Source organism: Pseudorasbora parva, chromosome 11 (assembly GCF_024679245.1).
Source record: "Pseudorasbora parva isolate DD20220531a chromosome 11, ASM2467924v1, whole genome shotgun sequence".
NCBI lineage: Eukaryota > Metazoa > Chordata > Actinopteri > Cypriniformes > Gobionidae > Pseudorasbora > Pseudorasbora parva.
In genome coordinates this window covers 46,360,934-46,505,112 of record NC_090182.1, presented here as the reverse complement: position 1 = coordinate 46,505,112, position 144,179 = coordinate 46,360,934, and the positions used below count along the sequence as shown (strand labels likewise).

The following is a 144,179-nucleotide window of genomic DNA, read 5'->3' as shown; positions in this document are numbered from 1 at the left end:
AGGTAATTATCCTGCTCTTCACCAACTATTCATCATAGCCAGATGAGACCAGACCAGACCAGACCAGACCATCATAGCCAGATCAGACCAGATCAGACCAGACCAGCCCATCATAGCCAGACCAGACCAGCCCATCATAGCCAGACCAGACCAGCCCATCATAGCCAGACCAGACCAGATCATCATAGCCAGATCAGACCAGATCATCATAGCCAGATCAGACCAGATCATCATAGCCAGATCAGACCAGACCAGACCAGATCATCATAGCCAGACCAGACCAGACCAGCCCATCATAGCCAGATCAGACCAGATCTTTCATTTGCAGATCACTGACAAATACTGACACATGAAGAGTGACCACCAAAACATCAGACATCACAAATAAAGATCAAACGAAAAAACTAAATCAATTAAAGAAGAAGTAGAATAATGACGAAGGATGACAAAATCACAGAAATCACAATTAAATAATATTAATAATGTAATACTTAATAATTGTAATAATTGCAAGTTGCTAGCCTGCCGTGGTCATACTCGGCTCTAGTCAGGATATGAGTCTGATGCTCCATTGGGCTGTGATTTTTCCGCCGTTTGTTTTCTATGTCCGCGGGTTGAAACGACTACCCAGGAATATGAATTTTAGCAGCAACCTTGCCAAAATAACACACATTTTACCCCCCAAACACCTTTTTTTCCCCCCGCCCTGATGATCTCATTGGTCAGTTTCTGTTGATCATCTGTCCGTCATCGGCTAAAGCCCGCCCTGATGATCTCATTGGTCAGTTTCTGTTGATCATCTGTCCGTCATCGGCTAAAGCCCGCCCTGATGATCTCATTGGTCAGTTTCTGTTGATCATCTGTCCGTCATCGGCTAAAGCCCGCCCTGATGATCTCATTGGTCAGTTTCTGTTGATCATCTGTCCATCAGGACGGGCTTTAGACGATGACGATCTCATTGGTCAGTTTCTGTTGATCATCTGTCCGTCATCGTCTAAAGCCCGTCCTGATGATCTCATTGGTCAGTTTCTGTTGATCATCTGTCCGTCATCGGCTAAAGCCCGCCCTGATGATCTCATTGGTCAGTTTCTGTTGATCATCTGTCCGTCATCGGCTAAAGCCCGCCCTGATGATCTCATTGGTCAGTTTCTGTTGATCATCTGTCCGTCATCGGCTAAAGCCCGCCCTGATGATCTCATTGGTCAGTTTCTGCTGATCATCTGTCCATCATCGGCTAAAGCCCGCCCCTGATGATCTCATTGGTCAGTTTCTGTTGATCATCTGTCCATCATCGGCTAAAGCCCGCCCCTGATGATCTCATTGGTCAGTTTCTGTTGATCATCTGTCCGTCATCGGCTAAAGCCCGCCCTGATGATCTCATTGGTCAGTTTCTGTTGATCATCTGTCCGTCATCGGCTAAAGCCCGCCCTGATGATCTCATTGGTCAGTTTCTGTTGATCATCTGTCCGTCATCGGCTAAAGCCCGCCCTGATGATCTCATTGGTCAGTTTCTGTTGATCATCTGTCCGTCATCGGCTAAAGCCCGCCCTGATGATCTCATTGGTCAGTTTCTGTTGATCATCTGTCCGTCATCGGCTAAAGCCCGCCCTGATGATCTCATTGGTCAGTTTCTGTTGATCATCTGTCCGTCATCGGCTAAAGCCCGCCCTGATGATCTCATTGGTCAGTTTCTGTTGATCATCTGTCCGTCATCGGCTAAAGCCCGCCCTGATGATCTCATTGGTCAGTTTCTGTTGATCATCTGTCCGTCATCATCTGTCCATCAGGACGGGCTTTAGACGATGACAATCTCATTGGTCAGTTTCTGTTGATCATCTGTCCATCATCGTCTAAAGCCCGCCCTGATAATCTCATTGGTCAGTTTCTGTTCAGGCATAATTACTCGTCTATGGATCAAGTCCAGACCGAACTGCCCGAGCTCAGATGTTGTGGGCGGGGCTAAGTTCAGCTGGGGGCGGGGCTGAGTTCAGCTGCATCCAGGCTAAAAAGTTGCTACAGACACCCACAAACATGAGCAAAAATATGCAATTTGCATTATTTATATCAATAAAAAGATATTAATCAATGAGATCTTTATAACATTACAGCAGATACTTATACATTAAATGCATATAAATATCAGTATCTGCCAATAAAATGTCTTAGTAAGATATTTAATGTTTACATTTATGATCAAAGCGCTGTAGTTTTAAAACATATAATGCAATGCAATACAAATATGATCATCAGTTCTTTTTTTTTATCTTGATCAAATTGATCCGGATTTATAAATCCCATGTTTTGCTATTCAGGATCATCTGATCCATCTTATTTTTATGCCAGTTTTTTAAAGGGACATGCGATAGGATCACTGTGATCCAAATACCAAATTTCAGGATTACCAAATCCTTTTTTCCAGGGTTTGCAAAATCACAACTGAATCCACCCTTCTGATGGGATCAGGATAATCCTGTTTTTGGATCAAATAGATCCCAAACCGAGTTCAAAGTTTTGAAAAACCCAAAGGGCAGGGTTCATCCAGATTAAATGTAGGATCGGATTACATCCTCTGATCTTAGTTCGCAATCCCTCTTTTGCTTTTGAAAAACACATTTCCAAGATTTGATCTGTGATCTGAAATCCCACTGGATTACTTTTGAAAAACTGGGCCCTGGTCTGTTTGCTCATCTGTCTGTCATCAGATGAACAAATAGACCTGAAGATCATATTTGAGGCTTTTATAATAAATGATGTGTGGATAATCAAGTCAATCTGCTTCAGTCCAGCTGAAATATAACGAACAATATCAGTTATCCTCCCGTTTACTTGATGAAATCCAGTCAGATTTAACAGCAGAAAGACACTGAAGGAGGACTCTTGGCCAGTCACACTGAAAGACAGAAGGAGTGCAGAAGATGGAGTGAGACGGGTTTATCAGATCATTTACAGGCTGTAGAAGTGTAGGATTTATAGGCTTAAAGGGATAGTTCACCCGAAAATGAAAACTTTCATCATTTACTCGCCCTCATGTTGTTCCAAACCTGTATGAGTTTCTTTCTTCTGCTGAACACGAAAGAAGATATTTTGAAGAATGTTTGTAACCAAGCAGATTGACTACCATAGTATTTTTTCCCTTACTATGGTAGTGAATGGTTACTCTATCTGCTTGACTACAAACATTCTTCAAAATATCTTCTTTCGTGTTCAGCAGAAGAAAGAAATGAGGGCGAGTAAATGATGACAGCATTTTCATTTTTGAATGAACTATCCCTTTAAGACAGGAGTTTGAGATGGAGTCTGATGGTGTGTGTTTTGCAGGTGTTTTGGGTGCATTATCTGGGCTGGCTGGAGGTGCGAGACGCAGATTTGCTCTGTGGGAAAAGCGGCACGGTGGTCGGAGACTGCATTCAGCAGCTGCAGCGGCGCAGAGAGACGAGGGTGAGCCGCTAATAACATCTCATCACATCTCATTAACAACATCTCATCTCATTAATAACATCTCATCTCATTAACAACATCTCATCTCAATAATAACATCTCATCTCAATAATCTCATCTCATTAATAACATCACATCTCATTAATAACATCTCATCTCAATAATCTCATCTCATTAATAACATCACATCTCATTAATAACATCACATCTCATTAACAACATCTCATCTCATTAATAACATCTCATCTCAATAATAACATCTCATCTCAATAATAACATCTCATCTCAATAATAACATCTCATCTCATTAACAACATCTCATCTCATTAATAACATCTCATCTCATTAATAACATCACATCTCAATAATAACATCTCATCTCAATAATAACATCTCATCTCATTAATAACATCTCATCTCATTAATAACATCTCATCTCAATAATAACATCTCATCTCAATAATAACATCTCATCTCAATAATAACATCTCATCTCATTAACAACATCTCATCTCAATAATAACATCTCATCTCATTAATAACATCTCATCTCATTAATAACATCTCATCTCATTAATAACATCACATCTCATTAATAACATCTCATCTCAATAATCTCATCTCATTAATAACATCACATCTCATTAATAACATCACATCTCATTAACAACATCTCATCTCATTAACAACATCTCATCTCATTAATAACATCTCATCTCAATAATAACATCTCATCTCAATAATAACATCTCATCTCATTAACAACATCTCATCTCAATAATAACATCTCATCTCATTAATAACATCTCATCTTATTAATAACATCTCATCTCATTAATAACATCACATCTCATTAATAACATCTCATCTCAATAATCTCATCTCATTAATAACATCACATCTCATTAACAACATCTCATCTCATTAATAACATCTCATCTCATTAATAACATCTCATCTCAATAATAACATCTCATCTCAATAATAACATCTCATCTCAATAATATCTCATCTCATTAACAACATCTCATCTCAATAATAACATCTCATCTCATTAATAACATCTCATCTCATTAATAACATCTCATCTCATTAATAACATCTCATCTCAATAATATCTCATCTCATTAATAACATCACATCTCATTAATAACATCTCATCTCAATAATCTCATCTCATTAATAACATCACATCTCATTAATAACATCTCATCTCATTAATAACATCTCATCTCATTAATAACATCTCATCTCATTAATAACATCTCATCTCATTAATAACATCTCATCTCATTAATAACATCTCATCTCATTAATAACATCTCATCTCAATAATATCTCATCTCATTAATAACATCTCATCTCATTAATAACATCTCATCTCATTAATAACATCTCATCTCATTAATAACATCTCATCTCATTAATAACATCTCATCTCAATAATATCTCATCTCATTAATAACATCACATCTCATTAATAACATCTCATCTCAATAATCTCATCTCATTAATAACATCACATCTCATTAATAACATCACATCTCATTAACAACATCTCATCTCATTAATAACATCTCATCTCATTAATAACATCTCATCTCAATAATAACATCTCATCTCAATAATAACATCTCATCTCATTAACAACATCTCATCTCATTAACAACATCTCATCTCAATAATAACATCTCATCTCAATAATCTCATCTCATTAATAACATCTCATCTCATTAATAACATCACATCTCATTAATAACATCTCATCTCAATAATCTCATCTCATTAATAACATCACATCTCATTAACAACATCTCATCTCATTAATAACATCTCATCTCATTAATAACATCTCATCTCATTAATAACATCTCATCTCAATAATAACATCTCATCTCAATAATAACATCTCATCTCAATAATAACATCTCATCTCATTAACAACATCTCATCTCATTAACAACATCTCATCTCAATAATAACATCTCATCTCAATAATCTCATCTCATTAATAACATCTCATCTCATTAATAACATCTCATCTCAATAATAACATCTCATCTCAATAATAACATCTCATCTCATTAATAACATCTCATCTCAATAATCTCATCTCATTAATAACATCTCATCTCAATAATCTCATCTCATTAATAACATCTCATCTCATTAATAACATCTCATCTCATTAATAACATCTCATCTCATTAATAACATCTCATTAATAACATCTCATCTCATTAATAACATCTCATTAATAACATCATGTTATTAATGAGATGAGATGTTATTAATGAGATGTTATTAATGAGATGAGATGTTATTAATGAGATGAGATTATTGAGATGAGATGTTATTAATGAGATGAGATGTTATTATTGAGATGAAATGTTATTAATGAGATGAGATATTAATAACATCACATCTCATCTCATTAATAACATCTCATCTCAATAATAACATCTCATCTCATTAATAACATCTCATCTCATTAATAACATCTCATTAATAACATCTCATCTCATTAATAACATCTCATTAATAACATCACGTTATTAATGAGATGAGATGTGATGTTATTAATGAGATGTTATTAATGAGATGTTATTAATGAGATGAGATGTTATTAATGAGATGAGATGTGATGTTCTTAATATCTCATCTCATTAATAACATTTCATCTCAATAATAACATCCCATCTCATTAATAACATCCCATCTCATGAATAACATCTCATCTCATGAATAACATCACATCTCATTAATAACATCTCATCTCATTAATAACATCTCATCTCATTAATAACATCTCATCTCAATAATATCTCATCTCATTAATAACATCACATCTCATTAATAACATCTCATCTCAATAATCTCATCTCATTAATAACATCACATCTCATTAATAACATCACATCTCATTAACAACATCTCATCTCATTAATAACATCTCATCTCATTAATAACATCTCATCTCAATAATAACATCTCATCTCAATAATAACATCTCATCTCATTAACAACATCTCATCTCATTAACAACATCTCATCTCAATAATAACATCTCATCTCAATAATCTCATCTCATTAATAACATCTCATCTCAATAATCTCATCTCATTAATAACATCACATCTCATTAACAACATCTCATCTCATTAATAACATCTCATCTCATTAATAACATCTCATCTCATTAATAACATCTCATCTCAATAATAACATCTCATCTCAATAATAACATCTCATCTCAATAATAACATCTCATCTCATTAACAACATCTCATCTCATTAACAACATCTCATCTCAATAATAACATCTCATCTCAATAATCTCATCTCATTAATAACATCTCATCTCATTAATAACATCTCATCTCAATAATAACATCTCATCTCAATAATAACATCTCATCTCATTAATAACATCTCATCTCAATAATCTCATCTCATTAATAACATCTCATCTCAATAATCTCATCTCATTAATAACATCTCATCTCATTAATAACATCTCATCTCATTAATAACATCTCATTAATAACATCTCATCTCATTAATAACATCTCATTAATAACATCATGTTATTAATGAGATGAGATGTTATTAATGAGATGTTATTAATGAGATGAGATGTTATTAATGAGATGAGATTATTGAGATGAGATGTTATTAATGAGATGAGATGTTATTATTGAGATGAAATGTTATTAATGAGATGAGATATTAATAACATCACATCTCATCTCATTAATAACATCTCATCTCAATAATAACATCTCATCTCATTAATAACATCTCATCTCATTAATAACATCTCATTAATAACATCTCATCTCATTAATAACATCTCATTAATAACATCACGTTATTAATGAGATGAGATGTGATGTTATTAATGAGATGTTATTAATGAGATGTTATTAATGAGATGAGATGTTATTAATGAGATGAGATGTGATGTTCTTAATATCTCATCTCATTAATAACATTTCATCTCAATAATAACATCCCATCTCATTAATAACATCCCATCTCATTAATAACATCTCATCTCATGAATAACATCACATCTCATTAATAACATCTTATTAATAACATCACATCTCATTAATAACATCTCATCTCATGAATAACATCACATCTCATTAATAACATCACATCTCATTAATAACATCACATCTCATTAATAACATCACACCTCATTAATAACATCACATCTCATTAATAACATCACATCTCATTAACAACATCTCACCTCATTAACATCACACCTCATTAATAACATCACATCTCATTAATAACATCACATCATCACATCTCGTTAACAACATCTCACCTCATTAACAACATCTCACCTCATTAACAACATCACACCTCATTAATAACATCACATCTCATTAATAACATCACATCTCATTAACAACATCACATCTCATTAATAACATCACATCTCATTAATAACATCACACCTCATTAATAACATCACACCTCATTAATAACATCTCATCTCATTAATAACATCTCATCTCATTAATAACATCTCATTATTAAACTCACACTTCTCTCCCCTCACGCTCAGAGGCAGAAGATGCTGCTGGTTCTGCAGGACGTCACTCTCAGCCTCATCGACCCCACTGACCACACCCTCCTGCACTCTCAGCCAATCAGCTGCATCCGCGTGTGGGGAGTGGGGCGGGGCCTCAGCAGGTTAGGCACACTTTCCCTCAAGCCTTTGCTACTCCATCATATGCTTGCTGGTGTTGTGATGGTGACATGACACTTTTTACAATGCAGGAGGCTTATTTGATCATTAGACCGATGGTTTGAGGACCTTATTGTGATTGCTCAGTCTATTCTTCTTCTTCTCTGATATGGGTTTCAGAATTAGGTGTGGCAAAATGGCTCGATGGCGCCACCTACAAAATTTCAATTATGCGCCGTTTGCGCTAAGTTTCAGGTATGATTATGACATTCGGTAGACACATGTAACAGACCAATACCTACAAAAAAGACCCTGGTAGCAAAATCTGAAAACCAACAGGAAGTGAGATATAACATTTTAGCATTTTTTACCATTTCCAGATGTTGTACTTTAATGAGCTCCTCCTACAGATTTAATCAGATCATCATCATATTTGGTCCATCTAATCGTAAGGGCTTGCTGATGTTAAATTGTGAAGGTCTTGAAGAGTGTCTTGAAGTTTTCACTGAAGAGTGTGTCTGTGGCGGCCTCACAAAGTCTGATGTTTCAAAGTCTGAAAGTCTGCCTCAAACTTCACACGTTTGATAAGATAAGAGTCCTGGCCTGAACACATCTACATGCCTATATTAAGTTAGTCAAAGCGCCCCCTGCTGGAAACAGGAAATGGCATGCTTTACACTGTAATTCACTCCCAGAAACGCATTCAATGATACAACATTTGGCTTTTTTTAAAGGGTTACTTCAGCGATTAGCATATGGCTGTGTATCAGTAGAAACCCTGGAGTATTTTCAAATGATTGTGCGTTCCCCCCTCATATCCCCCTGAGATGAGAGATTTATGCATTTTATTTCTGGAAAAATTCCTCCTATGACGCAAATTGACGATATTTGCATCATCGGAGGAATGTTTGGCCAAAGGCTAAAGACTACAGCCAGCAGAGGGAGCTATTTCTTCATGTTTTGAACCTGCTCATGAGGATGGAGATCACACTCAGAGCTCAGCGCAGCTACAGTCACTCATTTAAACGGAGCTATGGTGAGCAATGGAAGTCTTTTAACTTCTCAAATTAATTTCTATAAAAGTTAAGCTTGCAAAGGCATGAACTGAAACGCGCCAGACTGAACTCGCGTTGTGAATGTATGCCGTGAGTGTAGTCGCGATTACCTCAGCTGTCATCACGAGAGCTCATCAGCTCATTTATCTCACTCCTGCAGTTAGTGCTCAGTGCTGTGATACTCACGCGGCGACTCTCTCATTATATTGAACACACACGTTCAGTTTTTAATGGTAGTGTCTTCTCCAACTCAGTCACAGTAATCCAGTAGCGGTGACTTTGGGAGTGGCATCACAGGGCAGCGAAGCATTCTGGGAATTGTAGTCTTTCATCCCCATGAGACAAAAATACATTTTCTGTCTTCTCTCAGTCTAGAAGGCACCACATTCAAAAATAATTTCACATTTCTACTACATTAATGACCCAGATTAAATTTCATCTTCCCAGCGCTGAGGTACCCCTTTAAGTGCTAATGTTTGCGATTTATGCCACGAAACAGGAAGTTGCTGTAACTTAGGCATACAATGTCCAATCTGCCCCAAACTTCACATATTTAATAATAGTCCAGGCCTGAACACATCTACATGCCTATATTCAGTTATAGTCAAAGCTGGCAACACAAAGTGTGGCACATAAAAAAAGACGTTGCTACTTTTCTCTTATATTTATCCGCTTAAATATCCCCAAGCGCGAGGGCCCTTTCATCGCTACTTGCGGCTTTAATTGTTATTATATTGGATGTGTATGCTTTGTACGATTACGTTTATCGTGCATAAAGACGGTATGCATACTGCAGAAATAATAGTATGAGGTGAAGTGCATTGTGGGATACAGTATGCGTCTACTGCAGTGGTTTATTGCACAGATTTTAGATAATTCCTATCACATACTGCAGGAGTGAGAGCACGAGTAGTGTGCAGTAGAGTAGGGTGTGTGTTATTCTGTGATGAATGTACCAGCGCGTCTCTCTCTCTCTCTCTCTCTCTCTCTCTCTCTCTCTCTCTTTTCTCCGTCCCCTGAGGGAGATGAAAGCTTTAGTGCTCGTGTCTCAGTGGTAATGGCTAAGACGTGTTGGAAAGATGCAGACATTACAGCTCTCTCTCTCTCTCTGTCTCTCTCTCTTGCTCTCTCTGCCGTGTGACCGATTCGCTTCACGTGTGTGTGTGTTTGACAGACGGAGGTTCCTCTGGTCAGACTCGCTCATTGATTCCCTCACTCCGGTCTCTCAGAACGACAGGGAGAGAATCCACTGACGATAGCAAGGCTTCGGATGTCAATCCTCATGTTTGTTTCTGAAGGCATTTGAGATTTTTCTACACTATATTATCGGTCGGTTGAAGCTTCATGCATTTTATGGGTAAATCTCGCCAACAAAATATTTGTATAAACCCATTTTTATGATCTTTTAATGTCATTTAACATGTTATAGAACATAAACTACACTAATACCAAAATATAATCACGCACACGTACTCTAAAACAGTCCACACACTTTACTACCAGTAGAAGATGCATGATTTAGTATAATTTAATATCAGTATGATATTAAGATCATGTTCCATGAAGATATTTTTTCAATTTCCTACTGTAAATATATCAAAATGTATTATTAGTGGTAATATGCATTGCTAAAGACTTCATTTGGACAACTTTCATATTTTTGCACCCTCTCATTCCAGATTTTCAAATCGTTCGGCCAAATATTGTCCTGTCGTAATAAACCACACATCAATGGAAAGATGATTTATTTATGTATAAATCTCAATTTAACCAAACTGCCCCTTATGACTGGTTTTGTGGTTTGAGCTGCAGTACCAGTCTGAGCCAGCAGGTGTCGCTGCAGACCGTGGCTCCAGTGGCTGATCTGACATTACATACTTTAGCACTGAAAGAACACACCGCTTGTGCCCAAATCATGCACTGTGAACTCAGCTGTGTAGTGGATGAATGTTGTTGTCCAATGGTGTCTGATGTCCGTCCCTCACGTTATTAAAGCTGCGGCAGTCGAGTGTATGAAGTTCATTTAGTGCATTGTCCGGTATTCTGTCTGTGGAAGTATCAGTGAACACACTACTCACACTATTATACTACAAAACGGAGATGTAAATGTAAAATTATCCCAATTTTTTTTTTTTATTATTAAAATTTGAAACGAAAGAGAATGACAGACACAGAGCAAAGAGAGCAAACGATTTTTTTTTATTTTTTTTATTGCTTTTAAAGAAACACACACACAAACACACACACACACACACTTCCTCTGCCCCTAAACCACAGGAAACAGTCTGCATTTTTACATTTTCACATTTTCAAAAAAGCATAATTTAGTATGTTTATGATCCATTTACATTGTTGCGACCGCTGGCAATTTTTTATATAAACAAGTGTACACACACACACACACACACACACACACACACACACACACACACACACACACACACACGTTTTTTCTATTCTATACAATATGCATGAGTGTCTTTGGGTTGATGAAGTCATTGCGCTATATTTGGAGCACTCAGCACTTTGTGTGTCTGTGAACACGTGGGATCGTAGCGATGAAGTCACAGGTCTATATATGGATGGAGCACACTGTGTGTGTGTGTGTGTGTGTGTGTGAGAGAGAGAGAGAGAGAGAGAGAGTGGTCAACTCCTCCCTCTTTTTGTGGCATAATTTTTTTACACCGATAGTGAAACATTCTTACGTGTGTTTTATTCTGTTTATCTCTCTGACAGCAAGTATTTTATTTTTTTCATTTTCTATTTGTTCTAATTTAGCACGGCGAGTTTGCTTTGTTTTCTTTCTCTCCTCTCTCTTCCACTTGATGTGAGCAGCATCTCTTCTAGAGAGAGGTAGAGAGAGAGAGCGAGAGAGAGCGAGAGAGTGTGTGTAGGGTCTTTCGGTGGGTTTGGCTCTCAGAGCGGTGTGTGTTTGCTGAGGGACGGATCAGAGACGAGAGAGCGGAGGTTGTGTGTTTGTGCTGGATGCTGGTCGTCGTTGCGATGGGAGTAATGATCCAGAGTGCGGCTGGATGCTGATGAGTGACATCAGTGTGAGTAACACACACACACACACACACACACACACACACACACACACACACACACACGCTGCTGCATCGCACTGCTGCTGTTTACATGCACTGTTTTACTTTGGGGACAATTGTCAGCTTTATTGGGTCTTCATGTGTGTGTTAGTCTGTTGCCATTATAGTTAGTTTTAAATGAAAGTAAGTCTGTTGTATGTGCTCGTTTGGGCTAGACGAATATTTATTAACGATACTGATATACTGAATGTAATACTGATTTTTGTGCAGTGTATGTATAAAAGTACTCAGGTATTGGACGCAAAAGTATGCAAGTAAAGGAGAAATGCAAAGGAAAATTACATTAAGATAGATGGAGTGTGTGTGTGTGAGCCTGTGTGTGTGTGTGTGTAAATGTTTTATGACTTTTGCTGTTCTGCAAATGTGAGCATAATCCAGTCAGTGTGTGAGTCTCTGAGGGTCTGTATGGAGGCGATGGATATTAATGACATGCTGAAACAATCACAATCTTTTGGGAAAAGGACAGAAAGAGGCAGTGATTGATTGTGGTGTGTGTGTGTGTTGGAGAGAGAGAGAGTGTCTGGTGTGTGTGTGTATGTGTGTGTGTGTGTGTGAGTGAGAGAGAGACAGTGTGGGAGTGTATGTATGTATGAGTGTGTGTGTGTGTGTGTGTGTGTGTTGGAGAGAGAGAGAGAGAGTGTGTGTGTGTGTGTGTGTGTGTGTGTGTGTGTGTGTGAGTGAGTGAGAGAGAGACAGTGTGGGAGTGTATGTATGTATGAGAGAGAGAGTATGAGAGAGAGTATGAGAGAGAGAGTATGAGAGAGAGAGTATGAGAGAGAGAGTATGAGAGAGAGAGAGAGAGAGAGAGAGAGAGAGAGAGTGTGTGTGTGTGTGTGTGTTTGTGTGTGATGATAGTAAAACCCGACAAACCAATATTGAACAGAAGCTCCTAAAAAGACAAACTGAATGTGAGCAGCAAAACTCATCACAGAGTGGTGTTACTATGTGGTTGCTAGGGTGTTGTTTGTGGTTGCTAGGTGTTAGATGTGGATCAGTTCCTCCCTCAGTGTGCATCTGTGTGATTATTTTCAGCTCTTTTATGTTGGAAAGTGTCTGATCACTTGGTAAAGTAGCAGCACGCTGTCCTCGACAACAACAGATGATCTGTCAGATAGGCTGCTCTGTAAATGTGTTTAATGTTCATCATTACTGTTGGTGTTTAGTTTAACAGTGCGAGTTAAATATATAATGAGATTCCTCATAATCATAATCATCACCACAGCTTCCCCCCAGAGTCTCTTTTGAAAAGTGCTTTTCTCCATGAGTGTGTGTCAGGAAACTTTAATTTCTCTGTGTGAGCAGACAGACAGAATGGGTTCATCGCTGGGGCTCTGAGACCACACACACACACACACACACACACACACACGTACCACATCAGCTCAGGTCTCTTCATGTGCAGGTAAAGATCAGAGACGGGCGGAGATCCTGTGAGTGTGTCAGTGTGTTGTGTAGTTTCCTCAGAGCTTCAGTTCATGACATTTATGGTGAAATTCAGTGCCAGACACATGAAAGCCACACACACACCGCAGAGTTTCTGAGTGACAGTCGCATCTAAATGCAGGAGTGAAGAGCGTAAACTCGTGATGAACCACAGACATGAACGCTGACTAGGCCTGTCACGATAACACATTTTGCTGGACGATAAATTGGCCCAGAAATTATTGCGGTAAACGATAATATTGTCGTTCTGAAGCCATTTTCATCTAAAATAATGATAATGGCATAAAAATGCAGGCACACCTTTTCAAAGATCAATAAACTTTAATTTCTAAAGACTATTTAACACTGAAAACGGAAAACATTTTAAATAACCACAATAAATGAACAAAACAACCAAAAACAATAAAAGCAATGGACTCTCAGTCTGTTTAAAAAAATGCATTTAAATAAATACCAAAAGCAATAAATAAAACGGATGCAAACTGCAGCGGATGATTGTGTTTTAGGAGCATATCAGGGGCGGCGGTTCACTAAACCCATGGTTCGGCTCGGGTCACGGTTTTAGGGTCACGGTTTTAGGCTCACAGTTTTAGGGTCACGGTTTTAGGCTCACGGTTTTAGGGTCACTGTTTTAGGGTCACTGTTTTAGGGTCACGGTTTTAGGGTCACGGTTTTAGGGTCACGGTTTTAGGGTCACTGTTTTAGGCTCACGGTTTTAGGGTCACTGTTTTAGGCTCACGGTTTTAGGGTCACTGTTTTAGGGTCACGGTTTTAGGCTCACGGTTTTAGGCTCACGGTTTTAGGGTCACTGTTTTAGGGTCACTGTTTTAGGCTCACGGTTTTAGGCTCACGGTTTTAGGGTCACGGTTTTAGGGTCACGGTTTTAGGGTCACGGTTTTAGGGTCACTGTTTTAGGGTCACGGTTTTAGGGTCACGGTTTTAGGGTCACTGTTTTAGGCTCACGGTTTTAGGGTCACTGTTTTAGGCTCACGGTTTTAGGCTCACGGTTTTAGGCTCACGGTTTTAGGGTCACGGTTTTAGGGTCACGGTTTTAGGGTCACTGTTTTAGGCTCACGGTTTTAGGCTCACGGTTTTAGGCTCACGGTTTTAGGCTCACGGTTTTACGGTCACGTTTTAGGGTCACGGTTTTAGGGTCACGGTTTTAGGCTCACGGTTTTAGGGTCACGGTTTTAGGGTCACGGTTTTAGGGTCACGGTTTTAGGGTCACGGTTTTAGGGTCACTGTTTTAGGCTCACGGTTTTAGGGTCACGGTTTTAGGCTCACGGTTTTAGGGTCACGGTTTTAGGGTCACTGTTTTAGGCTCACGGCTTTAGGCTCACGGCTTTAGGCTCACGGTTTTAGGGTCACGGTTTTAGGCTCACGGTTTTAGGGTCACTGTTTTAGGCTCACGGTTTTAGGGTCACAGTTTTAGGCTCACGGTTTTAGGGTCACTGTTTTAGGCTCACGGTTTTAGGCTCACGGTTTTAGGGTCACGGTTTTAGGGTCACGGTTTTAGGGTCACTGTTTTAGGCTCACGGTTTTAGGGTCACGGTTTTAGGGTCACTGTTTTAGGCTCACTGTTTTAGGCTCACGGTTTTAGGGTCACTGTTTTAGGCTCACGGTTTTAGGGTCACTGTTTTAGGCTCACGGTTTTAGGGTCACGGTTTTAGGGTCACTGTTTTAGGCTCACTGTTTTAGGCTCACGGCTTTAGGCTCACTGTTTTAGGCTCACGGTTTTAGGCTCACGGTTTTAGGCTCACGGTTTTAGGGTCACGGTTTTAGGGTCACTGTTTTAGGCTCACGGTTTTAGGGTCACGGTTTTAGGGTCACTGTTTTAGGCTCACGGGTTTAGGCTCACGGTTTTAGGCTCACGGTTTTAGGGTCACGGTTTTAGGCTCACGGTTTTCCGTTCTGTACGGTTCTTGTTGTTTTTTTCTTTTAATCCAGAAATGTACTTCAGCATATGATATATTAATTATCCACAATTTATGATACAGTATTTAAAAAAAAAATTGTTATATCATAGCCGAATCATGCACAAACTGAGCTTGACCATCTCTGAGGAAAGTGATATTTTGATACAGCGAGAGAGAAGACATTGATGACATGCTTTTCATTTATTTGGCAAAAAAAGGAGATTGTGTATCGCTATCTCTACAGGAACTCATGAGCCTTTAGCACACAAAGATCGAACTGAAGAATTAACTTGCATTTATCAAACTTCAGTGTAGCTTTAAGACTCGTTTATACTCGACGCGTCCGCTCGAGCGCGGGGGTGCGTGCGGCAAAAATGACGTCGACACGGAGTGCGCGAGACCCCATTTCGCTTGCCGTTGTGCACGTCAAATTTCGTAACTTTGCGTGTGGCTCCGCAACCGAAGAGCCACGAGTTTCAGACGAATCTGCTGGCCGAGAATGACGTCTCATCACGCCGCACCCGGTCTGTGCGTCGAGTATAACCACCTCCCCAAACGGACGAGGCGTGCAGTCAACGAGAGAGACGAGGAAAACCAAAAAAGCATGCAAACGGCAATTATCGCGGCCGGAAAAATTATCGAGCTCATTTTTTTTAATCGTACGATTAATTGATTTATCGACTATCGCGACAGGCCTAACGCTGACAGTTTAACCCGTTTGGACCAGGGCTATCATAGTTAAAGGTAAAACCAGTCTGACCACGCGGTCACAGGCCCAACACCTCAAGCCATGTGCAATAAGGCTGCATGATTATGACAAAAATCATAATTGTCGATTATTCCCCTGAAATTGTGATTGCGATTATAAGTTACGATTATCACAATTTACATTGAATGAAGTTTTGAACAGCTTTAGAACATAGTTTGAAGCGACTGCATGCCATATTGATATATCAATAGACAACAAGCTGAAAACCGTCCATTGGTTTGGTTTCTTTAAATAAAACAAAAGTTTTTAAAAGCTTTAAAAGTTAAATATGCATGAGTTATACTAAAAATAAAAATCAATCAGTCAGTCAGCTTTATTTATATCGCGCTTTTCCAATGTCGATTGTGTCAAAGCAGCTTCACAGTGTCAAACAGGACAATACTGCAACAAAATTAGATTTGGCTGTACAGTCGTTCTGGAGAAAACAGTGATGTCATCAGCTCATTTTAATTTATCATAGAGCGACAATGTTGGCAGATCAGTATTATAGTTTATAGAATTAAATAAGACCTAATAATATCATTTTGTTTGTATGTTTAGTTGAATAACTTAGATCCTAATGTTAGTGTCCCCAGCTGATCAAGCCAAGCCAAAGGCGACCAAAGGAACCAAAACTCATCAGGGCATGATGGAGAAAAACAAACCTTAGAGAAACCCGACTCAGTTCTCCTCTGGCCTATTAACACACAGTGGAGGATTATTAGGTCAGAAATCATATTTGATCGGAAAATTCAAAATTTCAGGGTATCACGGAAGAGACGGGTTTATTCAAGATGGCGCATCGATTACACAAGAGTATGAATACATGAAAGATCGGAGTCATCGCGCCGGAGACGGGTTTATTGAGGATGACGTGCCAGTGAGCACAAAAAGTAAACAATGGGGAAAAAAACACATTAACCACAGATTTTTGCACTTTCGCAATTTTGTAATTGCGATTACATTTCATTTTACATAATTCGATTAATTGTGCAGCCCTAATGCGCAACCTCAACTGAGTCGATTGCAACTTCAACAGCATCGGACCGAACTATCAAGACTTTCTCCTGCATCTGTGTATCCGGACGCTCTTCAACCACTCAATGCAAATGCAAGTAATGGGCTGGGCGATATGGGCCAAAAACATGATCACGAGATAATTTTCCGTATCAGTCGATATCGATAATTAGTACGATAAATGTAAAATCTTTCTTTAAAGTTTAACGGTCAAAGATGTAGAAAACAGACAGTTAAAGGGTTTACTTCAGCGATTAGCATATGGCTTTGTATCAGTAGAAACCCTGGAGTATATTCAAATGATCGCGCTAATCCCCTAAAGACTACAGCCGTTAGAGGAGCTATTTCCGCCTGTTTTCAAGCCGTCCATGGTGGGAGAGATCGCACTCACAGCGCTCGGCTCATTCATGTAAGTGGAGCGGTGCGGGGCAATGTAAGTGTTTTAACTTATTTAATTAAAGGAACTGTATGTAAGAGATGTATTTCAATTAATCATAAATTGGCCCTGATATGTCTCTAGACATTAGGAAATCATGTTAAATTCAAATACTTCTATCACTGCCAACAGTAGTCCGGCCAGGATATTGTCATTATAAAGTTGTTGTTGCAGCCCTCAGCTGATGTCATGTTGTGTTTTGGCCTGAAGCTCCGCCCTCCACCTATCGACCAATCATGAAGTCAGTAGTGTTTGGGCATCCGGGTTGCCAGATCTGCTCTAGTTACCTCAGCTGCAGATCTACAAACGTTCTGCTGATCCAGCAGCCAATCTGGCAACCTCGAGTCAGGGGGAGGGGGAGGGGGAGGGGGAGACACCGCTCTACAGTCATCTGAAAGTGATTGCAGTACCAGTTTTGGCCACAATATTACATACACTGCCTTTAATTCCTATGAAAGTTAATCTTCCAAAGGCATGAAGTGAAAACGCTCCAGACTGAACACGCGCTGAGAACGTTAGCCGCGCCCGGCGCTTACCTCAGCTCCTGCTGCGTTTGTGCCGTGACTCTCGCTCGGCTCACTCACATTATATTGAACACACACCTTCAGTTTTTAATAATAATAATAATAATAATAATTAATTGCATTTATATAGCGCTTTTCTGGGTACTCAGAGCGCTTTACATATAGAAGGGGGGAATCTCCTCAATCACCACCAATGTGCAGCACCACCTGGATGATGCGACGGCAGCCATATTGCGCCAGAACGCTCACCACACACCAGCTGATTGGTGGAGAGGAGACCGAGTGATGAAGCCAATCAGGATATGGGGATTATTAGGAGGCCATGATGGATAGGGGCCAATGGGCAAATTTGGGATTTTTAACGACCGCAGAGAGTCAGGACCTCGGTTTAACGTCTCATCCGAAGGAGTGAGTGTGTTCTCCAACTGAACTGATTTTATGAACGCGGTGGGCAAGTGATCCAGTAGCGGTGGCTTTGGGAGTGGCCTCGCGAAGCAAAGCATTCTGGGAGTTGTCTTTCATCCCCATGAGAAAAATAAATTTTCTGTCTTTTCTCAGTCTAGAAGGCACCAAATTTAAAAATAATTTAACATTTCTACTACATTAATGACCCAGTTTAAATACAAAGCTTAATGTTAAATAACTAAATTTTTCCCTTCATGCCACTGTGAGGGGTTGATTTTTTTTTTTTTTTTTTTTTTTTTTACTTTTACATTTATGTATTTGGCAGACGCTTTTATCCAAAGTGACTTACATTGCATTATTATGGTACACATTTGACATTTTTGTCAATTCTTGCTTTCCCTGGGAATCAAACCCATGACCATGGCGTTGCTAGCGCCACGCTCTACTGGTTGAGCTACAGGAAAGCTTTTATAACTCATTCGTTTTCATTATATAAAGCCTTATAGTTCTGCATAATTAAAGGCGTGGCCACTTTGAGTGACAGGTGGATTGCCGTTTGTCTGCTTTCTGTTAGTCATTGCGTCACCTAAGCTCCGCCCACATCCTGCCTTTTTGGCCATTTTCTGTTATCCGGGCGTGACACACTGCCAAGATGGCGACGGCCAGCTCGTCTCTACTTTACGCTTCAAAACTGCTAACTGCTTATGGATACTAAGTCCATATTCTTTTACAGTCTATGGTTTCCCCGCGGTTAGATCAGCACGTTACCATTCAAATGTGTGCATCTTTTACACAGTATATCAGGTGTGACTGGATTTTTTCCATAATCGTCCCTCTCTAAAGAGATAGTTCTCCCAAAAATGAGCCTGTGATGTTTATCTGCTGACCCCCAGTGCGTCCATCATGTTGGTGTTTGTTTCTTCAGGAGAACACAAATGAAGATTTTTAACGCAACCGTTGCCGTCTGTCAGTCATAATGCATGTGAATGGGTAACAATTCTATGAGAGTAAAAAAATTTTTTAATTAATTTTATTTAAACCTATTACTTATTAGTTATGTTTTTGAAAAAAATAACAAAGCCAGTTCATGACACCTTTAAAAGGTAATCTGATTATGTAACTCAAGTTACTTGTAATGCGTCACCCTTAACACTGATTATACCGTATGTGGGAGTAGGCAGCCATTCATCGCTGACCCTAACGAAACAAAAATATATTGCAGTATATTGGAAAATATCATGTAATATATTAGGCAATATATTCACATATATGGGATTTAATATTTATATTCGCCAATATATTGCAATATATGAAAGCGGCAATCATTTGTTTATTTTGCAATATATTACAGGAATATATAATATATTGTATAATAACATCAATATATTATTCGATGTATTTACAATATATTATAATATATTTTGAAGTAATATATTGGTAAATATATTTTCCTTTCATAAGGGGAGGTGAGCCACAATACGATCGCAAATGGACAAACAAGCGAACATGACACACGAGCGTATTCAAGCAAAAGCAGCATATATTAGCTCTCGGCTAATGTCCGTCCTGTGTGACTCGTGTGTTTTGAATAATGACGTGACCTGAGCCTCTCTTCTCACGTTCATTAGGAGACACGCCCCTTACCTGCTGATTGGCTACAGGTTTGTTATTCCACTCGGCCCGAGTCCTTTTTCTAAAACGGTTTTGAAATAACACTTACCCCACCTTTAAAGGGTAACTACAGCGATTTAGCATAAGGCTTTGTATCAGTAGAAACCCAGGAGTATATACGAATGATTGCGGTGGGAGTGGCCTCGTTGGGCTGCGAAAGCAATGCATTCTGGGAATTGTAGTCTTTCCTCCCCATGAGACAAAGAATACATTTTCTGTCTTTTCTCAGTCTAGAAGGCACCAAATTAAAAAATAATTTAACATTTCTACTACATTAATGACCCAGTTTAAATACAAAAGCTTAATGCTAAATCACTGAAGTAACCCTTTAATTGGCCTATTCTGAATGCATCTGAGGTGTCATTCTCAACTCATTCAACACAATGTCCAATTGAGTGACAAATTGGAACAAAATGTTATAAAATTATTTATTTAAAAAAAGTTTCAATCTTAATTTATTTTTAAATAAGTAAAATTCAAATTATTTTTTGTAATTTGACATTTTTAAATGAATTGACGTTAAATAAAATATTAAAATTAACTATATTCAGCTTATTGCAAAGAAACAGTTCTCAATTAAATTTTTTAACTTGATGTACTACACTAACTAAAACTATGACAAAAAACAAACAAACAAAAACTGATTAAAAATGACAGAAAATAAACTAAATTACTAAAACTAAAATTAATATATATATATATATATATATATATATATATATATATATATATATATATATATATATATATATATATATATATATATATATATATATAAAACATTCAAAATGTTAATAAAAACTAGAATAGCATGCATCTCATTGATACTAAAATAACAAACAGTGATATGTTGTAGTCCAGCAGTTTGACGTGTTTGTGCTCAGATTGAGCCGTTGAGGCGTTTGTTGACTGTGTTGAAGCAGCAGCTCTGAATGTCAACAGTGACACTGAAACACGGCCACAAAACCATTAACCTTTACACACACACACACACACACACACACACACACACACACACACACACACACACACACACACACACACACACACACACACACACACACACACACACACACACCCCCCCCTAAACCTACCCATCACAGGAAACATTCTGCATTTTTCCTTTCTCATAAAAACTCCTCCTGTGTGATTTATAAGCCTTTTGTAAAGTGGGGCCATGGGTAATGTCCTCATATTTCACCCTCTCCTGTAATACCTGTGTCATACCCATGGCATTATACACATTTGTGTCCTCATATGGACACAAAATAATGCACACACACACACACTTATTCTCTCTCGCGTCTCTCCCTGATGGATGTTTTTTTCCTGCCGTCTCATTATCCGCTGATTAAATGCTCTTTAATCCGAGTGTGATGTATTATTTTCATCTCTGTGAATCACGCGATGAATCTGTGAGGTTGATTTATTTCCATCGGGTTTCCCCAGATGTGTTTTGTCACCTGAACCTCTTTCCGCTCAGATTTTGAATGAATAATGTTACAGCGCAGTCACGTTTGTGGCTCTCTGATGTTAGCTAATGGTCATATGACATGCATGTTTTTATTTGAAAATTATGTAGTTTAATTTTGCATGATTTTTTTAATTTAATTGCTTTTTACTAAGTGTTTTATTTTATTTTTTGCATTATTTAATTTTTTTAAATGTATGATAATTTCACATTTTCTGATTTAAAGGAGTGGTTCTGTGTTTTTTTAGGCTTGTTTATGAGTGCAGTATAACATCTTAATACTTCTGTGTTTTTAAACGCTGTATTTTTCTTCTATTCTTCCTTTATTCCACACCGCTGTCTGTCCTTTGAACGGCTCGTCTGCTTCCTGCTTCTATGAAGCCCATCCCTCTGAAAAACGCAATGGTCTTAGATTGGTCAGATGGCCAAATGTAGTTTCCTGTATTTTTATTGGCTGAAGTGAGCACAGGTTAAGGCCACGCCCCTTCCCATTACGGGCAGAAGTCACATCTGCGGAGACTAGCGAGGGTTTATGATGTGTCCAACCCAGGAAGAAGCTCGTTGTAGTCCAAACCGGCCGCTTTTGTAGGCAATAAACTGCCGTAACTTTAAAAGACAATATCTCCGTTTGCATTGAACTTTCAGCGCTGTAACTTTGCAGATACTGTTTATGCTCAAGCAGCGACATTACACACTAACTAAAGTTAAAGAAGTGAAATCGCATGCAACCGCCCCTTTAAATGATTTTTAGCAAGTGTTATATTTCAGGAAAACATTCAAGAAAGCGTGCTATAATGAAGAATGAACTGAAGATTTCTGTGAATGATTGAATGACAAACAGATGAAGATTGAATTGTCAACGTCTCTGTTTTGTTGTGTTTCAGGGATTTTGCGTATGTGGCCCGTGACAAGAACACGCGTGTGTTAAAATGTCACGTGTTTCAGTGTGAGAGTCCTGCGGAAACCGTCGCCGGCAGCCTGAAGCAGATCTGCTCCAAGGTGAGGAGGAGCCCACACACACACACTCACACACACACACACACACACACACACACACACACACACACACACACACACACACACACACACACACACACACACTTTCTTACAGACAAATAAAATCACCAGTCACATATTTATTATCTGGCTCATGAATATTTATGAGGAAAGCGCACGTTTCATCTGAAGCTGTTTCTCTGCTCTTCTGTGGAAAGATAAATGTGTTTTTGTGAGAAAATATATCTGTTTATTTTTCTGCTGGTGTGTGTGTGCAAGAGAGAGCGTGTGTGTGTGTGAGTGGGCACGAGAGAGAGAGTGTGTGTGTGAGTGGGCACGAGAGAGAGAGAGCGTGCGATTGTGTGCTTTAGTGTGTGTGTGTGTGATTGTGAGTGTGTGTGTGAGACTGAGTGTGTGCTTGAGTGAGTGAGTGTGAGGGACTTAGTGTGTGTGTGTATGTGATTGATTGATTGAGTGTGTGATTGTGAGATTGAGTGTGTGTGCTTTAGTGTGTGTGTGTGTGCATTGAGTGTGTGTGCTTTAGTGTGTGTTGTGCGTATGTGATGGAGTGTGTGAGAGTACGTGTGAGATTGAGTGTGTGTGTGTGTGTTTTAGTATGTGCTGTCCATCCTCATGTAAAGCTGCGCGCTCAGCACATCCTCCGCAGACGGTGATTAACACTGAGCTCAGATTTATGACCTGCGATTGGAGGATTCTTCCTCAGGTGTCGTGTGTGTGTTTCCTCAGGTGTCGTGTGTGTGTTTCCTCAGGTGTCGTGTGTGTGTTTCCTCAGGTGTCGTGTGTGTGTTTCCTCAGGTGTCGTGTGTGTGTTTCCTCAGGTGTCGTGTGTGTGTTTCCTCAGGTGTCGTGTGTGTGTTTCCTCAGGTGTCGTGTGTGTGTTTCCTCAGGTGTCGTGTGTGTGTTTCCTCAGATGTCGTGTGTGTGTTTCCTCAGGTGTCGTGTGTGTGTTTCCTCAGGTGTCGTGTGTGTTTCCTCAGGTGTCGTGTGTGTTTCCTCAGGTGTCGTGTGTGTGTTTCCTCAGGTGTCGTGTGTGTGTTTCCTCAGGTGTCGTGTGTGTGTGTTTCCTCAGGTGTCGCGTGTGTGTGTGTTTCCTCAGGTGTCGCGTGTGTGTGTGTTTCCTCAGGTGTCGTGTGTGTGTGTGTTTCCTCAGGTGTCGTGTGTGTTTCCTCAGGTGTCGTGTTTGTGTGTTTCCTCAGGTGTCGTGTGTGTGTGTTTCCTCAGGTGTCGTGTGTGTGTGTTTCCTCAGGTGTCGTGTGTGTGTTTCCTCAGGTGTCGTGTGTGTGTTTCCTCAGGTGTCGTGTGTGTTTCCTCAGGTGTCGTGTGTGTGTTTCCTCAGGTGTCGTGTGTGTGTTTCCTCAGATGTCGTGTGTGTGTTTCCTCAGGTGTCGTGTGTGTGTTTCCTCAGGTGTCGTGTGTGTGTTTCCTCAGGTGTCGTGTGTGTGTTTCCTCAGGTGTCGTGTGTGTGTTTCCTCAGGTGTCGTGTGTGTGTTTCCTCAGGTGTCGTGTGTGTGTTTCCTCAGGTGTCGTGTGTGTTCCCTCAGGTGTCGTGTGTGTGTTTCCTCAGGTGTCGTGTGTGTTTCCTCAGATGTCGTGTGTGTTTCCTCAGGTGTCGTGTGTGTTTCCTCAGGTGTCGTGTGTGTTTCCTCAGGTGTCGTGTGTGTTTCCTCAGGTGTCGTGTGTGTTTCCTCAGGTGTCGTGTGTGTTTCCTCAGGTGTCGTGTGTGTTTCCTCAGGTGTCGTGTGTGTTTCCTCAGGTGTCGTGTGCGTTTCCTCAGGTGTGTGTTCTCTCAGATGTCGTGTGTGTACCCTCAGATGTCGTGTGTGTGTTTTCTCAGATGTCGTGTGTTTCCTCAGGGGTCGTGTGTGTGTTTCCTCAGATGTCGTGTGTGTGTTTCCTCAGATGTCGTGTGTGTGTTTCCTCAGATGTCGTGTGTGTTTTTCCTCAGGTGTGTGTTCCCTCAGATGTCGTGTGTGTTTTTCCTCAGTTTGTTGTGTGTGTTTCCTCAGATGTCGTGTGTGTGTTTCCTCAGATGTCGTGTGTGTGTTTCCTCAGATGTCGTGTGTGTGTTTCCTCAGGTGTGTGTTCCCTCAGATGTCGTGTGTGTTTTTCCTCAGTTTGTTGTGTGTGTTTCCTCAGATGTCGTGTGTGTGTTTCTTCAGATGTCGTGTGTGTGTTTCCTCAGATGTCGTGTGTGTGTTTCCTCAGGTGTGTGTTCCCTCAGATGTCGTGTGTGTTTTTCCTCAGTTTGTTGTGTGTGTTTCCTCAGATGTCGTGTGTGTTTTTCCTCAGTTTGTTGTGTGTGTTTCCTCAGATGTCGTGTGTGTGTTTCCTCAGTTGTGTGTGTTTCCTCAGATGTCGTGTGCGTTTCCTCAGGTGTGTGTTCTCTCAGATGTCGTGTGTGTGTTTCCTCAGATGTCGTGTGTGTGTTTCCTCAGATGTCGTGTGTGTGTTTCCTCAGGTGTCGTGTGTGTGTTTCCTCAGGTGTCGTGTGTGTTTCCTCAGATGTCGTGTGTGTGTTTCCTCAGGTGTCGTGTGTTTCCTCAGTTTGTTGTGTGTGTTTCCTCAGATGTCGTGTGTTTCCTCAGATGTCGTGTGTGTACCCTCAGATGTCGTGTGTGTGTTTCCTCAGGTGTTGTGTGTGTTTCCTCAGATGTCGTGTGTGTACCCTCAGATGTCGTGTGTGTTTTTCCTCAGGTGTGTGTTCCCTCAGATGTCGTGTGTGTTTTTCCTCAGTTTGTTGTGTGTGTTTCCTCAGATGTCGTGTGCGTTTCCTCAGGTGTGTGTTCTCTCAGATGTCGTGTGTGTGTTTCCTCAGATGTCGTGTGTGTGTTTCCTCAGGTGTCGTGTGTTTTTCCTCAGTTTGTTGTGTGTGTTCCCTCAGATGTCGTGTGTTTCCTCAGATGTCGTGTGTGTGTTTCCTCAGGTGTCGTGTGTTTCCTCAGTTTGTTGTGTGTGTTTCCTCAGGGGTCGTGTGTGTTCCCTCAGATGTCGTGTGTTTTTCCTCAGTTTGTTGTGTGTTCCCTCAGATGTCGTGTGTTTCCTCAGATGTCGTGTGTGTGTTTCCTCAGATGTCGTGTGTGTGTTTCCTCAGATGTCGTGTGTGTGTTTCCTCAGATGTCGTGTTGTGTGTTCCCTCAGATGTCGTGTGTGTTTCCTCAAATGTCGTGTGTGTTTCCTCAAATGTCGTGTGTGTTTCCTCAGATGTCGTGTGTGTTTCCTCAGGTGTCGTGTGTGTTCCCTTAGATGTCGTGTGTGTTTTTCCTCAGGTGTCGTGTGTGTTTTTCCTCAGTTTGTTGTGTGCGTTCCCTCAGATGTTGTGTGTTCTCTCAGATGTCATGTGTTTCCTCGGGTGTCGTGTGTTTTCTCAGGTGTAGTGTGTGTGTTTCCTCAGATGTCGTGTGTGTGTTTCCTCAGATGTCGTGTGTGTGTTTCCTCAGATGTCGTGTGCGTTTCCTCAGGTGTGTGTTCTCTCAGATGTCGTGTGTGTGTTTCCTCAGATGTCGTGTGTGTGTTTCCTCAGGTGTCGTGTGTGTGTTTCCTCAGGTGTCGTGTGTTTCCTCAGTTTGTTGTGTGTGTTTCCTCAGATGTCGTGTGTGTTTCCTCAGATGTCGTGTGTGTACCCTCAGATGTCGTGTGTGTGTTTCCTCAGATGTCGTGTGTGTGTTTCCTCAGGTGTCGTGTGTGTGTTTCCTCAGGTGTCGTGTGTGTTTCCTCAGATGTCGTGTGTGTGTTTCCTCAGATGTCGTGTGTGTGTTTCCTCAGGTGTCGTGTGTGTGTTTCCTCAGGTGTCGTGTGTGTTTCCTCAGATGTCGTGTGTGTGTTTCCTCAGGTGTCGTGTGTTTCCTCAGTTTGTTGTGTGTGTTTCCTCAGGTGTTGTGTGTGTTTCCTCAGATGTCCTGTGTGTACCCTCAGATGTCGTGTGTGTTTTTCCTCAGGTGTGTGTTCCCTCAGATGTCGTGTGTGTTTTTCCTCAGTTTGTTGTGTGTGTTTCCTCAGATGTCGTGTGTGTGTTTCCTCAGTTGTGTGTGTTTCCTCAGATGTCGTGTGCGTTTCCTCAGGTGTGTGTTCTCTCAGATGTCGTGTGTGTGTTTCCTCAGATGTCGTGTGTGTGTTTCCTCAGGTGTCGTGTGTTTCCTCAGTTTGTTGTGTGTGTTTCCTCAGGTGTTGTGTGTGTACCCTCAGGTGTTGTGTGTGTTTCCTCAGATGTCGTGTGTGTACCCTCAGATGTCGTGTGTGTTTTTCCTCAGATGTCGTGTGTGTTTTTCCTCAGGTGTTGTGTGCGTTTCCTCAGGTGTGTGTTCCCTCAGATGTCGTGTGTTTTTCCTCAGTTTGTTGTGTGTGTTCCCTCAGATGTCGTGTGTTTCCTCAGATGTCGTGTGTGTGTTTCCTCAGGTGTCGTGTGTTTCCTCAGTTTGTTGTGTGTGTTTCCTCAGGGGTCGTGTGTGTTTCCTCAGGTGTCGTGTGTGTGTTTCCTCAGGTGTCGTGTGTGTGTTTCCTCAGGGGTCGTGTGTGTTTCCTCAGGTGTCGTGTGTTTCCTCAGTTTGTTGTGTGTGTTTCCTCAGGGGTCGTGTGTGTTCCCTCAGATGTCGTGTGTTTTTCCTCAGTTTGTTGTGTGTTCCCTCAGATGTCGTGTGTTCCCTCAGATGTCGTGTGTTCCCTCAGATGTCGTGTGTTCCCTCAGATGTCGTGTGTTTCCTCAGATGTCGTGTGTGTGTTTCCTCAGATGTCGTGTGTGTGTTTCCTCAGATGTCGTGTGTGTGTTTCCTCAGATGTCGTGTTGTGTGTTCCCTCAGATGTCGTGTGTGTTTCCTCAGGTGGTGTGTGTTTCCTCAAATGTCGTGTGTGTTTCCTCAGATGTCGTGTGTTTCCTCAGGTGTCGTGTGTGTTCCCTTAGATGTCGTGTGTGTTTTTCCTCAGGTGTCGTGTGTGTTTTTCCTCAGTTTGTTGTGTGCGTTCTCTCAGATGTCGTGTGTTTTCTCAGGTGTAGTGTGTGTGTTTCCTCAGATGTCGTGTGTGTGTTTCCTCAGGTGTCATGTTTGTTTCCTCAGATGTCGTGTGTTTTCCCTCAGATGTCGTGTGTGTTCCCTCAGATGTCATGTGTGTTTCCTCAGATGTGTGTGTGCGTTTCCTCAGATTATGGCCGATCGCAGGAGTGTTGGTCTCGGCGCAGGATCCTCGTCTCAGTTCAGCTCTGATGTTCCACTGACAGGTAAGAGATTCACACACACATGTTTGGATGTAAAGTCACAGAGGTTCACACACACATGTTTGGATGTAAAGTCACAGAGATTCACACACACACGTTTGGATGTAAAGTCACAGAGATTCAGACACACACGTTTGCATGTAAAGTCACAGAGATTCACACACACACGTTTGCATGTAAAGTCACAGAGATTCACACACACACGTTTGCATGTAAAGTCACAGAGATTCACACACACACGTTTGCATGTAAAGTCACAGAGATTCACACACACACGTTTGGATGTAAAGTCACAGAGATTCACACACACACGTTTGGATGTAAAGTCACAGAGATTCACACACACACGTTTGCATGTAAAGTCACAGAGATTCACACACACACGTTTGCATGTAAAGTCACAGAGATTCACACACACATGTTTGGATGTAAAGTCACAGAGATTCACACACACGTTTGCATGTAAAGTCACAGAGATTCAAACACACACGTTTGGATGTAAAGTCACAAAGATTCACACACACATGTTTGGATGTAAAGTCACAGAGATTCACACACACATGTTTGGATGTAAAGTCACAGAGATTCACACACACACACGTTTGGATGTAAAGTCACAGAGATTCACACACACACGTTTGGATGTAAAGTCACAGAGATTCACACACACACGTTTGGATGTAAAGTCACAGAGATTCACACACACACGTTTGGATGTAAAGTCACAGAGATTCACACACACACGTTTGCATGTAAAGTCACAGAGATTCACACACACACGTTTGGATGTAAAGTCACAGAGATTCACACACACACGTTTGGATGTAAAGTCACAGAGATTCACACACACACGTTTGCATGTAAAGTCACAGAGATTCACACACACACGTTTGCATGTAAAGTCACAGAGATTCACACACACACGTTTGCATGTAAAGTCACAGAGATTCACACACACACACGTTTGGATGTAAAGTCACAGAGATTCACACACACACGTTTGGATGTAAAGTCACAGAGATTCACACACACACGTTTGGATGTAAAGTCACAGAGATTCACACACACACGTTTGCATGTAAAGTCACAGAGATTCACACACACATGTTTGGATGTAAAGTCACAGAGATTCACACACACATGTTTGGATGTAAAGTCACAGAGATTCACACACACACACGTTTGGATGTAAAGTCACAGAGATTCACACACACACGTTTGGATGTAAAGTCACAGAGATTCACACACACACGTTTGGATGTAAAGTCACAGAGATTCACACACACACGTTTGGATGTAAAGTCACAGAGATTCACACACACACGTTTGGATGTAAAGTCACAGAGATTCACACACACATGTTTGGATGTAAAGTCACAGAGATTCACACACACACGTTTGGATGTAAAGTCACAGAGATTCACACACACACGTTTGCATGTAAAGTCACAGAGATTCACACACACACGTTTGCATGTAAAGTCACAGAGATTCACACACACACGTTTGCATGTAAAGTCACAGAGATTCACACACACACACGTTTGGATGTAAAGTCACAGAGATTCACACACACACGTTTGGATGTAAAGTCACAGAGATTCACACACACACGTTTGGATGTAAAGTCACAGAGATTCACACACACACGTTTGGATGTAAAGTCACAGAGATTCACACACACACGTTTGGATGTAAAGTCACAGAGATTCACACACACACGTTTGGATGTAAAGTCACAGAGATTCACACACACACGTTTGCATGTAAAGTCACAGAGATTCACACACACACGTTTGCATGTAAAGTCACAGAGATTCACACACACACGTTTGCATGTAAAGTCACAGAGATTCACACACACACGTTTGCATGTAAAGTCACAGAGATTCACACACACACACGTTTGGATGTAAAGTCACAGAGATTCACACACACACGTTTGGATGTAAAGTCACAGAGATTCACACACACACGTTTGGATGTAAAGTCACAGAGATTCACACACACACGTTTGCATGTAAAGTCACAGAGATTCACACACACATGTTTGGATGTAAAGTCACAGAGATTCACACACACACACGTTTGGATGTAAAGTCACAGAGATTCACACACACACGTTTGGATGTAAAGTCACAGAGATTCACACACACACGTTTGGATGTAAAGTCACAGAGATTCACACACACACGTTTGGATGTAAAGTCACAGAGATTCACACACACACGTTTGGATGTAAAGTCACAGAGATTCACACACACATGTTTGGATGTAAAGTCACAGAGATTCACACACACACGTTTGGATGTAAAGTCACAGAGATTCACACACACACGTTTGCATGTAAAGTCACAGAGATTCACACACACACGTTTGCATGTAAAGTCACAGAGATTCACACACACACGTTTGCATGTAAAGTCACAGAGATTCACACACACACACGTTTGGATGTAAAGTCACAGAGATTCACACACACACGTTTGGATGTAAAGTCACAGAGATTCACACACACACGTTTGGATGTAAAGTCACAGAGATTCACACACACACGTTTGGATGTAAAGTCACAGAGATTCACACACACACGTTTGGATGTAAAGTCACAGAGATTCAAACACACACGTTTGGATGTAAAGTCACAGAGATTCACACACACATGTTTGGATGTAAAGTCACAGAGATTCACACACACACGTTTGCATGTAAAGTCACAGAGATTCACACACACACGTTTGCATGTAAAGTCACAGAGATTCACACACACACGTTTGCATGTAAAGTCACAGAGATTCACACACACACACGTTTGGATGTAAAGTCACAGAGATTCACACACACACGTTTGGATGTAAAGTCACAGAGATTCACACACACACGTTTGGATGTAAAGTCACAGAGATTCACACACACACGTTTGGATGTAAAGTCACAGAGATTCACACACACACGTTTGGATGCAAAGTCACATGACCTGTCAGATCTGAACCGTGATGAGGAGCGGCTCCAGTGCAGGATTTGATCTTCTGTGTACTTTTTAAATAGTCTTCTGCATTACAGAATACATTTTTGTTTTAGTTTTTTTTGTTCATGAAATAATTAAATAAAATTACTTTAAATAATTAAATTCTTTATTTCCAGAAGTTCGGAATATATTTATATAATCGCATGATTGTCATGAGTTAACTCGCGATTAATCGCATTATATATATATATGTATATGTGTGTGTCTGTGTGTACGTATGTGTTTGTGTGTGTACATACACTCACCTAAAAGATTATTAGGAACACACACTAATACTGTGTTTGACCCTTTCTCCTTCAGAACTGCCTTAATTCTCCGTGGCATTGATCAACAAGCTGCTGAAAGCATTCTTTAGAAATGTCGGCCCATATTGATAGGAGAGCATCTTGCAGTTGATGGAGATTTGTGGGATGCACATCCAGGGCACGAAACTCCCGTTCCACCACATCCCAAAGATGCTCTATTGGGTTGAGATCTGGAGACTGTGGCGGCCATTTTAGTTCAGTCAACTCGTTGGCATGTTCAAGAAACCAATTTGAAATGATTGGAGCTTTGTGACATGGTGCATTATCCTGCTGGAAGTAGCCATCAGAGGATGGGGACATGGTGGTCATAAAGGGATGGACATGGTCAGAAACAATGCTCAGGTAGGCCGTGGCATTTAAACGATGCCCAATTGGCACTAAGGGGCCTAAAGTGTGCCAAGAAAACATCCCCCACACCATTACACCACCACCACCAGCCTGCACAGTGGGAACAAGGCATGATGGATCCATGTTCTCATTCTGTTTACGCCAAATTCTGACTCTACCATCTGAATGTCTCAACAGAAATCGAGACTCATCAGACCAGGCAACATTTTTCCAGTCTTCAACTGTCCAATTTTGGTGAGCTCGTGCAAATTGTCGCCTCTTTTTCCTATTTGTAGTGGAGATGAGTGGTACCCGGTGGGGTCTTCTGCTGTTGTAGCCCATCCGCCTCAAGGTTGTGTGTGTTGTGGCTTCACAAATGCTTTGCTGCATACCTCGGTTGTAACGAGTGGTTATTTCAGTCAAAGTTGCTCTTCTATCAGCTTGAATCAGTCGGCCCATTCTCCTCTGACCTCGAGCATCAACAAGGCATTTTCTCCCACAGGACTGCTGCATACTGGATGCTCTTCCCTTTACACACCATTCTTTGTAAAGCCTAGAAATGGTTGTGTGTGTAAATCCCAGTAACTGAGCAGATTGTGAAATACTCAGACCGGCCCGTCTGGCACCAACAACCATGCCACGCTCAAAACGGCTTAAATCACCTTTCTTTCCCATTCTGACATTCAGTTTGAGTTCAGGAGATTGTCTTGACCAGGACCACACCCCTAAATGCATCGAAGCAACTGCCATGTGATTGGCTGATTAGATAATTGCATTAATGAGAAATTGAACAGGTGTTCCTAATAATCCTTTAGGTGAGTGTGTGTATGTGTTTGTATGTACAAAGTTTTATGTTAGATGCGATTTAATTGATTTGACAGCACTAATTTATATTCCTCTACAAAACTCATTTCGATCAATCGCTTGCAGTGTGTGAACGGCCTAAATGACCAAACAATGCCAATCCCAGACGAGTTTCTGTGAAACATTGCACTTTTATCTGAAGCTGAACTCGACGTGTATCTGGAGTTCTGATCACATGACCCCAATGCTTGCATCTGATTGGTTTTGCTGAGTAAACGCTGCTGCGGCGGCTCATAGATTCATTGTTTTGTTGCAATAAAAACGTAAATATTCTAACCCTAACCTGAACGCGGTTTAGGTTTATTTATTTGTTTTGATGTAAATTTTGTTTCTATTGTGCGTGTGTGTGTGTGTGTAGAGGAGTCCATAAGTACAGTGTGTGTGAGATGGCCGTGCTGACCTCAGCACAGTTCATTTCATTAGGTCTGTAAATGGCCAATGAACAGAGATAATGAGAGCTGGTGTTCTGACCCGTATACACACACACACACACACACACACACACACACACACACACACACACACACACACACAGCTCCTGCATTACATCTGTCAGAAACTGTGTGTTTATAATGCCCAGTGCAGACTCCTCCTTTGTTCTGTTTTCATCTCGAGAGCTCGAGCTGCATTTAGAGCGTCGGTTCCCTCGCGGCTCGACTGATGAATGAAACCGTGTGACGTTCAGCTCGTGTTTCTCATCTGTGTGTTTCTCAGTAGAGTTTCCAACGCCAAAGACTGACCTACAACACAGCTTCCACGTGCTTTACCTGGGGATGACAACCGTACTGAGACCTATAGGTAACACACACACACACATACACACACACACAGTCTCTCTCTTTCATGCACATGTACACACTCTCTCTCACACGCGCACACACTCTCTGGCACACACGTCCACACTCTCTCTCTGGCACACACACACACTCTCTCACACACACGCTCACTCTCTCCCTCTCTGACTAACTCACACACACCCACACACTCTCACATACACTCTCTCTCACACACACGCTCACTCTCTCTCTCTCTGACTAACTCACACACACACACGCTCACTCTCTCCCTCTCTGACTAACTCACACACACCCACACACTCTCATATAGACTCTCTCTCTCTCACACACACGCTCACTCTCTCTCTCTCTGACTAACTCACACACACCCACACTCTCACATACACTCTCTCTCACACACACGCTCACACTCTCTCTGACTAACTCACACACACGCTCACTCTCTCTGACTAACTCACACACACTCTCTCTCACACACACGCTTACTCTCTCTCTCTGACTCACTCACTCAAACACACACTTTCTCCATGACTGACACACACACACACTCTCTGACTAACTCACACACACCCACACACTCTCTCTCTCTCACACACACACGCTCACTCTCTCAAACACACACTTTCTCTCTCGATGACTGACACACACTCACTCACACATACACTCTCTCACACACACACACACGCTCACTCTCTCTAACTCACACACACCCACACTCTCTCTCTCTCTCACACACACGCTCACACTCTCTCTTTCTGACTCACTCACTCAAACACACACTTTCTCGCTCTATGACTGACACACACACACTCCCTCACACACACACTCTATCTCTCTATCTCACGCACACACACACACACACAGTAGTTGTACTGTTTTTAAATGTTACTATTGTTTCAGAATGTTCTAAAGTAACGTTCCCGTAATGGAAGGTTCTCTTAACGCTGACATTTATTGAGCTTCTAATCAGTCGAGTCGAAGTTATTTTCCCAAAACTGTTCCTCTGGTTTCCTAAAGCAGCTTTAAGTTAATCCGTCTGTGAGGTTCTCCTCAGCCTTTGTGGACCGTGAGACTCTGAGCCCTGTGTAAGCGCAGACCTGTGTTTCCCAAACGCTGCAGGGATGGACATGATCAATGGAGCGATAGAGAGTCTGATGGCCTCCGCTGGGAAAGAGGACTGGACCCCCGTCCTGCTGAACGTCGCCGACGCCACCATTACGGTCATCAAAGAGAAGGTCAAGCTTCCTTTAAAGGCCTTCATTTTCTTTTCGTTTCATTATGTTTCGGCCCTGAAATCATAAACCTCAAACTAATCATCTGTCTGACTCTGCACTGCAAAAAATGCTCTTGTTATTTAGTATTTTCTTCTTGTTTCCAGTACAAATATCTAAATATTCTGGTAACCCTTTATTTTAAAGTTCAGTTATTAACTATGAACTAGTTGCTTATGATCATGCATATTACTATGATATTGTGTGTTTATTAGCACTTATAAAGCTCATATTAATGCCTTATTCTGCATGAGCTTATTCTACATCCCTTAATCCGACCCAATACCTAAACTTAAACGCTACAAAAACTACCTTACTAACTATTAATAAGCAGTAAATTAGGAGTTTATTGAGGGAAAAGTCGGAGTTAATAGTGAATATGTGTTCCCCATGTGTTACCGAAATTCTTAAATCAAGATTCATTTACTAGATAAGTAATATGACTTAAGATATTTTTGCTTGTTTTCTGGGATAAAAAAAAAAAACAGGCAAAATGATCTGCCAATGGGGTGAGAAAAATAATCTTATTTCAGTTTGTGACGGAAACAAGATTATTTTTCTCACCCCATTGGCAGATCATTTTGCCTGTTTTAAGCAAAAACTCACTTCATTTCGATTTTTTTTAAATCCAAGCAAAAATATAATGTCATTTTACTGATCTAGTAAATGCATCTTGATTTAGGAATTGTTAGAAATGTAGACTAGAAACAAGACAAAATTACTGAGTAAGAAGAGAATTTTTTGCAGTGTAGGTGGCACTTTCACAATAGAGCAAACTTTAAAGGAGTTGAAACAATCTGTTAAATTGTTCTCTGATATCTACACAGAGGGTGTGTGGCTTATTTAAGAGCAAAACTTGTCCAGATACAGTTTTACAGGTCCATTTATAACCCTATAAATTGTCCCTAGGATGTAATGCTCTGTTTTCGCCTTATTTGGAAGAGTCATGAATATTAATGTTGAGCTCTGCTCTGATTGGCTTATTCCAGCAGCTCAGCAGTTCAGTGAAGCGGCTCGAGAGTCCTGACAGAACACAGACCGACTGAACGACACTTTAAGCAGAACATCTCAAATGGAGATTGATCAAATGCAGACTACTTGTTTATTGGCGTTTTCAGATCATCTGCGGGCGAGAAAGAGCTCACGTCCGTGCGGTTGCCAGATATCAGTAATCAAATCACCCCCAAACAGAGCTTTTCTGTGAAAAGAAACACTTATACACTCCGGTTTTTACCTAGACATGTCCAATCTGGCAACCATATGAGAGCTCTCTCTCTCTCTCTCTCTCTCTCTCTCCTCTCTCTCTCGTGCGCACAGATGATCTGAAAACACCAATAAACAAGTAAGCTGCATTTGATCAATCTCCATTTGAGATGTTCTGCTTAAAGTGTCGTTCAGTCTACATTTTAGACTCGTCTTTGTTCATAAACGATATTGCATGTTTATATAACGTTAGTCACGATGTAGGCTAACGTTACGCTGTGACTGTGATGTACTCTGAACAAGCATGCGGAAACATCACAGGCCTACTGTAGTTCTCAAAAATATGAATATATAACTTATATTTTTACAAAATGAATAGCCTTGTCAAATGACTGTCGTTTTAACTTATATGGTGGAGAAGGTGACGTTTGCTAGAAGGATCGAGTGAACGATCTAAGCAAAGTATCTACGGTTGTATTTTGTAATAATATTCCCCTTTGTCATTAGACACACTATTTAGTTTGGTATGGTACTTGGAGTTTCCTATTGTTACTGTACTAGCATCTCACGTTATCTAGACAATGCTGTCTCTCTAAGAAACTTTCAGTTTAATCAGAAAGTCAATAAGTGGATAAATCGCTGCTCACTGCTTGCAGGAATACAGTCGCCACTTTCTTCAGTTTAAGACGCTGAGCGAAGCTTGCTTGAAATGGGCCGAACAAACGAACGATCTTGAATTAAATTGTTGTGGTATCCGATTATAATAAACCCCAACCATGACTGCTGACATGTGAAAAGTCCTCTTGTCCCCTGCCCATGGATCATGACGTGTGTGTCCATGATCTACAGTGTTTGCTCCTCCAGTGTCTTCATCTGCAGTCCTGATGATTCGCTCCGTCAGTTCCGCCTGATAATGAACATGTTTGGACAGATGCAGATGTTGGGGGCGTGTATATAAATGATCCCCAACGCTTGCGTCACGGTTGGGTTTATCTTGAGATGCACTTTTTTTCCGTGGTGTTTTTGATTTACATAAGAAGGAGGAGGCAATGGTGTTTGAGACTCACAGTATGTGATGTCCATGTGCTGAACTCTTATTATTTCACTATGGCAAGGTTAATTCAATTGTTCATTCTAGGGCACCTTTAAAATAAAGACAAACGTAGAAAGCGTATTCATTCCTATCCCCTCATGGACAAATGCTTCCAAACTGGCGGTTTGTCTGAAATATGTCAAAAATGTATCAATCATTTAGACTGCATTTTTTAAACTGTTTTGTAGATATAAACCCAGTGTGACACATGATGCTGATATTAATTTACAGTCACTCTCTTGTGTGGCTGATTATGTGTCCCATAATGACTAATTCATCTGTATATTGTGAGTTTAAATGTCTAAACGACACAAAGCTTGGTCTATATGGACACCAGGACAATCTGAGACACATGACAGATTGCTCTCTGTCCAATCCACTTAGACCCTGATGGCACGTTCACATTTATTCCAAACGTCTGATGGAGTAAAGTGTCTCAAACAGGTCCTGTGGTGACATCGGTCAGATTTATTATGGTCATTTCTCTTTTGTGCGGCAGGAAGAGGAGGAGAAGGTGATAGTGGAGTGTCGTGTGCGCTTCCTGTCCTTCATGGGCGTGGGGCGAGACGTCCATACGTTTGCCTTCATCATGGACACGGGAAACCAGCACTTCCAGTGCCACGTGTTCTGGTGCGAGCCCAACGCCGGAAGCGTGTCGGAGGCCGTGCAGTCGGCCTGTGTGGTGAGTGCCACATGCACATGTTTCTCACATAAGAAGGATTTTACTTCACTTTTATTTATTTTACGGAGACCCCGAAGAGACATGATGGCAAAGCGAATAAAAGTTTCTCAAACAAACACAAAAGCTTTTTGAGTGAACACAACGGTTTCTCAAACAAACACAAAAGCTTTTTGAGTGAACACAACGGTTTCTCAAACAAACGCAAAAATATCTCAAACAAACGCAACAGTTTCTCAAACAAACGCAACAGTTTCTCAAACAAACGCAAAAATATCTCAAACAAACGCAACAGTTTCTCAAACAAACGCAAAAATATCTCAAACAAACGCAACAGTTTCTCAAACAAACGCAACAGTTTCTCAAACAAACGCAAAAATATCTCAAACAAACGCAAAAATCTCAAACAAACACAACGGTTTCTCAAACAAACGCAAAAATATCTCAAACAAACGCAACAGTTTCTCAAACAAACGCAACAGTTTCTCAAACAAACGCAAAAATATCTCAAACAAACGCAACAGTTTCTCAAACAAACGCAAAAATATCTCAAACAAACGCAACAGTTTCTCAAACAAACGCAACAGTTTCTCAAACAAACGCAAAAATATCTCAAACAAACGCAAAAATCTCAAACAAACACAACGGTTTCTCAAACAAACGCAAAAATATCTCAAACAAACGCAACAGTTTCTCAAACAAACGCAAAAGTATCTCAAACAAACGCAAAAGTATCTCAAACAAACGCAACAGTTTCTCAAACAAACGCAAAAATATCTCAAACAAACGCAACAGTTTCTCAAACAAACGCAAAAGTATCTCAAACAAACGCAAAAGTATCTCAAACAAACGCAACAGTTTCTCAAACAAACGCAAAAATATCTCAAACAAACGCAACAGTTTCTCAAACAAACGCAAAAATATCTCAAACAAACGCAAAAATCTCAAACAAACACAACGGTTTCTCAAACAAACGCAAAAATATCTCAAACAAACGCAACAGTTTCTCAAACAAACGCAACAGTTTCTCAAACAAACGCAAAAATATCTCAAACAAACGCAACAGTTTCTCAAACCAACGCAAAAATATCTCAAACAAACGCAACAGTTTCTCAAACAAACGCAAAAGTATCTCAAACAAACGCAAAAATATCTCAAACAAACGCAACAGTTTCTCAAACAAACGCAAAAATATCTCAAACAAACGCAACAGTTTCTCAAACAAACGCAACAGTTTCTCAAACAAACGCAAAAATATCTCAAACAAACGCAAAAATCTCAAACAAACACAACGGTTTCTCAAACAAACGCAAAAATATCTCAAACAAACGCAACAGTTTCTCAAACAAACGCAAAAATATCTCAAACAAACGCAACAGTTTCTCAAACAAACGCAAAAATATCTCAAACAAACGCAACAGTTTCTCAAACAAACGCAACAGTTTCTCAAACAAACGCAAAAATATCTCAAACAAACGCAAAAATCTCAAACAAACACAACGGTTTCTCAAACAAACGCAAAAATATCTCAAACAAACGCAACAGTTTCTCAAACAAACGCAAAAGTATCTCAAACAAACGCAAAAGTATCTCAAACAAACGCAACAGTTTCTCAAACAAACGCAAAAATATCTCAAACAAACGCAACAGTTTCTCAAACAAACGCAAAAATATCTCAAACAAACGCAAAAATCTCAAACAAACACAACGGTTTCTCAAACAAACGCAAAAATATCTCAAACAAACGCAACAGTTTCTCAAACAAACGCAAAAGTATCTCAAACAAACGCAAAAATATCTCAAACAAACGCAACAGTTTCTCAAACAAACGCAAAAATATCTCAAACAAACGCAACAGTTTCTCAAACAAACGCAAAAATATCTCAAACAAACGCAAAAATCTCAAACAAACACAAACATTTCTCAAACAAACGCAAAAGCTTTTTGAGTGAACACAACGGTTTCTCAAACAAACGCAACAGTTTCTCAAACAAACGCAACAGTTTCTCAAACAAACGCAACAGTTTCTCAAACAAACGCAACAGTTTCTCAAACAAACGCAACAGTTTCTCAAACAAACGCAACAGTTTCTCAAACAATCGCAACAGTTTCTCAAACAATCGCAACAGTTTCTCAAACAATCGCAACAGTTTCTCAAACAAACGCAACAGTTTCTCAAACAAACGCAACAGTTTCTCAAACAAACGCAACAGTTTCTCAAACAAACGCAACAGTTTCTCAAACAAACGCAACAGTTTCTCAAACAAACACAAACATTTCTCAAACAAACACAAACATTTCTCAAACAAACGCAACAGTTTCTCAAACAAACGCAAAAGTATCTCAAACAAACGCAAACATTTCTCAAACAAACGCAAACGTTTTTCGAGCGAACGCAAACGTTTCTCAAACAAATGCAAAAATATCTCAAACAAACGCAACAGTTTCTCAAACAAACGCAACAGTTTCTCAAACAAACGCAACAGTTTCTCAAACAAACACAAACATTTCTCAAACAAACACAAACATTTCTCAAACAAACGCAACAGTTTCTCAAACAAACGCAAAAGTATCTCAAACAAACACAAACATTTCTCAAACAAACGCAAACGTTTTTCAAACAAACGTAAAAGCTTTTTGAGTGAACACAACGGTTTCTCAAACAAACGCAAAAATATCTCAATCAAACGCAACAGTTTCTCAAACAAATGCAAAAATTTCTCAAACAACGCAAGTTTCTCAAACAAACGCAAAAATATCTCAAACAAACGCAACAGCTTCTCAAACAAACGCAAAAATATCTCAAACAAACACAAGTTTCTCAAACAAACGCAACAGTTTCTCAAACAAACGCAACAGTTTCTCAAACAAACGTAAAAGCTTTTTGAGTGAACACAACGGTTTCTCAAACAAACGCAAAAATATCTCAATCAAACGCAACAGTTTCTCAAACAAACGCAACAGTTTCTCAAACAAACGCAACAGTTTCTCAAACAAACGCAACAGTTTCTCAAACAAACGCAACAGTTTCTCAAACAAACGCAACAGTTTCTCAAACAAACGCAAAAGTATCTCAAACAAACGCAACAGTTTCTCAAACAAACGCAAAAGTATCTCAAACAAACGCAACAGTTTCTCAAACAAACGCAAAAGTATCTCAAACAAACGCAACAGTTTCTCAAACAAACGCAAGTTTCTCTAACAAACGCAAAAGTATCTCAAACAAACGCAACAGTTTCTCTAACAAACGCAAAAGTATCTCAAACAAACGCAACAGTTTCTCAAACAAACGCAAGTTTCTCAAACAAACGCAACAGTTTCTCAAACAAACGCAAGTTTCTCAAACAAACGCAACAGTTTCTCAAACAAACGCAACAGTTTCTCAAACAAACGCAACAGTTTCTCAAACAAACGCAACAGTTTCTCAAACAAACGCAAGTTTCTCAAACAAACGCAACAGTTTCTCTAACAAACGCAAAAATATCTCAATCAAACGCAAACGTTTCTCAAACTAACACAAATGTTTCTCAAACAAACGCAAGTTTCTCAAACAAACGCAAAAATATCTCAAACAAACGCAACAGTTTCTCAAACAAACGCAAGTTTCTCAAACAAACACAAGTTTCTCAAACAAACGCAAGTTTCTCAAACAAACGCAACAGTTTCTCAAACAAACGCAAGTTTCTCAAACAAACGCAACAGTTTCTCAAACAAACGTAAAAGCTTTTTGAGTGAACACAACGGTTTCTCAAACAAACGCAAAAATATCTCAATCGAACGCAACAGTTTCTCAAACAAACGCAACAGTTTCTCAAACAAACGCAACAGTTTCTCAAACAAACGCAACAGTTCCTCAAACAAACGCAACAGTTTCTCAAACAAACGCAACAGTTTCTCTAACAAACGCAACAGTTTCTCAAACAAACGCAAAAGTATCTCAAACAAACGCAACAGTTTCTCAAACAAACGCAAAAGTATCTCAAACAAACGCAAAAGTATCTCAAACAAACGCAACAGTTTCTCAAACAAACGCAAAAGTATCTCAAACAAACGCAACAGTTTCTCTAACAAACGCAAAAGTATCTCAAACAAACGCAACAGTTTCTCAAACAAACGCAACAGTTTCTCAAACAAACGCAACAGTTTCTCAAACAAACGCAACAGTTTCTCAAACAAACGCAACAGTTTCTCAAACAAACGCAAACATTTCTCAAACAAACACAAACATTTCTCAAACAAACGCAACAGTTTCTCAAACAAACGCAAACATTTCTCAAACAAACACAAACATTTCTCAAACAAACGCAACAGTTTCTCAAACAAACGCAACAGTTTCTCAAACAAACGCAAAAATATCTCAAACAAACGCAAAAATCTCAAACAAACACAACGGTTTCTCAAACAAACGCAAAAATATCTCAAACAAACGCAACAGTTTCTCAAACAAACGCAAAAGTATCTCAAACAAACGCAAAAGTATCTCAAACAAACGCAACAGTTTCTCAAACAAACGCAAAAATATCTCAAACAAACGCAACAGTTTCTCAAACAAACGCAAAAATATCTCAAACAAACGCAAAAATCTCAAACAAACACAACGGTTTCTCAAACAAACGCAAAAATATCTCAAACAAACGCAACAGTTTCTCAAACAAACGCAACAGTTTCTCAAACAAACGCAAAAATATCTCAAACAAACGCAACAGTTTCTCAAACAAACGCAAAAATATCTCAAACAAACGCAACAGTTTCTCAAACAAACGCAAAAGTATCTCAAACAAACGCAAAAATATCTCAAACAAACGCAACAGTTTCTCAAACAAACGCAAAAATATCTCAAACAAACGCAACAGTTTCTCAAACAAACGCAAAAATATCTCAAACAAACGCAAAAATCTCAAACAAACACAAACATTTCTCAAACAAACGCAAAAGCTTTTTGAGTGAACACAACGGTTTCTCAAACAAACGCAACAGTTTCTCAAACAAACGCAACAGTTTCTCAAACAAACGCAACAGTTTCTCAAACAAACGCAACAGTTTCTCAAACAAACGCAACAGTTTCTCAAACAAACGCAACAGTTTCTCAAACAATCGCAACAGTTTCTCAAACAATCGCAACAGTTTCTCAAACAATCGCAACAGTTTCTCAAACAAACGCAACAGTTTCTCAAACAAACGCAACAGTTTCTCAAACAAACGCAACAGTTTCTCAAACAAACGCAACAGTTTCTCAAACAAACGCAACAGTTTCTCAAACAAACACAAACATTTCTCAAACAAACACAAACATTTCTCAAACAAACGCAACAGTTTCTCAAACAAACGCAAAAGTATCTCAAACAAACGCAAACATTTCTCAAACAAACGCAAACGTTTTTCGAGCGAACGCAAACGTTTCTCAAACAAATGCAAAAATATCTCAAACAAACGCAACAGTTTCTCAAACAAACGCAACAGTTTCTCAAACAAACGCAACAGTTTCTCAAACAAACACAAACATTTCTCAAACAAACACAAACATTTCTCAAACAAACGCAACAGTTTCTCAAACAAACGCAAAAGTATCTCAAACAAACGCAAAAGTATCTCAAACAAACGCAACAGTTTCTCAAACAAACGCAAAAATATCTCAAACAAACGCAACAGTTTCTCAAACAAACGCAAAAATATCTCAATCAAACGCAACAGTTTCTCAAACAAATGCAAAAATTTCTCAAACAACGCAAGTTTCTCAAACAAACGCAAAAATATCTCAAACAAACGCAACAGCTTCTCAAACAAACGCAAAAATATCTCAAACAAACACAAGTTTCTCAAACAAACGCAACAGTTTCTCAAACAAACGCAACAGTTTCTCAAACAAACGTAAAAGCTTTTTGAGTGAACACAACGGTTTCTCAAACAAACGCAAAAATATCTCAATCAAACGCAACAGTTTCTCAAACAAACGCAACAGTTTCTCAAACAAACGCAACAGTTTCTCAAACAAACGCAACAGTTTCTCAAACAAACGCAACAGTTTCTCAAACAAACGCAAAAGTATCTCAAACAAACGCAACAGTTTCTCAAACAAACGCAACAGTTTCTCAAACAAACGCAACAGTTTCTCAAACAAACGCAAAAGTATCTCAAACAAACGCAACAGTTTCTCAAACAAACGCAAAAGTATCTCAAACAAACGCAACAGTTTCTCAAACAAACGCAAAAGTATCTCAAACAAACGCAACAGTTTCTCAAACAAACGCAAGTTTCTCTAACAAACGCAAAAGTATCTCAAACAAACGCAACAGTTTCTCTAACAAACGCAAAAGTATCTCAAACAAACGCAAAAGTATCTCAAACAAACGCAACAGTTTCTCAAACAAACGCAAGTTTCTCAAACAAACGCAGCAGTTTCTCAAACAAACGCAAGTTTCTCAAACAAACGCAACAGTTTCTCAAACAAACGCAACAGTTTCTCAAACAAACGCAACAGTTTCTCAAACAAAGGCAACAGTTTCTCAAACAAACGCAACAGTTTCTCAAACAAACGCAAGTTTCTCAAACAAACGCAACAGTTTCTCTAACAAACGCAAAAATATCTCAATCAAACGCAAACGTTTCTCAAACTAACACAAATGTTTCTCAAACAAACGCAAGTTTCTCAAACAAACGCAAAAATATCTCAAACAAACGCAACAGTTTCTCAAACAAACGCAAGTTTCTCAAACAAACACAAGTTTCTCAAACAAACGCAAGTTTCTCAAACAAACGCAAGTTTCTCAAACAAACGCAACAGTTTCTCAAACAAACGCAAGTTTCTCAAACAAACGCAACAGTTTCTCAAACAAACGTAAAAGCTTTTTGAGTGAACACAACGGTTTCTCAAACAAACGCAAAAATATCTCAATCGAACGCAACAGTTTCTCAAACAAACGCAACAGTTTCTCAAACAAACGCAACAGTTTCTCAAACAAACGCAACAGTTCCTCAAACAAACGCAACAGTTTCTCAAACAAACGCAACAGTTTCTCTAACAAACGCAACAGTTTCTCAAACAAACGCAAAAGTATCTCAAACAAACGCAACAGTTTCTCAAACAAACGCAAAAGTATCTCAAACAAACGCAAAAGTATCTCAAACAAACGCAACAGTTTCTCAAACAAACGCAAAAGTATCTCAAACAAACGCAACAGTTTCTCTAACAAACGCAAAAGTATCTCAAACAAACGCAACAGTTTCTCAAACAAACGCAACAGTTTCTCAAACAAACGCAACAGTTTCTCAAACAAACGCAACAGTTTCTCAAACAAACGCAACAGTTTCTCAAACAAACGCAAACATTTCTCAAACAAACACAAACATTTCTCAAACAAACGCAACAGTTTCTCAAACAAACGCAACAGTTTCTCAAACAAACGCAAAAGTATCTCAAACAAACACAAACATTTCTCAAACAAACACACAAACATTTCTCAAACAAACGCAACAGTTTCTCAAACAAACGCAAAAGTATCTCAAACAAACACAAACATTTCTCAAACAAACGCAAACGTTTTTTGAGCGAACGCAAACGTTTCTCAAACAAATGCAAAAATATCTCAAACAAACGCAACAGTTTCTCAAACAAACGCAACAGTTTCTCAAACAAACGCAACAGTTTCTCAAACAAACGTAAAAGCTTTTTGAGTGAACACAACGGTTTCTCAAACAAACGCAAAAATATCTCAATCAAACGCAACAGTTTCTCAAACAAATGCAAAAATTTCTCAAACAACGCAAGTTTCTCAAACAAACGCAAAAATATCTCAAACAAACACAAGTTTCTCAAACAAACGCAAACGTTTTTCGAGCGAACGCAAACGTTTCTCAAACAAATGCAAAAATATCTCAAACAAACGCAACAGTTTCTCAAACAAACGCAACAGTTTCTCAAACAAACGCAACAGTTTCTCAAACAAACGCAACAGTTTCTCAAACAAACGTAAAAGCTTTTTGAGTGAACACAACGGTTTCTCAAACAAACGCAAAAATATCTCAATCAAACGCAACAGTTTCTCAAACAAACGCAAAAGTATCTCTAACAAACGCAAACGTTTCTCAAACTAACACAAATGTTTCTCAAACAAACGCAACAGTTTCTCAAACAAACGCAACAGTTTCTCAAACAAACGCAAGTTTCTCAAACAAACACAAGTTTCTCAAACAAACGCAAGTTTCTCAAACAAACGCAACAGTTTCTCAAACAAACGTAAAAGCTTTTTGAGTGAACACAACGGTTTCTCAAACAAACGCAAAAATATCTCAATCGAACGCAACAGTTTCTCAAACAAACGCAACAGTTTCTCAAACAAACACAACAGTTTCTCAAACAAACGCAACAGTTTCTCAAACAAACGCAACAGTTTCTCAAACAAACGCAACAGTTTCTCAAACAAACGCAACAGTTTCTCTAACAAACACACAAACATTTCTCAAACAAACGCAACAGTTTCTCAAACAAACGCAAGTTTCTCAAACAAACGCAAAAGTATCTCAAACAAACGCAACAGTTTCTCAAACAAACGCAAAAGTATCTCAAACAAACGCAAAAGTATCTCAAACAAACGCAACAGTTTCTCAAACAAACGCAAAAGTATCTCAAACAAACGCAACAGTTTCTCTAACAAACGCAAAAGTATCTCAAACAAACGCAACAGTTTCTCAAACAAACGCAAAAGTATCTCAAACAAACGCAACAGTTTCTCAAACAAACGCAACAGTTTCTCAAACAAATGCAACAGTTTCTCAAACAATCGCAACAGTTTCTCAAACAATCGCAACAGTTTCTCAAACAAACGCAACAGTATCTCAAACAAATGCAACAGTTTCTCAAACAATCGCAACAGTATCTCAAACAAATGCAACAGTTTCTCAAACAAACGCAAGTTTCTCTAACAAACGCAAAAGTATCTCAAACAAACGCAACAGTTTCTCTAACAAACGCAAAAGTATCTCTAACAAACGCAAACGTTTCTCAAACAAACGCAACAGTTTCTCAAACAAACGCAAACGTTTCTCAAACAAACGCAAACGTTTCTCAAACAAACGCAAACGTTTCTCAAACTAACGCAAACGTTTCTCAAACAATCGCAACAGTTTCTCAAACAAACGCAAAAGTTTCTTAAACAAACACAAATATTTTTTGAGCAAACGCAACAGTTTCTCAAACAAACAAACATTCTCAAACAAACGCAAAAGTTTCTCAAACAAACACAAACATTTCTCAAACAAACGGAAAAGTTTCTCAAACAAACACAAACATCCACACCCTGACGAAGGCATGTAAAGCCGCAACGCGTAGGTGTCTCTGTCACCAATTTTTTAAATGTTTAAGCCATGAAAAAATAAAGGCTTTTTAATTATCTCAATATACCCATCGAGTGCCTTGGACTACTTTTGCATTTAAACTTAATTATCCTACACAACCAAAGAGCACCGAGATCTTACACCCTGTGCAGCACTTCCTGCATTCCTTTGCATTGATAAACACAAACATTTCTCAAACAAACGCAAAAGTTTCTCAAACAAACACAAACATTTCTCAAACAAACGGAAAAGTTTTTCGAGCGAACGCAAACGTTTCTCAAACAAATGTAAAAATTTCTCAAACAACGCAAGTTTCTCAAACAAACGCAAAAATTTCTCAAACAACGCAAGTTTCTCAAACAAACGCAAACATTTCTCAAACAAACGCAAACATTTCTCAAACTAACGCAAACGTTTCTCAAACAAAAGCAAACCTTTCTCAAACTAACACAAACGTTTCTCAAACAAAAGCAAACCTTTCTCAAACAAACGCAACAGTTTCTCAAACAATCGCAACAGTTTCTCAAACAATCGCAACAGTTTCTCAAACAAACGCAACAGTTTCTCAAACAAACACAAACATTTCTCAAACAAACGGAAAAGTTTTTCGAGCAAACGCAAACGTTTCTCAAACAAATGCAAAAATTTCTCAAACAACGCAAGTTTCTCAAACAAACGCAAACATTTCTCAAACAAACGCAAACATTTCTCAAACTAACGCAAACGTTTCTCAAACAAAAGCAAACCTTTCTCAAACTAACACAAACGTTTCTCAAACAAAAGCAAACCTTTCTCAAACAAACGCAACAGTTTCTCAAACAATCGCAACAGTTTCTCAAACAATCGCAACAGTTTCTCAAACAAACGCAACAGTTTCTCAAACAAACGCAACAGTTTCTCAAACAAACGCAACAGTTTCTCAAACAAACACAACAGTTTCTCAAACAATCGCAACAGTTTCTCAAACAATCGCAACAGTTTCTCAAACAAACGCAACAGTTTCTCAAACAAACACAACAGTTTCTCAAACAAACGCAACAGTTTCTCAAACAATCGCAACAGTTTCTCAAACAAACACAAACATTTCTCAAACAAACGGAAAAGTTTTTCGAGCAAACGCAAACGTTTCTCAAACAAATGCAAAAATTTCTCAAACAAACGCAGAAGTTTCTCAAACAAATGCAAACATTTCTCAAACAAACGCAGAAGTTTCTCAAACAATCGCAACAGTTTCTCAAACAATCGCAACAGTTTCTCAAACAAACAAACATTTCTTGGGCAAACGCAAGTTTCTCAAACAAACAAACATTTCTTGGGCAAACGCAAACAGCTTATCAAACAAACACAAACAAACGCGAAAGTTTCTCAAAAGAACACAACAGTTTCACAAACTAACAACATTTCTGGAGTAAATGCAAAAGTTTTGTGAGAATACAAAGTGTACAAGCACTCAAACGAAGCAGTGTGTGTATAATCCTGTGTTTTTCCTCCAGCTGCGGTATCAGAAGTGTCTGGGCAAGACCGGCCCCTCGGCTGCGGCCCCCAGCGACTCCGTCACCCGCCGCGTAACCTCCAGCGTCAAGCGAGGCGTCCAATCAATCATAGACACTCTGAAAAAGAAGCCCGCCCCCGAAGTTCCCCACCAATGACGGAAAAGAACCGCTGCGATGGACAGCAGGTGGCGTGTGTGTGTGTGTGTGTGTATTTACTGATGCAGCCGGGAGGAAACACACACAACAACAAAGACAAAAGTGTAATGCGAGATGAACGAGATGTTGCGTAACGAGAAGCGTTTCAAACGTCGACTGTTCTGAATGAAGCATGCCTCTGCCTTACACTAACACATTTTCACTGAAGTATTTTGAGGGCGTCATGTCTCACAGATATCGTCACGCTCAGATCAATGTAACTCAGTCTTTACACACGTGACCTGGATTCCAGCTCCAGTCACGATTTGTGCCATAAGTGTGTTTCATTTCAAACCCACCCACTCATTCAATGTCTCGCCCACTTGGGAAATTGGATCCTTTGAAATGTTGTCCTCTTTCCTCAAGAAATTTAATGAGGAATTTTCTGGTGCTGGGTAACGGGAAAGGAACGTGTGTGAAATGTTTTAGTGCGAACCCTGACGGATGTATCATCATGATGCTCAGTGGGAATATTGTATCACACCAGAGTCTCTATATCATCTGCTCAAGACAATAAAGCGGAGAGAAATGGGAATTATTCTGATCACACAAATACACAGGCACTGTTGTACTTCATTTAAACACTGCAAAAAATGCTTTTCTTACTCAGTATTTTTGTCTTGTTTTTAGTCCAAACATCTAAAAATTCTTAAAACGAGAAGTATTTACTAGACAAGCAAAAGTAATTGTCTTGTTTTGGGAAAAATAACTCAAAATGAAGAGAGTTTTTGCTTAAAATAAGATAAATAATCTGCCAATGGGGTGCGAAAAATAATCTTAATTCAAACAGAAAACAAGATTATTTTTCTCACCCCATTGGCAGATTATTTATCTTATTTTAAGCAAAAACTCTCTTCATTTAGAGTTATTTTTACCCAAAACAAGACAATTACTTTTGCTTGTCTAGTAAATGTTTCTTAATGTAAGAGTTTTTAGATATTTTGACTAGAAACAAGACAAAAATGCTAAGTAAGAAAAGCATTTTTTTGCAGTGAACACTAAAGCCTGCGAGATTCCCTGTGCAAGTACGCAAAAGCAGACGTGAACGCTTGGCAAATGTGCGCTCCTTTTGTACATACGCAACGTAACCGACCTCAGTGCTATCTTTCAAATGTCTAGATGACATTAAACCAGACGTGTTTTTTATTCAGATGCCCAGCTAAAGACGTGTTCACGTTAGCCAACATCAAAGCCTAACATAAGATCTAATTTTTTTATTTATGGAACTGAAAATATTTTGTAAAATGTGCGATGATCATGTTTTATGCAGCAGGCTTCTATGGCTCATATATTGTGATAATACTGAGAATGTGAAGGAAAAAAACAGCCCCATTTTATTCAGAGCCCCAAACTGAGCAAATGCTAATATATATATGGTCAAAAAGTGATGAAATTCAATGAGATCTTCATAACAGCACAGCGTATAAAAATAAATATCTACCAATAATATCTTAGTAAGATGATATTTAAATGCTTAGTTTTACGATCAAAGCTCTGTAGTTTTAAAACATATAAAGTAACGTAATGCAATGATGATTGACAGATATGCATATAAACCTGATGATCATATTTGATCTGTTTCTAGAAAAAGTTCAAACCGCTTAAAAAAACGGATTAAACCTTGATCATAACCACTAAGTTACTTTTTTTTTGTGTTAATGCTATACATAGAAAGTCCAGAGAATTGCACTGCATTGATTTGTTTTTTTTTACATAATTGTAAATATTTAGTTAAGAATTTGATTGACAGTAGTGGTTCAAGAGGCAAAGTTGTTCATTGTAAGGAGATCTATCAAATGATATGAATATTGTGTGGATAGGTCAAACACCACGTGAATACAGAGCCGTAAAACTCGCTAGCGCCAACTAGTGGCCGATTTCTTTCAAAATTCTCACCGACCTTTTCATGAATTATAGCCGTTCAAGTAAAAGTGGCTCCGCCCACTTCGAACGTTTTGGCACATCTTAGCAATTGTGAATTGAAATGTCTTTATTTTGAATAATTATTGATATTCAGACAATAGAGAATCATTCCGCACTGGTTTGGTTACGAACCTAGGGCTAGGAGTAGTTTGCAACGGTAGGCATTGGATTTGAGCCAAGGATTCAAATGGTATTTTGGCACTTGAGTCTGACAAACGGCCTAGGATTAATGTGTGATTTCTCGTTTTTAATCAATGTTGCGCCCCCTATTGGCCAATTTGAATGACTCCTTGTATCTAAGGTTGCGAGCAAGACTACTACCATCTGACAAAGCTTTAAGTCTCTCGGCCTTACGGTTTGGGCTGGCCGATCAGTTTAACGGCGGAATAATGATACAAATCATAAAAGGTTTCAGCAGTTCATGCTTGAACCCCTAAATATGGCACAATGTGAAAGTTAAATGGGTTGCAAACCCAGTTGACTTTAAAAGCAGCACTGTCTTAACGCAGGACGATGGTTTACGCTGATGCCCGCTATATAACTATAATGGCCCTTGTGGCAATGCTGAAGATGCAAACGTACTTGCATTGCATTATGAATCGTGGAACGCAGTGATGCATGAACTCGAGCTTGCTTAGCTAAAAGATTTTGCGTACTTGCGTAGAGCTCTTCAGGCTTTAGATGAGCTACACACACACACACACACACACACACACACACACACACACACACACACACACACACACACACACACACACACACACACACACACACACACACACACACACACACACACACACACACACACACACACACACATCAAGCCCCTGCTACAGTACAAGTCAAGAATAAACAAAAAACAGGAATGTTATTTCTCACAAAATGGTATTTTAAAACCCAGATCAACCACTCATTTTTACACCATATTAATGTAACATGTTGTGGAAATAAATTACATCAAAACAAAAAAGTGTCTCCTCGTTTTATTTGCATGCTTGTTCCAAATGACATTGGAAAATATGCTTGTTTTGACGGCAGTGACGTTTGGTAAAGTTTACCTGTATGGTTTAGTAGTAGTAATGAGTTACACTGCACAATATGCTCTTCTTATTTAGTATTTTTTTTCGTTTCCAGTCCAAATATCGAAATATTCTGAAATCAAGATGCGTTTACTAGATAAGTAAAACGACATATGATATTTTTCTTGTTTTCTGGGGAAAAATATCAAAATGAAGTGAACAAGATTTCAATCAGAAACAAGATTATTTTTCTCACCCCATTGGCAGATTATTTTGCCTGTTTTAAGCAAAAAACATTTATTTTTATGAAAACCAGATAAATTATGTCATTTTACTGATCTAGTAAATGCATCTTGATTTAAGAACTGTTAAGATATTTAGACTAGAAACAAGACAAAATTACTGAGTAAGAAGAGCATTTTTGCATTGTAGATGGGATCTTGTACGGATATCTGACATGTCTAATTAAGATTAAAGGTCTTAAATACTGACGGTAGCAGCACTAATGCGTCTGGAGTGTGTGTGTGTGTGTGTGTGTGTCAGAGCCACGGCCGCGTATGATTCAGTTTCGCTCTGAACTGACCTCGAGGGAGAGCTGGTGTCGAGTTACTCCACTGCAGGTGTGAGTAGGCGTGGCTTATAGAGCCGTGGCTCCGCCTCTGAGGAATTAGATCATCGTTTGACAACAGAACAGGAGGAAACATGAGCGTTGCCGGCCGCAGCACTTCCTGTCGGCCTTTAGGCGGAGCAGCCGGCACAGAGGAGCGATTATCATTCGCAGATTCTTCAGCCGCAATCAAACCAGTCAAACTGCTACAGTATATACGAAAGAAAGAGGTGGCGTTAGGGGTGGAGCCTGTGGGGATGGGGGTGGAGCCTGTGGTGATGGCAGTAGGGCTTGTTGTGTTAAGGGTGGAGCCTGTGGTTATGGGGGTGGGGCTTGTTGTGTTAAGGGTGGAGCCTGTGGTTATGGGGGTGGAGCCTGTGGTTATGGGGACGGAGCCTGTGGTTATGGGGACGGGGCCTGTGGTGTTAAGGACGGGGCCTGTGGTGTTAAGGACGGGGCCTGTGGTGTTAAGGGTGGGGCCTGTGGTGATGGAGGTGGAGCTTGTGGTGATGGGGGTGGAGCTTGTCCTGGAGAACACACTCTGAAAGAGACGGCAAGAACTAGAGGGTTTATCTGTGGAGATACAAAAGTAAACAGGAAGTTTGGTTAGTTTTCCACCGTGATGTACTCTAAAAAAAACATTACTGTTAACTGTCAGTGTCCCGGTAGCTTTTTTTAAATAAGAGACCAACCTTTTGGATTATATTCCAAAGCATTCATGAATTACAACCATTTAGACCGGTGACACTGCAAGCGTGGCGTGTGCTTTTTTTATTTTCGTTCCAGTGTTAACAGGTTAGAGCTTGCACACGGCCTGCGCGTCTCAAACGCGTACATGCTAGAAATAGAAACAATGCCGATTTTTCACGCGAGATGCAAGCGTGTTGGAATTGTTTCCAGGCAAAATAGAACAGGAAAATATGTTTATATGTCCTTTTGACATGAGTACATATTAATAAATGACATTTTGATGTTTAAAATTCTGTAGGTTTTAAAATAAATGCAGATATAATTGTCATTTAAATAGTATTATTTAGCGCTTTTCAAATATTGAAAGTCAATACAGAACGAAATATCCTGTAGCCTATTTTGCCGTCAATACCATAGATAAGTATAGTCTATAGCCTACTGCCGACGATGTCTTAGCTGTATCAGTAGACTATACATTTATATTTATGCCTTCCCTGTACGACACGCTTGCAGTGTGTCTCCGGTCTTAAAGGGTCTTTGGGTGTTCACCCAAAAAATTATTCGGATCGCGTGTCAAACTGCTGAAATCACATGACATTGGCGATCTGAATCATGAATCAATACGCTGATTCATAACCGTTCTAATTTTTGAGATTGAAAACCCCCGGAAGAGAAGCCAATGCTGAATAAAGTCGTAGTTTTTGTTATTTTTGGACCCAAATGTATTTTGGATGCTTCAAGAGACTCTAATTAACCCACTGATGTCTCATATGGACTACTGTGATGATGTTTTTATTCCCTTTCTGGACATGGACAGTATAGTGTGCATACACTTGCATACGCTCTCGGACTAAATCTAAAATATCTTAAACTGTGTGTGAAGATGAACGGAGGTCTTACGGGTGAGGAGTTAATGACATAAATTTCATTTTTAGGTGAACTAACCCTTTAAGTTCAGATCAATGCTTAAAAGGCGGGGTGACAGTTAACAGGTTAAAGATATTGTTATAGTTCAATTAACCGTAGCGTAACGGACTCCGCGGTGACTTGCTGCTGCTCTGATGAAAAACCGTCGGTGCTGAGCTGCTTCCCCTCATCTCACGGTTCAGGAATTCTGCCACGCGTGATTGGTCGCTCTGTGTGGCGTGTGGGCGGGTCTTCACGGAGCGCGCTTGACTGGCAGGTGCTCTGCGGGACCGTCGGCCTCTTTTCTTGATTGGCTGGTTTGGGTGGAAGCCGTCCAACAAGCCTTTGGCCGCTGCGCGAGCGATCACTTCCTGTGGCGTTTCTTTCACTTCTGGTTCAGGCTGTGTCAGAGACAAAGGAAAAAAAGGCTGAAATTTGAAACATTGTATCACACTGCAAAAAATGCTTTTCTTACTTAGTATTTTTGTCTTGTTTCTAGTCAAAATATCTAAAACTTCTTTATTTAAAAACAAGAAGTATTTACTAGACAAGCAAAAGTAATTGTCTTGATTTGGGGAAAAATAACTCAAAATGAAGAGAGTTTTTGCTTAAAATAAGATAAATAATCTGCCAATGGGGTGAGAAAAATAATCTTAATTCAAACAGAAAACAAGATTATTTTTCTCACCCCATTGGCAGATTATTTATCTTAAATGATGTACTAAAACAGATATTTTTTTCCCACATTTGTGTAATAGTGTATTCTTCTGCCAGGCCAGTAGATGGCGAAGTCACTTTGTAAAGAAACACTACACTTGCACGTGACGGCACACCATTTTTTGGGGGATTTTTTTTTTTAACCAATAATGTTTTTGTAGTTTGGAATAATTTTCAAAAAGAGCCTATTTTAACGACCTGAGCTAATGGTCTGAAGCTCTTAGGGTGTCTGAATCCACTTTTGCTAGTTTAACGACAGGAGAAACGTTCACTGCACCAGCCGCATGGTCTAAAATGGTCGTCCCTCGTCTCTTAAAGAGTCATGGGTGTGTTTTGGGCGTAACTTGCAATAAACCAATCAGAGTCTCATCTCCCTTTCCCTTTAAAAGCCAGTTGTGCTCGAGCCATGGAGGATTCGCTATTTACACAGAGGAACATAGACACGAGTCAGTTTAAATGTGTATGTGTTGCCAAGTTTGGTTTAATAAGTAGCCGTTGTGTACCGCCTATAGGCTTATATCACTTACACACCCTTTAATAACAGAAATACTTTACTATTGACTTTAGAGCAGGTGTGTATTGGTCAATGGTCAGTGGTTTTCAGTTCCTCACAATAGCAATGCTCCAACAACGGTCCTGAACACACCTGGTTTAGACCAGACGCCCATGGGTGAACACACACACACACACACACACACACACACGGGGGAACAGATGTGCCAGTGCATTTGCTTTTTAAACAACGTGGAGCTGGACATAAACATGAGAACGGAGTCGGGCTGAAACTAGCAGAACACACACTTGCGTTGCACATGCCGTTACATTGCCATATTTGTGTGATAGAGCCCTAAAATGTTAAAACCCATTTTAAAAAGACCCCCAAAATGCTGTTGTACTGTAAATGAACCAAAATGCATAAAAGGTTTTACATTTTTTATTTGTGCCGTGTGGTGTAAATGACCCCTTCCATATGCTCACTTTATATAAAGCATCTGACAAATGCATAAAATGGTACATCAATCAAGACACATTTTTCTCATAATTTACATTTCGCTGAGTTGCATGTTAGTTCAGTGTGTTTCTTAAAGGATCTCCTGCCATCTCAGCACCCCCTACACACACACACACACAAACAGTGAATAATTCAGATGGTGTGTGTGTGTGTGTGTGTGTGTCTGAGAGAGGACATGAGTTTTTGCCCTGCTGACGCTAACGCATGCAGACATGAGGCTGAATTATTCAATACGTCCTGCTCTCCTCCTCCTCACATTTATTGCCCATCATGTGGTTTTGATGCAGTTCTGGCTTCAGATTATGGTCATTAGGTTTGTCCTTTAGCTGTCCTTTAGGACACACACACGGACACACACACACGGACACACACACACACACACACGTCTACATAATAATAATAATAATAAATGTTCCAAAATTATTTTTTAGGGGTGTAACGATTCGTTTTAACAACAATTCGTATCACGATTTGAGGTTGTCGATACGATTGAAGGACGATATTGGTTCATTTAGAACGAAACGATCCGAAACGATTCAGTGACTTGAAATCGATTCAGTAACTTTTTAGCCAAAATTTTTAATAAATGAAATAAATACGTGCAGGTGAAGTTTCCTAGATTCCTGTTGTTTCTTTTAAGGGAATCAGATATCAATTAATTATGGATATAAACAAACCAGTAAACAGTTAATGGCAAATGTGTTCACATTTTATTTGAATAAAGAGCAACCAACAGTTTAGGTTGAATTATAAGGAAGTTAACCTTTTCTGCTCACATTTTCAATAGAAGTACAGTAAGTGCTACTACTACTTCTGCTTGTTTTTCCAACATAAAAATATTATATTAATATCAAAAATAAAGTGCAACTAGTGCAACGAGCGACTTATTAAGAACATCTCCGTCTTTACTTAAGCCAAAGTGTTTCCACACACTGGACCGCAATGTTGGCGTGATAATTTATCGCTCGTTGGCTTCTCCTCTGCCATCCGCCATAGTTTTTGTTTTCTTTGCGCTGCTGGTGGCGCGTGCGGATGACGTCACATATAGGCAGACTGAGTAACGTTCAACACCTTTATCATTAAAGGCCGGCTGAAGTGCCTTGAAACGTGCCGCATTATTCAATGTGTTGACTTAATTTCCCCTGAAACGGCTTCGGCTGTTAGCAGCTCCTCCCCTTTTTTGAAACAGCCAATAGCGTTTCGTTAATATACAGTTTGACTAGAGCTCAAGAGCGGATCTTTCTGTTTGGTAAAGCCAGTTTCCTCTAACACTGTTTATCATCATAATCTCCATATCGCTTTGAAATGCAGCATTCTGTGCAGAGTTCAAATGGGTTGATATGTTTGTTGTCTGCGCCGACTCGCGCATATGATCCGCGCTGCGCTCTCATGTCGGAACAACAGCACGATTGGGAACAACAGCAACTCAGCCACAGTGTTAGACCACATAAAATCACAGAGCAGGGTCAGCGCATGCTGAGGGTCACAGTGAGCAGGAGTCACCAACTTTCTGCAGAGTCAATTGCTCCAGACCTCCAAACTTATCCAAGCCTTACATCACCAAGAGCAATGCAAAGCGTGGGATGCAGTGGAGTAAAGCAGCCGCCACTGGACTCTAGAGCAGTGAGACGTGTTCTCTGAGCGACCAATCACGCTTCAGTCTGACAATCACATGGATGAGTCTGGGTTTGGCCGTCGCCAGGAGAACTGGACTTGCCTGACTGCATTGTGCCAAGTGTAAAGTTTGGTAGAGAGGGGATTGTGGTGTGGGGTTGTTTTTCAGGGGTGGGGCTTGGCCTCTTAGTTCCAGTGAAAGGAACTCTTAATGCTTCACCAAGACATTTTGGACAATTTCATGCTCCCAACTTTGTGGGCTCAGTTTGTGGACGGCCCCTTCCTGTCCCAGCATGACTGCGCTCCAGTGCACAAAGCGTCGGTCCATAAAGACATGGATGAGGAGTTTGGTGTGGAGGAACTTGACTGGCCTGCACAGAGTCCTGAGCTCAACCCGATAGAACAGCTTTGGGATGAATTAGAGCGGAGACTGAGAGCCAGGCCTTCTCGTCCAACATCAGTGCCTGACCTCACTAATGAGCTTCTAGAAGAATGGGCAAAAATCCCCATAAACACACTCCTAAACCTTGAGGAAAGCCTTCCCAGAAGAGCTGGAGCTGCTAGAGAGGGTGGGCCGACTCCAGATTAAACCCTACGGATTAACAATGGGACGGCATTAAAGATCATTTGCTGGTAAAGGCAGGCGTCCCAAAACTTTTGGCAATAAGGTGTATATTGTCAAAATCCACGATACATATTGTTGCATTTTAGTATTGCGATATATTGTGACACGATATATTGCTACTCACTGCTCTTGAACTTTAAAGGATATGATTATGCAGTGTTATTTATTCAATTAGCCTACTTCGTTAAATTTCGCTATCAGACCTGCCTGAAGCGCACTGTTTATTTCATTTTGATAGAGAATTGTGAATTTTTCATTTGTGTCATGTAAATGTGTCAGTTCACCTTAGTGGCTGGTAAAAAATATTTTTAGCCACTAAATTTTCTCAAGTCACCGGCCATTGGCAGGTGTGGAAAAAGGTTAGTTTTAGGCCCTGCTTATAGCACATCATCCCTACTGAAATGAGTGACCAGATGCACACATGCCGATCACTCTCGTCTGAACATTGCTGAAGACTTTATTGGTCCCAGATGCGACCGTACAGATGCATCATAAAACCGGGAGGAGGACGGTAATATTTCCACACGCGTCTAATAGCCTTTTTATGAGACCTTCTTAAGCGAACCACAATCATCTTTATTAGTGGCTTTTATTAGTCGTGGCAGGAAGGATATGGAGGCTTGATGATGTTTTTCTGACTGTCAGAGGAGGAATAAATATGACGGATTGCTGTAATCTAACACAGGAGCGTTCATCATATATGAAAGTTCTCACACCCAGAGTTCTTACAGGAGATCATTTCAGGGGAACTTTGATCCCCCAGAAAGATCCCAGCAGGAATCCAGTCTCTTTTCCTCCCTCTTTCCCTGTCTCTCCGCTGCTTTATTTTTAGCTGCAGATGAAAGCAGAGGAGGGAAAGACGGGATTCCTCAACAGACAGCGGGATTAGTCAATGAGAACATGGACATGAGAAACAAAGAGCGTCTCCATCAAACCCCAGAGAATCTCCTCCCAGCATGCTTTGAGCTTAACTAGCAAAAACAACATCTCACAGACACACAAAAACAACCAGCCTATAAACAGAACATCTATTCCGGCACACAGACTCGCTCTTCTATCAGCTTTATATTGACAGATATATATAACATTTGGCTCTAAATATTCACACAAAGACAAAAATTATAGTAGTAAAAAAACTAATATATATTTAAAATATATTTGAGTAAAGAGTATTTTTTAAATCTAAATATATAATGTAATATATACACCAATCAGGCATTACATTATGACCACCTTCCTAAAATTGTGTTGGACACGGATGCACCCGGCCATCCACGTGATGTAAACTATATCGTGATTCCTCAGACCAGGCCACCTTCTTCCATTGCTCCGTGGTCCAGTTCTGATGCTCACGTGCCACTGTTGGTGCTTTCAGCGGGGTCAGAGGTCACCCTGACTGGTCCATACGCCTCAAACTGAGCTGCTCTGTGTATTTCTGACAGCTTTCTATCAGAACCAGCATTCACTTCTGGAGCAGTTTGAGCTCCAGTAGCTCGTCTGTTTGATGTATTATATTATTACATATAAATATATTTTTGTTTAATAAAAACTAAATCTAATTTTATTACCCATTAATGATTAATATCATGGTAATAATTAATGATTATTTATTTGTGTGATGACAAATGGATGCAACATGAGATCATGTGACACACAGTATATATACAGTGAGGAAAATAAGTATTTGAACACCCTGCTATTTTGCAAGTTCTCCCACTTGGGGAGAACTTGCAAAATCAAGTTCAAAATCAAATGCAAAATCATGGAGGGTCTGAAATTGTCATCGTAGTTGCATGTCCACTGTGAGAGACATAAACTAAAAAAAAAATCCAGAAATCACAATATATGCTTTTTTAACTATTTATTTGTATGATACAGCTGCAAATAAGTATTGAACACCTGTCTATCAGCTAGAATTCTGACCCTCAAAGACCTGTTAGTCTGCCTTTAAAATGTCCACCTCCACTCCATTTATTATCCTAAATCAGATGCTCCTGTTTGAGGTCTTTAGCTGCATAGACACCTGTCCACCCCATACAATCAGTAAGAATCCAGCTACTAACATGGCCAAGACCAAAGAGCTGTCCAAAGACACTAGAGACAAAATTGTACAGCTCCACAGGGCTGGAAAGGGCTACGGGGAAATTGCCAAGCAGATGGTGAGAAAAGGTCCAATGTTGGAGCAATCATTAGAAAATGGAAGCAGCTAAACATGACTGTCAATCTCCCTTGGACTAGGGCTCACCTCGTGGGGTCTCAATGATCCTAAAGCCCCGATCACACAGAACCGTTTTTAAGGTTCGAAAACGCGAGGCACACTGCACTGCCTTTTCTGGTAAGCGTTTTTTTTTTTCATTCATAAAAGAGCAGTGCGCTGCATTTTTTAAAATGTTTCTAGGCAACCCCTGAATCACCTGTACTGTCAGTCAAATCAATGTAACGGTCAACACAACGGAAGGCCCGCCTCTCCATTCATTCGATTGGATAAAAGAAAATAAACGCGATGACGTCGGGCGCTTTTCCGCTCAGAGTTGACTTTTTTCAACTTCATGCGCTCGGAGTGCTCCTTCAAAAACATGCATAACGCTCTGCCATCTGAAATACATTCAAAAAAGGCGCCTCTCGCTACAAAAACGCTTTCTCACAGTGATCGGGGCCTAAGAAAGGTGAGAAATCAGCCCAGAACTACACGGGAGGAGCTGGTCAATGACCTGAGAATGCACGGAAGGTTCCCCTGCTTAAACCAGCACATGTCCAGGCCCGTCTTAAGTTTGCCAATGACCATTTGGATGATCCAGAGGAGTCATGGGAGAAAGTCATGTGGTCAGATGAGACCAAAATAGAACTTTTTGGTCATAATTCCACTAAACGTGTTTGGCGGAAAAAGAATGATGAGTACCATCCCATCCCTACTGTGAAGCATGGGGGTGGTAGCATCATGCTGTGGGGGTGTTTTTCTGCACATGGGACAGGGCGACTGCACTGTATTAAGGAGAGGATGACTGGGGCCAGTATTGGACATTTTGGGGAACAACCTCCTTCCCTCAGTTAGAGCATTGAAGATGGGTCGAGGCTGGGTCTTCCAACATGACAATGACCCGAAGCACACAGCTGGGATAACCAAGGAGTGGCTCTGTAAGAAGCATATCCAGGTTCTGGCGTGGCCTAGCCAGTCTCCAGACCTAAAGCCAATAGAGGATCTTTGGAGGGAGCTCAAACTCTGTGTTTCTCAGCGACAGGCCAGAAACCTGTCTGATCTAGAGAAGATCTGTGTGGAGGAGTGGGCCAAAATCCCTCCTGCAGTGCAAACCTGGAGAAAAACTACAGGAAACGTTTGACCTCTGTAATTGCAAACAAAGGCTACTGTACCAAATATTAACATTGATTTTCTCAGGTGTTCAAATACTTATTTGCAGCTGTATCACACTAATAAATAGTTAAAAAATCATGCATTGTTATTTCTGGATTATGTCTCTCACGTGGACATGCACCTACGATGACAATTTCAGACCCTCCATGATTTCTAAGTGGGAGAACTTGCAAAATAGCAGGGTGTTCAAATACTTTTTTTTCTCACTGTATATGGTTTAGTGTGCACATATTCCATTCTGACCAATATTTTACTTCCTAAACCACATTCAAGGGCTTTCAAAGACACAAATGAGAGTAAACATGATGCCATTTGTTTTTAAAGGCTGAACTAATGTTTTTTTCCTGGGATTCTGATAGGATGATCCACATGTCAATCACACTGAGGGGGCAGGACTGAGTTATGATGTCAGTAATTGTTCTTTAAGGGAGTTGTAATGCTGATGTTTAGTACCTGTCGTGTGAGCAGTGCTAAGAAACAGCCGTTGTGATGATCTGAGGCTTCCAGTCTGAAGAAGCTGGCCTTCATCTCCTGTGACTTGTCCTCATCTTTAGTGATGGAGTCCAGTAGGAGACCTGGAGAACTCACACTGAGACACACACACAGTTGTATTTTTCTGAATTGTGGGGACTTTCCATAGGCGTAATGGTTTTTATACTGTACAAACCGTATTTTCTATCCCCCTAAACCTACCCAACGCACGCACGCACACACACACACACACACACACTCTCTCTCTCACACACACACACACACTTAAAACACTCTCTCTCTCTCTCTCTCTCTCACACACACACACACCTGTTGGGTAGCGCTGATTTTGAGAGGATCGTCTCCAGCACCTCCTCATTCTCCTCTGAGTGAACAGAACAGGTGGAGTAAAGCACCGCCCGCACCTGAGGAACTACACACACGCACGCACACACACACACACACACACAGCCATGACCGTCTGTTCCAATCATTTCACAGCAGCCGTTAATTAACGGTGTTAACGGGAATCTTTAGGGAGGGACGGAGCCTCTTCACTCGATAACCCCTGATAAATGGATCTCACTCACACACACACACACACACACACACACACACACACACACACACACACACACACACACACACACACACACACACACACACACACACACACACACACACACACACACACACACACACACACACACACACACACACACACACACACACACACACACACGATCAATAACACACAAATCATCACAGAAATTATGAACGCCGATACAGGGAGGCATGTTCAAATCCCTGATCAGCTTATTTGAAACCACTGGAGCAGTTCCACTGTAATCAATCCAAAGGTTGTTTATGTTGGCTGAATAATGGAAAAGCTGATGTGCATCAGGTGTTCTAAACTATGATCACATTTAAACATACTGAGTACGGTTTAAACATCAAATCAATGATATATACCTTAAGAACTGAGAAAAACGTAAATGAATGTATTGTAAAAAATAAAAAATGTAAATATATCTGAATAACTACATTTTGCACCTACAAATACCAAAACTACAATTTGAGTAAGCCATTTCAAAAATATATATAAGAGCATGCTGGAAAAATCTGTTTTTTATGTGAAGACATGTATATTTAACTCTAACAATCAACAATCACTTATTCTGAGCTTTTACTAAAGTAGCAGTTATTTATTATTGTGATTTTGCCACTAAATGGTTTTTTAGAGTGAATTACTTTTCTGAATAATTTTTAAAGTAAATTATTTTTTTTAATAATTTTTAGTGAATAATTTTTCAAAATCATTTTTAGTGAATGTTTTTTTTAATTATTGTTCTGAAGTATTTTTAGTGAACTATTTCAAAATAATTTTTCTGAATAATTTTTCTAAATAATTTTTTCTGAGTGATTTTTTAGATAACTGTTTTAAAGCAGCACTGGGTAACTTTTGCTCTCGGGGTCAACCCTACAGTTTGGAAAAAATAATGTCCTCCACTACTGTCGTAAGCTCTGTCCTCCTACATCAGGGGATGCCATCACGCGGGCATTTGTTGACATGATAACCCTGATAGCCCTGAACTAGTGATGCGCGGGTCGTCTCATAACCCGCGGACCCCGTATGTCTATTTAATGGTCGCGGGTGCGCGGCGGGTTGTAAAAATATATACAGTGGTGCGGGGCGGGCCAAATAACTTCATAAAAGCGTCCCGCGGGTCGGTGACGCACTAACAGTTCGCCTGAACACTGCAGGAGGAGTTCACATGCAGGTGTTCTTCTGGCGGCGCGTGGGAAATGTCTTCATCCCAGGTACAGTCAGTGGCAGATGCTTCAGCAGGTCATATGAATATCATTTCATGGGTTTGATTTTTTTTTAAAACGCCAAATAATCATGATGCTCACGTTTACAAGCCAGCGTCATTATAGTAGTCTATTGGTTAGCGTTTTACAGAATCTATATGATACTTCAGTTCAATGTTTGAGTGGTCGGTAATCACCGTAACAAGCAGGACAGCATCGGTCGGGCACGCCTCCTTCAGCTCACGCCGACGAGCAAACGCTGGTCACATGCTGATCCTCGTCCTGCCTTTAATCACTTTTTCGTTTCCTCTTATTGCTTTCCTCCAACAAAACCTTTTCTTTCTTATTTGTCTGTGCTGCTTCGGACATGACTATATTATCCGACGAACAAAGTTGGGTGTGGGTGTTGGTGGAAGTGACGTATATGCCGTAAAGCAGTCGAATTTTGTAGTTCTTTTTGTTCTCTGGTTACTACCCGAAACCCGAAGTTTAAAAGTAGGATTAAAAACGATACAGACCCCGTCAGGCTATGGCAGACGTGTCATTCAACCTATTGTAAGTCGATTTATCATCACAAGAGTCTTGAAAATATATTGTGAAGGTTGAAAAGTTACCTAGTGCTGCTTTCACTTCTCCCCCATATTTAGGAATTGAGATGATTTTTAGTGTCTAAACTTGGAGCGGGACGAGGGTGCAGCTCCCGACACACACACACACACACACACACACACACTCACACTGGACTCCGCGCTGCAGGTCTTTCCTCTGTCGGCACACGAGCGTCTGGAGCTGCTCTGGAGAGACGGAGCCATGCGACAGATCCAGCATGAGCTGCGGGTCTGAAAGCAGAACCAACACGTGACAGATGCTCAAGAGTTTCTGGGCAGTACAATGAATGTGTGTGTGAGAGTGAGTGAGAGAATGTGTGTGTGAGAGCTTGTGTGTGTGTGAGATAGAGTGTTTGATTTATTGTGTTCTAGTGTAAGTGTTTGTGAGAATGAGTGTGTGAGAGTGTTTGTGAGAGAATGTGTGTGTGTGTTTGATATCTTGTGTTTTAGTGTAAGTGTTTGTGAGAGAAAGAGTGTTTGTGTGTGTGTGAGTAATTGGTTTCTTGTGTTCTAGTGTAAGTGTTTGTGAGAATGAGTGTGTGTGAGAGTGTGTTTTCTTTATTTTTCTAGTGTAAGTGTTTGAGAGAACAAGTGTGTGTGTGTTTGATTTCTTGTGTTCTAGTGTAAGTGTTTGTGAAAGAGTGTGTGTGTGTGTGTGTTTGATTTTCTTTTCTTGTGTAAGTGCTTGTGAGAGAATGAGTGAGTGTGTGTGTGTTTGATTTCTTGTGTTCTAGTGTAAGTGTTTGTGAGAGAAAGAGTGTTTGTGTGTGTGTGAGTAATTGGTTTCTTGTGTTCTAGTGTAAGTGTTTGTGAGAATGAGTGTGTGTGAGAGTGTGTTTTCTTTATTTTTCTAGTGTAAGTGTTTGAGAGAACGAGTGTGTGTGTGTTTGATTTCTTGTGTTCTAGTGTAAGTGTTTGTGAAAGAGTGTGTGTGTGTGTGTGTGTTTGATTTTCTTTTCTTGTGTAAGTGCTTGTGAGAGAATGAGTGAGTGTGTGTGTGTTTGATTTCTTGTGTTCTAGTGTAAGTGTTTGGAGAATAAGTGTGTGTGTGAGTGGTATGATTTATTTTTTCTTCTAGTGTAAGTGTTTGAGAGAATGAGTGTGTGTATGTGTGTGTGTTTGTGAGAGAAATACTGTGTGTGTGTGTGTGTGTGTGTACCTCTGTTCTCCTGCATGATGTAATCCACAGGGTTGCTGACGGCTGACAGCGAGCAGGCCGGCATCAGGACCGCCACACGAACCTCCTGCAGACGCACGTCACACACATCCAGAGACTCCAGAGAGGCACACAGCAGCTTCACATCTGGCAAAAACACACCTTGGGTTTGTCTTTAATTAATATTTGCTGTAGGAACTCAAAATAACTATGGCAATAATAATTATATTGTTAGAAATTTATAAAAACATAATTCAGTCTTACTGAGCGTTTTTTCTCCAGATTTACATCCCTGGAGACATGTATTAGCATTCTTCTACAAAAATATATATTAAGGTCACACACACACACACACACACACACACACACACACACACACACACACACACACACACACACACACACACACACACACAGCCCCTAAACCTACCCATCACAGGAAACATTCTGCATTTTTACTTTCTCATAAAAACTCCTCCTGTGTGATTTATAAGTCTTTTGTAAAGTGGGGCCATGGGTAATGTCCTCATATTTCACCCTCTCCTGTAATACCTGTGTCATACCCACGGCATTATACACATTTGTGTCCTCATATTTCTCAAAAACATGCCCACACACACACACGCGCGCGCTACATGTTTGAGTCTAACCTTCATTAGTCTCTATCTAGAGCATTTATATTTATGCATTTGGCACACGTTTATTTCAAGCAACTTCTGCATTCAAGACTTCTTTTTTTATCAGTTCACACATCTGCACATCATTGGATTACAGATTAGGTTATATCATTCATAAACCCTGAAATATCATTCAGATCCATTAGTTATAACACTGAGCTGTTTGTTATATCCCTGTGGTCTTGCCCCTATTATTATGAGCCAGCATCAGCACTCAGGTCAGCTGTGGTGTTTAACGATGAGAGACCCAAAGTGTGCCAATAAAACACACCACGATCAGCCTGATCCGTGCTCTCATGATGTTTTGGTGAGTGTGTGAATTGTAGCATCAGTTTGTGTTCTCAGCTGAGTGTCAGCGGTGTGTGTTCTGCTGCTGTAGCACGTGTTGTGCACACACAAATGCTCTCTTGCAGACCTCAGGTGTAACAAGAGGTTATTTGAGTTGCTGTTGCCTTTTATCAGCTGATAGTCGGGTCATTTTCCTCTGACCTCTGGCATGAATCCTAGAGATGGTTGTGTGTAAAACCCCAGTAGAACAGCAGTTTCTGAAACACTCAGACCACACTTGTTTGTCTGGCACAAACAACCAGTCTCTTAAATCAGCTTTCTTCCTCATTCTGATGCTCACTTCTACCTTCAGTCTTGATCATGGGGATTTTTGCCCATTCTTCTAGAAGCTCATTTGTGAGGTCAGGCACTGATGTTGGACGAGAAGGTCTGGCTCTCAGTCTCCGCTCTAATTCATCCCAAAGCTGTTCTATCGGGTTGAGCTCAGGACTCTGTGCAGGCCAGTCAAGTTCCTCCACACCAAACTCCTCATCCATGTCTTTATGGACCGACGCTTTGTGCACTGGAGCGCAGTCATGCTGGGACAGGAAGGGGCCGTCCACAAACTGATCCCACAAAGTTAGGAGCATGAAATTGTCCAAAATGTCTTGGTGAAGCATTAAGAGTTCCTATCACTGGAACTAAGGGGCCAACCCCTGAAAAACAACCCACAGCACAATCTCCCCTCCATCAAACTTTACACTTGGCACAATGCAGTAAGGCAAGTCCCGTTCTCTTGGCAAACGCCAAACCCAGACTCATCACTCACAGGTGATTTCATACAGCTGTGGCCATGAAAGTGACTGGAACACCTGAATTCAATGATTTGGAGGGGTGTCCCAATACTTTTGACAATATATATATATACATATACACACCGATCAGGCATAACATTATGACCTAATATTGTGTTTGTCCCCCTTTAGCTGACCCATTGAGGCATGGACTCCACTAGACCCCTGAAGGTGTGCTGTGGTATCTGGCACCAAGATGTTAGCAGCAGATCCTTTAAGTCCTGTAAGTTGCGAGGTGAAGCTTCCATGGATCGGACTCGTTTGTTCAGCTCATCTCACAGATGCTCGATTGGATTGAGATCTGGGGAATCTGGAGGCCGAGTCGACGCCTCAAACTGGTTGTTGTGCTCCTCAAACCATTCCTGAAGCATTTGTGCTTTGTGTCTGGAGCATTATCCTGCTGGAAGAGCCACAGCCACCAGAATACCGTTTCCATCAAAGGCTGAACATGGTCTCAGCAATGCTTAGGTAGGTGGAGCGTGTCAAAGTAACATCCACATGGATGGAGGACCCAAGGTTTCCCAGCAGAACATTGGCCAAAGCATCACACTGCCTCGGCCGGCTCGCCTTCTTCCCATAGTGCATCCTGGGGCCATGTGTTCCCCAGCCTTCGCTCCCCACGTGCATCAATGAGCCTTGGCCGCCCATGACCCTGTGGCCGGTTCTCCACTGGTCCTTCCTTGGAGCACTTTTGATAGATACTGACCACTGCAGACCGGGAACAGCCCACAAGAGCTGCAGTTTTGGAGATGCTCTGACCCAGTCGTCTAGCCATCACAATCTGGCCAAACTCGCTCAAATCCTTACGCTTGCCCATTTCTCCTGCTTCACACACATCAACTCTGAGGACTAAATGTTCACTTGCTGCCTAATGACGAGATCCTCAGTGTTATTTACTTGGTGTATATACAGTGTATAATATAATTCCTTACTCTTGCAGCCTAGTTTGGAGAGTGTGTCCTGTAGTTCATCTGTCTGTGACTGCGCTTCATCTCCCAAACACACAATCACTGTGCTCTGACCGTGAGCGTTGGACTGCGACGGAGAGAATGTGTGTGTTTCAGTGTGTGTGTGTGCAGATGCAGCCACTGCAGCCACATGTGCAACGGTCCGAGCAGAGAAACATCCGGTCATGAGGACGTCTCCTCCTTCAGCCAGCAGGGGCCGCAGCGCCCAGGGGCCCACACAACACGACTTATCCTACAAACACACAAAACACACACCGTCACACACAACACGCCTTATCCTACAAACACACAAAACACACACTGTCACACAACACACAAAACACACACCGTCACACACAACACGACTTATCCTACAAACACACAAAACACACACCGTCACACAACACACAAAACACACACCGTCACACACAACACGACTTATCCTACAAACACACAAAACACACACCGTCACACAACACACAAAACACACACCGTCACACACAACACGACTTATCCTACAAACACACAAAACACACACCGTCACACACAACACGACTTATCCTACAAACACACAAAACACACACCGTCACACAACACACAAAACACACACCGTCACACACAACACGACTTATCCTACAAACACACAAAACACACACCGTCACACAACACACAAAACACACACCGTCACACACAACACGACTTATCCTACAAACACACAAAACACACACCGTCACACAACACACAAAACACACACCGTCACACACAACACGACTTATCCTACAAACACACAAAACACACACCGTCACACACAACACGACTTATCCTACAAACACACAAAACACACACCGTCACACAACACACAAAACACACACCGTCACACACAACACGACTTATCCTACAAACACACAAAACACACACCGTCACACAACACACAAAACACACACTGTCACACACAACACGACTTATCCTACAAACAACAAAACACACACCGTCACACAACACACAAAACACACACCGTCACACACAACACGACTTATCCTACAAACACACAAAACACACACCGTCACACACAACACGACTTATCCTACAAACACACAAAACACACACCGTCACACACAACACGACTTATCCTACAAACACACAAAACACACACTGTCACACACAACACGACTTATCCTACAAACACACAAAACACACACCGTCACACACAACACGACTTATCCTACAAACACACAAAACACACACCGTCACACAACACACAAAACACACACCGTCACACACAACACGACTTATCCTACAAACACACAAAACACACACCGTCACACAACACACAAAACACACACAACACGACTTATCCTACAAACACATAAAACGCACACCGTCACACAACACACAAAACACACACAACACAACTTATCCTACAAACACACAAAACGCACACCGTCACACAACACACAAAACACACACGTCACGCTTGATTCTGATTGGTCAGGTGCAACATTACGAGGTCAGTTATTGACCAGTAATGACCATGGTCAATAGCAACACTGTATAATGGCCCTCGTTTGAGGAGCTTCTTTCATGTCTCTCGTATCATACCACGGACAGATGCGCTCTCTGTGGTAAGAAGCCATGTAATAAGCGCGATAATTATATTAATATAATTTTTTTTTTTTGCAAAATAAACCCATTTAGGTTGATACAAGTCCTGATCATTAGGCCAATGATCCAGTGAATCCAAAAATAATCAATTCTGAGGCGCTGTAATCGATTCCTAGCCTGGATGCCAGCCGAACGTAGCCCCGCCCACAACATTTTTAGGTCTGGCGGTTCGGTCTGGACTTGATACATAGAGGAGTATTCATCCCCGAACAGAAACTGACCAATGGAATTAACAGGGCGGGCTTACGACGATAATGGACAGATGATCAACAGAAACTGACCAATGAGATCATCAGGGCGGGCTTTAGCCGATGACGGACAGATGATCAACAGAAACTGACCAATGAGATCATCAGGGCGGGCTTTAGACGATGATGGACAGATGATCAACAGAAACTGACCAATGAGATCATCAGGGCGGGCTTTAGCCGATGATGGACAGATGATCAACAGAAACTGACCAATGAGATCATCAGGGCGGGCTTTAGCTGATGACGGACAGATGATCAACAGAAACTGACCAATGAGATCATCAGGGCGGGCTTTAGACGATGATGGACAGATGATCAACAGAAACTGACCAATGAGATCATCAGGGCGGGCTTTAGCCGATGATGGACAGATGATCAACAGAAACTGACCAATGAGATCATCAGGGCGGGCTTTAGCTGATGACGGACAGATGATCAACAGAAACTGACCAATGAGATCATCAGGGCGGGCTTTAGACGATGACGGACAGATGATCAACAGAAACTGACCAATGAGATCATCAGGGCGGGCTTTAGACGATGACGGACAGATGATCAACAGAAACTGACCAATGAAATTATCAGGATGGGCTTTAGCCGATGATGGACAGATGATCAACAGAAACTGACCAATGAGATCATCAGGGCGGGCTTTAGACGATGACGGACAGATGATCAACAGAAACTGACCAATGAGATCATCAGGGCGGGCTTTAGCCGATGATGGACAGATGATCAACAGAAACTGACCAATGAGATCATCAGGGCGGGCTTTAGCCGATGATGGACAGATGATCAACAGAAACTGACCAATGAGATCATCAGGGCGGGCTTTAGCCGATGACGGACAGATGATCAACAGAAACTGACCAATGAGATCATCAGGGCGGGCTTTAGCCGATGACGGACAGATGATCAACAGAAACTGACCAATGAGATCATCAGGGCGGGCTTTAGCCCAATGGTGTTCTCCGGAAGAAAAAAAATGGTGTTTGGGGGGTAAAACGTGTGTTATTTTGGAAGGGTTGCTGCTAAAATTCGCACTCATGGGTCTATATAACTGAGGTCACTTCAACCCGTGGACAAAGAAAACAATCCGCGGGAAAAAACGAGGACTTGGCAACACAGTGCAGTTGAGTTCTGTTGACATTTGACAATGCGTCACTTCGTTGCTCTGATTGGTTGTCAGTCTGTCCAATTAATGTCTTTCCTGGTTGGGTTGAAACACACCCCATAATCACAGCCCAACGGAGCAGCAGATTCATATTCAGACTAGAGCGGAGTATGACCACGTCAGGCTAATCGATTCCATCAAAGAGAATCGACCTTTTTCAGTTCAACAGAGCTGATCATTAATTCATCTCTCGCTTGCTTATAATGATTGGAAATTAATTTCTGCGAACAGGTTCTTTTGGCAGGTTTGTTTCAATTAACCTATTCAAAAACATAAAATAAACTAGTCTTTTAACCGCCATGATTTTTAATGTTTAGGGTTTTGAGCTCCTCTTGGACTACTTGAAGAGATAATAGATGCCTGATGTGAGGGATCTTCGTTTTAGTTTGAAATAAAATGCGACCTTTTTTTTTACGTTTTCTTTCTACCAGCCAATGAATGATAATGTGGAAAGAAAACATGACAAGAACCTATAATAAACGGACAAGCAGCAACCTCCCGCAATCTGCAATTCCTCAACTGGCCATTAGGGGCTCCAGAAGGAGCAGAATCTCATTGAGCTCATGTTAAAATGCCCAACTTTACAGCAGAAAAAAACATGTTTACAGCCTGGTCCAAATTATAGTTTGGTCTATACGGCTAATTTTGACCTTCATGACTAGGGATGGGTATCGTTAAGGTTTTAACGGTATTACTACTCTTATCGATACTGCTTATCGGTCCGGTACTTTAACGGTATTCGTATCGGTACTTTTTGAGATTTTTAAATATATATATATATATTCTAGTAATCAAATGTAAAATAACACTGCATAGTTTATCATAAATAGCCTAAATTAATGCTTATTAAAGCTGAAGTTATTCATTCAAGAGCTGTGAGTGATTTTCTCTTTGCATTTGGTTGTTTAATTCGCAGTAATTCGTCAGCATGTTTATTTACACCGCTGCCTCTTTAAGACAGATGTGCAGATCTATAGGCGACTGATAATAGGCAGATGCACTACACGTTCTCCCGACTATATCCATAATAACTACGTCCATTTTAGACACAAACTGTGTTGTGTTTAAGAGACTCTCCAAGCCGGTCATTTTGACACAGATGTTTGTGTACATTTGATCGTTTAGACGCGAGTGTGAAACAGAAAGTGTGATTTGCTCGTCTCGTTGTGGGCTTTTTCAGAGCGCGCGCGGACTTGGGAACAATCTCTTGGGGACATTTTTGTGCTTTTAATCGCTCTTTTTATTATTAAACGCATCCCACAATTTACCAACAGTAGCTAGACTGTATTTTACAACAATCACTGATCGTGCTGATTCTGTCATTACGTTTGAGTTTTAGGGAGAAATGGTAGCGTTGCTGCAAAGTTGCGCTAGACATAAATATTATTATTATAAACTTTGGAAGCCAAAATCTAAAATAAAATCAGACTATCACAGATCTAAAGTGTAACCAGGCTATGTTTGAATGTTTAGTTCTGTCCTCTGCTGTCGTTTGCGCCTCCCTGTCTCTCTCTCTCTCTCTCTCTCTCTCTCTCTCTCTCTCTCTCTCTCTCTCTCTCTCGTCACGTGTATTTTCAAAAGTACCGACAGCAGAACCGATAACGTCCGAGCTTATCGATACAACGGTCTTTCAAAATTCACCCCCGGGGCCCGTTTAATACCGGTTTTCGGTACCCATCCCTATTCATGACAACTGTGAGGGTGGTGAATTTTTTTATAACTCATTTACCTTACACAAAGCCTTAAAGTTCTGCACAATTAAGGGCGTGGTTACTTTGAGTGACAGGTGGATAACCATTTATCCGCCGTCTATAGTCATTGCGTCACCTAAGCTCCGCCTACATCCCGCCTTTTTGCCCATTTTCTGTTATCCGGGAGTGACATGTGATGACTCGCTCGCAAGATGGTGACGGCCAGCTCGTCTATGGGTGACGTCAAGGACACTACGTCCAGTGTTGCACTATATACCGGTACTAGTAAAGTATTGCGATACCCTGCTATTACAAACGGCACGATATGGACTATTATTAGTACCGGTACTTTAAATGTCCCGTGGCATGGGTTGTTTTATTGTTTTATAATGTGTCTTGGGGTGTACTTATATTGTTAGTATGGTTTTTATATAAAAAAATGTCATAATTTAGAAATAAAAGGCATTTTTTCTATACTGATATTAGCCCTCTTCAAGAGGCGCGTGTCTGCTGTGAGTCTTCAGTGAAAACACCCACTGTTGTGATTGGCTGACATCTTTACATTTGAAATGAGATTACATGCGGAGGGGGCGTGGTTTAGTCAGGCACCAGCTGGAGCAGCTGCAGCTGCCAGTTGAGAGAGAGAGAGACAAATGCTGCGTCCCAATTCGCCTACTTATACTACGTCCTAAAAGTATGTACTCTTTTTGTGAAGAAAAAGTATTTTTCTTTTGAGTGTGTAGCAGAAAAGTATGCAAGCTTCGGGACATACTACTTCGCCATCTTTAACGGACTCTGACGCTTAGTTACGTGCATCCCGTCACCGTTTATCTGCCCTGTCAATCATCGTCAGATTCGTCACAGTTCAAATCCTCCACATTCAGTTTAATCTCCTGCCGTATCGGAGAGAAATGGAGCCGCTCGTTGATCTGCCATGTGTGTGTCTTTAATGCAGAGACTCTCCTCGTGTGTTTGCAGTTTAAATATAATGATGCATTTAAAAGTTAACGGCCAAACGTGTCATTACAAAAGTTCACAATGCTGCTGCTTGTGAACTATAATGTGGACAACACTGAATAAATATATTTTTGTCAGGTTAAATACTGATAGTTGGTCACTCAAACCCCTTTATCTAAACTTCTCTACTTAACCGTCGAACTCGCACATCCGTCATGTTTGTAGTTTTTTAACGCTTTTTATCCGCGTTTGTAGTTCTAATCGAATCCTCGTCCAACTCGCAATGGGTTGTGGGCAATATCAGCCGCTAGAGTGCACATCGATCCATACTGTGAATTCGGACCGGAAATAGTAAACCATCCGGGAATCTTTGGAATACTCTTTTCAACATGCTACGATTTGGGACATACTAATTCTATTTTCGAATACTATTTAGGATGGATAGTATGCGATTTGGGACGCAGGGAAAGAGAAACGGAGCTGGGGAGAGATTGCTGAGGAAGTGTTATTGTACCGAGTTTTTGAGACCGCAAGTTTATTTTGTTTGTATCTGAGAGCTCTGAATAAACACGAGTGAACTTTGCAATGTTATTTCTCTCACAAAATGCTTTCACCACAGCTAACAGCAAACACCACATCGACATGATTAGACATGTGCCGATTTTCGATAATGCGATTTATCACGATAATGAATATGCACGATATTGTTATCGTGGGCACTTTAAAATATCGTAAATAATAATTTATTACAAATTCATAATTTTTTATAATGCATTCAAGAATACTTTGCCCATCAACCGTATAAATGCTCAACACCGCTGTATTCTGCGTCAAAGGGACACGCGCTCAGATATAAACAAGCCCAACGTGCGTTTGCACATGACTGAACCGGTGAAGGAGACGCGCTGCTGAAGTGCCGCTCAGTGACAGCAGAGGGCGCTGATGAACCGGTGAAGGAGACGCGCTGCTGAAGTGCCGCTCAGTGACAGCAGAGGGCGCTGATGAACCGGTGAAGGAGACGCGCTGCTGAAGTGCCGCTCAGTGACAGCAGAGGGCGCTGATGAACCGGTGAAGGAGACACGCTGATGAAGTGCCGCTCAGTGACAGCAGAGGGCGCTGATGAACCGGTGAAGGAGACACGCTGATGAAGTGCCGCTCAGTGACAGCAGAGGGCGCTGATGAACCGGTGAAGGAGACGCGCTGCTGAAGTGCCGCTCAGTGACAGCAGAGGGCGCTGATGGAGTGCAGAATGAAGCAGTTACCCCGGTAACCCCGCAAACAAACAAAAACCGCGTGTAGTTTTTAAAACAGCCATTCGTTTTTGTAATCTCAATGTTGTTCATCAAAGCACCAAATACTTATTACTTAAAGACTTAATAGGCTATTTATTTTCAAACTTAAACATTTTTATGTTTTAATCTGGACTACAACATGCCCTAATGATTAGAACGTTCTGTTATTGTTCAGTAAAACTTTAAAACATACGACTACATTAGTTAACATATGTTAATTCATTATTCGCCAAACTGACAATGAAAAATACTTATAAAGAATGAATCATTCTATGTTAATTTCTTAGTTACTGTTTAATAACATTAAAATCTAAATCAAAATAACTTTTAATGGACCTAAGATAAAACTAACAATGATCAGTATTTGTTAACTAACATTACCAAAAACATTATTTTCTGTACCAAATGTAGCTATTGCTCAATCTTAGTTAATGCATAAACTAATGAGACCTTATTGCAATTTGTAAGCCTACCTGTTGTTCTTTATAGCCTAATTTTTTTGCAATTTAATCTGTTTGAAAATTGTATTTTTACAGCTCTGAAAAAAATCAAGAGACCACTAAACATTGATTTCTCAATGAGGGGTCTCTTAATTTTTTTCCAGAGCTGTATATATTTTTGGTGCATTATTGTATTTAAACATTCAGTTATTTTTGTTCTTACAAAAATAGTTCTTAAAGCTGTTATGCTATGCAACTTATTTCAATATCGTGATAATATCGTATATCGTGATAAAACTTCATCAATTAATCGCAACATGAAAAATTGATATCGGCACATGCCTAGACATGATACAGTAAGAGTTTTGTTTGAATGCTCTCTGTAGTTTAATCATTTAAATAACAGATTTGTTTCATGCTACAAACAGAAACGACGTGAAGTTGATGATGGCATAGTCACTGGCTTGATTCACTGATGCATCAAGACGGCCAGCTGCAGGACTGACAGTTTTAAACGATTTAGAAAGAAACTCTGTGTGAACTTGAATGATTAGCTACACATCAGAACTCACTTATCCCAGATCAGGCATTAATGAACACTGTTACTCACTGTTTGTGGCGGTGCTGTTGAATCCGTATGGTAAAGCCTGAGCTGACATCGCGACTGATAAACTGACTCCTTTCTTTACTAATTCTCTGGGTGGGCAAAGCAGAGGAAGGGGCGGTAACCTTTCCTGGTATGCCGTCATAACAGGATAATTCAAGATCAGCTCGTCTGAGCTCTCAGTTTCTCAAAGGCAGAGAAAGAGCCAGATCTCGTTTTATACTGATCAAAATTTCTAGCGACTTAGGCACAACAATCAGGCTAGGGGAACTCATATTAATGTTGAAAAACCTCATAAAATAAATATTTCATGCCATGGGACCTTTAAGGAGGACAGCGCTAACATGAGCTGTATTTCTTAATTTGCGTGGATGTGTGACAGCAGGTGTCAGGACGTGTGTGTGAGCTCTGCTTCCACCGTTCACTAAACATTGGAAGCAGAAGAGTTAAATATATACCCGGAGCGCATGATAAAGAAAGCTTTCAGATAACATGCGATCGCCGTTCACTTCTTTCGCGGATTATTATTTGGGTTTGAATGGTCAAAACATGTAAAAATGCTCGGTCTGGCGAGTGTTCAGGTAAACACAGTCGGATGTGTCTTTAGTGAACGTGTACAGCTGAGGTAATGAGAGCCGTGCAGGTCTTAAGCCTGACCTAATATTCTGTGATTAATGTTAAGCAAACAATGAAAAATAGAAAACTTGACTTGCTGTTTAATAGACCTAAAGAAGGTGAAAAATAAAGCACTGTTTTTGTCATATTGTTTGTCATTTGCATTTGTTGCTTATTTTTAAAAACAGATACAATTAAAAATCTATAGTATAATTATAAGATTACATTTAAAAAATATTAAATTACTCATATCATGAAATAAGGTTTGGTCATCCGACCTGTTGAGAAGTGAAAGGTTAGTGAACGATAACATGATTGATAATGTGATCTGTGTGAGGATCTTCACACTGGCCGTTATTATAGCAATAAGAGGAGGGAATGGCCAATAACCAGCGCAGGAACATGCTGGCCAAGGGAATTTTTAGCAAAAAAAATAAAACAATGAATAATAAGTTCTGTCATATTATTCATATTATCTGTTTTTTGTTCGTTTTTTGCCGTGGTATCGATTTAGTATCGGTATCGAGGTATTTTAGTCTGGCTAAAAGTCATAATTTTGGTATCGTGACAACACTAGTCCATATTTTTTTACAGTCTATGTGAACACAACTTCCAAAACAACAAAAATAATTGCAAAATTGATTCTTGCAATCGAGTCATTTGATTCCAGAACCAGGAATCGAGTCCTACAATCTCAGAATCGAACAGCCCTGCTTGATCACCCTGCTGGTTTAATTTTGCGATGAAACCAGTTGGATGTACATTATGCCACAGAGAGGTTGAAATGTGTGTGTACCTGAATGACGAGTCTGTAGTCGCTCAGTAATCTGGTGTTGGTCAGTTCAGTCTTCACGCTGTTGGGAAACACCAGCAGGTCGTGGCAGTGTGTGTCCTTACAGAAGCTCCGTCCTTCCAGTTGTCCAACAGACTTAACACAGGAGAACCCTGATGTGTGTAGCACTTCAATGACCTCCTCAAAACTACACACACACAAATTAAGTGTCAAATGTAAGCCAAGAGTCGAGTGGAGAAATTGGTGTGTGTGTGTGTGTTCATGTTTTTCTATTCCGGTGGGGACTTAGGACAACCTAAATGCACACAGACTTGTGGGGACTCGTGGTATTGTTGTACAGTATACAAACCATTTCTTCTTTGAACAGTCACCATAAACCATGAAAACACAATGTGTGTGTGTGTGTGAGATAGGTAGGTTTAGGGGTAGGGTTTGTGTAAGGGGAGAGGATATACAGTTTGTACAGAATAAAAACCATTGCGCCTATGGAGAGTCCCCACAAAGAGAGTGAACCAGACGTGAGTGTGTGTGTGTGTGTCTGAGTGAGTGTAAGAGTGTGTGTGTCTGAATGAGTGTAAAAGAGTGTGTGTGTGTGTGTGTGTGTCTGAGTGAGTGTAAGAGTGTGTGTCTGAATGAGTGTAAAAGAGTGTGTGTGTGTGTGTGTGTGTGTGTGTGTGTGTGTGTGTGTGTGTCTGAGTGAGTGTAAGAGTGTGTGTGTGTGTGTGTGTGTGTCTGAGCGTGTGTGTAAGAGTGTGTGTGTTTGATTGTGTGTGTGACCTCCAGTGCTGGTGATTGGATCTGTCTGCAACTCAGTGAAATTTACAGCCTCACACACACACACACACACACACACACACACACACACACACACACACACACACACACACACACACACACACACACACACACACACAATAAATAACGCTGGTCACCCCAGAATGGAGGTTAAACAGGGGAGAACTAGAATAATGCCACATCTGAACTATAAATCACACTCACACAAACACATTCTCGTCTTTCTACCTCACATTCAATAAATAATTTCAGTGGAAAAATCATACGGCAATACAAGGAAAGGAGATGAAAACAAACCCCATGGCAAAAAAGGATGTTCTTCCTTAGTATGTTTGTCTTGTTTTCCAGTACAAATATCTCAACATTTGCTTGATAAGCAAAACGAGAACAATATCTCCCAATGGGGTCAGACAAATAAACATTATACTTGTAATGGAGAAAGAAGAAGAAAAAAAAACTTTGTTAGAAAATCCCAATACCTGCCGGTAAAATGAAGTGTATTTAGCTAGTGTTTGCGTCTGCTGCGCACCTGCTGAGGAGCGTGTTGATCCACGCGTACAGAGGCAGCTGCGTCGCTCGCTCCTGCTTCTGTCGAATGTTCTCCGGGAGGATGTTGTCCAGAGTCAGCAGGTCGTGTTTGATTCGACATCGAGCCAATGATGCCACGAGTTTAGTCCTGAACCTGTCACACAACGATTACACCAAACATGGCTTTAAAGCGTTAGTTCAGCCAGAAATGTAAATTGTGTGATTAATTCCTCCTGTGGTTGGCCAGCCGTCAGACCTCCGCTCATCTTCACACACAGATGAAGATATTAGTGTTGAAATCCGATGGCTCAGAAAGGCCTTCATTGACACCAATGTCATTTCCTCTCTCAAGACCCATAAAGGCACTAAAGACGTCGTTACAAAGCCCATCTCACTACAGCGGCTCTACAATCATTGATGAAGAGGCCAGAATAGAGTTAGTGCGCAAAAAACACTAAATAATGACTTATATAGTGATGGCCGATTTCAAAACAAAGCTTTAAACCGTTACGCCGCATTCAAGCTAACCGTCAACGCTTCCCGTTTACTTTGAATGAGTGACATCATCCGTTGCCGAACTGAATTGTGGGTTCCGTTGCGGCGCTTCACTCGCGTTGCAAGCGGCAGAAGTTAAAGATTTCTCAACTTTTCAAGAGCCAGCGCAGGCGTCATCCAATCAGATCGCCGTATGCAAATATCCTTGAGTAGGCGCTAGTCAATTGTGTTCATTACTGCTCCGTGAACCATTCAGACGCAGCTCCCGGACCAGTACGTGATATTCTTCCCGCTGTCGGCGCTTTTTTAGGATTGAATATACCCAACAGCTTCGAGCACCTGTGCAGTGCACTGACAAAAACCACAGGGGCAATCGCATTCGCACATACAACCAAATCGGCATCCATTTCGGCTCACAGACTAGCTGTCAAAAAAGGCGTTTTTTTGTGTTGTGTTGTGGTCCAAGTGGCAAGTAAGTTTTAATGTGATTGGCTGTTGTCACGATGACGATCGCGTCAGCACCAAGCTTCAGCCGTGCCCTCCGTCAAGCTTTAACGCCCAGTGTGAACACACCGATAGGAGTCAGTGAATTGAATCATGATTCGGATCGCCAAAATCACGTGATTTCAGCAGTTTGACATCATGAATCGATTCACTGATTCATAACTTTGTTCTGAAATCCGCCCACCAATATATATACAAGTGGTTATTAAATTTTTTTTGCGCACTAACTCTATTCTGGCCTCTTCATCAATGATTGTAGAGCCGCTGTAGTGAGATGGGCTTTGTAACGACGTCTTTAGTGCCTTTATGGGTCTTGAGAGAGGAAATGACATTGGTGTCAATGAAGGCCTTTCTGAGCCATCGGATTTCAACACTAATATCTTCATCTGTGTGTGAAGATGAGCGGAGGTCTGACGGCTGGCCAACCACAGGAGGAATTAATCACACAATTTACATTTCTGGCTGAACTAACCCTTTAAACACCTCACAAAATAACAGTAATATTATCCACTCTTATTTAATCAGACTGGCAAAAGTTCAGGCATTTTAAATTGATGAAATATAATGAGTTTTCTTCCGGGAACCGACACGTCAAAATATTCCTCATTTACTAATTCATATGCAGAATAAAGGGCGGGGCCTGTTGAGTTAGTTAGTAGTGTGTTGAAACTGCCGGTTATGGTAAGGGACTGGACATTTTTTAAACACTTGACCAATCACAACACACTGCTCCAGCCGACCAATCAGAGCACACTGTGCTTTCAGAAGGAGGGGCTTCATAGAGACAGAAACGTTACTGACAGACTGGGAAGAGACGAGCTGCAAACATCTGTATGTTTCCACTGTAAATTCATTCATACACACATTATATATTGCAACATAGTTTGAGCAGTTTGTGATTGTGGATTTGACCTCTGACCCACCTGAGCAGACACGCCTCCACCTCTCTGACAGCCTTCACCTCCTCCTCCTGATTGGCCGGTTGCAAGCGTGGGAGGAACTTCCTGTCCATTAAGTCAGTGAGCATGACAGCCACCAGACTCATACCGCCGCCCGGCTGCAGAGAGACACGCAGACAAGCTTCCCTTTACACTACAAATATACCAGAGAAATGTACAGGCTTGATCATGGACAGCATGTTAACTTCATACTAAGTGACTTAGGCCCAATCCCATTTATGAAGAAAAAACTATTATTGAAAGTTTTATTGAATGCATTTTTTATTGATATTGATTACGTGTTTATCACACAATACATATCGTTATCGTTTTATTGCCCAGCCCTAACATAATATAATTAATATAATATAATACAATATAATAAACACTGTTTACAACCTTCGATTCAGTTTTTTTTTTTAAATATAGCTTTTATTAATATTTTGAATATTACATTTTTGATTTTAATTTGAGTAAATTAACTTTTTTGTCCATTTTATTAATTTAAAAAAAGTCTGGTGGAGTGGAGCTAAGTTGTTGAAACCATGTCCACCACGCTCGACCACAGCGGCAATCCACCTGGCATGCTTATATTATGCAGAACTCTAAGGCTTGATATAATTTAAATGGATGAGTTATAAAAAAATTCACCCACCTCATGAAGGGCAAAATTAATCATATAGACCAAAACCAGTTTTCAAAGTAAATATCTGCTTGGAAACGTAACACAGTATCCCAAAACCTCTATCAATCAGTACCCCTATCTATGGGAATGAGTCAAGCCAAGTTTAAAGCTTGTAGGAAGAGCCGTTTGTGCTAGATGTACCGTGTCTGCTATGAATACAGCACCCCATTTTGTGTGATCATATGCAGCAAACCAGGGCATCATGCTCTTGAAGGTTGACATGTAAAGCTTCCAGTCACCACATCTCAGTGCCCGTGTGAATGCCAAAAGAATAGACACAAGATACATGTACACTGTAAAAAGTTACCTGGTTGCCTTAAAATTTTGAGTTAATACAATGAACATTTTTTGAGATTCGACAACCTTTATTAAAATATTATTTACAGATTTTGTGTGTGTTTTATTTGTGATGACGCAGTGAAACATGCCAAATTGTGCTATTTTCATGATTTATCAAATTTTTTGTGGTTCAGATACAATAATATTTTGAGTTTCTATTTATTAAACTAATTTCCTTCATTGTATCAACTCAAATTTTTAATTTCAATAAACTCTTTTTTTTTTTTTTAAATTTAAGGCAACCAGGTTACTTACTTTTTAAAGTTAAACCAACAAAAATGTTTTACAGTGTATTGTCGCCAGAAGGTAAATGTTGGTTTGTTTTCATTAGCCTTCCAGCAGATCCATTAGCCTAGGATCTGCTGCCTTATGTCAAATCACAGCTGTGCTGACACAATAGTCCCCTTTGTGGTGTGTTACTCTTGTGGTATTTATTGATTATTATTTTTTAATGATCATGCTTGCACATAAATTGGATTATATTGCACATTTGCCCAAAGTTACAGTAGGTAGCTTAGCAAATGGAAGCACTTTAGGGGGAAAACTCTGCTTTTACCACTTTTAAGATTATAGTGTTTGTTTTGTTACACACAAAAAAACATTTTCTAAGCTGACAACCTGGCTAAAACACATGTTGGGGGGTTAAATATTAATACTGGATAGGTTGTATGCGTGTATGCTTTTAAAATATTAAAAAAATGTAATTTCACTTTTGGCCCCCTGACTACCAGGTTGTAAACATGTTTATTTCTGCTGTAAAGCTGGGCATTTTAACATGGGGGAGATACAGATTTGACTCCCTTTTGGAGCCATTTTGAATTGGAGTTTAGGTCACTTCCATGTTGGCTTCAGGAGAGATCACGGGAGGTTTAACTTCAATAACAAGCCAATACAGTATCGCTGCTGTGGATGAACTACTTAATACTAGTGTAGCGACTCAGGCGAATCAAACACACAATCGCCAGTTACATTTAACAAATATGCTTTGAAAGTTGTGCTGATGGACAGACCTTCCCCCAACACAACAGCTACCCTGGAAACCATCTGATAAGATGTTTTACGACCGGAAAGAATGTGGAGAAAGTCTTATACACAAAGAGCTTAAGACACAGAGCTTTTGCCTCAAATTATAGACAAACCATCTATAGATGAACATGCACCCCAGGACATTATATGTAAACACATAATTGTTTTGTAAAATGTTTCTTCTGTATGGTATTTTGCATCTTTTTGTCTGTGTCTTAACAAAGTACTAGTTCAGATAACCTCATATATGTCATGTCTCCTATCAAATTAATGCTCACTTCACGACGTACACTTCCATGTATATCACTTATTCAGAAAATGCAGTGTGTGTTTGTTGCATTAATTATAGTATGAAGACTCAGAGACCCACTGAGTCGAACCTTCAAACAAAGAGCAATAAAGTCTGCTGAGGAATTTCCCGCCGGGAAATCCCAACACTCTCATTGGTTAAGTCTAACCCTGGAGGGTGGGACTATTTCCAGACCTTAAAAGACCAGTGAAGACAGCCTCTTCCTTCTTCTTGTTCTCTTACTCCGCTCTGTTCACTTCTCCTCTCTCTCCTGTGGGAGCCAACACCCACGGGGGGGGGGGCTGGCACTCAAGCCATGCCACCAATGCAGGCCCTCCAAGCAGGCCTCATCTCTTCCAAAAATCTTCTCTTCTACAATCTGATCTTCAAGAACACGAAGCATCGCTAAAGCAAACAGCCGCTTCCCTCCCAACCTCGGAAAGGACCGCCGGACCGCCGGACACGCAGACACACATGCACACAAGCGAGAAGCCAAAACGAAACCAAAAAGAATGCAAGTATTCTATTTCTTACTGCTGTAAAGAGGGTGTGTTATTCTCCCGTTGGGATAAATTAACTCCGTGAAGGTCGTATTTGGTTGAACTGAAGGAAAGTTGTGTTTCTTACCCTCCCCCACTCTCTTTGTCTCTCTCTCTCACTCTCTTTGTCTCTCTCTCTCTCTCTTTTATCTCTCTCTAACTTCAATCTATTCATTATTCTCTTTTATGTATTCTTTCGTTAATATCTATACTTCTACTCTCTTGTTGCATATTTAGTATGTACTTTCTGTGTGAATTGTAGTGTTATTTTTAGTCTGTGTTTATTAAACCTTCAAAAGACATTTAATGAGTTGAATCTGTTATTCTGCCACATACACGAAGTCAATGAAACTTGCGATCTAAACGTTACCTAACTGCTTATGCTACTATGTTAGTAAAGTAAACTGTATGACCATTTGAAATATTGAACTTGTCCTGATCAGTAAAGTTAATGTTTCTTATGCGCTCGTAAAGCAGTAATCCATTATTGAGAATTGATTTGAAAAGTCTATAACTAATTTGCAGGACAAACTTAGTAGGATAATTTCAAGCAATTTCATAAAGGGTTACTTGTATTTAATTAAACAATTTTCCCTATCGGAAAATTTTAATACGTAATGAACAACCGGCAAATCATATTCATAAATTCATGAATATTGAATATTAAATCCCTTTTGAGTTAATTATTCCCCGAGACATTAAACTCATTAGTCGTTGTTGTTACATGTATTTGGTGGAGAAAAATGCGGGCAAGTTTCAAACGTTTGTGTATGTGTGAATGATATTCATATTCTATTCATTGTGTATTTTTTGAGTATTAATAACCTGCACGCGCGTTTTTGTTTCGTTTTGTTTTGGTGTTGTTTTGTGAATTGAACGGTACGCGCAAGGCGAACCCAAGCATAAACAGATGCTGAGAAATGTTGAAGTAGCCGGATTATATTAATAAAAATATGAACGGTACGAAAATCCGTGTGATCTCCGAAAAACTCTGCAGGCCGTAGGCGCAATAGGTTTTATCCGCGTGATTTCCAAACAAATGTATTGTAGGAAACCCATACATTTGACTCGAGCAATATATTATGTGTTCCATCAAAATAATGAGATTTTGATGATGTCTGTAGACACGTACGTTGCGTTATCCCGCTTGATCTGAACTACGGAAAGTTTCTATCATTGCGGAAGATTGGGACAGGGCGAGACTCTCCTGTACAATATAAGGGGCCTCAGAATAATTATTATATCGTTAAGATAAACGATAACTCCTGGTTTAAGTCTGGCTTAGCTAACCAAAGACTTGAGACCTAAAACATTTGAATCAGAGATGCTGAAAACCGTCAGCCATATTGATAAATGTCTATTGGAGTCCATGTAAAATGCGTGAATAGGCAGACGGAAAATTCCTGCATTCACCCGTCTTGTTACGCGTGCATCTAGAGCACCAGTCATTTGTAAATGATTTGCAAGAGCCAGTAAAGCACAGAACGCCAGGGCGACCCAGAAATTGCAACGCCGCTTGCAAACCGCCAGAGGGCGACTCAAGAATTGCAACGCCGCTTGCAAAACGCGAAGGCGACTCAAGAATTGCAACGCCGCTTGCAAACCGCCAGAGGGCGACTCAAGAATTGCAACGCCGCTTGCAACCCGCCAGAGGGCGACTCTAGAACCAGACAAAGCCATCTGATGAGCATTTCCGCCTAACTAACTGTAGTCTAGGGCGGGCGCAATAGCGCCATCGTGTGGATAAATTCGGATAGTTTCACTCTCCGTCATTTGATTTTGCCTTAACAAAATAAGTTTGAGCCTATAAATTGTTTATTGCTTACTGTTGTACACAGTTTCATTTATACAATTTTTCTAACAACAACCAAGTCTCCTTTCTCGCTGATTAAACACCCTTATTCGAATTTGAAGTTTAAAAAGAAACATAACTTCCTCTAACTCAAAGTGAAATTAGGTTTAAGTCACACAGTCCAATTGGAAGGAAGGACGCCACCGTGTGGTTATACCCTGTTAAGTCAGCACAACACTAAATCACTACGCCCTTCCTGATTAATTCTTTTATTTGGATAACTCCCATTTAGAGATTAATCGTTATAGGGTAGGATTTTTGATTGGCTTTCTTTTATTTGATTTTCCTTACAGGCTTAGTTAAATTTCATTTAAACTTGCTTTGAATTTAATTTGAATTAAGTTGAGCTTCTAATTTTTATTTTTTTATCTCAAATTTTTTTTTTAATTTAATTTATAACTTTATTTTAATTTTAATTTTCAATTTTTAATCTTAATTTTTAATTTTAATTAATTTTTAATTAAAAATTATTATTATTAATTTTTTTATTTTAATTTTTTTTTTTTTTTTTTTTTATTATTATTAATTTTTTTTTTTCCCTCTCTGCAAAAGTTTTCTTTTCCCCTCCCATCGGGAACAAAGTTCAGTCTGGTAATTACAAACAGTATCAAAGGTGCTTTTTGTTTTATCACTACTTGACAGAAACTTTTGCCTTTTTGCTAAATTGCTCTTGATATTTAAACTTCCACTTCCTTCTCACCTACAATCAAAAGGCCTTTGATCCGGTGAACAGGGGAGCTTTTAATTCATTTTAATTCCACCTGTTTACCCTCTGTGTGTATCCATTGTAGGGCTCACGCGTCCGAGGTGCATTGAGAATCGTCACAGGCTGGTCTCCAGAGGGGGGGTGGCCCGACCGACGTAACCGGCACCGGCTGTGTGTGAGTCTCGGTTTCTTGTATCTCTGTCCGCGGCTGTGGCACGCAGTGGCGACATCAGCAATTCGACACTCCAAAGAAGTCAACCAGTTCAGCTCACGCACGCAAGGCAATCTCTGGGACTAATCCCTAAACCGGGGCCTGAGCGGGGCCACTCTTGAAAAAGAGGGTTCTGGGGACGTTCCGATTTTGCTGCGCGGGCTGGCGGTTGATGGACTGGTGTGTCGGGTTGTGTTTAAAGTCATAAGCTGTTTGAGTGGGCGCAACGCGACACAGAGTGGCAGGGGACCGGGGACACGGCAGTGGGTGTTTGGAAGCGTTTGAAAGGCCAACCACACCGCTGGGTTTCCACTTGAGCGACCTCAATTCACCCCGGATGAGCTAAATGGGACAACCCATAGTACAAGCCGAATTTTAGTATATCTTGAGCATTAAGCCTATTAATTTTCCCTAACACTCCCGGCGCGCACGCTGACATTCCTTTCATTACAGACCAATTCATCTTGTGTTTGTTTCCACTGTGCTCTTTCCTATCCTCACTGTTGGACTATCACGATTGTGTTTCTTTCAGTTCACCAAGAGACCCCAAGGAGAATTAGATAGTCCCGGGACGACCGAGCAGCAGTTCACCAAGTGACAACCAGGGCTACCGCCCACCTAATTGTCTGAATTGTCTAATTATCTAACTGTCTAGATCAGTTAGCCAAAATTCCCAGCTATCCGTACGATAGCTCGTTAGCTTAGAACAAGCTTGCATTGGCTCTCTCTCTGTGTGTGTGTGTGTGTGCTGTGTTTCTTTCGTCCGCAGTAATGTTCCGTGCACCCACTTCCGCCGTCCCGTGGGACCGCCTAACGACATGGCTGGAAGCGCTAACGGCCACCAGTCAAGGAAGTCTGGGGCAGCTGAACCAGGGACAACTGGACACAGAGCTAGACCAGCTGATGACACACGACCCCACGCAGAGCTACTCCAACAAGGAAGTGGCCAAGATCCTCGGAAGCCTCGCCCACGTCCTCATCGCACAGGCACGGCTAAGCGAAGGGAGCTACGACAACCTGGAACAGGAGGCAGCAACGCTAAAGCTTCAAGCCAAGGAGGCCCGGAGAGACCAAGCCCTCACCCAGCTTCGTCTAGATCAGCTTCTAGACACAGAGAAAGATGACGAAACAGACAAAGAACAAAGAAAAGAAATAGGAAGACTTCAGGAGACCCTGAAGGAGCTCCGTCGTGACACCGACCGACGAGTACAGTCAGAGAAAGACGCCAGGAAAAACCTCAACGAAAAGCTTCGGCGTGGCGAATCCCTCCTGGAGAGAGCCACTGATGAACTTAAAAACAGAGACATTAAAGCTAAAGTCTATGCAAAACATTTGCAGTCGGCACAAGCCGAGATCGACGAGCTCGTCCAGCAAAGACACGAGCTCAAAGATGAACTTGACATGGTGCAAAAAGAACTGAGACAATCATATATAGTGCAACGTTACCGGAAGGGGGAAACACACAACACACAGTTTCCCCTGACCAGTTACTCCGCACATTTTAGCCATGAAGCTACGAAGGGGAATGACAGCCCCCTGTTTAAAAGAGCACCCGCCAGTCTCCACGAATCCCCGTCAGCAGCAAAGGAAAGGACGCCCTTCCAGGAAGTCAAGGTCAACAGCCACGAAGCTTCAAAGAACCTTGACAAGCTGGCCAGAAATATTCCTACTTTCAGCCCAGACCCGGCAGGAGGACACGACGTCCACGCGTACTTAAAAGACATAGACTTTTACTTGCAAACTGTCGCTCACGCGAACAACTGGGACAGACTGTACCTGCTCAGGGCCACGTCTAATCGGGACGTACGCAGCTTTCTGGATCGACAACCAGAGGCCATCAAAGCGGACTACTGGCATCTACGACAAGCTCTAATTCGTGAGTACTCCGATCCCGAGTCAGACCAGGGGTTCATCACTGCCATGGACCTCAAGCAAGCTCGACGTGAGACCTCACAGAACTTTTATAACAGACTGCGATGTGCCTACTTCGGGACACGTAACGACCCAGGCATGGAGGAGGACATCAACTTCAAAACTCTTTTCCTCCGAAACCTGCACCCTACCATCAGTTACCACCTGGGGGTGCTGGCGTGCCCGCGCAGCATGGGCACGCAACAGTTAAGAGACTTGGCTCACAAAGCTTACGTCAAACAGAAAACCATTTCTGAAAAGACTGTAAAACAGCCCACCATCTGCCCTGTCTCTGAGCACCACCCAGAGCTAACCCTAGAGGGCGCCAAACAGAACCACAGTTACCGACCCGTCAACAGAGAGTCCAAACCACTCCAAGCCAGCAGAGGGCAGCGTGGTCATAATGGCGACCGTCCACGGTACCAGAGCGATCGCTCTGAAGGATCCTGGGACCCGCCTCGCCCAAAAAGCCAGCGAAGAGGCCACTCTCGACGGGACAATGGTAGGCCCAGACATGAAACCACGTCTGGCAAAGAAAGTGTAGCTGCTTCTGAAGTTACAGAGCTCATAAAGATCCTGAAAGAGCTCCTCCGACAGAAACCTCACAAGGAAGACAAGAAGGACGGACCAGGTACAGCACGACTAGACATGATACCTGAAATCAACCTTCCCGCCCTTCCTGCAACTGAATCATCCACCCTGAACACTGTTCCCCAACCACGGACTAGTGTAATAACTGTTGCACCCCCACACGTCAGCAGCACACACTCACTACAGCTGACAGCAACAGCCTCTAATCAAGACAGCATCATGGGACAGCCCAGCGTACCAGAAAGCGCTGCTTTGATTGTTTGCACGCATAATGAGACACTTGACACATATCCAGACGGCTTATCAAGCAACACACAGGTCCCCACACCAAGACTCCTGGGAAACCTAATCGAGAAGGGGATGGCTCGAAAACTCTATCTGACTATCACTATGGAAAGGGAATTTAAGCTCGAAGCCCTAGTTGACACTGGCTCCGACCTCACGCTTATATCCGCCCAACTGTTTGAAAGACTCAGATTTGAAGCACAGAGGAAAAATCGCACCCTTAACCTTCACACTTGTAAGCTAAATGTGCAGTCGTATAGCCAAAACGACATCCAGCTCAAGCACGTAGCTTCCATCCACCTGACAATTGGACCTATGAGGCTGATACACCCAGTCTATATCTCCCCTATGAACACTTATCCGTTTCTCATTGGAAAAGACCTGCTGGACCGCTTCGAACCCGTACTGGACTTCAAACAGCTGAAAGTCTGGGCTCAAGTGCGTGACCCTCTGCCCCTTCAGACACACACATCGTCTGAGCAAGACTGTCAAGTCACAGAGGTCACGGGAACTCCCACAGAGCCAGACTGCCATGTCACAAAGGCCACGGGACCCCCTGCAGCACACTGTGACAACACAGCCTCAGCCCCAAAGCCAAGTTCAAGTTCGCTACTTTGCACATTTCAGCTATCCAAAGACTCTGATGCCTTCTGCCCCCAGGTCATGAATGACCTACAGCTGAATGACATTGTCACAACGAACAGTATCCCTGCACTGTGGGCAGACAACTCAACAAAAAGTCTACCACTGTGCAATACAATCAGTAAAAACACACCACACGGCAACATGTGGGCACCCCCGAACCCCACATCCTGCCCCATTGTTGCAGTGCTAACCCACAGCAAGCGATCGACACCGGCTACAATGCCGGCCTTGCAGCTGCTATCGCTAACTCCGCAAATTTCCAACAACGATATTGCGGATATGCAAACCTCTGACACTGCAATAAAGACAATTCTTGACCACCTCTCAGACCCCTCCAACCACCCTATCACTGACTCTGAGCTCATTGATGACTCTAGCCACAAGCATCTACATAACTCCAGACACATGATGCGTATTATGGACAACATTCTCTGGTGTGCACCCGATGGCAACACAGCGCCACAGCTTGTAGTGCCACGGTCGCAAAGGGGGGTGATGCTAATGTACGCCCACAACACACCATGTGCTGGACACCACGGCACCAGAGCCACGCATGACACACTGAAACAGGTGGCATATTGGCCTGGGATGCATCAAGAGACGGCAGAGTATGTTAGAGAATGGCTAGTTCGCTGCCAGTTCCAACCAGCAAACCCGAACCACAGAGCCCCACTGCAACACAGAGGGACCACGTTCCCATGGTCAAACCTACAAATCGACCGGGTAGAACCCCTGCCCAGGTCCACAAAAGGCAAAAAGTACTTTCTCACAGTGGTGTGCCAGTTTACCAAGTGGGTGGAGTGTCAACCAGCACCCAACGACACCGCCCAGACCACGGCATACCATCTGATGAATCACATCTTTTTCCTATCAAGATTGCCACTGAGAATCAACTCAGACAGAGGCATCCACTTCACTACTGAGGCCATGCAACAGATCTGGAAATGCCTAAGAAACGCGGCCGTGATCATGCTCCTGTGCCTCCAGACAATCAGAGGCCAGCCACCACCACACATCATCACACCGGGTCCAACCTCGGGCATCGCACTGAGAGAGCAACCTGGACTGCTGATCACCAACTGCAAACGAATCCTTAAAAGAAAGACGTACTCTCCTGAACTTCACATCAGCAGCGCCAGCTCCTCCAGCCCTGCACACAAACACAAAGGGGGGGAGGAGCCCAAGCCCTCTGAATAACTTTATACCAGCTTCAAGAACCTTCTCCTCCAACACCAGTTAGTCACCTTGTAGGCAATACTGCCAAGCCCCATACTATGTCATGCATGTGATTTGAGAAAGAAGGCCTTTAACGAACACAAGGCCGCCTCTGAAGGGATTCTCAAAACCCCAATGACTTTGAACTTTGAAACAGAGAAACCAAAGTGGATCACCAGAAGGCACCCAGCCTGGCCACAATGCGAGGCACCCTCTGAAAAGTTCCTAGTCAGCATAGGACATAAAAGTGTCAAGATGCAGTCCATCTTCCTAGGCAGGAGACCTAAAGGACTGACTGGCCATTGCGAGGAACATGGTTCCACCCAGGGCTGCAGAAAGCCCACAACACACCTGCACCACACAAACGGACTTCTGGATGACAGGTGACGCACCGTCAGGGCACCTGCTGCCTCGACACCTGCTGCACAAGCACAGAGACCTGAACTGGGCTACTGTCTGCCTTATCTGCCATGGAACGACCATCACTTCAGGAGACACAAACAACTGGAGCCTAACATGGCTATGGTGTGTCTGATCTTCCTGAATCTTTGATATCGCTCGTTGTTGTCCATAGGAGGGACAACAACTAGCGAAAGGGGGGATTATGTAGCGACTCAGGCGAATCAAACACACAATCGCCAGTTACATTTAACAAATATGCTTTGAAAGTTGTGCTGATGGACAGACCTTCCCCCAACACAACAGCTACCCTGGAAACCATCTGATAAGATGTTTTACGACCGGAAAGAATGTGGAGAAAGTCTTATACACAAAGAGCTTAAGACACAGAGCTTTTGCCTCAAATTATAGACAAACCATCTATAGATGAACATGCACCCCAGGACATTATATGTAAACACATAATTGTTTTGTAAAATGTTTCTTCTGTATGGTATTTTGCATCTTTTTGTCTGTGTCTTAACAAAGTACTAGTTCAGATAACCTCATATATGTCATGTCTCCTATCAAATTAATGCTCACTTCACGACGTACACTTCCATGTATATCACTTATTCAGAAAATGCAGTGTGTGTTTGTTGCATTAATTATAGTATGAAGACTCAGAGACCCACTGAGTCGAACCTTCAAACAAAGAGCAATAAAGTCTGCTGAGGAATTTCCCGCCGGGAAATCCCAACACTCTCATTGGTTAAGTCTAACCCTGGAGGGTGGGACTATTTCCAGACCTTAAAAGACCAGTGAAGACAGCCTCTTCCTTCTTCTTGTTCTCTTACTCCGCTCTGTTCACTTCTCCTCTCTCTCCTGTGGGAGCCAACACCCACGGGGGGGGGGGCTGGCACTCAAGCCAGGCCACCAATGCAGGCCCTCCAAGCAGGCCTCATCTCTTCCAAAAATCTTCTCTTCTACAATCTGATCTTCAAGAACACGAAGCATCGCTAAAGCAAACAGCCGCTTCCCTCCCAACCTCGGAAAGGACCGCCGGACCGCCGGACACGCAGACACACATGCACACAAGCGAGAAGCCAAAACGAAACCAAAAAGAATGCAAGTATTCTATTTCTTACTGCTGTAAAGAGGGTGTGTTATTCTCCCGTTGGGATAAATTAACTCCGTGAAGGTCGTATTTGGTTGAACTGAAGGAAAGTTGTGTTTCTTACCCTCCCCCACTCTCTTTGTCTCTCTCTCTCACTCTCTTTGTCTCTCTCTCTCTCTCTTTTATCTCTCTCTAACTTCAATCTATTCATTATTCTCTTTTATGTATTCTTTCGTTAATATCTATACTTCTACTCTCTTGTTGCATATTTAGTATGTACTTTCTGTGTGAATTGTAGTGTTATTTTTAGTCTGTGTTTATTAAACCTTCAAAAGACATTTAATGAGTTGAATCTGTTATTCTGCCACATACACGAAGTCAATGAAACTTGCGATCTAAACGTTACCTAACTGCTTATGCTACTATGTTAGTAAAGTAAACTGTATGACCATTTGAAATATTGAACTTATCCTGATCAGTAAAGTTAATGTTTCTTATGCGCTCGTAAAGCAGTAATCCATTATTGAGAATTGATTTGAAAAGTCTATAACTAATTTGCAGGACAAACTTAGTAGGATAATTTCAAGCAATTTCATAAAGGGTTACTTGTATTTAATTAAACAATTTTCCCTATCGGAAAATTTTAATACGTAATGAACAACCGGCAAATCATATTCATAAATTCATGAATATTGAATATTAAATCCCTTTTGAGTTAATTATTCCCCGAGACATTAAACTCATTAGTCGTTGTTGTTACACTAGAAGTCACATCAACAGTTCTCTCCTTCGCCATGATTAATGTTGGCACGACCAACTCAGAAACTCAGGTATCAAAATTATCCCTGAGCTTCCCAGAGGTAAATATGACTTAAGATGATCAGTTGTTATTAACAAGAAAAACTATTTATGATAATTATCCCGTGAAGGCAGCATGAACGCAGCTCTGGGTTCAGCAGATTTCAGCGAGTTTTTGTCATAATCAGCAGCAGCTGCTGGAGGTTTTCTTCCCTGTTCCCCATGTTTGTCCTCTCTGAAGGTCAGATTGAGACCCATGAGATTCCTCTGGTGTGTCGCCGGGTAACTGTGTCTCTGATGGGTTTAGCGCTGCGGAGCTAATAACTTACACCCATTAGAGAACATGAAGAAATCCCTCGAGATTAAATCTTTATAAGGGTTTATAAAAATGCAACTGTTCGTTATTTCTGTAGTTCATGTCAGTTAAAAAATATTAACAGATACAACATTTGATTATATTGATGTATTAGTAAATGTTGCATTAAAGTATAATAAATGCTTTAGAATTATTTTCATTGTTAATTCATATGAACTTAACTGTATTTAACTCATGTTACCAAATGCAACCGTATTATAAAGTGTTACCTGAGATCTCAACATAAACTCATTAACTGAGTTTGCATCGATCAGTGGATGGGATATATAAGGTAGCAAGTGAATATATTGCCCTTAAAGTTAATGTGTTATTAGCAAGACAAATGGGCAAGCGTAAGGATTTGAGTGAGTTTGACCAGGGTCAGGCTGGGTCAGAGCATCTCCAAAACTGCAGCTCTTGTGGGCTGTTCCCGGTCTGCAGTGGTCAGTATCTATCAAAAGTGCTCCAAGGAAGGAACAGTGGAGAACCGGCCACAGGGTCATGGGCGGCCAAGGCTCATTGATGACCGTGGGGAGCGAAGGCTGGCCCGTGGGGTCCGATCAAACAGACGAGCTACTGGAGCTCAAACTGCTCCAGAAGTTAATGCTGGTTCTGATAGAAAGCTGTCAGAATACACAGAGCAGCTCAGTTTGAGGCGTATGGACCAGTCAGGGTGACCTCTGACCCCTGACCCCGCCGAAAGCACCAACAGTGGCACGTGAGCATCAGAACTGGACCACGGAGCAATGGAAGAAGGTGGCCTGGTCTGAGGAATCACGTGTTCTTTTACATCACGTGGATGGCCGTGTGTGTGTGTGTGTGTGTGGCTTACCTGGGGAACACATGGCCCCAGGATGCACTATGGGAAGAAGGCGAGCCGCCGGAGGCAGTGTGATGCTTTGGCCAATGTTCTGCTGGGAAACCTTGGGTCCTCCATCCATGTGGATGTTACTTTGACACGCTCCACCTACCTAAGCATTGCCGAGACCATGTTCAGCCTTTTATGAAAACGGTATTCCCTGGTGGCTTCCAGCAGGATAATGTGCCAGCCACAAAGCACAAAGGGTTCAGAAATCGTTTGAGGTTGTCCGGCTATCACCAGACCATGCTCAATCTTTTAAGACTGAACATTAGTCTGGGAAGTCTGATTTGAATTTTCTACTGCACAAGAGGCGTAATGATCAAACCAATCAGACCAACGATCCAGCGCCTCTATCCGTCGTCGTGTTAAAGCCGCCAATAGCACCAGGTGGATATGCCGGCTTGTGATTGGTCCCCGCAAATTTGTTAGGGAGTAGAAAAATGTCCAGGTTTACAGCCTGAGCTGCAGAGCGAAATCAAATCGCTGGCAGATCGGGATGGGTTTACCCGGTCTAGGTATGAGGAGCATATCAACGAGTTTGAGGCGTTGACTTGGCCTCTAAATTCAACAGATCTCAATCCAACCGAGCATCTGTGGAATCTGCTGAACAAATAGGTCATATCCATGGAGGACCCACCTCGCCACTTACAGGACTTGAAGGATCTGCTGCTAACATATTGGTGCCAGATACCACAGCACACCTTCAGGGGTCTAGTGGAGTCCATGCCTCGATGGGTCAGCAAAAGGGGGACGAACACAATATTAGGAAGGTAGTCATAATGTAATGCCTGATCTGTCTATCTCTATACTCTACTTTATACTTCAGAAACGGAAAAAAAGTAATCATGTATTTAAGGAACAACAAACAGAGAATAAAACATACGCTTTTGTTTCAATGTAAGATAATTTCAGGTTATTAGAACTGTATTTTTTATATCAATTAAGTGGCACAAAGTTGCACATATGATTCCATTACAGCGTTTAAGGTGGGAACATTATTAGGGAGCACTTACCCATATAATCTTACTATACGACAAGCAGGGCTGGACTGGGGCTAAAATTCGGCTCAGGCAAACCCAGCCCATCCGGCCCATGAATGTTTTTGCTGGGGTTGGGGCCTTAAATTGGCGTATATAAATAAAACTAGGACAAGGATAAATAATGATAGATATTATCGAATTTGCTGCAAATGCAGATAAACTTAATATTGCTTTTTTGTCACACAGAAATGCCCTTGGCAGTAAAGCACTGATGATTTTGAGCTAGGATGCAGTAAAGTAAATGTAGCCTACTGCTTTTAAATGCTGTCACTCTCGTGTCCTTCCAAACCTGTATGACCTCTGTGAAATGTTTTGAAGAATATTGGCAAGCCATTTTGGTTAGGCTTTGAATATTGTATGAACAAAACAAAAAAAACACACTTAAATTATTTTATTTTATGCCACACAGAAATAAATTCATTTAGGTTTGGAATGACATTAGGGTGAGTAAATGATCACATTTTTGGGTTGAACTACCCCTTTAAAAACAATCATATTTTTCAAGAGTTAACACATAATTTAAGTAAGACACTGATATCAATCTTTCATGAGGCTATCATTGAAATATAACGTAATTACATTTCATTGGATCTATTAAAAAAAGTTTTAAATGGGAAAAAAAGCTTTGTCCTTGATTCATGGGATCCAGACTTTAAAGCTGTTTTATAGACTATAGTTTAACTGTAGGCCAGTTTCATTTAAATGTAAGATCATGGTAGTCACAGGGTAAAACACATTGACTGTAAAAACCTTGCTCCTCATTATATGGCTACATGGTTTCTAAAATATATAAAACATATAATAAACTATTATATTTGTAAGAAGAAGAAAAAAGTAAGCTGTAGAAAATACGAAAACAGCCTCTATAAAAGTGATTTATATTCTGCAATATTAATTTAAGTAATATAGCAACATTTTAAATATTTTTTTTCTTCCAAAACACCATATTTATTCTATATTATTACACCATATTTATTTTATAAAGTGAAACGTTTGTGTGTATTGCCGTTTTGTGTGTAGGGGCGGCAGTGGCTCAGTGGTTCATGTAGGTTGTCTACGAACTGGAAGGTTGGTGGTTAAATCCACCTGACCAAGTGTCGAGGTGTCCATGAGCGAGACACCTAACCCCAGCTGCTCCTGATGAGCTGGATGGTGCCTTACATGACATCGCCGTCGGTGTATGAATGGGGGAATGAGAGGAAAGATGTAAAGTGCTTTGGATGGCCATAGGGTCTGCTAAAAGCGCTATATAAATGCTGTCCATTTACCTCGTCATGAATACATGCTCGTGGCTGTTTTCAGCTGATTCAACACAGAACTCGGTATGGTCCCATATCATACGATTGTATAAAACAAAATTCGGGGTCAAAGTGCCGTATACAGCAGCATTTAAAGGCAGCGTACGTTTGTCAGCGGCTGCGCTGTGCGTATATTCGCCTTTTGCAGTTCCATGCGCTCAAATAATAAATAAATAGAAAAAGCGCCTAACATGGAGGGGAGGTCTCTCTCGGTTTGGCCTGTGAATTCAGAAGACAAACCAATGGGCCGCTGTCGATGCATGTTGTCAGTGGCAAAACAAAAAAAAAAACTACCAAAAAAAACAAAGTGCGTCAGCCCACCGGGCAAATGCCAGATTACCAGTCCAGCCCTGATGACAAGTAATATCTGAGACAAAGATGACACTTAAAGGGTTAGTTCTGTTATGAGTGAACTAACACTTTAATAAAAAAAAACATAACTGAGATCTCAGATAAGATGAGAGCTTTGAAAGAGCATGTGTGTGTTTGTGTTAATGTGCTGATTAACATTAGCGTCAGCTCGTTAGAGGTCATTCTCTTTCTCTCTCTCTCTCTCTCTGTGTGTGTGTGTGTGTGTGTGTGTGTGTGAGCTTCATTGTGTTCAGAGTTTATAGTCTCTCTTAAGATTTAGAGTAACGACCTGCCAAACCAGCAGCGGACAAACGATTCATCCTTTACAGCGGCTGTATTTCAGCCTCCAGTGTGTGTGTGAATGTGTGTAAAGTAAATGCATTTGTGAGTGTGTTTGCACCATGACCATCAGTAGTCACATTTACCACATGGAGTGCATTCTGGGAGTTTTAGTCATTTATGGACCTTCTGTTACATTAGAAAGTCAGACAGACTGATATGACCACACACACACACACACACACGCACACGCACACGCACACACACACACACACACACACACACACACACACACACACACGAGTCCCGCCCTTCACTCACCATTGGCTGAGACACACAGAAGCAGCTGTCAATCAAGACGTCCTCCAAAAGCTCCTGATCTACAGAAATGAGATCAAATAAACATGATCAAATACACAAGAAAATTAAGACACAATGACTAACATTATTTATTTGATAAACACTATATTGCCAAAAGTATTTGGACACACCCTTCCGAATCATTGAATTCAGGGGCCGTATTCACAAAACATTTTATATTTGCACTAAAGAGTTCTCCTAAATGGCAGTAAAACTATTCACAAAGCTGCTGAGAGCAACTTTCACTAAGGAAACGAGCGAAGCCTAAAGCTAAGCGTAAGGGCAGGGTTGACCTCATTGCTATGGATGATGTCATCATGCTTACTGACTATACCCCCAGTGATTGGCTGCCAGGGGAGGGATCTCTGTCTGTGATTTAATTTACATTTACATTTATGCATTTAGCAGACGCTTTTATCCAAAGCGACTTACAACTCAGGAGAACAGGAAGCGATCCGTCAAGAAGAGGCAACGAAACACAAAAAGTGCCCTAAATACTAAGATTTGTACACTGCTCAGAGTAGCAAAGACCAGAAAAAGAAAGAAGAAAGGAGAAATAGAGGGGGAATTTTTTTTTTTTTTTTTTTTTTTATTGTAAGATTAAGTGCTCATGGAAGAGATGAGTTTTTACCTGTCTTTTGAACGAAGTGAGTGATTCTGTTGTGCGTATGGAGGACGGAAGATCGTTCCACCAACCCGGAACAATGAAAGAAAAAGTTCGAGAGAGGGATTTCATGCCTCTCTGTGATGGTACCACAAGCCTTCGCTCATTAGCTGAGCGAAGGCTTCTGGTGGGGGTGTAGACTCGTAGGAGTGAGTCGAAGTATGCGGGTGCTGCGCTTGTGGAAGATCCATAAGCAAGAGTCAGGGCTTTGAATTTGATCCGGGCAGCGAGTGGTAGCCAATGCAGAGAGATGAATAGAGGTGTGACATGAGCCCCTTTTGGGCTCATTGAATACAAGACGTGCTGCAGCGTTCTGGATCATTTGCAACGGTTTGATTGCACAAGATGGAGGTCCAGCCAGAAGCGCGTTGCAAAAGTCAAGTCTAGAAATGACCAGGGCTTGGACAAGAAGCTGTGTTGCATGCTCCGTAAGGAACGGTCTGATTTTCCTGATATTGTGCAATGCAAACCTGCATGACCGAGCCGTCTTCGAGATGTGGTCTTTGAAGGACAGCTGGTCATCAAAGATTACTCCAAGATTTCTGACCGACCCTGAAGGAGTAATCAGGGATGAACCTAGCTGGATGGTAAAATCGTGTTGTATGGTGGGGTTAGCAGGGAAAACAAGCAGCTCAGTCTTTGCTAGATTGAGCTGCAGGTGATGTTTTTTCATCCATGCCGAGATGTCCGCCAGACAGTTTGAGATTCGTGCAGCTACTGTGGGATCATCTGGTTGAAATGAGAGGTAGAGTTGTGTGTCATCAGCATAGCAATGATAAGAGAGACCATGTGCCTGAATGATGGGTCCCAGTGATGTAGTGTAAATGGAGAAGAGGAGAGGTCCAAGCACTGAGCCCTGAGGAACCCCCGTGGTCAGTTGATGTGTTTTGGATACCTCTCCTCTCCAGGCAACCTTAAAAGACCTACCTGTGAGATAGGACTCAAACCAGTGGAGTGGAGTCCCTGTGATGCCCAGTGATGAGAGGGTGGACAGAAGAATCTGATGATTCACAGTGTCAAAGGCAGCAGACAGATCAAGGAGGATGAGGACTGATGATTTGGATGCAGCTTTAGCCAGCCGCAGGGCTTCAGTAACTGACAGTAATGCCGTCTCAGTTGAGTGGCCCTTTTTGAAGCCTGACTGGTTTTTGTCCAGTTGATTAGTCTGTGAGAGGAAAGATGAGACCTGGTTGAAAACAACTCTTTCAAGTGTTTTCGCAATGAATGGTAGGAGAGAAACAGGTCTGTAGTTCTCTACAAGTGATGTGTCTAATGTGGGTTTTTTAAGCAGTGGGGTTACCCGAGCCTGCTTGAATGTGGTGGGGAAGATGCCGGTGGAGAGAGATGTGTTGATGATGTGTGTGAGTGCTGGTAAGAGTGTAGGGGAGATGGCTTGTAGGAGATGTGAGGGGATGGGATCTAGAGGGCAGGTAGTGGGATGGCTGGAGAGGAGAAGCTTAGATACTTCGTCCTCAGTGAGTGTAGAGAAGGAGGAGAGAAGATGTTTGGCTGTGGATGTGGCTGATTCAAAAGTGTGTGTGTGTGGAGGTGTGAACTGACTGCTGATGAGTGTGGTTTTGTTTGTGAAAAAATTGGCAAGATCGTCTGCAGAAAGAGAGGTGGTGGGAGGTGGTGGAGGGGGACAGAGGAGAGAGGTGAAAGTTCTGAAAAGTGTGCGCGAGTCTGAGGTGCTGTTGATTTTGTTGTGGAAATATGCGGATTTAGCTGTATGGACGTCCTGTGAGAAGGAAATGAGCAGAGATTGGTACTTACTCAGGTCAGATGGGTCGTTTGATTTGCGCCATTTTCTCTCTGCTGCCCTAAGTTTGGTCCGGTGTTCACGGGACCACGGGACCATAATTATTCACGGGTATAATTATAGAAATATTTTGCAGAACAAGGTTTCATATTGCTATATTCAAATACATATTTAAAAAAGTAGGCTAAGTGTGACTAATTACACTAGTAAATGTTCAGCCTATTGTCACCTCAACAGTTTTCTGGATCCCTTCGCCGCCCATTTCCATTTGTAAGTGTGAACTCGTAAAATAACTACCACAGGTAGTAATCTGATATATATATTTTTTTATTAAAGATACATTTATTATCACTATTGCCTCGATACTAAATATTCCACACTCAGCTGTTAGTGAGATTATAAAAGAGTGGAAGCGATTGGGAACAACAGTAACTCAGCGGTAGGCCAAGTAAAATCACAGAGCGGGGTCAGCACATGCTGAGTGTCACAGTTCACAGAAGTCACCAACTTTCTGCAGTCAACAGCTCCAGACCTCCAAACTTCTGTGTCTTTCAGATGAGCTCAAGAACAGCGTAGAGAGCTTCAGATCACCAAGAGCAATGCAAAGTGTGGGATGCAGTGGAGTAAAGCAGCCGCCACTGGACTCTAGAGCAGTGAGACGTGTTCTCTGAGCGACCAATCACGCTTCAGTCGGACAATCCCATGGACGAGTCTGGGTTTGGTGGTCGCCAGGAGAACGGGACTCGCCTGACTGCATTGTGCCAAGTGTAAAGTTTGGTGGAGGGGGGATTGTGGTGTGGGGTTGTTTTTCAGGGGTTGGCCCCATAGTTCCAGTGAAAGGAACTCTTAATGCTTCACCAAGACATTTTGGATAATTTCATGCCTCCAACTTTGTGGGATCAGTTTGTGGGCGGCCCCTTTCTGTCCCAGCATGACTGCGCTCCAGTTCACAAAGCGTCGGTCCATAAAGACATGGATGAGGAGTTTGGTGTGGAGGAACTTGACTGGCCTGCACAGAGTCCTGAGCTCAACCCGATAGAACAGCTTTGGGATGAATTAGAGCGGAGACTGAGAGCCAGGCCTTCTCGTCCAACATCAGTGCCTGACCTCACAAATGAGCTTCTAGAAGAATGGGCAAAAATCCCCATAAACACACTCCTAAACCTTGAGGAAAGCCTTCCCAGAAGAGCTGGAGCTGTTAGAGAGGGTGGGCCAACTCCAGATTAAACCCCACGGGTTAACAATGGGACGGCATTAAAGCTCATGTTCAACCTCAGGGGTAATGGTTAATTAATTGTTTTTTTCTTTTTTCTTTGGATTATTGAAGACAAAGCACAGTATAAAAGTATCATAACAATATTTCATATGACTCGTGTGTTATATTTAGATGAAGAACATCTTAGAACACATTTTTGATAATATCAATCAGCATCCACTTTTCTTACGTGGTAAAACGAAGCTCGGACATTCTGCTGAAGATTAAAGTTTTTTTTAAATGTATAAAAGAAGTATGCGATAGTGAAAATTCAACCTAAACCTATGATAAATCAGCAAAATGTATATTTGTGTACCTTAACATCAAAAGAAGCGGTCGTGGAAATACATTTTACAGCTCATTTTCCCTGAGTGGGTAAAAATAGAGAACCTAATTCATTTTCATTTCATTCCTCTGGAGAATAGAGCTTGGAATTATGTATCATAAAGAACACATATGTCTCTCTGAGCGGGGAGAGAGAGAGAGAGAGAGAGAGAGAGAGAGAGAGAGAGAGAGAGAGAGAGAGAGAGAGCAGGGAGTTTCATGTTTGTATGCGAGTAAAAGGTAAATGAGTCATGTGGGATTTGCGTGTGGCTGTTTTTAGAGCACCTGAGGGGCTTTCAGCCGCTTCAGCAGGTACACCTGACGCCGCTTGCAGGAATCGTGTAAATGATGTGTGTGTGAGTGAAGATAAGGCTCTTATCTTGATTGACAGGTGTGATCTCTGTCTCTGCCCATTAGCTGTTTCCATGACAACTACAAACATCCCATTCATCTGCCCTGACAGAAGACCATTTCTGAGTGCAAGGAAATCCATGGAAAGTGTAAAAAATACATTAAAATAAAAACGATCAAAAATAAATCAATTAATAATGAAGTGAAAAAAAGAAGAAAAAATGTTTAAATCATAAAAAATAAATAATTAATAAGATAAAAATAACTAATCAACATTTGATTAAAACAAACAAATAAATGTATAATTATATTAAAATAAATGAGTAAAGTAAGAAATAAATAAACAAATAAACAGGATAAATAATCAAAAGTTAGTAATTATCAAAAAATAATGAAACATAATTTGATTAAAATAAATAAACATTAAATAAAAACAAATAAAAAAAGTAAAAAAATTAATAAATAAAAAAAGATAAAACACAGTCAACAAGTTACAAACACCCCATTCATCTGCCCTGACAGAAGATCTCTACATCACACACACACACACACAGAGAGAACAGAATTACATGGACATCGGCATGTCATAATCTAGGTGGCGTGGCCTAAAATCTGAATACACACCAACATATAAGGAGGACTTTGCATTCTCCTAATGTAGGTCAAACCAGTGCACGCACGCACGCACACACGCACGCACGCACGCACGCACGCACACACACACACACACACACACACACACACACACACACACACACACACACACACACAGGGTGTTAATGGTAAATGGACTGCATTTATTTAGCGCTTTCAACAGCCATCCAAAGCGCTTTACATCTTTCCTCTCATTCCCCCATTCATACACCGACGGCGATGTCAGCCATGTAAGGCACCATCCAGCTCATCGGGAGCAGCTGGGGTTTTTAATGTGAGGTTCATTTTAATGTGAGGAAATCTCTCTGATTCATTCTCGTGTCGCTGACCGCCTTGCTTCAGTCATTAACCTTCTGATCTCTGACTCATTATGCAATTAATTTTGTTCAATCATTTAAAATGAACTCAGGAGAAAACAAATGACCTCTAGAGGAGCGCATCATCCATTAATGAAGCAATCGGCACAGCATGTGGGCGTGGCCACAGCACAGCTGCCTGCTATCCAATCAGAAGAGAGCTGGGGCTGGACTAAGAAGGAAGGCTGAAGAATCACGAGAGAGCGATAGAAACGGGCCCAGGAACACATAGATCACATTTACAGCAGCTCCTCTGCCAAAGTCTCGGTGGAGAAACCTCTGACAGAATAAATCCTCAGCCTCACTAATGGTCTGGAGCTCGAGAGGAATCAAATTTATGTTTATCGCAGAGCTGAGGAGAACACTGATCGGTTCATGACCATATACTGAGATTACGCTGTGTTTCGCTTATTCATTCTTGCTGAGGGTTGATGGTTTAAAGAAGGGCCAATGATTGCTCTGGGTGGAGGAGCGAAGCAGGAGCGATGATGTCAGGACTGTGGGCGGAGTCATGATGTCATCATGATGTTCGACCACGGGTTTTCCGATTTGAGCCCAGGGACAGAAGTGCTTGCAATTCTGGGAAAATGTTCACAGAAAAGACGTTAAAAAAAAAAACAAAACAAAACAAAAAACACCAAACTAAATAACCAAACATTTGATTAAATTAATAAATAAGTAAACATTCAAGTATTATAACAGTAGTAGGATAAAATGAGTATGAAAAATCCTAATAATGTAACTCAATAAAAGCTAAATACACGTTTGTGGGTAAAAACAAGTTTGGGACTTTAATTTGACTTTAATGCCATCCCATTGTTAATCCGTAGGGTTTAATATGGAGTCGGACCACCCTTTGCTGCTCTAGCAGCTTCAGCTTTCCTGGGAAGGCTTTCCTCAAGGTTTAGGAGTGTGTTTATGGGGATTACTGGAGCGCAGTCATGCTGGGACAGGAAGGGGCCGTCCCTAAACTGTTCCCACAAAGTTGGGAGCATGAAATTGTCCAAAATGTCTTGGTGAAGCATTAAGAGTTCCTTTCACTGGAACTAAGGGGCCAACCCCTGAAAAACAACCCCCCACCACAGCCCCCCCTCCGCCAAACTTTACACTTGGCACAATGCAGTCAGGCGAGTCCCGTTCTCCTGGCGACCGCCAAACCCAGACTCGTCCATGGGATTGTCAGACTGAAGCGTGATTGGTCACTCAGAGAACACGTCTCACTGCTCTAGAGTCCAGTGGCGGCTGCTTTACTCCACTGCATCCCACGCTTTGCATTGCTCTTGATGATGTAAGGCTTGGATGAGCTGCTCGGCTATGGAAACCCATTCCATGAAGCTCTCTCCGCTGTTCTTGAGCTCATCTGAAGGCCACAGAAGTCTGGAGGTCTAGAGCTGTTGACTCTGCAGAAAGTTGGTGACTAATGCTCACTGTGACCTTCAGCATGCACTGACCCCGCTCTGGGATTAAACACTTCGTTGCTGAGTTGCTGTTGTTCCCAATGGCTTCCACTTTGTTATAATCCCACTAACAGTTGAGTGTGGAATATTTAGTAGTGAGGAAATGTCAGGAATGGACTTATTGCACAGGTGTCAGCCTATCACGGCCCCACGCTTGAGTTCACTGAGCTCCTGAGAGCGACCCATTCTTTCACTAATGTGTGTAGAAGCGTCTGCAGGCCTAGAGCTGGAGTTATACACCTGTGGCCATGAAGAGACTGAACACCTGAACCCAGGGATCTGGAGGAGCGGCCCAATACTTTTGTCAATATAGTGTATTTTCCAAATAATATTTTACACATATTTATAATATAACATTTTCACAGTATAAATTTGGTCTGAATACAAGAACTACATAGATAGAATTTTAGGATGGGCGTCTCTCGCATGATTATGATCATATTTAGGGCACGTGAGTCATGGTGCAGGATCAATGATGTCATCGCTCTAGGAACCGATGATGTCATGCTTATGGGCGGAGACATACGACACGGAGAGTCCAGTGATGGACGACAGCAGAGAAAAGGACAGCAAATCAAAGGGAAAAACAAATGAACACAATTGAAGGAACTCCATTTCTCTTCTTTATCTCTTAGATGTGAGAAACACACTGTACGCACAAAAACACACCCATCTGTCTGTCAGAAGACAAGAAACCTGGCGTGAGAAACAGCTCATTTTGGCCCAGAGTTTTAATCAGGCCGTTTGCATTGGTTTCATGCTCTCCGTCTCCTGCAGGCTGATATTTACCATGGTATCTCTGGCAGCTCGCTCAAGGACAAAATCACCATGAACCCCGTGGACTTTCTGTTCAGCTAAAAAGCCTTTATCTCCTCCAGTGAACTGCAACAATCCCAGAAACCCTGAGACAATTCAGCTCCAATCTTCTCTGGACGTGTCTCTGCACTCGGAAACCTGATGAACACTGATGAAGCCGCGGGGGAATCATGGGAGAATAATCTGCAGTCGCCAATAAGTGCAAAGTGAACGTGATCACGGCGACAGGAACACTGCAAAAAATGCTTTTCTTAGTATTTTTGTCTCGTTTCTAGTCAAAATATCTAAAAATTCTTGAAACGAGAAGTATTTACTAGACAAGCAAAAATGATTGTCTTGTTTTGGGGAGAAATAACTCAAAATGAAGAGAGTTTTTGCTTAAAATAAGATAAATAATCTGCCAATGGGGTGAGAAAAATAATCTTGTTTACTGTTTGAATTAAGATTATTTTTCTCACCCCATTGGCAGATTATTTATCTTATTTTAAGCAAAAACTCTCTTCATTTTGAGTTATTTTCCCCAAAACAAGACAATTACTTTTGGTTGTCTAGTAAATACTTCTCGTTTCAAGAATTTTTAGATGTTTGGACTAGAAACAAGACTAAAATACTAAGTAAGAAAAGCATTTTTTTGCAGTGAAGGTCACCTGACCAATCGTGTCTTTGCCCTTTATTCCCACAGCCGGCTTCATTTGCATCTCATGGATTTGGTCTCAACGAGAGAGAGACAGAATCGAACCCGATCTACAGACCACACTCATTAAACAATGCGTGTTTTCGTTCCACTGTGCATCTATTTAACTCCCGCTTTATCACTCCAGCGCACATTTCAAAAGTAATACATATAGTAGTAAAAGCATTTTGCCAGATGGTGTGTGTATGTGAGTCACGTCGTGTGTGTATTGATCGTGCAGCGTGGAGTTAAGACAGATTAAAGCAGCTTTTCCCAGGTGATCGACCTCATGTGAAACACGCTCGCCAATCCCAAACAGCCACATCCACATCAGGAGCTTTATTCCCAGCTCGCATCTCCTCTGACCGCATCCACTGCTGCAACACCAACACTGGCACATTTCTGCAATATTATACAGCCTGACATGTAATCATCTGTGTGCCAAATCAATCCGCTCTAGTACTAGTGCTGACAGTCATGTGATCAAACCTTTAATATGACATTAAGTTAAGCTTTTAGTATGACTATGCTAGCCTTAGGCCGTGTGTCCACCAAAGCGTTTTTTTCACGCAGCCTACTGGCGTTTTCAATTGTTTTCAATGGAAGCGCCGTGTTTTTTAAACGCCTTGAGCGCAACGAGGCGCTGAGCGAGTATTTCACGCTCAAGCTCTCTGCGTTTTTTACTAGTCACCGAGAGTTGACGAATGTTCAACTTTGAGTAAAACGCAGCGCTCATCACTGTCACTTTTCACCAGCCGTCCAATCACAGTAGAGAAGGGGCGGGACAAATACTACATAGATCAACCGCCACATTCTACTTAAACAACGTCAACAGATGACAACAAGCAATAATAACAGAACAAAATGATTTAAAACAAGAGCCAGAGCAAATACTTCACATTGTATCTGCAATTTTATAGAGAATCAATACAGAAACAAACCTGTGAAATTAGTAAGACTTCTGCTGATTTTCCGTTTCATAACAAGCAAAGAGTCAAAACTGAAGAAAAAAAACGCTGCCTGGCAAAACGCTCTCAAGCGAGGCATTTTCAGCTGCTAAAAACGCTTTGGTGGACACACGGCCTTAAGGTTATGAATAAGCCGGTGTGTTCCAAACAGGGACAAAATTTGCATTTAGGAGATATAAGCATTCAAAACTTAGTCTCTCGCTTACGTTGAAACGAATCTCAGATTTTGATGACAGCATCGCAGACTTCACTTTCTCATTAAATCTTCTGTCCAATCAAAATGCTCTCTAGATTCTAAAGCCCCGCCCCCTAAACACTGACATCTGGAAATCGGTCAGTTGTTCACACATTTACCAATGTCTACATGGTGAAAAGCACATAGCACGCTATATATGCGATAGAAAACGATTGAGTGTAAATATGCTTTCAGTCCAGGCGAATGAGGTCTGGGCACACACACATTCTGCACCGAATGCTGCATTTCAGAGCGATATAGAGGAGATTATGATGATAAACGGTTAGAGGAAGCTGGCTTTACCAAACAGAAAGGCTCTAGTCAAACTGTGTATTATTAACAAAACGCTATTGGCTGTTTCAAAAAGGGGAGGAGCTCCGAACAGCTGGAGCCGGTTCAGGGGAAATAACGTCAACACATTGAATAATGCGGCGCGTTCCAAAGCATTTCGGTGGGCCTTTAAAATATTCAATAAAATAAAAAATAGGTTAGTATTGTAATCTTATTGTACTGTAAAAGTATTTAATAATGTTAAATTACAGTTGACAATAATAAGTACAACTGTAAAATAAAATTATTATTTTTAAATGCTAGTTTTTTGCAGTCTAAGAGTATTACAGCTCTAAATATATTTTAAAATTGTTAAATTGTATATTAATTCATATACTTTACAGTTAGTTTTATTTTACAATTGTACTGTACCATACAGCGTAACAGTAGTTAAATAGTAATATAAATCTTAATATTTTATTTATTAATAATATTTATTTACAGTTAACAAATATAAATTTTATTTTACAATTGTACTATAAACTATTATTAAATTGTTTACAATATAAAAGTATTACAATTGTAATACATTTCTTAATATTTTATTTTATAATAATATTTTTAGTTTATAATTGTAGAAATATTATTAAATATAAATGTTTACAGTATAACAGTATTAAACTAGTAATATATTTTTTAATAATTTATTTAAAAATAAAAAACACTTAATTTTACAGTTAATAATAATAATGCATTTATTTTACAATTGTACTGTAAAATAAAAGTATTATTATCATCAACTATTTTTTTTTACAATATAACAGTATTACAACTGTAATATATTTCCAATTATTTTATTTCATAACAAAAAATATAAATTTTAATTTGCAATTGTACTATATTAAAAATTTAAACTAAATAACAATTATTATAGAATAGCGGTGTTAAATTAGTCTTAATATTTGATTTAATAGCAATAAATATTTTATTTTACAGTTAATAATAATAATTAAATTTTTTAATTGTATGGCAAATAAAATTATTCTTATTAAAATAATTTTTACAGTATAACTATTACAATTGTAATATATTTCTTAATATTTTATTTAATAATATAACATTTTTACTTAAAATTGTACTGTATTAATAATAATTTTAATTATGTAAATAAATTCTTAATATTTTATTTATTAATAATAATAATGATAATTTTATTTTACAATTTTACTGCACAATAAAATCATAATTATTTTATTGTATTTATTGAACATCCACTGGATTGGTGGCCCTCAAACACACACGATCAGAGAATGTGTTTGTATTTATTGAGCGCGCTTCACCGCGGCACAATGAGATTAGCATTCAGCTCGACCACAGGCGCCTGCATCTCATTACCGTCTCTAATTAAGGTGCATGTAAAGACCCAGAGATGTTTGTGAGACATCTGTGATCATGTCTTAACTCCTAATTCTGCCTAATGAATACTGATGAACCGTCAGCCCTGAGAAGGACGGCAGAACGGCATTCTGGGTAATGTAGGCTTAGTGTATATCCACATTCGGACACTGATGGACGGATAACGGCTGTCAGACCTCCGGCTCTACATGTCCTTCACTGACACACACAGAGAAATCAATCCTCGCTCCTACGCCCTTATCGCCCCCGAGCAGCTCAGACAGCAGATGATTGGTCGAATTGATCTGTTGCATTGTGGGTAGCAGACCCAGCTGACACAGTCATCTATCATCATTCTGTCCCATAGGAGAGAAAAGTCACAAATGAGATCTCATTAAAATTAAAATCCTGCACAGAAATGTGATTAAATGGAAAGTGTTTCTCAACACCTGTCCGAGATTTCAATATGAACTCAAACGTTTCTCTATTCTTTACTTCCAAAGTGTGCCTGAATATGTAACACACACTGAAGTGTCAGTGACAAATCTTTTCTTCTGTATTGTAGGGCGGGACTTGGTTCTGTCCATCAGCTGTTGATTGGCTGTTGGGATGTGGGTGTGGAAGTGTATGGAGATGAGCGTGAGCTTGCAGAGGCGGAGTTTAAAGGGATACTTCACCGCAGTGTTGCACGATATACCGGTACTAGTAAAGTATTGCGATACCCTGCTATTACAAATGGCACAATATGGACTATTATTAGTACCGGTACTTTAAGGAGGACAGCGCTAACATGAGCTGTATTTCTTAATGTCCGTGGATGTGTGACAGCAGGTGTCAGGACGTGTGTGTGAGCTCTGCTTCCACCGTTCAATAAACATTAGAAGCAGAAGAGTTAAATATATACCCGGAGCGCATGATAAAGAAAGCAACAGAAATATGCGCGCATGAGAGGAAAACCGGACTCTGACCTGAAGCGCGCACACACACAAACACACAGACACACACACAGACACACACACACACACACACCTTTCAGACAACATGCGATCGCCATTCAGTTCTTTCGCGGATTATTATTTGGGTTTGAATGGTCAAAATATGTAAAAATGCCCAGTCTGGCGAGTGTTCAGGTAAACACAGTCGGATGAGTCTTTAGTGAACGTGTACAGCTGAGGTAATGAGAGCCGTGCAGGTCTTAATACAGACCTAATATTCTGTGATTAATGTTAAGCAAACTATGAAAAATAGGAAACAACCATATGCTTGGCTAAATAACTAAAAGATATTTTTAAGAATTAGCGTATAGTTAAATTATAGAGTGAACACTAAGTAAGCAGTTTTATACTTGATTATTTAATTTCTTTCTTGACTTGCTACTGTTACATAGACCTAATGAAGCTGAAAAATAAACCACTGTTTTTGTCATATTTTTTGAAATTTGCATTTGTTGCTTATTTTTAAAAACAGATACAATTAAAAATCTATAGTATAATTGTAAGACTAAATTTTAAAAATATTAAATTACTCGAATCATAAGATTTTGGTCATCCGACCTGTTGAGAAGTGAAAGGAGATTTTTAATTGTATCATTGTTTCAAAATCATTGTTTGCTTAACATCAATCACACAGAATATTAGGTCTAGCTTAAGACCTGCACGGATCTTCACGCCAGACTGTGATTTTTACATATTTTTGACCATTCAAACCCAAATAATAATCCGCGAAAGAACTGAATGCCGATCATGTCGTCTGAAAGGCGTGTGCGCGCTTCAGGTCAGAGTCCGGTAGCTCGAGCACGTCCCACGCTGCGCGTTTTCCTCTCATGCGCGCATATTTCTGTTGCTTTCTTTATCATGCGCTCCGGGTATATATTTAACTCTTCTACTTCCAATGTTTATTGAACGGCTGAAGCAGACCTCACACACACGTCCTGACACCTGCTGTCACACATCTACGAACATTAAGAAATACAGCTCATGTTAGCGCTGTCCTCCTTAAAGTACCGGTACTAATAAAAGTCCATATCGCACCGTTTGTAATAGCAGGGTATCGCAATACTTTACTAGTACCGGTATATCGTGCAACACTAGTACACTGAAAACAATCCGCGGGCAAAACCGCAGTCTGTTGACATTTAACAACTAATGTTATGCGTCGCTTCGTTGCTCTGATTGGTTGTTGGTCTGTCCAATTGATGTCTTTCCTGGTTGGGTTGAAACACGCCCCATAATCACAGCCCAATGGAGCATCAGACTCATATTATGACGAGAATTGAGTATGACCACGTCAGGCTAGTTACGTAGTGTAGCTTTAATTGTGACACATTAGCCCAATGCTGGTCATCACACAGTGCTGAGTGCATGCTGTGTCGTACCGACTCTCTTTTAGTCTCTTGGGCACAAAGCGACTCATTAGTTAGTTGTCGTTTAGCACACACTTTTTTCCTCAGTGATGTGCAGCGCACTCATTAAAGCACTGTCCCTCTGGAGCTCCAGCAGATTAAATATTCTGCTTAAAGGCCGTTACATACTCCACAAGACCAGAGAAAAAAGTTCTCGCTCCCAGGGCTCAGGGCTGAAACTGTTCAGCCTTTTATGAATAAACCAGAGTTGGACAATGATGGAGAGACTCCAGAAGAAGAGACAACGTGTAGAATGAGACAGGACGCTTCTGAAGGGATAGAGGATGAGTTTATTAGTTAACGATCCTGTCGTTGCTTTATGACGTGCGATTGAACAGGGATAGTTTAGTTTAATTACGGTTATAACTTATGCTGTCGTTGCTTTATGACGTGCGATTGAACAGGGATAGTTTAGTTTAATTACGGTTATAACTTATGTAGTCATCGCTTTATGACGTGCGATTGAACAGGGATAGTTTAGTTTAATTACGGTTATAACTTATGCTGTCGTTGCTTTATGACGTGCGATTGAACAGGGATAGTTTAGTTTAATTACGGTTATAACTTATGTTGTCATCGCTTTATGACGTGCGATTGAACAGGGATAGTTTAGTTTAATTACGGTTATAACTTATGTTGTCATCGCTTTATGACGTGCGATTGAACAGGGATAGTTTATTTTAATTACGGTTATAACTTATGTTGTCATCGCTTTATGACGTGCGATTGAACAGGGATAGTTTAGTTTAATTACGGTTATAACTTATGTTGTCATCGCTTTATGACATGCGATTGAACAGGGATAGTTTAGTTTAATTACGGTTATAACTTATGTTGTCATCGCTTTATGACGTGCGATTGAACAGGGATAGTTTAGTTTAATTACGGTTATAACTTATGCTGTCGTCGCTTTATGACGTGCGATTGAACAGGGATAGTTTAGTTTAATTACGGTTATAACTTATGCTGTCGTTGCTTTATGACGTGCGATTGAACAGGGATAGTTTAGTTTAATTACGGTTATAACTTATGCTGTCGTTGCTTTATGACGTGCGATTGAACAGGGATAGTTTAGTTTAATTACGGTTATAACTTATGTTGTCATCGCTTTATGACGTGCGATTGAACAGGGATAGTTTAGTTTAATTACGGTTATAACTTATGTTGTCATCGCTTTATGACGTGCGATTGAACAGGGATAGTTTAGTTTAATTACGGTTATAACTTATGTTGTCGTCGCTTTATGACGTGTGATTGAACAGGGATAGTTTAGTTTAATTACGGTTATAACTTATGTTGTCGTTGCTTTATGACGTGCGATTGAACAGGGATAGTTTAGTTTAATTACGGTTATAACTTATGTTGTCATCGCTTTATGACGTGCGATTGAACAGGGATAGTTTAGTTTAATTACGGTTATAACTTATGTTGTCATCGCTTTATGACGTGCGATTGAACAGGGATAGTTTAGTTTAATTACGGTTATAACTTATGTTGTCATCGCTTTATGACGTGCGATTGAACAGGGATAGTTTAGTTTAATTACGGTTATAACTTATGTTGTCATCGCTTTATGACGTGCGATTGAACAGGGATAGTTTAGTTTAATTACGGTTATAACTTATGTTGTCGTCGCTTTATGACGTGCGATTGAACAGGGATAGTTTAGTTTAATTACGGTTATAACTTATGCTGTCGTTGCTTTATGACGTGCGATTGAACAGGGATAGTTTAGTTTAATTACGGTTATAACTTATGTTGTCATCGCTTTATGACGTGCGATTGAACAGGGATAGTTTAGTTTAATTACGGTTATAACTTATGTTGTCATCGCTTTATGACGTGCGATTGAACAGGGATAGTTTAGTTTAATTACGGTTATAACTTATGTTGTCATCGCTTTATGACGTGCGATTGAACAGGGATAGTTTAGTTTAATTACGGTTATAACTTATGTTGTCATCGCTTTATGACGTGTGATTGAACAGGGATAGTTTAGTTTAATTACGGTTATAACTTATGTTGTCATCGCTTTATGACGTGCGATTGAACAGGGATAGTTTAGTTTAATTACGGTTATAACTTATGTTGTCATCGCTTTATGTCGTGCGATTGAACAGGGATAGTTTAGTTTAATTACGGTTATAACTTATGTTGTCATCGCTTTATGACGTGCGATTGAACAGGGATAGTTTAGTTTAATTACGGTTATAACTTATGTTGTCATCGCTTTATGTCGTGCGATTGAACAGGGATAGTTTAGTTTAATTACGGTTATAACTTATGTTGTCATCGCTTTATGACGTGCGATTGAACAGGGATAGTTTAGTTTAATTACGGTTATAACTTATGTTGTCATCGCTTTATGTCGTGCGATTGAACAGGGATAGTTTAGTTTAATTACGGTTATAACTTATGTTGTCATCGCTTTATGTCGTGCGATTGAACAGGGATAGTTTAGTTTAATTACGGTTATAACTTATGTTGTCATCGCTTTATGACGTGCGATTGAACAGGGATAGTTTAGTTTAATTACGGTTATAACTTAGGTTGTCAACGCTTTATGTCGTGCGATTGAACAGGGATAGTTTAGTTTAATTACGGTTATAACTTATGTTGTCATCGCTTTATGACGTGCGATTGAACAGGGATAGTTTAGTTTAATTACGGTTATAACTTATGTTGTCATCGCTTTATGACGTGTGATTGAACAGGGATAGTTTCGTTTAATTACGGTTATAACTTATGTAGTCATCGCTTTATGACGTGTGATTGAACAGGGATAGTTTCGTTTAATTACGGTTATAACTTATGTTGTCATCGCTTAATGACGTGCGATTGAACAGGGATAGTTTAGTTTAATTACGGTTATAACTTATGTAGTCATCGCTTTATGACGTGCGATTGAACAGGGATAGTTTAGTTTAATTACGGTTATAACTTATGTTGTCATCGCTTTATGACGTGCGATTGAACAGGGATAGTTTAGTTTAATTACGGTTATAACTTATGTTGTCATCGCTTTATGACGTGCGATTGAACAGGGATAGTTTAGTTTAATTACGGTTATAACTTATGTTGTCATCGCTTTATGACGTGCGATTGAACAGGGATAGTTTAGTTTAATTACGGTTATAACTTATGTTGTCATCGCTTTATGACGTGCGATTGAACAGGGATAGTTTAGTTTAATTACGGTTATAACTTATGTAGTCATCGCTTTATGACGTGTGATTGAACAGGGATAGTTTCGTTTAATTACAGTTATAACTTATGTTGTCATCGCTTTATGACGTGCGATTGCATTTGTGTTCGTACTGGAGCAATAAATGTGAAAGACGGACGACAGCTTGTTTACTCCCAAATGTGCTCGACTACAACAACTCTTCCTCTCCTCAACATGGCCTTTGTTGTGTGTTCCTGGGGGCGGGTTTATGTCAATTTTACGGTTAGTAAAGTTTTTACAGTGTGGCTTTTACAGTTTTGGGAAGAAAACTTTCACACCTACCTTGTTTGGTCCGGATTTTCGAACTTTTCAGTTTGGTACGAACCAAAATTACAGGTGTGAAACCTCGTCTTGTTTTTGTGAACAAGACCAAAGAACTGATTGTGGACTTCAGGAAGAGACAGCAACGGTCATATTCCCCTCTCATGATCAGCGGGACACCAGTAGAGAGAGTGAGCAGCTTCAAATACCTGGGTGTGAACATCTCCGAGGACCTGACCTGGACTGCACATATCCAGTCTCAGGTGAAAAAGGCCAGGCAAAGACTGTACCACCTGCGCCAGCTGAGGAAATTCCGGGTCTCACCAGCTATCCTGAAAACTTTCTATTCAGGGGCGATAGAAAGTTTACTGACTCAGTGCATCACAGCGTGGTATGGTAACAGCACCAGTCACGACTGCAAAGCCCTGCAAAGAGTGGTGCGCTTGTCCGAGCGCATCTCAGGGTCAGCTCTCCCGTCTCTGCAGGACATCTACATCAAACGATGCAGAGGCAGAGCTACAAAAATCATCAAGGACATTAATCACCCGGCCAACCCCCACTTCACCCGGCTGCCTTCTGGTAAGCGCTTCCGTAGCCTGATGGCCAAAACTGAGAGACTCAGGAGGAGTTTCTTCCCACAGGCCATCAGACTCCTGAACGCTGTCACTTAACAACATGTGACTTCACCTCACTTCAGTATTAACAAACTCACATACTGATATTGCACTGCACTTTATTCTTGTGTCCCATGTAACTACTCATTAAAATGCTGTTTGCACATTACACTCCTGCACTTCTGTTATCCACGTATTTATTTTTATAGTCTCCAGTTTACTTTATCTCACTTATTTTATTCCACATCTCTTATTTCTTTTACTTGATTTATTCATAATTCTACATATGTATATATATATATAGCACCTTATCCTATTCCTATTTTATCCTATTCCTATTTTATAATTTATTGTGCTTTTTTTGTTAATTGTTATTTGCTGTCCATGGAGCGGACCTGTTTACATTTCACTGCCGGTTGTATTCTGTATAACTGTGTATGTGACAAATAAAACTCTTGAACTTGAACTTGAACTTCCCTGGGACAATGGTCTGGGGACCCAACAGATGAAATAAAGGTTTGGTTCGTTTCTTGTGTGAAAGCATTTTCTGTATAGTTCAGACTTTCAGACCATTTACAGGAAGTTCGGTGGCAGGATTAGTGAAAAAACAGATTAAACTCACAGCACATGTAGTGATGGAGCGCAGCCTTTAAAACAGAACCGCTCAGTCAGCTCGCAAGTAGCCTATATGCTGAGTTTCGGTTTATTTATGAGACCGCTCCAGTTCATGTGCAACGCAAATGATTGCTCCGTCAAGGTTTGTCTGCTATATTATTTATTAAACCTTATTTATTAAATTCAGGCAAATGATGACAAATTTATTAAAATTAAGATACAATTCATACCAAGCTTTCTACAAAACAAAACAAAGTGGTCAAAATAATTTCTGACCCGATGTTTTTGACATATATTGCACATCTGTGCACGTTTCATAATCAATATAGCCTAGATGAAATTTAAAAATAACATTATAATACTTAAACATAACTATATAGAACAAAATACATTGTTTGGCTAAAAAAGAAACCTAGTCTTTGCATGATGTTTGCACAACGAGGACGTTTATTTGGTGAGTTTGCCTCGAGTATAGTTGGTGCTGCAGATAGTAAAGCCATAATATAAACAGTATTGGCAACGATATGCGTCTGCTCATTCAGTCTTGTCAGCGTTTGCATGGAGCACTGTAATCGGTTTACATGCCCAAACCGAATGAAATTGTAATCGGTTTGAGAGGGGTGGGATAAACCTTTTCATGGACCGTTCAAACGAAAAATTTCACCATGTAAACGACCTGACCCGATTACTTTTCAATGTGCGTTCTTATATGACGTGATACACAGCATGAGACCCTCACACCAGGCTATAATGTTGAGAGGAACGTAAATTTGTTTATGGTGTAAACTTTTTATTTCGTAAGAAGTTATGAAGATAATGTTGGCATAATGCCATAGGCATAGCCTGGCTAAACCCTCTCATCTTGACGGCGTTTTTCCCAGGCACTTTTTACTTCAACTGCACCTGACAGAAGAATGTATTTTTTCTGAGGTGATTATTACACTTTAGAACAAATAAATAGCTTTTATAAAACCGTTTAAGTCCTGGTGGTCGTTGAGAGTTGCTATGGTATCTGTGAACACATTCCAGCTGCTGGAGCCGCACTCGATCCAGATCAAGGTGATAGATTAGTGTTTCCAGCAAACAATATGAAGAAATGAATTAGGCTAGGCTAAAGGCCGTACTCCAGCTGCTGCTTAAGTTGTCACGTTATTGTTTGTGCCTGTTTTGAATACTGTTTTTTTTTCATGTACCCTTGTGTTGTGATTGGCTATGCATAGTGGCACTTCATAGATATTCGCTCGTAGATATTCGAATACATTCCTTGATATTTGATATCCGTTCGAATTTGATTTTTCTCAAAAATGACAGCCCTAGTTGTAGGTAATTTTCATTATTGATTTTATCGACTAGTGGTTGCAGCCCTCCTGAGAACTTTCTCTTATTTCGTGTGGGAAACATGCTTTGCACTTACATTTGAGCGTGTTGAAGGCGAGCTGGTACGCCATTCGCTGAGACGCCTCGCCCCTGGCCACGGGCATGCTGACCTCTGACCTGCTCCCGTAGCTGATAAGTCTCCGCGCGGCGGGTTTCTCCAGGTGTGTGCTCTGAAAGATGGCAGCGGCGTGCAGGTACACCTGGTCCGGGCAGGTGAGACTCTCGTCTCCAGTGGACGGGTCAGTCAGGGGCGGAGGTTCTGGGTTGGCCGGATCCAGCAGAGAGAGACGCTTGAAAGCGGAAATATGAGAGCCATGCTTCGATGAACGCCGCGCAGCTGCGCCTTTCCTCACCATCCTGATCAAATCAGCAATCAAACAAACTATAAATACAAAGTTCAAACTCTTACAGTGAGCAGAGAATCATTTCTGTCTCAAATGTATTTGGAAACATGTCATTGTATTAACAAAATATGAAATAAATGTAATTTATTGCAAAGAAAGATACACACACTTTACCAACAAGACATTTGACAAAAAGTTGATGTGCAAACAAGACGAGAGACGGATACAGCCTCTTTTGTTCAGACATTTATAAATACTCTTACAAAAAATTAGTACACGTCAAGTTCATTGTATTAAGTGCACTTAAGTCAAGTTCAAGTAAATGTTTAAGTATACTTGTAAGCACTGTCTCAATATTACTCGGACTAAATTGTCCCACTGTTAGTGTATAAAAGTATACAGTAACAGTAATAAACTTTGAGTACACAACTATGTTTTTACTACAACTATAGTACAAATGATCTTACAGGTAAACTGATAGTTTATTAGTCAAAGACGTGTAGCATATGTTTAGTTTATGAAAGTATGACTAGTAAACTACTAGTTTAGTAGTTTTATACTGCAATTGTGCATTTTATTAATGTGAACATAACTTCATACTTAAGTGCGTTATAAATAAAATCTATTCAATTATTATTATTATTAGGTATTTATATATTAGTTTTGCACCTTAAGTATACTAGGTTCCTACTTAGGCATTATTTTTCATACTTGTACTGTACCTTTAACTGTACATTAAGTATCTACACAAGTGGACTAATGTTACACAAAAATACCCAGAATTGTACCAAATCTATTGTAAGTTACTGGATGCCAAACCATAAGATTATGAGACAGTATGCAAATCTGTGTGAAAAAAGTATTTAATAGGCTACTCAATCAAAAGTTTAAACACAACCACAAGCCAAGTAGTACACTTAGAAGAATACTTAATTATACTTTTAAGTATTCTCAATCAAATAATTGAGACCAAATAAATAATTTTCTGCAAGTTTAAGCCAAGAATACTTCAAGTATATTTCTAAAAAATACATTAAAAAGTATACTTTTAAACGGATTTAAACATTCTTGGATACATTTAGAATAATATAAGCACAAAAGTCAACAAAATATATACTTTAACATTGTTTCTAGTGGTTTTGGGATAGTTTAATCCAAAAATCTTACATATTGTGTTTTTACGAGAGGGCGTTTATTAATCTTGGTTGGTGTTAATTTCAACATTTACGAATACATTAAAATGGGTATTTTACCGGACCTGAGCTTATGTTTACCGACAGTGAACTTGTGTTTCTTTTAAATTTTAATAATAATAATAAAAACGCTACTGTATTGCTATTTGTTAGATAACGTTAGCTAGAAATCTCTTGGATGTAAAGTGTTGACACCAAAATCACAATACACAAGCAAATTTCATTCGGATATGACAGAGAATTATTAACCCTAATGATTTATAATAATTTCCAAAATCATTATTGTGAAGTTTTAAAGCAGACATATTAAAAATATAAAACATCCGTACAAAACAACTCGAAACATATAAAGTTAACGTTACTCAATTTCTGTTAGAAAGAGTAACGTAAATAACGTTAGCCAACTAACGTTACTCACTGATTGAGTGATGATTATGATTTAACGTAACTCACAGACAAACACTGTGAAAATAGCTAAGTTAATAATATAAATATAATTAATAGGATATCTAGACTACTGGAGATGTTCAAAATATGACAGAAAATATACGTTACTTGCCTGAAACTATGAAAACATCGATGCTGAAAGTCTCCACGATCTGCATGTGTTCATACGAACGAATCTGAGAAACTTTTCCCAAACCAAAACAGCCTGAAACTGGAGTTTATTGCCAGATGACGCAGGCGGGATTCCGTCTCCATGGCGACGGGAGGCGAAAGGGCGGGAACGATGAGGTGAGGGGAGCAGGTTTACTTATTTCACGAGCAAAACAAACGTAAGTTTTTACTTCACTTTGAGGCTAATGGTTTAATCATTGTGTTATTATGAGTCACTTTATATTTAATCGACCGTTTAATCCAGGAAGCATCGCATTTATTCACTGAGTAGTCTGTGTTATCGTGTAACTGTTTCAATCTAATCTAAAATATTAAGATAAAACCTCATATAAATACACAAAACTCGCTGCACACGGTATTTAACAGTATAAAGTGAATCTGTTACCACATAAATAAAATAAAATGAAAGCGCCAGACTAGAGTAAGCAGTGTGTAACTTCATAAACGTGTTCTCTGGGGTTAACGGTTAATAAAGCCACAGGTTCAGTTTGTGTGAGGACCTGCCGCCATTTGCTGGACACGAGCGGAACTGCAGCTGAAGACAAACGCATTATAATAACAACAAAACATTTGAAATTACTTTATATCTCTGCTAATTTGTGTTAATTAATTTATTTTAATTTATTTCCTGCAGATTGAAAAATATCAGATTAGACGCTGAAACAAAGGCCCAGGAAATAGAACAGAAATACAAGTATTATGGAAATTAATATTATAAATGTGTACAACATTTTCTATTACCGGACATTACGTTTTTTACTTGCTGTAACGCTGTACTGTTGGATATTATTTGGATGTATCCGTTTTTTATCGACTTATTTTTATTAATATATTATTTAAATCAAATTTCCTTTATTTTTTATTTTAATACATTTAATAATGTAGTTACTTAGTTTAATATTAAAAAAAATATTTTACTTTTCTTATTTTTATTTATTTAAAACAAGTTTTATTTATTTGTTTAGTTATATCAAATCTTTTATGTAAATCAAATGTTTTATGTAGTTATTTATTTTTATCAAAATTAATGATTTTATTTAATGATTTTAATATTGTTTTTATCTAAATTATTAATTTATTAATAATGTGTTTATTTTATTGAAATCAAATTGTATGCATTTTTTATCTAATGCATTTATTTATTATTTAATTGTTTATTTTATGTAAATCCAATGTTATTTATTTGAAACAATTTATTTTAATCTCATGTATTAAGTTCCTATTTATTTAAATAAATAAATGTAAATTTTTTGGTTTAATCAAATGTATTTGTTTTAATCTTATTTCAATATATTTAATTTGAACAGGGCCCGACATTAAACATGTTCATGTGAAAATCGGTCATTCACTTGTCCGAGGGATAAAGTTAGATTGTGTGTGTGTGTGTGTGTGTGTGTGTGTGTATGTGTGTGTGTGTGTGTGTGTGTGTGTGTTCTGAAGCAATATTCTCACCAGTATTTAATAAGCTTTGGCATATTTAAATCTGCATTTTCTGTTTTCCCCTAATCTTATTATATATAGGGTATGCTTCAGGTTTCATATTATATTCTTAGATTTGATCTATACATTCAATTAAAATAAGACACCATAGGGCTGTTAGCAATCAAATTAAATAATTTACACTGAAAAATTACAACTGCATTTGTATTTTGGAATAAACAAATAAGAAATGTTGGAAAGTATGTTTAAACATGAAACTAAACCTCCAGTAGGTGGCAGCAGGTGAGTCTTAATGAGTGAGTCATTGATTCGATTCGTCTAAACGATTCATTCAAACGGATGATTCATTCAAGAATATGGCAGGGTATTGCTCATTCAGTTACCTAGCTCCCGAGCTCGTAAATCAGTTTATTGTGTGCATGAGTTTGGGCACTGGTATGGACAGTTAAAGACACATTGGGACACTCATGACTATTTCTGGCGACGTAACAACCTTCTCATTGTACATCATCATTATTGGTATTTATGAACAACAGCAGAAATATCTTTCTGACATTAAACAAATTCTGACATTCTGACAAATAACTTGTTACATATATGTGCAACATTTCAGCTGTTAATAATTGTTAGCTAGATTGTGTTCATTACCTGTCTAACGATGTATGTTTAGGCTAAAATGTAATGAAATGTTTTTTTGCATGTTGTTATCGGTCATTATGTGTAGTGAGTTGGCTCACGTGAATCGAGTTTCGCGCTTCTGATCTTCCGTTAAGGGACCAAAGTGACCATCGATGCATCCTGGGTTTTGCGGTGCATTGTGGGACTTTTTAGGGAGCGAACATTTCAGTGCACGAAAGGATTCTGCGATTGAGACAGGCCTTAAAATGGCTGACTCCCTGATCAGTGCCCTGACTACTGAACTAGGGAGCTGATTGAGACGCACCCGCAGTCATTTACGAACAGGTCATTGAATCTATGATTCAACAGATTCATTCATTCAAATGCTGAATCATTCAGTAACACACATTGTTGCTGTGAGATGCGTTACGGTTCTGCTGTGATCTTGGAAATACTTTCGCTGCTGAAATAGAACAAAAATCAATATTGCATCTAAAATGTACGTGAATTGATGTTAATTAATTGTTTATGGAGCTGTCATATGAAATCTGTGTCATTTTCCGTCGTGATGGTATTCAGGAAAACACACTCTTGGTTGTGTGATGATGTTTAACTCCTTGAGAGGCGGCGCAAGCGTCAACAGCGCCACCTTGTTACAGTCAGTTCATCATATATTATTATCCACTATCGATCGCCACTTACACTAAAATTAATACAGAATCATTCTTGCATTTTGGTGATTTGCTAGTTATGTTTTGTTATTGGCGTTTTAGTCTGCTTGTTCAGTCGGGCAAGCAAAATTCTTTTTCACTCACCCCTTCAAAATATCAAGCATTAATGTCGAGCCCTGATTAAGTTACTTAGTTTTATCTTATTTTTATAAAAATGTAAAAAAAAATTAAGTGCTTTTTTATCTTTATTTATTTAAAGCATTTTATTTATTCGTTTAGTTATATCACATCTATTTCTTTATCCAAACACTTTAAGTAGTTATTTATTTGTATTAAAATCTAATTTTATTTATTTAATTTTATATATATATATGTATGTATGTATGTATATATATATATATAAATATAAACACTCACCTAAAGGATTATTATAGGAACACATGTTCAGTTTCTTAATAATGCAATTATCTAATCAGCCAATCACATGGCAGTTGCTTCAGTGTATTTAGGGGTGTGGTCCTGGTCAAAATAATCTCCTGAACTCCAAACTGAATGTCAGAATGGGAAAGAAAGGGGATTTAAGCCGTTTTGAGCGTGGCATGGTTGTTGGTACCAGACGGGCCGGTCTGAGTATTTCACAATCTGCTCAGTTACTGGGATTTACACACACAACCATTTCTAGGGTTTACAAAGAATGGTGTGAAAAGGGAAGAGCATCCAGTATGCAGCAGTCCTGTGGGAGAAAATGCCTTGTTGATGCTCGAGGTCAGAGGAGAATGGGCCGACTGATTCAAGCTGATAGAAGAGCAACTTTGACTGAAATAACCACTCGTTACAACCGAGGTATGCAGCAAAGCATTTGTGAAGCCACAACACACACAACCTTGAGGCGGATGGGCTACAACAGCAGAAGACCCCACCGGGGACCACTCATCTCCACTACAAATAGGAAAAAGAGGCGACAATTTGCACGAGCTCACCAAAATTGGACAGTTGAAGACTGGAAAAATGTTGCCTGGTCGGATGAGTCTCGATTTCTGTTGAGACATTCAGATGGTAGAGTCAGAATTTGGCGTAAACAGAATGAGAACATGGATCCATCATGCCTTGTTACCACTGTGCAGGCTGCTGGTGGTGGTGTAATGGTGTGGGGGATGTTTTCTTGGCACACTTTAGGCCCCTTAGTGCCAATTGGGCATCGTTTAAATGCCACGGCCTACCTGAGCATTGTTTCTGACCATGTCCATCCCTTTATGACCACCATGTCCCCATCCTCTGATGGCTACTTCCAGCAGGATAATGCACCATGTCACAGAGCTTGAATCATTTCAAATTGGTTTCTTGAACATGACAATGAGTTGACTGTACTAAAATGGTACGCAGTCCCCAGATCTCAACCCAACAGAGCATCTTTGGGATGCGGTGGAACGGGAGCTTCGTGCCCTGGATGTGCATCCCACAAATCTCCATCAACTGCAAGATGCTCTCCTATCAATATGGGCCGACATTTCTAAAGAATGCTTTCAGCACCTTGTTGATCAATGCCACGGAGAATTAAGGCAGTTCTGAAGGCGAAAGGGGTCAAACACAGTATTAGTGTGTGTTCCTAATAATCCTTTATAGGTGAGTGTATAAATCTGAATTATTCATTTTTCATTTATATAAATAAAATGTTATCTATTTATTTTATAAATTTATTTTAATCTAATGTATTCATTTATTATTTTATATCTATTAAACTTCTTTTTTTTCATAAAATCTATTAATGTTATCTTGTTTTCATTCATTTATTTTTAGATGGTTTTCTCTTAATATTTCCCCGGACCCTGGTTTGAAACTAAAGTACTGAAATGGGCAGGACATGATCGCTATTTATTCAGGTACAATGATTTATACTTCATATATACACAGCAAGTGCTTTGGTTACAGTAAAATTATCATGTTTCTTTGAGCAATATGCTAAGACCTGCTTTCAACAAACCCCATGTTAAGCCAAACCGCAGTTTTATTTGTGCCTTTAGTTCTAATAACAACACTAATACAGTCGGAGACAAATAAAACATAATGTATAATGTTTATAAAGGAATCAAACTAATTTACATTTTCCTCACAAAAGAACAAAAAAACTGTCCATGAATTACACAAACCTCCATTAGAGTACATTTATGGCCAAACTGAAAAATAAATATGACAAGATTAATAATGATACATCAAAAACATAAAACATGAATGAATGTATGTACACAAACACACACACAAACACAAACACACACACACTCACACACACACTCTCACACACACTCTCACACACACACACACACACACACACACACACACACACACACACACACACACACACACACACACACACACACACACAACAGACGACACAAGGGCTTCTGGAAATATACATTAATGCATTAAAGGTACAGTATCAATCCAGCCCATAGTGAACGTGACAGGATAAATGTGAGTGTGTTTATCTAATATATAAAACCATTATAAGTCTATTTATGTGCTCATTTGCATAGATCTGTGTGTGTGTGTGTGTGTGTGTGTGTGTGTGTGTGTGTGTGTGTGTGTGTGTGTGTGTGTGTGTGGGGTAGATTTAGGGGTAAAGTGTGTGTGTGCATGTGTGAGTGAATGAGTTTGTGATGTGTGTCCGAGTGCTTGTTTGAGTGTGAGTTTGTGTAATGTGTCAGAGTGTGTGTTTGTGTGAGCATGTTTGTGTTTGTTTGAGTGTGTTTGGTTGTTTGTTTGTGTGTGTTAGGTGTAGGGTTTGTGAAAGGGGAGAGAATATACAGTTTGTACAGTATAAAAACCTTTACGTCTATGGAGAGTCGACTATAGTGAACCAGACGCGCATGCGTGCGTGAGTGTATCACACTCAGGTAATGTAGACGGTTACAGCCTTCTAATGAACAGCAGATCTGTTTTCAGAAAGACTGACATAACTGATGTGCTCATTGAGAGGCAAGATAGTCTACATTATTAATACTCAGATTAACTTACACACACACACACATACACACACACACACACACACACACACACCTGCACATCTGTCTTTGTGAGAACATTCATTGACACGATGCAATCTCTAGCTCCTCACCTTAACCCTACGCATCACAACTAAGAGCCTAAACTGACCCTTAACCTCATTATAACCTGAACCTAAAGCGTAGGATTAACCCTTAAAGGTCTTGACCCTCAAACAGGCTCTCAAAATTGAGTAACGGACAAAATGTCCTCGCTTCACTCTCTTTGTCCTCACTCTGCTGGTCTAAAACACGTAGTACACACTTGCAAAGAAAAACTTGCATGCGCACGCACACACACACACACACACACACACACACACACACACACACACACACACACACACACACACACACACACATTCACTCGGACACAGACACACACACGTTTGTTTTTGTGATATATGGGGACATTCCATAGGTGTAATGGTTTTTATACTGTACAAACTGTATTTTCTATCCCCTTGCACTGCCCCTAAACCTACCCATCACAAACACACTCACACTCACACTCACACTCACACACACACACACACACACACACACACACACACACACACTCTCTCTCTCAAACATGCTCCAACATGCATAATACAGCACAATCTGTCTGAATAAACCAGCACAGTAAGAAGTTAGGAATGTATCGTCTTTCTTTAACCGAAGTCAGTCTCAAGAGTTTCACTGCAAAGATCCATCAACGTTCTTCAGCACAAACATCTAAATGTTCTTAAATCAACACATATATTACGATATTAAGACTAAAGAAAGTGCTTAAAACAGAAAGAAATATCTACCAATGGGGTCAGAGTAACGTTCGTGTTCTCCCCTAACGTCTCTGACTCCATGGACAGATATTTGCATAAACATAATCTCACTTCATTTTGATCAAGTCAGTAAAACATGAGTTGTGGACCTCGGAGATGTCACCGTTGTTTCCGATTGCTCAACGACAGTGAGCACAACTACAGTCTGCACAGCAGCAGTTCATGAGGACCAAACTCTAGCTCGTATTTTCATTGCTGAGCTGAACACAGTTTTCAAAACTCTACACACTCATCCCATGACTTTAACCACAACCTGCACAACACTGGATTTACAGCCCTCTTTTCAAATGCTAACACACTGCTGTCAAAACTCAAGCACACATTCAAAACATCACAGATTTCTGCCGTGTGCTTTTCAAACAATTCCAGCTCAAAGGCCCCTCAGTTATTCGGTCAAATTACAGTATGTACTTTTAGTTCTACCTTTTTTCCCTCATTATTGTAATTCCGTAAATTACTTCAGACTATTGAAGCATTTTCATTTAGCTTAAAGAATTGTAAAAATGTAAATAAATCATGTGAAAGAATGTCACTCTGTTCTCTGAAGAAAATATTACTTTGTATGAAGTCAGTGAAATTGTTCAAACTGTAAAGATGAAAAGTGTGTGTTATCTCAGTGTGCTCTTACTCTTAATGGGTGTTATCTCAGTGCGTGCTATCTCAGTGTGTGTTATCTCAATGTGTTATCTCAGTGTGTGTTATCTCAGTGTGTGTTATCTCAGTGTGTTATCTCAGTGTGTGTTATCTCAGTGTGTGTTATCTCTGTGTGTTATCTCAGTGTGTGTTATCTCAGTGTGTTATCTCAGTGTGTGTTATCTCAATGTGTTATCTCAATGTGTTATCTCAGTGTGTTATCTCAGTGTGTGCTATCTCAGTGTGTGCTATCTCAGTGTGTGTTATCTCAGTGCGTGCTATCTCAGTGTGTGTTATCTCAATGTGTTATCTCAGTGTGTGTTATCTCAGTGTGTGTTATCTCAGTGTGTTATCTCAGTGTGTGTTATCTCAGTGTGTGTTATCTCAGTGTGTGTTATCTCAGTGTGTTATCTCAGTGTGTGTTATCTCAGTGTGTGTTATCTCAGTGTGTGTTATCTCAGTGTGTTATCTCAGTGTGTGTTATCTCAATGTGTTATCTCAGTGTGTTATCTCAGTGTGTGTTATCTCAATGTGTGTTATCTCAATGTGTTCTGAGTGACAGTGTGTGTTATCTCAGTGTGTGTTATCTCAGTGTGTTATCTCAATGTGTGTTATCTCTATGTGTGTTATCTCAATGTGTTCTGAGTGACAGTGTGTGTTATCTCAATGTGTGTTATCTCAATGTGTGTTATCTCAATGTGTGTTATCTCAATGTGTTCTGAGTGACAGTGTGTGTTATCTCAGTGTGTGTTATCTCAGTGCGTGCTATCTCAGTGTGTGTTATCTCAGTGTGTGTTATCTCAATGTGTTCTGAGTGACAGTGTGTGTTATCTCAGTGTGTGTTATCTCAGTGTGTTATCTCAATGTGTTCTGAGTGACAGTGTGTGTTATCTCAGTGTGTGTTATCTCAGTGTGTTATCTCAGTGTGTTATCTCAATGTGTTCTGAGGGACAGTGTGTGTTATCTCAGTGTGTGTTATCTCAGTGTGTGTTATCTCAGTGTGTTATCTCAGTGTGTATTATCTCAGTGTGTTATCTCAGTGTGTTATCTCAATGTGTGTTATCTCAATGTGTGTTATCTCAATGTGTTCTGAGTGACAGTGTGTGTTATCTCAGTGTGTGTTATCTCAGTGTGTTATCTCAGTGTGTATTATCTCAGTGTGTTATCTCAATGTGTGTTATCTCAATGTGTGTTATCTCAATGTGTGTTATCTCAATGTGTTCTGAGTGACAGTGTGTGTTATCTCAGTGTGTGTTATCTCAGTGTGTTATCTCAGTGTGTATTATCTCAGTGTGTTATCTCAGTGTGTTATCTCAATGTGTGTTATCTCAATGTGTGTTATCTCAATGTGTTCTGAGTGACAGTGTGTGTTATCTCAGTGTGTGTTATCTCAGTGTGTTATCTCAGTGTGAGTTATCTCAATGTGTTCTGAGTGACAGTGTGTGTTATCTCAGTGTGTTATCTCAGTGTGTTATCTCAATGTGTTCTGAGTGACAGTGTGTGTTATCTCAGTGTGTGTTATCTCAGTGTGTGTTATCTCAGTGTGTTATCTCAATGTGTTCTGAGTGACACTGTGTGTTATCTCAGTGTGTGTTATCTCAGTGTGTTCTGAGTGACAGTGTGTGTTATCTCAGTGTGTTATCTCAATGTGTTCTGAGTGACAGTGTGTGTTATCTCAGTGTGTGTTATCTCAGTGTGTGTTATCTCAATGTGTTCTGAGTGACAGTGTGTGTTATCTCAGTGTGTGTTATCTCAGTGTGTTATCTCAGTGTGTGTTATCTCAGTGTTCTGAGTGACAGTGTGTGTTATCTCAATGTGTGTTATCTCAGTGTGTGTTATCTCAATGTGTTATCTCAATGTGTTCTGAGTGACAGTGTGTGTTATCTCAATGTGTGTTATCTCAGTGTGTGTTATCTCAATGTGTTATCTCAATGTGTTCTGAGTGACAGTGTGTGTTATCTCAGTGTGTGTTATCTCAGTGTGTTATCTCAGTGTGTGTTATCTCAGTGTTCTGAGTGACAGTGTGTTATCTCAGTGTGTTCTGAGTGACAGTGTGTATTATCTCAGTGTGTGTTATCTCAGTGTGTGTTATCTCAGTGTGTGTTATCTCAGTGTGTTATCTCAGTGTGTTATCTCAGTGTGTGTTATCTCAATGTGTTATCTCAATGTGTGTTATCTCAGTGTTCTGAGTGACAGTGTGTGTTATCTCAGTGTGTGTTATCTCAATGTGTTATCTCAATGTGTTATCTCAGTGTGTTCTGAGTGACAGTGTGTGCTATCTCAGTGTGTTATCTCAGTGTGTGTTATCTCAGTGTGTTATCTCAATGTGTTATCTCAGTGTGTGTTATCTCAGTGTGTTATCTCAGTGTTCTGAGTGACAGTGTGTATTATCTCAGTGTGTGTTATCTCAGTGTGTGTTATCTCAGTGTTCTGAGTGACAGTGTGTGTTATCTCAGTGTGTTCTGAGTGACAGTGTGTATTATCTCAGTGTGTGTTATCTCAGTGTGTGTTATCTCAGTGTTCTGAGTGACAGTGTGTGTTATCTCAGTGTGTTCTGAGTGACAGTGTGTATTATCTCAGTGTGTGTTATCTCAGTGTGTGTTATCTCAGTGTGTGTTATCTCAGTGTTCTGAGTGACAGTGTGTGTTATCTCAGTGTGTGTTATCTCAGTGTGTGTTATCTCAATGTGTTATCTCAGTGTGTGTTATCTCAGTGTTCTGAGTGACAGTGTGTGTTATCTCAGTGTGTTCTGAGTGACAGTGTGTATTATCTCAGTGTGTGCTATCTCAGTGTGTGTTATCTCAGTGTGTGTTATCTCAGTGTGTGTGATCTCAGTGTGTGTGATCTCAATGTGTTATCTCAGTGTGTGTTATCTCAGTGTTCTGAGTGACAGTGTGTGTTATCTCAGTGTGTTCTGAGTGACAGTGTGTGTTATCTCAGTGTTCTGAGTGACAGTGTGTGTTATCTCAGTGTGTTCTGAGTGACAGTGTGTATTATCTCAGTGTGTGCTATCTCAGTGTGTGTTATCTCAGTGTGTGTTATCTCAGTGTGTTCTGAGTGACAGTGTGTATTATCTCAGTGTGTGCTATCTCAGTGTGTGTGATCTCAGTGTGTTATCTCAGTGTGTGTTATCTCAGTGTGTGTGATCTCAATGTGTTATCTCAGTGTGTGTTATCTCAGTGTGTGTTATCTCAATGTGTTATCTCAGTGTGTGTTATCTCAGTGTGTGTGATCTCAATGTGTTATCTCAGTGTGTGTTATCTCAGTGTGTGTTATCTCAGTGTTCTGAGTGACAGTGTGTGTTATCTCAGTGTGTTCTGAGTGACAGTGTGTGTTATCTCAGTGTTCTGAGTGACAGTGTGTGTTATCTCAGTGTGTGTTATCTCAGTGTGTGTTATCTCAGTGTGTTCTGAGTGACAGTGTGTATTATCTCAGTGTGTGCTATCTCAGTGTGTGTTATCTCAGTGTGTGTTATCTCAGTGTTCTGAGTGACAGTGTGTGTTATCTCAGTGTGTTCTGAGTGACAGTGTGTGTTATCTCAGTGTTCTGAGTGACAGTGTGTGCTATCTCAGTGTGTGTTATCTCAGTGTGTGTTATCTCAGTGTGTTCTGAGTGACAGTGTGTATTATCTCAGTGTGTGCTATCTCAGTGTGTGTTATCTCAGTGTGTGTTATCTCAGTGTGTGTTATCTCAATGTGTTATCTCAGTGTGTGTTATCTCAGTGTTCTGAGTGACAGTGTGTGTTATCTCAGTGTGTTCTGAGTGACAGTGTGTGTTATCTCAGTGTTCTGAGTGACAGTGTGTGTTATCTCAGTGTGTTCTGAGTGACAGTGTGTATTATCTCAGTGTGTGCTATCTCAGTGTGTGCTATCTCAGTGTGTGTTATCTCAGTGTGTATTATCTCAGTGTGTGCTATCTCAGTGTGTGTTATCTCAGTGTGTGTTATCTCAGTGTGTGTTATCTCAATGTGTTATCTCAGTGTGTGTTATCTCAGTGTTCTGAGTGACAGTGTGTGTTATCTCAGTGTGTTCTGAGTGACAGTGTGTATTATCTCAGTGTGTGCTATCTCAGTGTGTGTTATCTCAGTGTGTATTATCTCAGTGTGTGCTATCTCAGTGTGTGTTATCTCAGTGTGTGTTATCTCTGTGTTCTGAGTGACAGTGTGTGTTATCTCAGTGTGTGTTGCGTATAGTGTTTAACTGCACGGAGCCTGTTTTGAGCCATGTGTTAAGAGTTGTGTTGCTTTGAATGAGTTTTGCAGGTGATGTGAACTGTTTAGCTCAGGTGCTGTTGGTAGTGCAGACTGTTAGAGTTTTGCACATGGAGCTCCAGTTCGGCTCAATGTCGTTTAGCAATTAAAAAAAACTGTAACACGGGTTTCACTTGAGTCAAAGTGAATGTGCCAGTGGTTGAGTGTCAGGAGCCTCAGGGTGCGTTACCGATGATGAGGATACTCATGAGGAAGACCATGATGAAGAATATCCACATGAAGAACCGGTCCATCACCTTGGCGATCTTCTTCCATTCAGCCACTTTCAGGCACGTCGCCTTTTGCTCACGGAAGCAATTTGCGATGTATTCGACATTCCAGACCAGCTTCGGGTCGCATCCGAGAATCCCGCCGTTGCTACGACAACTGCAGTAAACACAGGGGTTAAAGGTCAGGTGGAAAGCAGCCGCTTTGTCGTCATCGGGGCAACAGGGAGGCGGAGCTCTTTTCAGTTTCTCCTTGAGGTTCTGCTTGCGGTTCTGAAGGAAGGGCTCCGAGTCCTCCGTGCGTCCGAACGGCGACGCACAGCTTTCTCCGACCTCGTACACGAAGAAGATCTTGGACATGTAGTCGATGATGAGAACTTTGGCCCAGTACGGCACCGGCTTGGCCTCCGCTCCACAGAAATGAATGTTCATGATGAAGATGGTCAGAGAGGTGGATGCCGTGATCATAGTCATCGTCGCCACGTAGTACTTGCCTAGCGGAGAAAGACAAGAGCTCAGCGTCAAGAGTCTGTGAACAAACCCTGATATCGGCTTGAAAAACCCGCGTCTGAAAGTTTTAAAAGCTTGAAGTTTGTTTCAAATGTTATGCAGGTTTTTGAGCCCATAAGTTACGACTTTAAACCAAGACTCACAGCTTTGTAGCGTTCCCGGCAAAGTCACGCCAAACTGCCTGAGCGCGAGGAATTATGGAAGCTAGATGTAAACAAAGCATTACGGACCATACGGGGCTTATGCTGCATTCACGTGCTCTTGGCATTATCGTAAATACAAGTTTCCTAGGTAAAAATTGCACATGAACGCTAGGGCTGTATACCTTGGAGAACCTGGCGATACGATACATACCTCGATACACAGGTCATGATTCGATACTTACCTCGATACAGAGCTGTCTCGATACGATTTGATACAATGTGACACGATTCGATACGATTCAATAAAAATACATGGGCCAGAGCCAATTAGTTAATGCTGAACACATTTACTCAACAAACAGAACTCTGCATTTTTCTTTAATTTATTGAAGACAAAAGTGCATTATATTTATAACAGTGCATTTTGCTTAAATATTTGCAACTTTAAGTGCTCTGATAAATTGTACACAAATTGCTTTAATCTGGAAATTACCACAAGTCAACATTTAACCTTCCAAGGGTACAGTCTGAGCTCACACAAGCACAAAATCTTCTTATTATTCTTCTTATTAAATCTTCTTATAATTCTTTTTTTGTGACACCATGTACTGCCGTAACATATTTCACTATGAAATCACTTAAATGCTACATCCTGCTTTAACATTTGGCACAACAACAAATCTAATCTACCTCATAACAGGATGGATTTTTTAAATCTTAAGGCTAAACCAGGTTTGTCCTCAAAAATGCAGGTTGAACAAAAATCACTGCAGCAACAAAACAATAACCTGAGGATACTCTTGGTAATGCTAGCTTTATCCTATGACTTAAGATTTTTGTTCAAAAACAGAAGTTGGTCAACATGCTTTGAGCCTAGTACACTTCTCTGTGCGGTTACAATATCGCCTGCCGTATAGAAAACGCGCTCCGAGGAGACACTAGTCCCTGGAATGCACAGGTACACTTTGGCAAGGCGTGACATTAGTGGATATTCATTCTGGTGCTCTTTCCACCAACTGAGTGGACTTCCCTCAGCAAGAGACAGGGGTGGTGCCTCCTTGTACCTTGACATCTCCTCTTCTGCCTGGGCATGTTTCTAACAAAAATAAGTATGTTGCTAAGATGAATAACATGTTGTTAGCATTTCTTAGCATTTTTATAACTTGAATTAGCACATTGTTAGCATTTTTTATATTTTTCTTACGTGTTTTCATGAGCATGTTGAAAACATGTTAGTGTATTATACTATATTCATATCGATGTTGTGTTAGCTGTTAGTTGTGGTCAAAGCATTTTGTGAGAGAAATAGCGTTGCAATGACTGCATTCACGCGATCAACAGACTGTCTATGTACTCAATGCTCAAAGGAGGAAGACGTGACTGGGACTATTCAGAGCTCTCAGATACGAACAAAGTAAACTCGCGCTCTCAACAACTCAGTAGACAGACTGATCTCATGAAATCTGGCGGAATAGCACTTCTGGGAGTACTTCGACTCAGTGCAGTAAAAAGTCCCGGCTGAAAAATCCTCCCTCACCCCCCCCCCTCTCATGAATTGATTTCTGTGAATCCTGCCATTCATTATAGTTCTCCTTTTTAATCCGCTTAGAAACGCGCCATGTTTTATTTTGTCACCATACTTGATCGTTCAACTATTGGTGTAACTGTGTTTAAATAGGGAAAACGTGGAGGTGTTCGGTCTCTCCTAACTTGATCTCTGTTTGGTCCCATAGTGAATGAACTGGGCTTAGTGGGCTAAGCTAAATGCTATCAGATCGTCACAGCGCGTCAGAGAGATTAAGTGCACGCACTGAGACGAGAGAGGTGTGTGTCAACTCGTCTTAGCTAAGGGAATAACATAGTTTAATATGAAAAAGCGGTGAAGTAACCCTTTAATGCCAATCACTCGATCAGAGACTCACCGATCAGAGGAACGCTCTCGGAGGGAGGCATGCTCTCCGCCACCATCATCTGGAACACAGTGAGTGCCAGCAGGACCGTCACACCTAACGAAACCTTCTCTCCAGAGTCGGCCGGCAGGTAGAAGCCCAGAGGAGCGAGGAAGGAAATGAGGAAACAGGGCAGCAGCAGGTTAAAGATGTAGAACGAGCTCCGCCGCTGCAGCAGGACCGTGTAGGTGATGTCGGGATAAGGATCCGAGCAGCAGCCGTACATGATCACGTTCTTGGTGGCCGGCATTCCATGACATTCCCACTCCACATTCTCCACAAAGTCCGAGAGGTCGCCGCTGTCCATCCCCATAGCGATGTCCACCTGCAGGAGACGAATAGGCGGATTAGATACCAGATAGTAGCTACTTTATAATATTTATCACACTATGGAATTATTTAAAGGTGCTCTATGTAGTATTTTTGCTGTAAAATTACTGCTGATTATGATGATTATTGCTGCTATAATCATAATCAGCAGCAGCAGCAATAATCATAATCAGCAGCAGCAATAATCATATAATCAGCAATAATCATCATAATATGCAGCAGCAGCAATAATCATCATAATCTGCAGCAGCAGCAATAATCATAATCAGCAGCAGTGCAGTAGCAATAATCATCATAATCTGCAGCAGCAGCAATAATCATAATCAGCAGCAGTGCAGTAGCAATAATCATCATAATCTGCAGCAGCAATAATCATCAGCAGTAGCAATAATCATCATAATCTGCAGCAGCAATAATCATCAGCAGTAGCAATAATCATCATAATCTGCAGCAGCAATAATCATCAGCAGTAGCAATAATCATCATAATCAGCAGCAGCAATAATTATCATAATCGGCAGCATCAATAATCATAATTAGCAGCAGCAATAATCATCATAATCAGCAGCAGCAGCAATAATCATCATAATCAGCAGCAGCAATAATCATCATAATCAGCAGCAGTAGCAATAATCGTCATAATCTGCAGCAGCAATAATCATCATAATCTGCAGCAGTAGCAATAATCATCATAATCTGCAGCAGCAATAATCATCATAATCTGCAGCAGCAATAATCATCATAATCAGCAGCAGCAATAATCATCATAATCAGCAGCAGTAGCAATAATCGTCATAATCTGCAGCAGCAATAATCATCATAATCTGCAGCAGTAGCAATAATCATCATAATCTGCAGCAGCAATAATCATCATAATCTGCAGCAGTAGCAATAATCATCATAATCTGCAGCAGCAATAATCATCATAATCTGCAGCAGCAATAATCATCATAATCAGCAGTAGTAGCAATAATCATCATAATCTGCAGCAACAATAATCTGCAGCAGTAATAATAATCATAATCAGTAGCAGTAGCAATAATCATCATAATCTGCAGCAGCAATAATCATCATAATCAGCAGCAGTAGCAATAATCATCATAATCAGCAGCAGCAATAATCATAATCAGCAGCAGCAATAATCATCATAATGATATGATGCTATAATAAATTATATGATTTATATTTGCTGCTGATTATGATGATTATTCTGCTGCTGTTAATTATAGATGCTGTTGATTATTGCTGCTGCCTTTTAATTATTAATGGTGTTTATTATTGTATTTTTCCTGATTATGATTATTGCGGCTGCAGAGCCAGTATGGACTTGCTACTGCTAATACATACATACACACACAGACACACACACACTGCTGTGAGCATGTAAGATCTGCTGCTGCATAGATAGACATAAATCCCATAGATATTCTCTTCAGGTTTATTTTCAGAATGCTAATTTGGAAAGTGAAGACTACTAAAGACATTAAGTGAAGAGTATATGTTATGCTGCAATTATTTTTATTTGGAAAATACCATATACATAAAATAAAATGTAAACTATTTATACATACACCCATAAGATCAAACTAAAAACAAAACAAAAATACCTGAAAACATGCAATGCTTTAAAAAGCACTGAAATGCTTTTTCTCTCGCTTTTTTCCCCCTTTCGCTTTCTGGCAGCTGTGTTTGTGTTTTGTACCTGGTTTCCGTTGTAGGTCCATGAGCCGAAGGTAAGGTTGCACTGCTGGCTGTCAAAGGGGAAGTAGGAAACATCCACCACACAGGAGCTTTTGGTGATGGCCGGAGCGTCCCACGTGATCTCACCGTTATACCGCAACACCACATTAGTGTCCACCGGCCCGGAGAAATCATCATCCGCCCTGCAAGCACACACGTGTGTTTTAAAGAGGAAAACACAGAGAGAGAATTAAAGTTAAAGAGGATATATTATGCCTTTTGGGCTCTAAAAGAAAATGTTTTCATGCTTGAACGTTAAAAAACACATTATTTTTTTTTACATATTTGCAGCTCGTCTCTTCCCAGTCTGTCAGTAACGTTCCTGTCTCTATGAAGCCCCTCCTTCTGAAAAGCCAAGTGTGCTCTGATTGGTCAGCTGGAGCAGTGTGTTGTAATTGGTCAAGTGTTTTGGGAATGTCTCTTACCATAACCGCCAGTTTCAACACACTACTAACTAACTCAACCAGGCCCATCCCTTTATTCTGTGTATTAATTATTATAATGAGGATTATTGTGACATGTTTGCTACCAGAAGAAAACTCAAAACTATAATGGAGGCGTTTCAGGAGTTCAGAAACATTGACACTGATATAGAGAACAACTCCCGCTGGAGGAACGCTTTCATGATCACACTGCAACATTACGTTCACCCAAAAATGAAATGTGTGTCATTAACTCCTGTCCCTAATGTCACTCCACACCCGTAAGACCTCCGTTCATCTTCACACACAGTTTAAGATATTTTTGGATTTAGTCCGAGGGCTTTCTGTCCTTTGAATGTAAGTGTATGCACACTATACTGTCCACGTCTAGAAGGGAACGAAAATATCCTCAAAGTAGTCCATATGAGACATCAGTGGGTTAATTAGACTCTTTTGAAGCATCCAAAATACATTTGGGTCCAAAAACTGATGTCTCATATGGACTACTTTGAGGATGTTTTCGTTCCCTTCTAGACGTGGACAGTATAGTGTGCATACACTTACATTCAAAGGACAGAAAGCCCTCGGACTAAATCTAAAATATCTTAAACTGTGTTCCGAGGATGAACGGAGGTCTTACGGATGTGGAACGACATTAGGGGGGAGGAGTTAATGACAAGACATATCATTTTTGGGTGAACTTACCCTTTAAGACAGATGATAGAAGAATAGCTCCTCTTTAAAAGAAACGGATCATTTTCTTCAGTGCAGCTATATAAAGACATCAGTGGAAAAAATGAACAACAAAGCTAACGTGTGCGTGAACGTACGGGCGTACTTGTTATACAGCACCAGGTCCGGTCTCCACACGAGGCTGCTGGGAATGCGAATCACCTCCAGACCATCATACTCATCTTTATTCCACTTCAGGTAGGCGTCGTGCCAGGTCTGCCTGATCCACAGATATGCGATTAGCACCTGGTTCCTCTCGTCCTGCACAGTTTGATGTTGAGTTTGAGTACAGGGTGATTCTCCAATCAGATGAACTTTCCACTCTACAAGCTTAAAGAATTAAACTACTGCATTATGTTTGTGTTAAAACATTTATCACATGAGCTTTATCAACCATCCATCTAATAAATGATTTTATGTGTGATGAAGTAATCTTCATGATGAAGTAAAACTACACATTGTCCTTTCTTTCTCTATTCCTCTTACACACACTTTGTCTGTAGCATTAGCTAAGCCTATATGATGTTACTAAAGGTCAGTTGAGCAGAGACACTCAGACTGCTGTTAATATTAGATGCCAACAAGAGACAGAGACAGAAAGAGAGAGTGACTGAGAGAGAGAGAGAGAGAGAGTATAGTACAGAGACAGACAGACCTGGCTGCCGAAGGAAGAGCGAGTGTGTCCTTACTGCACAGAGAAGCAGCTGGAAACAGAGCTACACTTCTTGACATTCTGCCCCAATTATAAAAACATTAGACACACATTCTATCCCCTTTTCACAACCCATCAGGAAGACTTCCTTCAAAAATCAAATATGGACAAACTCCCACTCCTGCTCGGAGAAAGCCCAGCGAACGCAAACCTGGCCCCCAGATACGTGAGGTCCTGTCACGACAAAAGAGCCTCCAGCAGGGCAGAGCTAACAACTTTGTAAATATTAGAAGATTGGACATTTTTATTGCAATGTTTATTTTCATGTAATTTTATTTTATTTGTATTATTATTTATTTCGTATAGTGTAATGAATGTTTTGGCAATGTAAAGATTTCTTTCACCATGCCAATAAAGCTATTTGACTCTGATTCTGAGAGAGAGAGAGAGAGAGAGAGAGAGAGAGAGAGAGAGAGATGATGGCTATATATATGACATGCACTCTTAAAACTGGAAGTTCTTTATTGGCATCTGGTTCCATGAAGAACTTTTAACAACTATAGAACCTTTTCATTACACAAAAGGGTTCTTTACAGTGAAAAAAGTTTCTTTTTAGAGCTGATAACTGAAAGGTTCTTTAGGCAACCAAAACATTTTCTTCTATAGCATTGCTGTGAAAATCCCCTTTTAGAACCTTTATTTTTATGAGTGTATGATGTCGCATGATTGACAGCTGCGAAAGGCTATTCGGTGGCGCGGTTGAGAGCTTCGCCCAACAGTTCACATCCACCCAGAAGCAGACTAAGCAGCGCTTCTGATGCGGACAGCTCAGGGATGGGCAGTTCTTTCAAAGAGATGGCAGCAGGACCACTCCTTGCCCCAGTGGAGGGCCCGGGGAAAATCTTTTGTTCCACTGCTGGCCCCCGGGTTAAAGGGTTTGTTCACCCAAAAATGAAATGTATGTCATTAATGTCTCACCCTAAGGTCGTTCCACACCCTTAAGACCTCTTTTCATCTTCGGAACACAGTTTAAGATATTTTATATTTAGTCCAAGAGCTTTTCTGTTTTCCTTCCTGGACATGGACAGTATTAGTGTGCATGCCCTTTCATTGAAGGAACAGAAAAGCTCTCTGACTAAATACAAGATATCTTAAACTATGTTCTGAAGATAAAAAGAAATGGCATACCCATCCCTGAGCTCCCAAAAAATGGTGACGCAGTAGGTGCCACCCCCGAGCAACGCCACTCGTCCCTCTCTGACACCAGCCTCCTCTCAGAGTAGACCTAGTGGACCGGTTTCTACAGCCCCTACTTCATTGTACCCAAGAAAACCGGTGGGTTACGACCTATCCTGGACCTGCGCGTCCTAAACCCATCCCTTCGCAAGCTTCCGTTTAGGATGTTGACAGTGAAACGCCATTTTAAATGTGTTCGTCCAGCAGATTGGCTTGCAGAGATCGACCTGAAGGACGCCCACTTCCATGTCTCCATCCTTCCTCTACAGAGACCGTTCCTATGGTCTGCTTTCGAGGGGTGGGCATATATCAGTACGCGGTCCTCCCATTCGGGCTAGCTCTGTCCCCTCGAAGGTCTTAAAGGTCGTAATCAGCCCTTTTCATAGCCCTATCAAATAGCGTCAATGTTGGCAAATCAATATTATAGTTTACACAATTAATTAAGGCCTAATAAATTAATTTTATTTGTATAATTAGTTGAATAACTTAGATCATAATTTTAGTGTCCCCAACTGAGCAAGCCAAAGGCAACAGTGGCAAGAAACCAAAACTCCATCAGGGCATGAGAAACCAGACTCAGTTTCTCTTCTTGGGAGAAACCAGACTCAGTCGGGGTGCCAGTTCTCCTGTGGCAGATGAACAAACAGTGTAAGATTATTATTCTGGCAACCTTACAAGTCAGAAATTATCAGATCAGAATATTCAACATTTCTGGGTATCACGCAAGCGACGGGTTTATTGAGGATGATGGGTCGATTAGACAAGAATATAAATATTTGAAGGATCGGAGTCATCACGCTGGAGATGGGTTTATATGTACGGTGTATATGAGACCACTTCAGCACTGGCTTCGTGATCGAGCCCAGAGATGGGCATGTCAGTCGGGCACGCTCTGGGTCCCAGTGATTTGGGCTTGCAGACAGACGCTCACCCCGTGGTCGAACCTCAGTTTTCTACGGGCCGGTGTGTCCTTAGAATGAGTTTCCAGGCATATTGCTGTGCCAACAGATGCCTCCACCACGGACTGGGGTGCCATGTGCAAAAGACCCCAGCGCCTCATGCATGTCAGTTGCCTCGAGTTTATGGTGGTATGGTTCATGCTGCACCTCTTCCGAGTGTTGCTCATGGGTCAACACGTTAGTCCGGTCAGACAACACGGCCACAGTAGCGTATTTATTATTATTTATTTAAACTAAAGTTATATCTGCATTTATGTCAAAACCTGTAGACTTTCAAACATCAACCATCAGGGTGGTCTGCGCTCCAGCCGTATGTCTCAACTCGCCTGCCATCTCGTTTTATGGAGTCAGAAGCATCTGAGGTCCCTTCATGCTATCCATGTTTCGGGAAACCCGGGAGTGACTCTCACAGGTTCAGCCACTCCCTGGAGAATGGCACCCTCGGCACGGATGCACCGGTGCACAGCTGGCCAATTGGTGTATGCAAGTATGCATATTCCCCAGTGAGCCTTCTCACACAGGTTCTGTGCAAGATCAGCGAGGACAAGGAGCAGGTCCTTTTGGTCACCCCATACTGGCCCGGCCGGACTGGGCTCTCCAAACTCGTACTTCTTGCGACAGCCCCTCCCTGGCCGATTCCTCTGCGGAAGGACCTCCTTTCTCAGAGACGGGGCAGCCTATTGCACCCGTGTCCCGATCTCTGTTGTGTGGCTGACGTTACTCGGAGTGACTGAACGAAAGGAAACGTCTCGTTATGATAACATCCCTCTGCCACTACCGCTGTACCGCTGGAAACGCCGGGAGTTTAGTCTTGGCTCCTGAACAGGTAAACATAATGTGATGCTGCCAGTGTTTTTACTCACACATGTGCTGTAGGGCCTTGACACACAATGCAAGCGTGGTGTTTTTGTTGCGTGTCAGCCGCGGGGTGGTTGCATGGCTTTTTCTATGCCTTTGCACACCAGAAGCGTGTCTGGCGCGGCACTGCTGCTGCTTTATAAAGCACGGAAAAAAATTAAGAGACTCCTTAACATTGACTTTATATATATATATATATATATATATATATATATATATATATATATAGACACTCACCGGAAGGATTATTAAGAACACCATACCAGAGATGGGGACTCGAGTTTGAGACTCGGACTTGAGTGCAACTTAAGTCGCACACACAGTGACTTCAGACTCGACTTGAGACTCGTCCTCGAAAGACTTCAGACTCGACTCGGACTCGAGCTGCGGGACTCGTGAACAATGTTTATTTATAGTGTTAACGCAAATTCATTTTAACGGCACTAATTTTATTAAAGCTACACTGTGTGATATTTTCCCCCATCTAGTGGTGTAAAGGTTATGACCATCGAGTGAAATATAGTTTCTGTTCCTCTTAATTTCGATTTCGTTTCAACTCCTACGGTGGCCGATTTAGTCATGGCTTCCAGTTCGACCTCTTCGGTGAGTGTTGCTTCAACTCAAGTGATGAGGTTACTTTAGAAAACTATTATAATTTGCAGTTATTTAATTTGCCAAATGATCTATGATCAAATTAATATATGTAAAATGAATAATAGTTTTACATTTTCGTTATTTTTTACCATTTCATTGCTAACATCAGCTATCAGGTTCCAGACGAATGCAAGCTATTCTTAGTAAAGTAACTTTTATCAGTGCTGTCGTTATTCTTTATATTATATGACATCACTAGCGTAAGGCAAACAAATTATAATGCAATTCAAATATTAATCTCATGTTATCCGTCATAGAACACGGATTTATGTTATAAGGTAAACAATACTTTTTCATCATTGACGCGAGGAAAACTATCCTAGACGTCGTTCTAGTGTTATGCTCAGCACACCATGATATAATTAGCCAAGCAACAATAAAACTTCCAATATACACAAATAGGCTGAATTAATATTACCTGTCGAGAAGAAAGCAGGCAACGTCGGCGTTCTTTTTAAAACCGTTGCTCCTCATGAGCTCTTTATCTTGGAAAGGCCACTCCAATATTTACTTTTGTCTTGTTGATTTGCCCGTTGCGTTGCCGTCTTAATTCTCTTTTCCGCTTCCTTGGCGACTCTGATACATATCCCGCAATGTTACTAGGTCCCCGACCTGGGTCGAATTCGGTAATCAATTCCGGGACGTGGTTGCTTTCACACAGAAGGCGACCCGGCAATGCTCCGGGAATATTGTGGGTCTGACGTGCAGTGTGAAAGGGGCTTAAGAGTGATCCTCCGTCATCATATAGCAGCCTCAAGCAATCCTCCTCTTCACATTCGACACGGTGCCATCGAGAGTAAAAACGCGAAAAGCGAAGCTTGAATTTACGGGTATGTCCCTCTTTGGCAAATGTACTTTCAAGATGGAGGAGCAACATGGCGACCGCCATCCGAACCTTCAACACTTATGTATTTTCAATGGTATATTATAAAATTACGAGAATGCATTATTACTTGAAAGAAGTAAATATACATTAATGAGCACATACATTTTTGAAAGAACTAAGTGATTTTAGCTAAGAATAAACTAAAAAAGTTACACAGTGTAGCTTTAACGCAGTGCACATTTTCTGTTTGATCTGTGGCCCATAGTTGGAGAAATTGGAGATCAGCCATAGACGTAGGCTAGTAATGCAGCCGCAGCAAACATTAACAGGGGAAGAAAAGGGTTAACAATAGCATTACTCTGAAACAAGTGCAGTTATAGCCTACATAAGATACAATATTTTCTACTTAACTTTTATTAGACTCCAGATGAAAAGTGCGTTTTTTCACTGAGTGCATTCTCTGCCATCCGGGCGCGATGCACTGAAGCTCACTCTCTCTCTCATGTCTGAGGTAAATCATTAATACCATCACCGCTTACAGTACATGTGTTTTATTGAACTACATTAAATTGATGAATACGCAGGTTAGTTTTCTGAACAAGAGCGCTCCCGAGTCAGTGTTTCTCACACTGTTCGCGTGAATCGCGGCACAGTTCGGCGCGCACACACACACACATACCGGCAGTTCAGTGGGGAAATGCGCAGCTCTTAAAGGGTCATGAAACCCCCCTGCTGCAGCGGTGTTTTTTCACACCTTCGATTTGAAAAGGCTTCTTAAAAGGGGAGTGGTCGACTGTGAAAAGGTGGGATGGTATTGTGTGGAAAGAGGGAATGGTTTGCATAAATAGGGGAGTGTCAGTAGGTGCATTAAGATTAGCGATACCAACCGCAGCAGTTACAGCGGTTCTGAGACATGTTCTTGGTTCACGTTGGCATTGTTTACCACAGTGAGATTAAATGAGGGATGAGTACAGCGAATGAGAGAGCTATGAGTGGCGTGCAGCAGAGATCGCAAATAATTCAGCTCTTCAAACCAGCATAATTCAGTGAGAAATGAAAATAAATGTTATGCATGACGAAATATTTTGCAAATGTGATAAAACTATATTTGTCCAAATATGCACGCTGTTTGGCAAGATGAACAATGCGCCGACGTGATAAGAGAACGTGAACCACCCAACATGCGATGTGATAGAGATGTGTAATTCTAGATCGGGGTAAAAGCAAAGGGGTTTGAGGCTAGTCTCGACCGCGCATCTGAAGCACAGAGCGGCGCGCGCTGGGTTGCCGTGACGATCCGCGCTGTCTATCACTCGGCAGCTAAATCTATATTTGTCCAAATATGCAGCACACTGTTTCACTAAGAGCCCGAACACATGCGGTTTAGTGCATGGCTGTGACCACAAATAAAACGGAGAGGACGTGGCTTTTGTTCATTATCCTACAGATTGGTTATTTTGCACTCCTGACAAAAATTAGGCAATGCTTGCAGGTTCGGCGTGCGATTGCTCAAGTTAATTTTACTTTACCGAGCCTTTGATGCAAAGGCTTCCACAGACGGCGCCGGTTACAGCTTGCTCGGTGCCCTTTACGTTATTTCGTATCAGCACAACGCCTAGCTTTCCTCCGTGACTTTTCCGCACGCTGCTTCCAAAACTTCCCCACCATATCTCTACAATAAGGATGGCATACGAGCCTGACAGAAGTGACTGTCTCATGCATATTAACTAAATTATCTTGTATGCATACT

The 144,179-nt window shown here is 40.6% G+C and overlaps 3 protein-coding genes and 1 long non-coding RNA gene across 9 annotated transcripts in view; 1 reads left to right on the top strand and 3 right to left on the bottom strand.

The window, feature by feature from the left end:
- LOC137093296 (amyloid beta precursor protein binding family B member 2) overlaps positions 1 to 49,414 on the top strand; it is a 66,393-nt gene extending 16,979 nt beyond the window's left edge. For 3 of the 4 annotated variants that reach the window (XM_067458130.1, XM_067458128.1, XM_067458129.1), the window contains exons 6-14: positions 1 to 2; positions 3,319 to 3,438; positions 8,024 to 8,151; positions 22,824 to 22,938; positions 28,090 to 28,165; positions 33,401 to 33,484; positions 34,603 to 34,718; positions 37,550 to 37,732; positions 48,553 to 49,414. The exon at positions 1 to 2 is cut by the window's left edge and continues 59 nt beyond it. In XM_067458130.1, coding sequence (XP_067314231.1) covers positions 1 to 2; positions 3,319 to 3,438; positions 8,024 to 8,151; positions 22,824 to 22,938; positions 28,090 to 28,165; positions 33,401 to 33,484; positions 34,603 to 34,718; positions 37,550 to 37,732; positions 48,553 to 48,708 — 980 coding nt within the window. In that variant the 3' untranslated portion in view covers positions 48,709 to 49,414. The remainder of the gene's footprint in view (positions 3 to 3,318; positions 3,439 to 8,023; positions 8,152 to 22,823; positions 22,939 to 28,089; positions 28,166 to 33,400; positions 33,485 to 34,602; positions 34,719 to 37,549; positions 37,733 to 48,552) is intronic. The other variant, XM_067458131.1, reaches the window with a different exon arrangement.
- Positions 49,415 to 50,445: 1,031 nt separating this feature from the next.
- Positions 50,446 to 51,634, bottom strand: LOC137093295 (uncharacterized). Its single transcript, XR_010908420.1, has 2 exons — positions 51,467 to 51,634; positions 50,446 to 51,356 (listed from the first exon to the last, which is right to left on the bottom strand). It is a non-coding gene; the product is annotated as an uncharacterized lncRNA (long non-coding RNA).
- Positions 51,635 to 51,649: 15 nt separating this feature from the next.
- Positions 51,650 to 119,809, bottom strand: LOC137093294 (putative methyltransferase NSUN7). 3 transcript variants are annotated; one of them, XM_067458125.1, is made up of 13 exons: positions 119,661 to 119,809; positions 117,602 to 117,946; positions 97,855 to 97,913; positions 80,747 to 80,880; positions 78,826 to 78,978; positions 77,505 to 77,688; positions 68,008 to 68,275; positions 65,281 to 65,424; positions 64,251 to 64,352; positions 62,032 to 62,134; positions 61,684 to 61,819; positions 54,008 to 54,293; positions 51,650 to 52,869 (listed from the first exon to the last, which is right to left on the bottom strand). In XM_067458125.1, exons 1-13 carry the CDS (start codon positions 119,704 to 119,706, stop codon positions 52,229 to 52,231), a joined length of 2,601 nt encoding a protein of 866 aa, XP_067314226.1. In that variant the 5' UTR covers positions 119,707 to 119,809; the 3' UTR covers positions 51,650 to 52,228. The 3 variants fall into 3 exon arrangements, with proteins under 3 accessions (XP_067314226.1, XP_067314227.1, XP_067314228.1); XM_067458126.1 differs by having other exon boundaries at positions 117,602 to 117,921; positions 119,661 to 119,798; XM_067458127.1 differs by lacking the exons at positions 97,855 to 97,913; positions 117,602 to 117,946; positions 119,661 to 119,809 and adding an exon at positions 81,588 to 81,703.
- Positions 119,810 to 130,873: 11,064 nt separating this feature from the next.
- On the bottom strand, positions 130,874 to 136,163 carry LOC137093291 (neuronal acetylcholine receptor subunit alpha-9-II). The gene is made up of 3 exons (XM_067458120.1): positions 136,053 to 136,163; positions 133,995 to 134,346; positions 130,874 to 131,913 (listed from the first exon to the last, which is right to left on the bottom strand). Exons 2-3 carry the CDS (start codon positions 134,332 to 134,334, stop codon positions 131,369 to 131,371), a joined length of 885 nt encoding a protein of 294 aa, XP_067314221.1. The 5' UTR covers positions 134,335 to 134,346; positions 136,053 to 136,163; the 3' UTR covers positions 130,874 to 131,368.
- Between the last annotated feature and the right edge of the window lie 8,016 nt (positions 136,164 to 144,179).

Excerpts from the sequence above, each read along its gene's own strand:
- LOC137093291 (XM_067458120.1), bottom strand. The coding sequence starts at position 134,334 with ATGGGGATGGACAGCGGCGACCTCTCGGACTTTGTGGAGAATGTGGAG. Across the intron at positions 131,914-133,994 it reads CGAGAGCGTTCCTCTGATCG|GCAAGTACTACGTGGCGACG; the intron begins GTGAGTCTCTGA and ends TTTCTCCGCTAG.
- LOC137093294 (XM_067458125.1), bottom strand. The coding sequence starts at position 119,706 with ATGCAGATCGTGGAGACTTTCAGCATCGATGTTTTCATAGTTTCAG. Across the intron at positions 62,135-64,250 it reads CCTGCAGCGCGGAGTCCAGT|TTCCTCAGGTGCGGGCGGTG; the intron begins GTGAGTGTGTGT and ends GCGTGTGTGTAG. Across the intron at positions 61,820-62,031 it reads AAATCAGCGCTACCCAACAG|TGTGAGTTCTCCAGGTCTCC; the intron begins GTGTGTGTGTGT and ends TGTGTGTCTCAG.